A 101,998-nucleotide genomic window follows, 5' to 3' on the forward strand; every position below is an offset into this window, starting at 1 on the left:
ATAGAGAGTAACTGAGATGCTTTCATGCAAAGAAACCTTGGGTGGCTTACTTCATAAATAAACAAACTAGGAGAAAAAGAAGGCTGCTAGAACAGACCAATGCTTTCATTAAAACAAGATCAGGAAGCTGCAGTGATTTTATCATGTCATTCCACACACAAAACTGAACTGTCAGAGCTGATTGTTCAGCACTGACTTTTCTACAAGATTTCCACACTAAGCGGCTTTTTTGGTAGTTTGGTTATGTCATTTCCCATTTTTAGATCCAGAGTCTGCTTAAGTTTAGAAGACTCAGTAACTAGAAGACAGGAACTGCAGTGATGCTTTGAGTTCATAGTTCCACCACCCTCCTGGTCAGATCAACACACCCAGCTGATTGATTACAGAGCAGAGCCACTCTGCGTGTTGTGTCACTGACAGTCACACAAGCAGCACCCAAGGAGAGCTGACCTCAGTGACAGACAAAAAGACCATTTATCCGCTTGATTTATAGATTCTTCCCCTCACCATTGCTACTTCAATTGCATTGAGAAATCAATTCACTTTCTTCCTGATCAGTTATATGCTGGAGAGTTTGCATTTCTGAAAACCAGAAAGCTTTTAGTGCCAACCTGTGTGGAATAAACAATAGCTTGTTGTACAGATGCTTTGGATGTTCAGCCAACAGCTTTCTTCTTGTACGTTTAAATCCACTATGTTATGGAAAAAAAAAAACAACTCCCTGGCCAGTTTTCACTCTGATATGGTTTAAGCTTTGTCTTAGTCCAAAACCACACCTAAAGATCACTGTTCAAAACCATTTAACTGCTGATCCCACCACGAATACGGAAGAACACAAGACTGTAAGGACCCCAGGACATTTCCGCTCACATACTCTAACAGTGTGAATGAACCCCGTGCAGCAGCCAACCGGCCTCAGGTCGGAAACTGACACCTTTCCAAACAGATTCTTCATTGTCCACCAAGTAAGAAGCCTCAGAAATGAGACAAACACGAGTTTCAATGTGTTAAGACTTCCTAGAGCATTTTCTGCAGCAGTTTCTACTTGCACACCATTCCTGCAGGCCTAAGGGGGAACTCTGGATCCCAGGGGAGGAAGCTCAGATACCATAGGAAACTTCTTTAAGGACAGAAGAGTGAGCTACAGAAAGTAAAACTTAGTAACTTGTCATCCTGGATTTTGAAAATTGCTCCTGACACAAGCTTCAATGCTGTGATTCTGCTTTTGGGTCTGTACATCACTCCCTCATTCAGTCTCCTCCTGGCTGGGATATTCAGTATTGTGACCCTTTTGTAGTTTCCTATGATCGCCATTACTTGTCTGCTGAGTATTTAACATTTGGGGTCAACTCTACCAGCAAGAGGGTTTGCTACAGCACTTATCAGGCTCTGGTTGGGCAGCAAAGATGACATGGCACTGTCAAAGCAGATGAGAAACCACTGGCTGCACGTGAAGCAGTGTGCACAGCAAGCCTTGAAAATGCTCAGCAGCTACTAACAATGCAAAGAGGAAGCCAAATGTTCTTGTTTGAAATACAAAAGTATTTATACACTGTCTATGCCTCACCTAAGCAAAGAAAAACAGTAGCTTAAAACACTGAATGTGCTTTTAAGAGCTCAATTCTACCCCTTTGCAGGTTTTCACTACCTTGTGTCAACAGCTGCTCATGAAAACTTACTAGTTCATGGTGGAAAACTATTCAATGTTTAATGGAATTAAGTTCTCACTTTGAAAGAGTGATTTCTCAATCTGTTAAATCACCAGCTTGCTTAGCACAGCAGATAATGAGCAAGCTCCACCTTTTTGTGTCTCTGCCGATTCTAGCTGTAAAGCAGGACAAACACATTGCTAGAATCCAAAAGAATTGTGGAGTGGTTCTGATAGAACTTGTGGACAAAGAGGTGGGGAAACAAAGCCAAGACTTTCAAGGCCAGAAGTTAGGTAATTTTTTGGATCTAGGTTTTCTAGAGAGGTATTTAGCAAAGGCCTAATGCCAGTTTTATCACGAGAGAAGTGCTTAATGACTGACTAGAAAATAGAACATAATGGGAGGGAATCAGGTGGGGCAGGAAAGGAGAACTCACTCCTCGGTGGCAGCAGCAGCAACAGCAATTTTGGTGCATCCATTGCCAGCAACGGACATCAACACCACTCAAAAATCCAAATCTCGGAGCAAAAAGGATTCAGAGATGTGACCTTTTGGGATTTCAACATTTGGCAGATCTGTGTGAGCTGTCTGTGTGCTAAAACATGGACAAATTTCACAGCCTGCATCTTAATTCAGAATGAAGAGAAAAGCGAATGCTACCCAAACAACATTTCGGCTCTGCTATGTGCCCCGTCTTGGTGGTGGTTTTTTTTTGCTTTTGTCACCTTTTTTATCCTGAATAAAACCAGCCAGCACTTTGTGCCCACTCCAAGAGTGATGAGAGGTCTTGGAGTCAAGTGTTTTCTCTCAGAAATACTGCCTTCTTGAAATCAGTTGGTCACAGGACAATTATTAAAATGTATTTTAAGAAAACTCTACTGGCCAAAGGCCAACACTACATTCAAAACCTGCTGATACATCCAGGCAGATAAGTAAAATCAAATCAAAACCAAACCACACCAACAAAAAAACACCCCAAAACAACCCCAAAACCCACACACAAACCCCAAACAGAAAACCTCCAAAAGGAAAACTGTTCCATTTGTTTACTTCAATTTGAAGTAGATATTTAAGGACACGAATGGACCAGTCATGGTTTATCGGATTCATCCTCTGATGCGCTGTTGCTCTCCGGTCAATGCTGTTTGTACAAACAGATTTCATTCACAATGCTCCCAACAGACGGTGGAACTCAAGTGGCCAGGCAGCAACTGCAGGGTTGTGGTTGGTTGGTTGTTTTTTGTCTGTGCAAGTTTGCAGCACGTCAAGATGCCATCCAGCTTGCAGACTGAGCTTCAGATAGAGATGTCGTCCCGCTAGACGCCATACACTGCAGAGCGTCTGATGGGGCTACACATGAGAGGGCTTTAGAAACCAGTGGCGAGCGTGTTTGGACTGTCAAGAACTTCATTACAGTACACTTCACTGTACAAACACTTTAAAGGATGTTTATTAGGAAAGTCTGCAAGTCATAGTGGATAGTAGAGTTCTTGTTTATGGTACCTTCTTGGCCTCTAATAATTCTCTTTGCCTCCAGTATTAAAATCAAACTGCTTCCATGAAGGTGATTTACTAAAATGAGCTATGGTATGTTAACCTACAACTCACAAAATGCGACAGTACAGACATTAATTTCTTTTAACTGTCTGTTAATTTGTAATCTAAGTTGTGAACATTTAAATATAATATATATCTCATATGAAAAAAGCTAAAGCACAAGTGCTTCTGCACACCCCCCCCCAACCCCACCCCTTGAGCCAAACCCACCCCAGTTCTGGTTTGGGCCCTGACCAATTTGGAATGCTTTCTTAGGCCACCCATTTCCACAAATTTGTATGCACTCAGGAAATATAAAGTCAAAAATATACAAATCTCTTGTTGTTATAAGGTTTTTGTGAGTGAAATTACCCAGGACCGTGGACTTGGAAGGAGAAAGGGTGGGGGGGGCGGGTAAGAGAGGGGAATTTACATCTTCAAAGTTCAAAACTGGTCACTTCACAGAAAGACTGCAGGACTGGTGAAATTCTTGCTTCTAAAAAGTGATACTGTAGTGGAGAATTTTCTAGGAAAAATAAAACAGCTTTTAATAACTGGCCCGCTGGTATGACCTACCGTGGAATAAATTAGCACAAAAATGGAAGTCTTATAACTGTTCACTGTTACAGACGTAATCAACAAGGTCAGTCACTCTCAAAAGTTCATCTTCATCTTCCTCTGGCCCTACCGCCTCCTGCCCGCTCCCCGTCCCGTTGGGCGCCAGGCTGGCGCTGGCTGTGCTGTCCTTGGGGGCCTGGGTCTTCTCGCTCGGCTTGCCAATCAAGTTCTCAATGGTTTTACCTGGGCTCTGTCCATTGGTGGAAGGCAAATCCACCAGGCTGTAGTCCAAAGGGCTCTCTACTTTCCCTACGTTATCAAAGTCATCTTCGTCATCACTTTCTATCCGGTAGCAGTGCTTCTTGGTGGCGTCCGGAGGAGCCTGTGCAGCAGCTGGCAGCTTATTGGCAGGAGCGGTGTTCTCCGCCTCCTCGGTGGCATTTTCGCAGGTGTCTTCTTCATCTGTTTCGATCCGATTCAGCCGTTTGCGGACAGGCCTCCCTCCCTCTTCCTCAGCCCCTCCTTCTTCCTCAGAATAGTCCTCTGTACTTCGCCGACGCTTTCGGATCAGCCTCTTCGACCTCTTTGTGGACTCATCATCCTCGGAATTCTTGGATGCGTAGCTCTCTGGAAGAAGCAGCAGACTTAAAGCCATTAGCGAACCTGAGCGCAATCAAAACACTTTGCCTTCCTTATTGCTCACCTTTCCCACTCATTGAAAGGCCATCTCTCTCTCCCTCTCACCACACACAGTTCCATCTCCTCCCCCAGCCAAGTCAAAACACTTCTGATCCTTTAACTAGGTAAATACACTGCTCAAGTAGAAGAGCCCAACAATTTGTGGGTATTCTGTTTCCAGTCTGAGGAGCAGCAGGGGCTTTGGAGGCTGGTGCAGTCCCCTTAAAAAACTGTGTCCCTACTCTCACAGCACTTGCTTTACACAATTCCAGAAACTCGGAGCCCATGTAATGACTCCTCTATCATAAAAAAACAAATATATATATACACAGAACTGTACTGATAGCCCCACCACCCCCACATTCATAGAATCACAAAATGGTTTGGGCTGGAAGGGACCTTAAATATCATTTAGCTCCAAACCCCCGCCATGAGCAGGAACAGAGAATCACAGAACTGTCAGAGTTGGAAGGGACCTCAAAGATCATCCACTTCCAAGCCCCCTGCCATGGGCAGGGACACCTCACACTACGTCAGGTTGCTCAGAGGCCTATCCAGCTTGGCTTTAAAAATCTCCAGGGATGAGGCTTCTACCACCTCCCTGGCCTACCTGTTCCAGCGTCTCACCACCCTCATGGGGAAGAACACCTTCCACTAGATGAGGTTGCTCCAAGCCCCATGCACCCCGGCTTTGAACACTTCCAGGGATGGGGCACCCTGCATCAGTGCCTCTCAAGCTGTGCCAGTGCCTCACTACCCTCACAGTGGAGAACCTTCTTCCTTACGTCCAATCTAAATCTAACCTCTTTCATTTTCAAGCCATTACCTTGTTCTGTCTTTTTTATCCAAAGCGTAACACTACCTGCCACCTGAGATTTGCTGCCCTTTCACAGGAGGCCTTTTCTTTGGCACAAGCTGGACTATTGCCAACACACTGACAGCCTTTACACCGGTCTTTGATGGCTTAGGTGAGAAAAGATGGAGACTGAAAAATCACAGGGCAAAACAGCATTTGCTGTCTCTGTCATTTCCATTAGAAATGCTCGTGACGTGTCATTTTAAAGGGTATTATTTAATGTGGGTTCAAGCTGAAGAGAGGCTGTGTCAGAGCTCTTGCATCTCCAGGATCACTACACTTCCAGGAACACTTGTGCATATTTTATAAGACATTGTGGTAACTGTGGGAGGGTACTGGAAAGGCATTAAGTGGTGCTGACTTTCATCTGCAAAAATCCAGTATCAGAAACACCCAAGGAAATGGGATATCATGAAGACACCATCAGTCAGGCACTGTTTGAAGTCACAAGTACCGTGAAACCCTGGAATGTGTTGTCCAGGGAGGTGGTCGAGGCCCCGTTCCTGGGGGTGTTTAAGAGCAGGCTGGATGAGGCTCTGGCCAGCCTGATCTAGTGTGGGGTGTCCCTGCCCATGGCAGGGGGGTTGGAACTAGATGATCCTTGTGGTCCCTTCCAACCCTGAATGAAACTATGAAACTATGAAACTATTATATAGCAGGTTCTTAGCACAGAGCAGGGACACCACTCAACTGGACTTGGTTGCTGAAGGCCTCATCCAACTGGGCCTGCAACACCCCCAGGGAAGGGACATCACATCTTCTCTGGGCAACCTGTTCCAGAATCTCACCACCCCCATACTGAAGAACTTCCTAAGATCCAGTCTAAACCTACTCTCTCCCACCTTGTCCTATTGCTAGATACCCTTACAAAAAGTCCCTCTCTGGCCTTCCTGTAGGATCCTTTCAGGTATTGGAAGGTGCCCGCGGAGTCTTTTCTCCTCCAGGCTGAACAACCCCAGCTCCCTCGGCCTATCCCCATAGTGGAGGTGCTCCAATCCTTGGAGCACCCTCAGGATTAGGGATAACCATGGCTTTGAGAAGTGACTCTAACAGTGCACGTTAGAAGCAGCCACAGACTATTTCAGAAGGAAACAGCTTCTGAGAAACATCAAGGAACTCTAGGAAGAAGATTCTCTGAAATCCCTGAATTCTATACACTTTTCTCTTGATGCTAAGCCTGCCATAGAGCAGCTCCTGCAAGCAGTGGAGTGTTCATTTTACCTTCACTATCTGAAGTGGAGAGCCTGCGTTTATGAACTCTTCTTAGCTCCTTGCCGTATCGCACGCTTTTCTGTGAGCCATCGCTTTCTGAATCTTCCTTGTAATTCACTTGTCTCTTCTGATTCCGTCTTGATCTTCTCCTCCTGGTTTCCAGGTAATCATCGTCGCTGTAATCTGTGTAATCACCACTTTCTGCACAGAAGGAAACAGTGATGTGTGTTACTCCATTAAAGCAGAATACAGTTTAGAAAGCTTTATACCAGCAGCAGTCAAACCCTGTGCTTTTCAAGCCTCAACCTTGTTCTCCTGACCCATTCACAGGGTCACAGGATGTTAATGGTTGGAAGGGACCTCTGGAGATCTTTGAGTCCTACCTCCATGCCAGAGCAGGACCATATAATCTGGTGCAGGTCACACAGGAATGCATCCAGATGGGTCTTGAAAGTCTCCAGAGGAGGAGACTCCACAACCTCTCTGGGCAGCCTGTTTCAGTACTCTGTGACCCTTACAGTAAAGAAGTTCTTCTTCATGTTGAGGTGGAACTTCCTGTGCTGTAGATTACATCTATTGCCCCTTGTCCTATCACAGAACACAAGTAAGAAGAGGCTGTCCCTCCCTTCTTGACACCCATCCCTCATGTATTTATACACACTTATTAGATCCCCTCTCAGTCTTCTCCTCTCCAGACTAAAAAGCCCCAGAGGTCTCTCAGCCTTTCTTCATGGGCTCAAGCATCAGTTCCCCCATTCATCACCAGTGGAGAACTGCTTCTTTTGAAAGTCTTCTCACAAACCCTTTTCCTGTCTCCCTCAAACTCCTCCAGAACAATGTTTCCTTACAGCGTTTCTGTTCCCTCATCTCTACTGATGCTAAAGATGCCTCCTCTATAACGTCTGACAGCTAAGAGAACCTTTCTGGAGTTGATGATGCAAATTTCCTACTAACACTGGCAAGTCCTTTCTGATTTGAAAATCTAAATACATTGCACTCAAACACTTTTAAGAATAGACAGATGACAAAACACACTACCAAGACGAAACTCTGAGTTAGAGAGTTTGAATTAACAACAAAACCCAGTCTCACTCTGACATAAATTTGCTTAAAACAGAAACTGTGTAGAACTGTGTACCACTATTCACAGTTATTCCTGCACCAGTCTACTGCAGCTAATGTCCTCAACAATAAACTTTATTTACAGGAGCTGAAAAAAAGCTTTCAATCAACTTTAGCTGCTTTTTCACTGAGCAACTATCTCAAGATACATTTCTAGACAGGTCACACGCTTTCCTAAGTTAGTGATTGATCTGAGTTGCAGATCAGTGTGGCATCCTCTTTGCTTCTTAAAATACTAGAGAAAGAATCACAGCAAGTCAACAACAACCACCTTCAGAAGGGAATTCCACCTCTAGAGACTGAAAACAAAGCCATTTGCAAGGTACCTTATTTCCTGAGCTCAAAGAAAAGCAGGATCTTGAGGGACAATAATGGGGCTAAAAGAGTGAAACATATTGTTAAAGCTAAACTCTATGATATATATGGAATGATACTGAAATCAGCTGGTTTTATCACAGATCTGTGCTCATGAGGAAACAAATTTCCTCTTCTTGAACAACCTCTTTAGACTTCTGCCAGTGCCTTGACTAGTAACAGTAAAGTGTAAGCACTTAATGCAATGATGCAGTTCAGGACAGGGAGACAGCAACCATTTTAAGTCCATGTAGCTGTTGTCATCTGTCTGTGAACAAACTCTCCCTCCTTTAAATCAATACTTCAAAGTAACTCCACCAGGTTCACCACCTATAGTCTAGAGACAGATAAAACACTGGAAAGGTAACAGGCAATAGGGTTAGTGCTCCAATGTACTTAGGACCTTATATTCACAATACAAATAAGCTAAAATAAGTGCTGATGTATCTGGCACATTCTAGGACTGAGTCTCACAAGAAGCAGAAACAAAGCCTTCAGAGTTGCTAATCCTAAAAAGGTTTAAGTATTGCACAGGTATTATTCTCACACTTCAAACTGTGCAAACACAAAATGAACTGCATAAAGGACAAGTAGAATAAAGTGAATTATTAGGTTCTCCTGTGATGCAACAGTCTTCAGTTATTAAAGACCAAAAAGGATAATCATAGAGTAGAGAGTCAAGATGTTTGTTTGCTTTCAAGCCTGCCAGAGAACACAGTGTCATACAACTGAGGGATTTTTCTTCCTTTCTAAGTGAGGGAAAATGTTTCTTTCAGAAGCTTTTTCAAAGATATGTGGAAGGTTTTCAAGCTACAAAGAAGCTTGAAGTAGCTCTAAAGAAGTACATTTTTGCCTCCATTCTTGTCTTCCCTGCTATCATGTGCCAAACAGGAGGGTATTGAGGAGCTGTGGTAGTTTCGGGCTATGCCACAAAGGTGGCATTTGAATTGTAGCACAAACATTCATTTAAACACATCATTACTTAAAATACCAAGAACCTACCACTCAGTGCCAGCTTCCTGCAGAATATTCACAGCTGAACAAGCAGCAAACCGTTTTACAGCAAAGATAACTTGACCAAAGCAAGCAAACAAGTTCATTTCCTATCAGTTGTGACAGGAAACTGAGACCACCACTCTTCCTCTCTCCAGCACAAATGATATTTAATACATCTAAGACTTCTTATAATCACCAGATTCTCTGCTTGAATTGTCCTCAGATTCTTCCTCTTCATCATCTTCAGAGTATTTTTTCTTGGCTGTTTTCCTTCGTAGCCGTCTGCTTTGCCTCATGGGCCTGGCGTGGTGTCGCCTGGATATGCGGGCACAGAACTCTGAGTCACTGTCTTCATTTGATGGTGGCTCATCTTCACTTTCATCCAGATTCTCCTCTGATATAACAAACTCATCCTGAGATCTGCTCAAACAGAGACCACAGACAACAGAGATAGAAACAAAGGACTGAAATATTGCTTCCCTTTTTTACCAGAAGTCACACAAAACAGATGAGGGCTAGTGGGTACAAGTTACTCCAGTTGCCCGGGGAGGTGGATGAAGCCCCAGCACTGGAGATACTGCAGGTGAGGTCCGACAGGGCTTTGGGCAACCTGATCTAGTTGAGGATGCCCCTGCTTACTGCAGAGGACATTGGAGTAGATGACCCTTCCAACCCAGACCATTCTGTGATTCTGCTCCTAGGGAGATTCTGGTGAGACACAGCATGGAAATTTTTCACAACTAGAACAATCAGCCATTGGAACAATCTCCCTGGAGAAGCAGTGGAGCGCCCCTAACATTCATAATTCATGATCCAAGCCCTGTCCCATGCCATTTCTGAGAGTATCTTGTTTTAATACTATTACTCTTGTGCAAAACATGCATCTCACAAACTTACCACATGAGGAGACACTTCTTTATGGTGAGAGTGATGGAGCACTGGAACAGACTGCCCACAGAGGTTGTGGAGTCTCTTTCTCTGGAGACTTTCAAAACCCACCTGGATGTGTTCCTGTGCAGCCTGCCCTAGGTGATCCTGCTTTGGCAGGGGAGTTGGACTCGATCTCTGGAGGTCCCCTCCAACTCCTAACATTCTTTGACTCTGTCATACCAGCTTGTAGCACTCCTGTCATTTCAAAGTGAGCCAATGCTTCTCTAAAAATCCCCGAGTACTGAAGGAACCCAGCACTTGACCACCAGCTGAATGTCAGTTCCAGTGTAACACCCAGAAAGCACTTGGCAGAGGATGGGATTGAAAACAGAGAAGCACACTTTGACAGAACCATGCACTATTAATTCTGGGAGATTTCCACAAGCCATGCTCATGGACTGGAAATTCCCAGCTCAGTTTGCTCAACTGTTTTGAGTGCCACTGAAGGGACCTCAGCATGCTCACAGGTAAAAAGCAAAGCCCAAAATCAAATCTAGGCTGTACAGATTAACCATACACCTAGCAAACTGACTCAGTGACTGGTGTAGAGCTTTAAATGTTGCTGGTAAAGAGCCTAGACTTCAAGCTCCGTTAGCTACCTTCATTATGGCATAAAGGACACCTAAAATGATTACATTTTTTAACATCAGGAATTCTCCAGACTGAACAACAAGAAATTCCATGGGAAGAGAATTTCAGTTAGCCAGAGCTATGCTTGTTTAGTGTTTGAAGCATCACATGACATGTATTTGTTATCTGAGGTATAAGCCATTTCTCTGTTTTCAAACTCTATCTCATAGAAAGCAGAAATCCAGAGCCGGTTTTAGAACCTGCATGTCAAATTTGCTTTAAATGGAGCTATTTCACTCTTCCACTGACACTCAGGCCCAATAAAAATCCCATAAAACAGAACATAATTTCCAAAGGAAACAACAAGCCTCATTTCAGCTACATTTTGTTAAGGAATTCTGCTAGCCAGTCACATCAGTCAGAGAATTGAGCCTGTTTGGCTCCTTCACTAACATAACCACATACTGAACCTTCTGATGTGGCCTCCAACATTCCCAGAACAGACTTTGCTTAAAATACAGATTAGATGATCTCAGCACATGCCTCTGGAGCGCAGTTTTTCCAGTACAGTGACTTTGCCTTAGGCCAGGAGAACATTTTCTGGCATTGTGCAGTGCTGTTCCAGCACTGGGCACACGCTCCTCATAATCTGCAGAGTCACAGAAGCTTGCAGCTGTCTGTGACTTGTGGTGGCAGTTAAATTGCAGACCTACCCATCACTGATCTTGAATTCATCCTCACTCTCCTCTTCATCCAGGTTACTGTCACTATCCAGGTCATTTAGTCGCCGTCGTTTCTTGCGCCGTGCTGCAGCAGCTCTTTGAGGTCGTTTGTTTTCTTTCCTTTCCTCCTCCAGGATTGTGGAAATGTCTTTTCCACGGTGACCTGTGATATTAGACATGTCTTTCCCCCTGCCAATGCCTGAATTCATTGAAAGAAAGGGGAACAAAAGAGGAAAGGTTACTGTTTTGCTGAACTTCATGCATGAGCGGTCAGGAATTGAAGTGGTTGAGTTGCCAACCCTGGATATGTTTAAAGGTGGTTTGGATTTGGTGCTTGGGGATATGGTTTAGGGGTGAACCTTGTAGAGTAGGGTTATAGGTTGGACTTGGTGATCCTAAGGGTCTTTTCCAGCCTGAATGTTTCTGTGATTCTGTGGTATCTTTCCTCCATGCCTCTAGCTTCAGTTTATTTTCTGTCATGTGAAACTCCCTCTGGAGTCTTGTTCCTGATGTGCACAGCCCCAGCTGTGTTCCAAAGGCACTTGGAAATACTGAGGTCCATGCAAAAGACAGCAGGTAAGTGTCAGCATTCTGATATTGAGCCCCAACCCAGTTATTACCAATTCTGGTACCTTTTAAGTAGGGCAAATATGAGAAAACACATTTTCTTTGTAATGCTGAATACCTTTCATGGGAGTGAAGTGCCTAAGTTGCTGTTTGGCCAGGGAGTGGAGTTGCTGACAAGGTGGCTTTACTGTTGAGACTTGGTTCTGTTTATGACATGGGTCTTGTGTTCACACCCACAGACACCTGATTTTCAGGCAGTGTGTAAACATCCACCAAACTTCTGAAAAGTGGTGTTGTTATGTACCAAGCCAAACACCTGAGGCATACTGTTACGCTGTGGTTTTTCCAGGCAAGTTAAGGTGATGCAGAAGCACAAACCCATCTAGGTCTCTCACATACTGCTGATGATCAAACTTTCAGTCCTCTATATTGCTCTAACAGGCAACAAAGAACATAATTTCACTTTATTCCTGCACAACTGGGAAGTGCAGATCTGGATTAATAAAACAGATTTGTGGACCCAGTCTTTAGGAGACCCATCTGCAGACCAATCTGTGAGGCAGATTTTCACAGGGGACAAACATCAATAGCAGCGACTGCCTCTCCAATCTCTGATGCATAACAGAGCAAATTCATTGTAAGAGTTTCCCTTTCAGGTTTACTCACTGTATTCACATATCCAAACATGTACAAGCTGAATGTCAATATCTGAAGGGACTTACAGGAAAGCTGGAGAAGGACTGTTTGGAAGGGCCTTGTAGTGGTAGGATGCGGGGCAATGGTTTGAAACTGGAGCAGGGTAGATTTAGGGTGGACATAAGGAGAGAGTTGTTTATAATGAGGGTGGTAAAATACTGGAGCAGGTTGCCCAGGGATGTGGTGGAGGCCCCATCCCTGGAGACCTGCAAGATCAGACTTGATGTGGCCCTGGGCAACCCGATCTAGTTAGAGGTGTCCTTGCTCACTGCAGGGGGGTTGGACAAGATGACCTTTGATGGTCCCTTCCAACCCAATGCAATCTGTCAATCTGTGAACCTGCAAATTTATCAAGATGCAATTTTTTTTTGTCATCTTTTAGCAGCCTGGGATGCCCATTCCCAAGGGAAATTATTTACTTTGATTCCAAAAATACAGCAGTAGAAACTGTAAACTACAATGTTTAAGAGTTGGGGTTATTCAGCCTGGAAGATAGAAGGTTCTGGGGAGAACTTACTGTGGCCTTTCAGTACTTAAAGAGGCCTACAGGAAAACTGGGGAGGAAATTTTATCGGGGAGTGTGGTGATAGGATGAGGTGAAATAGTTTTAAACTGAAGGAGGGTAGATTGAGATTAGGTATTAGGAAAAAATTCCTCACAGTGAAGGGGTAAGACAATAACATAGGCTGCCCCTCCTCTGCAGGGTTAGATGGGGCTTTGAGCAACCTTGGCTAGTGAAAGGTATCCCTGCCCATGGCAGAGGGCTGGAACTAGATGATAATTAAGGTCTCTTCCAACCCAACCCACTCTGTGATTATATTTGTTGCTTCTCATATCAAAGTAAACTTGGTCTCTTATCACCACTGCAATAAAAACCAAAGACCATCAGAACCATACCTCCTCCATCAGCCTCCTTGATATCATCTTCAATTGCCTCATCAATCGCCTCATCAAATTCATCAAACCTAAAACCAAGAGTAACATTTACTAACTTTGAAGTCAACCCTAATCAAATTATCTTATGAAAGCATAACTCCACATCTGAAAGTGCTGTGAGAAATCACACTGTACAGAGAATGGGCTGAATACTTAACAAAGTAACAAAGACAATGGGGTGGATTGATGATAAATTAGGCATTGTTTGTAATAGAGCTCTTTCTTTTTCTTTAATTTAATATGCGTACATGCACACTCCTGTGTCTGTGTGTGTATGTGTATACCTGCCCAGGGAGGTGGTGGAGTCACCGTCCCTGGACGTGTTCAAGAGGGGACTGGACATGGCACTTGGTGCCATGGTCTAGTCATGGGGTCTGTGGTGACAGGTTGGACTTGATGATCTTTGTGGTCTCTTCCAACCTTGGTGATAGTGTAATACCTAGACACTGCTTAGGATCATAGGATCACAGAACATTAGAGGTTGGAGGGGACCTCCAGAGATCACTGAGTCCTACCCCCCTGCCAAAGCAGCAACACTTAGGGTAGTCTGCACAGGAATGCATCCAGGCAGGTTTTGAAAGTCTCCAGAGAAGGAGACTCCACAAGCCCCCTGGGCAGCCTGCTCCAGTGCTCTGTTGCCCTCACTGTAAAGACGTTTCTCCTCAGGTTGAGGTGAAACCTCCTATGTTCAAGCCTGTATGGGTTGTTCCTTGTCTTATTACTGTGAACCACCAAAAAGAGTTTGGACCCTTCCACTTGACATCTACCCTTCAGATATTTACAGATATTGATCAGATCCCCTCTCAGTCTTCTCCAGGCTAAACAGCCCCAGGTCTCTCAGTCTCTCTTCACAGGGGAGATATCAAGTCCCCTAATCATCCTTGTGGCTCTCTGTTGGACTCTATTGAGCAGATCCCTGTCTCTCTTGATCTGGGGAGCCCAAAATTTGACACAGTGAGACTACACCTGGAATACTAAGGCAGGAACATAACTATTTTGTTTTTTGAGTCATACCCCTTAACAGGGGAAGCCTGAATATAGGCAACTTTTCTTTGTTTAACTTTATTTTGCATGTTGGAAAGCTGGGACTATGAAAAATTAGTGGTTACAGCATTTGAGATGTGTGTGTGGTGGAGGGAAACAGGACAAGGTCCTGGCTTACATTTCATCAGTGGTTTGATATGCAAGATCCCTCCTTGGCAGCCTCTCCTGGGCTGCAATAGAGAGGTTTGAAATGACAATTAACCACTACTGCTTTGTGCAAAAGTTTGTGGAGTTTGGATTTAGAAATAAATGTATTTTTTTGGAGGGGGTTGGCAATTTTTTTCCCCACTTGTATGAACCATCTTACTCATCCCCATCTCATGCTTTTTTGCTGCATAGCTGAGCAGGAGGCAGGAGGTGAAGGCAGCCAAGCCCCCCCGCAGTGCTTTGCTGGGCTGGGGACTGAGGGTGGGCAGCTCTTTGGTTTCATCCTTCCATTGGCTTTTCCCAGCCCCTTCAGTAGGAAATGGCATCCCTACAGATGGGAGCAGAGAGGTTTGGGGAGAAATGATGACCTTGTTTTTCCCAAGAAGAGTTGGACCAGATAATCTTTCGGATCCCTTCCAACCTGTGTTCAAGGATTCCAGGATTTCTTTTAACTCTCTGGAGGATTACTTGTCATTGCCTGGCTGTCCTACTTTGATTTCTGTGGGCAGAAAACTGTTTTCACTTTACATGGCATGCAACTAACTGTATTTAACAATATATGATTAGAAAGTTGAAGATGGTAGTAGTGGTGTTATCCACACAAAGCATTAGTCATTTTCCCCCAACACTTCTATTAGGTGACATGCACACTGCCAATTTGCAAAACAGACTTTCTCAAAAGCACCTATTAAAGTCAAATCTAAATTATTCATCCTGTCTAAATATGCCTTGAAAATGTCTTTCTCTTCTTAAAGCTCATGGGAATTACACTTTACAGTGCTGCAAGACTTTGATGATGCTGGAATGTGTCCAAAGAAGGGCCACGAGGATGAGCAGAGGGCTGGAGCACCTCTCCTATGGAGACAGACTGAGAGAGTTGGGGCTGTTCAGTCTGGTGAGAAGGCTTCGAGGAGACCTTATTGTGGCCTTCCAGTATCTGAAGGGGGCCTATAAGAAAGCTGGGGAGGGACTTTTTAGGGTGTCAGGGAGTAATAGGACTAGGGGGAATGAAGCAAAACTAGAAGTGGGTAGATTCAGATTGGGTATTACAAAGAAGTTCTTCCCCATGAGGGTGGTGAGACACTGGAACAGGTTGCCCAGGGAGGTGTGGTAATGGTTGCAATAAGCAGTGTGAGCAATCTGGCAGCGTAGGCCTAGAGCCTGACAGGGTGGTAGGCCATGTCCAGCATGGGTGCGGAAGTGGCTAGCAGTGTAGCAGAACAGTGCTGTGCCTGCACCGTGTAACCAAAGCAGGGCACTGCTAGCTATAAACACAGAGAGTTATCTGGGAATAACAGGACGCACATGTGCATCAACAGTCTCGTGTGTTATTACTAGTTTAACCAATAATCAATAGTAGTACAGTGTGTGGTCACTCGTGAGGGGCCAATGAAGCCATGCCAGCAATGCCCTCCGAGTTTATATAAGTTGTAAAGTTTTTCTTAATACGCACTTCTTCTGCGCACTTCTTCTACGCACTTCTTACTCGCCTGCCAGCTCTACTGTCTGATCTGTACAATGCTTGCATTATAATCAAACAACGCTGAAGCAATAAAGGAACAATACTAGATCATATTGATCAGCTGTATTGATTCCAATCTCCGTCGTCCATAGGGAGGTGGTAGAAGCCCCATCCCAGGAAGCTTTTAAGGCTGGGCTGGATGTGGCTCTGGGCAACCTGATGTAGTGTGAGATGTCCAGTTCTGGGCCCCTCAGTTTAGGAAGGATGTTGACTTGCTGGAACGAGTCCAGAGAAGGGCAACAAAGTTGGTGAGGGGTTTGGAACACAAGCCCCATGGGGAGAGACTGAGGGAGCTGGGGTTGCTTAGCCTGGAGAAGAGGAGGCTCAGGGGTGACCTTATTACTCTCTACAACTACCTGAAGGGAGGTTGTAGACAGGCGGACGTTGGTCTCTTCTCCCATGCAGCCAGTACCAGAACAAGAGGACACAGTCTCAAGCTGCACCAGGGGAGGTTAGGTCGGATGTTAGGAAGAAGTTCTATACAGGGAGAGTGATTGCCCATTGGAATGGGCTGCCTGGGGAAGTGGTGGAGTCGCCGTCATTGGAGTTGTTCAGGAGGAGACTTGATGGGGTGCTTGGTGCCATGGGTTAGTTGTTTAGGTGGGTTGGATTGGTTGATGGGTTGGACACGATGATCTTGAAGGTCTCTTCCAACCTGGTTTATTCTATGTAATTCTATTCTAATTCTAATTCTGTGTCCCTGCCCATGGCAGGGGGATTGGAACTGGCTGATACGTGAGGTCTCTTCCAGCCCTGATGATTCTATCATTCAATGATCTTAAGCTGCACAGGTGAAACACACTGCACAGTCTGTTGTGGTTACATCCAAACAAGCTAGTCTTATGGTACATAAATGGACAAACAAAAGCAAAAGATTTGAGTCCGTTTGTCCTACAGCAGCTTTCATGAGCTGCATAAATCTCTGCACTCTGAGTAACTCATTCAAAGAAGGCAGCAAATGGGAGGGAAAAGGATTCGGTCCTTTTACAGAGATAGCTTCAGTTGGTTTCTTCAGTGATAAACTGAAATCCCGTTAAAAAAAAAAAGATTGTTATCTCCATCTCTAAATAAGATGCCTCAAGATATCACATGCAAAAATACAAATTTTATTACAGGAAAGATAATTTCTTTAGATGGAAAATTTTCTTAGTATTAGTTTTTAGAAACCTTTTTTTGGGGGGATATTTTTCAGATACGAACAACTAACAAATGGACAATCCTTTCCATAAAGATTCACTATTAAAGAACAACCAGTACATATTAGGGGTTGACCTGCTGGAAAGCAATTCCATGGAGGAGGACCTTGGAGTCCTGGTGAACAATTAGTTATCCATGGGACAGCAATGTGCCTTTGTGGCCAACAGGGCCAATGGTATCCTGGGGTGCATGAAGAAGAGTGTGGCCAGCAGGTCAAGGGAGGTTCTCTTCCCCACTCTATTCTGCCCTGGTGAGACCACATCTGGAGTGTTGTTCCACCAACCAGTTCCAGGCTCCCCAGTTCAGGAGGGACAAGGATATACTAGAGAGTGTCCAAGAGAGGCTATATGGATGATTAAGGGACTGGAACATCTGGAAAGGCTGAGAGATGTGGGGATGTTTAGTCTGGAAAAGAGAAGGCTAAGAGGAGATCTTATTCATGTTTACAAATATCTGAAAGGTGGGTGTCAAGAAGCTGTCAGTCTCTCTGCAGTGGTGGTCTGTGATAGGACTAGGGCCCATGGACACAAACTGGAATAGAAGGTTCCACCTCAACATGAGGGAAAACTTCTTTACTGTAAGGATGCCAGAGCACTGGAACAGGCTGCCCAGAGAGGTTGTGGAGTGCCCTTCTCAAGACCCATCAGGATGCGTTCCTGGAAGATGTGTCCTGAGTGATCCTGCTTCGGCAGGGAGTTTGGACTGAAGGTCCCTTCCAACCCCTACCATTTTATGATTCTGTGACTACAGTCATATTTTGTCCTCTGTAGCACCCTCCAGCAGAACAAGAACAGATTAACATTACTCTGTACTCCAACAGGAAGCATAAAACATTTTCTCGTTTAAAAATAAGAGAATGGACTCCTGGTCTCTTTATATTCCCCAAGAACAACTGTATGGCACATACAGAGCAGCTTTACACAGCAAGGAAGTGACTCTGAAATTCTTCCATCAATAAGATTAGTTCCACATTAGTCAAACACTACTTTCCCTCCACACTGCTATAGAAAAAAAAAACCCAACAACCACCTCCTTAAAATGTGAGAAATTACTTAACACTTCCACATCACTGCTAACAAACTGCCTGAGCTGCCTGCTGCCTGCCAGCTGGAATGGAATAGAGCAGAATGGAATGGTGTGGAATGGAATGGAGTGCAGTGGAATGAAATGGAGTAGAAAAGAAGGGAAAGGAATGGAATGGAATGGAATGGAATGGAATGGAATGGAATGGAATGGAGTGGAGTGGAGTGGAGTGGAGTGGTGTGGAGTGGAGTGGAGTGGAGTGGAAAAGAATAGAGCGGAGTGGAAGGGTGTGGAGCAGAGTGGAATGGAATGGAATGGAATGGCATTGCTGCTGCTGCTTTATTCATAATGTAGAATTTGGTTAACCTGCTCATGAGAGCACTGAACAGATGACTTGGGTGATAAAGGGATTACAGCTCTTTAGAGAGCACAATACAGAGGTGTCTGTAAGCAGAACAAGGTATTCAGCCTTTATCCTCCCCTGCTGAAGGAGAGCACACACAATCCTCAGTGACACCAGCAGGACTTCACTGCAGACATATAAATTCAAAGTGACAAACTGCCATGGGCAATATTTTCACCAGCTCAAAGTTATGTGTATGAAGGAGCCTGTAAGAAAGACACCTTGGTAATACATTGAGAACAAAAGATAGTATTAAAATCATGCTGGATTTTGGAAACCTTAGTGAGTGGTTCTACTCTCAGAATGCAGAAAGTCCTAATAGTTTGGAGTTGCAATTTAATAATTGCATTTTTATCACTTTTTCTCTAGTGAGTTCTAAGCCATTGTCAGATGTACTGTCTCATAACTACATTTTAAGTTTCATGCCCTTTTCATGTAAAGAAGCCATAAAGGATGGTAAAGAGAGAGAGAGAGAGAAATTTAAGGCCTTTAGACACAAGCACAAATCTCCTTTTCAAGATAAAGGAGGGGTACAATACACCTACTTTAGCTTAGTCCAGAAACTGCAGTATTCCTGAACCCTTTTTCACACATCACCCCTTCACTATATCCCCTCATCTGCTTTTACAATCATCAAGTGTAACTTGAGGAAAGATCAAAAGATGCTTCAGTTGGGCCTCTTTTAAATGTCAAAGTGTGGATGGGAAATGGTAGGATGTTTGAGACAGAAAAGGACAGTGTGACTTTCTTTGCTTTAGTATTTAAACAAGCTGCTGACCTGTAGCTTATGCACTTTCGGGTTCTGGTAGACCTTCTCTCAAGCAGCTTTGATTTGGGCTTTTTGGAATCTTTCTTCTTTTCTTCCTGACCTTCAGGTATTTCTGGTTCCTGTTCACATAAAACAGAGGTGTCAAAAAGCTTTATCTCCCCCCTCTTTCCACATGCACTATGACTGAACTCATGATACCGATATTCACGCTATCTAGAAAGCTCCTAAGCAAAACACAACTCACTTTGCCCTCCAATGTAACAACTTGTTAGAGTTCAGATAAATAATTGCATATATTGCCCTTGCTGGCTACATGAGGTCACAAATCCAGAGTTTAAGGCCTCAGGTGATACTCCCAGGGCTAATAACTACAGCAGCTGAATAAATTGTTGCAGGCATCTTCACTGGCTGAGCACAGGTACACCTTCACATGGTGCAGTTTCAATTAAGGTCCACACAGGATCATTTTATGATGTTGTTTCCAAGTTATTCATTATAAAAAGAAATAAATCTGGCCCCAGGCTGAATTTTTCAAATTATCTGCTGCTATTCAGAGACTCTCTAGCAGATCTGTAAAATCTGTTATCATTTTGCTGGTCTCCAGAGACAGGGAGAGAAAGGTGGCATTATTACAGTCAGAGAGCAAAGTCTCTGTTTAAAACAAACAGAAGTTTAATTTTAAACTCTCGTGCAAGGAACAGATTATAGAATTTTAGATGAAGGCAACTAGCTTAAGACTTCAAGAGAATCACTTTAACATGTGTTCAAGAAGTGAGAAGAGGTTGTTCTCCACATGAACAAACACATTTTTCCTCTACTGTAAAGGGAAACCATAGAAAAGCAGCTGTTAGTGAACCACTAGAAGTTGACAGTCTTTAACCAAATGTGACTTCAATACACATCTGTCAGAGGCAAATGTTTTGCTTCTAATGTATATGCTCCCTCTGAATCATAAAACTTTTGTTTCCATCACTTCCAAAGCAAAGGTATGACAATTAGCTCAGACCTAGGTAACTGCACAGCAGACACCAGAGTTAAATAAACTGAATCCCACCTTTATAATCTACAGAATGGCCAAGGGCCCTACTCAAAACCCAACTGTAATGGGCAGGGAGGTGATTCAGTGATCCTTCACTACCACAGGACTCTGTGTGGCACCAGTCATTTCTAATAAAACACCACAAAGCTCCCTTGGTTTCTATGCTAAATTCAATCTCAGTCTAAGACAAAGGGTGTAGAATTGTTTCTGACCTGCATACAGATTGATTTTTTTGTTCTTTCCAGGATGCTACAAGCGCTTCCAACACACCACTGAGAAACTTCTTCCCTGAGAAGTTTGGAACAGAAGACAGTGATACAACAACAACTTACCTGAGGTGGAATGATGTTCTCAATACTGATACCCACATACACCAATCGCTCTTTTCTTTAGGAGAGAGAAAAAAGAAAGTTATCTTTCAGAAAGAAGCAGGTGTCTACAATAATGCTGTAATTAGCACTGCATGAAGCTCTTACTATCACCAGGCAGAAGCATCCCAAGAGGATGTTCCAACGGAAAACAGTTATTTTATTTATAGTTATGTGCTAGATCTCCTGTGATTGCCTTTTCCTGCATGCATAATGTCAGAGATTCCCAAAAAGTCCTGACAAACAACAGTAGTTAGAATAGAATAGAACAGAACAGAATAAACCAGGTTGGAAGAGACCTTCAAGATCATCGTGTCCAACCTATCATCCAACATCACCTAATCAATTAACCCATGCAACCAAGCACCCCATCAAGTCTCCTCCTGAACACCTCCAGTGATGGCGATTCAACCACCTCCCTGGGCAGCCCATTCCAATGGCTCTCTCTGTGTAAAACTTCCTCCTGACCTCCAGCCTGAACTTCCCCTGGCACAGCCTGAGACTGTGTCCTCTTGTTCTGGTACTGGCTGCCTGGGAGAAGAGACCAACCTCTGCCTGTTTACAACCCCCCTTCAGGTAGTTGTAGAGAGCAATAAGGTCACCCCTGAGTCTCCTCCTCTCCAGGCTAAGCAGCCCCTGCTCCCTCAGCCTCTCCTCATAGGGCTTGTGTTCCAAGCCCCTCACCAACTTTGTTGCCCTTCTCTGGACTCGTTCCAGCAAGTCAACCTCCTTCCTAAACTGAGGAGCCCAGAACTGGACACAGGACTCAAGGTGTGGCCTAACCAGTGCAGTGTACAGGGGCAGAATGACCTCCCTGCTCCTGCTGGCCACACTGTTCTTAATGCAGGCCAGGATGCCATTTGCCCTCCTGGCCACCTGGGCACACTGCAGGCTTATGTTCATCCTACCATAGGCACCACAGAAATGATTGAATTAGGGTGTAACAAAACAACTAACCCCCCCCTGAAAACTAGTAACATTGTGATCAAGATCTCACTGTCAAATCCGAAACTACCACCAACCTCAGAGGCACTGAAAGACAAAATGAGAATTCATAATCACCCTGAACTGGGAGAACTGCATAAAGATGGGATGCCATCCAAAATGGGCAAGTGCCAGATTTTCGATCTAGGAAGGAACAATCAACTCTAGTAACACCACAGAGCAGATAACTGCCTACGTAACAATTCTTTGCCAGAGGAGAACTGCCTGAGTGAAGATCAACAGAGCAGACCTGCTGCAGTAACAATGGTGATGACAGATGGATGCGTGAGTAGGAGAGCAGCCTACAGGACAACTGATGGAAGCCTGCTACAGTAGTCAGCCCTGCTGACACCTAGCTGGAATATATGGTGCCAGATGCCACCACACATCAAGAAAGATGGGATCCAGCTGAAGAGTTGAAAGACAGACAACAGGAGTTACTAGAGGGCAGCAGATGTGCCCTGTTGGGAAAGGTTGAAAAAGTAGGTCTAGAGAACACTAGACTGAAGCTGGGAGGGAATCACAGGATCACAGAGTTGTTGGGGTTGGAAGAAACCTCTGAGATCCAGTCCAACTGCTCACATAGAGACCATAATCCCACCACTGCTAAGCCATTACCACTAAAACATGGCCCACAGCAGCACCTCAATGCATCTCTCAAACACCGCCAGGGCTGGTGACTCCACCACCTCCCTGGGCAGCCCATGCCAATGCCTGAGAGCCTTTTCTGTGTAAGAAATTTTTCCTAACATCCAACCCAAACCTCCTCTGGAACAACTTGAGGCTATTTGCTCTTGCTATGTCAATTGTTGCATGTGAGACCAACTCCCACCTTGCTCCAACTTCCTTTGCAGTAGCTGCAGAGATTGATGAAGTCTCCTCTCAGCCACCTCTTCTGCAGACTAAACAACCCCAGTTCCCTCAGCCATGCTTCATAAGACTTGTGTTCAACGTCTTTCACAAGCTTAGTTGCTTTTAGTACTCAAAGACAGCAAAGTCTCTTCTCAGATGTTTGTTTCAAGATCAAATCACAGCCAGTAAAATTAATCTTAGACTTTGCTTGCTTCAGCATCTTGCATCATTTGACCTGCCCTGGGCACACTCTGGCTCCTGGCCTCTACTTGTGGCTACTGAAGGACATAGGTCTCCCACAGGTCTTGCACATTTATCAGCCCCAACTAGAGATGTCTTGCCTACCCCAGCACTTCTCAAACAGCACTGGGTGCTGACCTTCAGGGTACCGAGCTGAGCTTTCAAAGGAGCAGCCTGACAGGAAGAACAGCCAGGTACCAAAGCGAGCTGGAGTATGACAAAGCTACCACCTACTAGCCTTCTTCTTGGAAAACAAAGAATAATTGAAATGAAGACATTCAAGAAAGTTTGTGGCCTTTTGGGGGCTCAGCAAGCACTCTAAAAGCAAGTCACATCTCTAGATTTTACAATTATTTTGAGTATTTTAGACCACAAACTCTGAAGACCCTAGGGGAGGGCAAGGCACGAATTAAACACTTGCCAGCAGACTTCCAGCTTGCAGGATCCAGTGAAGCATCACCACAGCTGAAATCATGCAGGAGCTGACTCTAACCTCCTTTGGGTTTCTGAGCTAAAGAGGCTTAATCAGACCTCTGAAGTTACAGTGAGTGGTTGTACAAGCACATACCACATTACCCTTGAGTCACCACAGGATGTGTCATGTACACAAGTCACCTAGTCCTGAATGCAAATGCCTGCTTTGAGATGTGCAGTAATTTCTGATCTATTTACTTTAATCTGCATTATCTTTATTTAATTTTTTCTTTTTTGCAAATAGAGGCAGCTATGTGTAAAAGTAATTTCCAATGCTTTAATTCATGTCTAAAGAATCTAAGTGAATTCTAGAAATCTTCTGACCGGCTTTCTGCACAACACATTTTTAGCCAAACAACCTCCTGGAGAATTCTCTACTGAAGAAAATCTACCATAATGTTATCATCTTAAGTGAGATGAATCATAACATTATTATCTTAAGCTGAACAAACATGGTTGATAAGGTCACACTGACAAAGAGTAGAAATGGATTTTAGGGTGCTTTACAGCCAAAAAGACCATCAACTTTGAGGACTTGGTATCATTACACCTACACTGAGATTTCTGGCTGTGTATACAGGTTTTGTCTTCTAGTGTCAGTTCTCCAAACTGACAGATGAAAAGAAATCGTCATCCACCTGAGCACCAAGAGATTGTCTGCATGAGGAAGAATTTTGTCACACAATGTGAAAAATCATTATGCTTTTGGAAATGAATGAAAAGAACATCTTAAGTCAAGGATGCAACTGCTAAAATGGGAGAGGAACTAGAAATGTAAACACTTTGGTATTCAGCAAGGGTCTTTGATAGTTTCCTGCACTTGTAATGCAAAACATCGAGAGACAAGAGATAAGAAGAATCCAGTTGGTTTTAAATATGATCAGTGAGGCTCTCAAGATCTGCTTTTCTTCTCCTTGGCCTGAATATATACTACTTAAGGAAACAGCAAATGAAACAAGTCAGTCCTGCTGAGGTGAAGGTCTTAAAACGAAACGTAAAATGAAGTACCCAATGCATTCCTTACTGCTATGTGGCACTCAGAAGCTCAACACTGTAACCAGTAATTTCAACATGTGAACAAACAGGTCTCTAATGGCAGGTTATAAACTCTTCCTAGGCAAATCAAGAAAACATTTTCCTTCATGTAAGCAGCTGCAGAAGTTGCCACAGGGATATCATGAAAGTGTGCATGAAAGGAAGTACTCCACCTAGTTTGGCCTGGGAGAAGTAGACAAGTAGACTCGAGAGGGATTTTGTATCAAGAAGTCTGAGAGTCTCTAACATGAACTAAAAGAAGCATCCATAAAAGCTTTCATGTTCACTCTTCTCTAGCTGGGGGTGGGACATGATTATAGAAGTGAGAAACCTGAAATTCAGCCAGGTTGTTGCAGCAGCACCTTGAATTCATGAACAGAAAGAAGAAAAGTTTGACTTTGAGCTATGTGCTTGTAAGTCAGCAGGAAACCTAAAGTTTTCATGAAGAAAGCATGCGACATAACACTTTGGGGATGCATCCAAAGTGCGATGAACAGCTGGATCAATTTCAGTCAGACTCCTGAAAGCTAGAGAGTAACCAGAAGAGCACCATCACTGGTTCAAAAAGCACAGTAATAACCCCGGCTCAAAGAATCCATCAGGGCTGTGTGCCCATTATGGGACAGTTGGTTTTCCTCTCTTTGCCAGAAAGGCAGACAACAATCACAGAGCTTGCAGAAATGCTGCATTAAAGTACCTCTGTGCTCCAAATTATCAACCTGCTTTAACTTTTACACCAAGCTGTAAGAAGGACTCTAACATTTCTTCTAGAATTAAAGTTCCTCAACATTTTCCCTACAATTTCATAGATTCATAGAACAGCTCAGGTTGGAAGGAACCTTGAAGATCATCTAGTTCAAACACCCTCTGACATGGGCAGGGATATCTTTCACTAGACCAGGTTGCTCAACCTGCCTTTGAACACCTCCAGGGAGGGGGTACCCAAAACCTTCCTGGGCAAAACCATAACTACCTTTTGCTAAAACATATCACCATTAAGCTGCAAGACTTAAAATACTCAACTACTGTATCATTTATAACCCAAACTTATTTATCTTCTTAAGAGACTTCTAAAAAGATAAAATCAATCCTATGATATAAAATATCAAATGTTAGATTCATTTGGTGTGAGGATCAGATTGCAAACCAAATGTTAAACATCTGCTTCTGACAATGAAAATTGTTATCACATTAGTTGGATGCTCTCCTCTAACTGTTAAGACTTGTAGCCAACACTTGGTGATTTCAAGAACAGACAGACTGGGAAATCCCATGGGAGGTTTGCCAGCAGCATATTTACCAAAGGAGGTTCAAAAATAATTGTTCACTATCAATGGGTTCTTCCACCACAAAGCAGAGCAGCCGACACAGTTCCATTGTGTCTCATACTCCTGCACAGATGGAGCTGTGGGTAAGCTGAGCTCACTCACAAAAACAGCCAAGAGTTTTGTTCCCAAAGCTACAAATTCAGCAGAATTGGCAAGCTGTGGCTAATTTTACCACAGTGTTATCTAGATCTGCTCTGAGCAGAAGCAGTGGTGTTGGGAACGCGCAGTGCCTGGCCTGACACTGTCATTGTTGCTGCTGAAGCAGCAATAACAAACAGGAGATTTGATGGAAGCTGAAAACACATGGATAATGTTCTGTTCTTCCCAGCACTGAATCACTACATCCCATGGGATATTTAAGGACCTGCTACAAATAAAAGCCCACTTTCTGGCAAAATTTGCCTTTTAAGACAGAATTCACGCAAAGTTTTGTTTCATAATGCACATGTCCCTATTAAATTTTGTTAAGTTCTCAATACATGTCCTAAAAAGTGTAAATTCTGCAGATTCTCTTTCATGTCTCTCATTTTCAGGTCTGAAAACCACAGGTAGAATGTTCCAAGTATTAAAGATGCTGTTCATAAATGCAGTTTACAAATGGTTTGCACTTAGCCTCCAGTAATGGCAGGAGTGGACACAAAATTAATTCAGAGCTGCAATGTAGCTGACCCCGCAATACAGCAACTGCATAATCTTGCAAATTTGGCAAGGCTCAACAGGATCTAAAGCAGCAAGACTCAACCCCACATTAATCTGGGTGACTGTGGCCACACAGTCAGCACTTCACCTTGCTTACAGCAGGAAATCTACAGATGGCTGATGGTATCCCTAACACATGCAGCTGAACCAGTGCTGAAAAGCATTTAACTACTGGCATAGGAAAGCCAAATCTGTGTTCAGGCACCTTTACCAGAGTTTAGTACAAACAGTTTGCATTTTTTTGTATTTGTATTATTTGTTTGCTGGTCTTTTCCAATTATTGGACTTCTCTCCCAGCACTGCACCACCAATAGAATAGAATAGAATAGAATAAACCAGGTTGGAAGAGACCTTCAAGATCATCACGTCCAACCTATCACCCAACACCACCCAATCAACTAACCCATGTAACCAAGCACCCTGTCAAGTCTCCTCCTGAACACCTCCAGTGACGGTGACTCCACCACCTCCCCGGGCAGCCCATTCCAATGGGCAATCACTCTCTCCGTGTAAAACTTCCTCCTGACCTCCAGCCTGAACTTCCCCTGGCGCAGCCTGAGACTGTGTCCTCTTGTTTTGGTGCTGGCTGCCTGGGAGAAGAGACCAACCTCTGCCTGTTTACAACCCCCCTTCAGGTAGCTGTAGAGAGCAATAAGGTCACCCCTGAGTCTCCTCCTCTCCAGGCTAAGCAGCCCCAGCTCCCTCAATCTCTCCTCATAGGGCTCAATAATCAGTGGGAAGTCAAAACTGGTCTTACCAATTACCAGTCTTGTCACTACTTTCCTCCCCAGCCCCCAGTTTATGTTACTGCTTGTTCAGTTATCACCAGCCCCCTGCTCTGCAGCTTGCAGTGAGCACAGCCCAGCAGTAGTTACCTGCGCTCTGCACGTTCCTTCTTTTTTAAAACAACATCCAGATCTTGCAATTGTTCTTCTAATTTCTCACAGAGCAATTTCTAAGGGAAGGAAACAAAACATTAATTTCTTTCATAACCATTTTCATGTTGAACTAATGCTGAGACACTTCGTTTACTGCTAAGAAATCTTACTAATGGGCAAGAGGGAAGATCAGCATCCCTACCATTCATCACGGTCTGCTTTTTGACAGGAAAAGGAATAAAAAGAATCACAGAATTATAGAAAGTTAAGGGCTGAAAGGGACCTCCAGAGATTATCAGGTCCAAGCCCCTCACCAAAGCACAGCCACCTAAGGCAGGCCACACAGGAAGATGTCCAAGCTGGCTTTGAAAATCTCCAGAGACAGAGTCTCCACAACTTCTCTGAGCAGCCTGTTCCAGTGCTCTGTCATCCTCACAGTAAAGAAGTTGTTCTTCATGTTGAGGTGGAACTTCCTGTGTTATAGCCTATATTCATTATTCCTTGTGCTATTACTGGGTGCCATTGAAACGAGCCTGTGCCCTTCCCCACCCCTCAGATATTTATAGACTAAACAGCCCCAGGTCTCTTCACAGGAGAGATGTTCAAGCCCCTTAATCATCCTCACACCTCTTCAGTGGACCCTCTCCAGCAGATCCCTGTCTTTCTTGAACTGGGGAGCCCAAAACTGGACACAGTCTTCCAGGTGTAGAGGCAGAGTACAGGGGGACAAGAACCACCCTACACCTGCTGAACACATTTTTTATTAATACACCCCAGGATGCCCTTGGCCTTCTTGGTCATGAGGGCCCATTGCTGTCCCATGGAGAACTTGCTGTCTGCTAGGACTCCAAGGTCTTTCTCTTTGGAATTGCTTTCCAGCAGGACAACCTCTGGTCTGTACTGGTGCCTGCTGTTATTTCTCCCCAGGTGCAGGAGAACTCTACACTTGTCCTTATTGAACTTCACTAGGTTCACCTTCACCCAGCTCTCCAGCCTGTCCAGACATCGTTGGCTAGCAGCACAACCTTCAGGTGTGTCAGGTACCCCTCCCAGTTTTGTATCGTCAGCAAACAGGGTGAGGGTATACTCTATCCCCTTGTTAAACTTCCAACAAGTTCCACAACCACAAGCAAAGCTGAAAAGAATGAAGCTGAAAAGGAACCGTACATGCTGGCAAGGTGGGCAGAACCACTCTCCATCAGGGATTATCATCAAAGGAGGGCGAAGGCAGGCTGTGTGGTATCCACTGTCACACGAGTCACACAGCAAAATCTGTGGAAACAAAATGAATCATCAATGTCTTTTGGCATTCACAACACGCCACAAGCTCCAGAACTATTTCCCCAGCCGGCACAGAAGTATTTTATAAATACTCTGGGCTGTGCCAAAACCAAACCACTCCTGTATCACTTATCACTAAATGTTTCTGGGGCCAGGGCTGGTTTTGATGGAGAGGTTTATCTAGCAGCAGTTTTCCATTTTAGCACCAGATTTCCTCTTACTATGTGTTCTCAGGCACTTAGTACTACTGGACTACACAGATTCTGGGCCCCCAGTGTGGAATCTGGTAATGCTTTCCAGATCCCAGCCTGAGTGGAAAACTCCATCTGGACAAAATGTGGTGTGAAATTTTCCCCTGTATGCTCATGCTCACACAGAGGAAAGCTGGTCACTTCCTCAGTCAAGGCAATTTTATGTCCAGCCTTACAGATCTAAGGGTATACAGAACTAGGCAACTATCTGAATTCCTATGTAGGTTGGGTAAAACCTGAGATACCCCTTTCCATTAAAAATGAGGGACAAAGCTGGCATAAGCTGTGGAATATTGATCTCTAACATCTCAAAGGTTGAACTTTGTCTCAGCTGGGCTGGGATACCTGTAACACACCCGAGAGAATGCTTATTTTGTGGATTCATAGCAGGACAGGATGTTACGATTTCCCAGATTACCAGAGTAATCCACTATGACATTTACCACTGATGAACCAGAACCAGGACTATCAGAGACAGTGAAAGCTTGCTGTGGGGTTTTGCTGTCGCAGTCCTCAGGGTAGTGTGCAGCTGTACCCAACCAGGATGATGATGTAGCTGTGACCATGCTACAAGCCGCTGGAAAGCATGCACTGCACTGCTTGTTGGGCGTCTCCTCTGTATTCAGTGAGGTTGCAAGCACCCCAAAGCCTCACTCAGATTAATTCTCAGTGGGCTGTGTCTACACCACATAAAAGAGGACATTTCAGAGGCGGTAAACAGAAGAAGTAATTTCCCTCTCTCCTTAATAAAGGTGAACTCATCTACTATCATGTTTTTACCATCTAAAACCTAGAGAGCATTCTCCAACACATAGCCACCCCAAAGGATGATACACCCCAACTGACACAACAGCTAATAGCAGCTTTCCCCAAAAGCCTACCAGCTCGGGGTGATTGGGAAGGCCACACTTCTTGCACGGCTCATCGTCATCAGCTGGTGCAGCTGCTTCTTCCTCCTCCTCCTCCTCTTCCTCCTCCTCCTCAGAGTTTTTTTCACTCTCTGAGTCCTCACTTTCTTCATTACTTGAGTATTTCCACCTGCCACGTGTTCGTGTACCCGTCCACCGCACTTTGCTTCTCTATGAGACACAGCATTTCAAAGAGAAAACACAGAGGAAGCTCACAGTTTCTCCTCAGATCTTAGAACCCCTTTATAGTGAAATGATTCATTTCAATCAGGACAGCTGCAGTAACTACAACAATTTTAATGAATAGATTACCTTTTAAAGAGCCTTAAAATGAAATAGAGAAAAAGTCACACCTACCCTGCAGGAAGGTATTTTCAAGTATGATTTAAAAGTAGGAAGACAAATTTGTTAGCCTCTTTTTTTCTGTTTTGATAAGGTAAACTTGCTTGTGAACATGGTAAATTCTACATTTCACAAAATCACAGAACATTAGGAATTGAAAGGGACCTCAAAAGATCATTGAGTCCAATCCCCCCTGAGCAGGTCACACAGGAACACATCCAGGCAAGTTTTGAAAGTCACCAGAGTAGACTTCACAACCTCTCTGGGCAGCCTGATCCAGGGCTCCATCACCCTCACAGTGACAAAGTTTCTCCTTATGCTCATGTGTAGTCTACTCTGCTCCATCTTGCACCCATTGCCCCTTGTCCTATCTTTTGACATCATTGAGCAGAGCCTGGCTGCATCCTCCCAGCACTGCCCTTTACATCTTTAGAAACCTGAATGAGGTCACTCCTCAGGCTCCTCTTCTCCAAGCTAAACAGCCCCAGCTCGCTCAGGCTTTCCTCAAAAGAGAGATGTTCCATTCCCTTCAGCATCTTTGTGGCTCTGTGCTGGACTTGTTGAAGCAGTTCCCTGTCCTCCTTGAACTGAGGGGCCCAGAACTGGACTTCTTAATGATACTTTCCTCAAACCAAAGACAACCTTTCCCTCCTTCATGTACAGTTGAAATCTTTTATTTCACTTCAGGAAACGTGCTTGCACTCTTACAAGTCTATTAGCTTCAGCATTTCTGGTGCTTTCCTCTAAGAGAGGCATATTCTCCTGAAATAAAATCACTGCATATTTTTAAGTGCATAACTTCTATCTGTATTTCTTTTACATTTATACTTCTCCATTATTTTTCTGATTCAGTTTCATGTTTCTTTTTTTAGCTAATCAAAGGGACATCTACTCCCCTCCCAGAATCCCACAATGGTAGGGATTAGAAGGGACTTCTGGAGATCAGCCAGTCCAACCCCCCTGCCAAAACATACCATCTTTACTCTCATATTTTGAAATAAAACCAGATTTTGACTAAAAGTCAGAATATTATTTTGATGAGGCCATTTTCTGCAACTATTTTTTTATTTAAAGCAACACATCAAACTTTTCTTCTCATCAACTGACTTCTTTCCCATAGACATCACTTTCTCCCAATTCTTCCCAAAGACACTGTAAAAGGAAAATACATCTCTAGCTTTTTCAACTCAGAACATTGTCAGCTCAGCCTGACCAAGCTGAGTAAATGAACATGTACAAAATATTCTGTTTCTCCTGCAGGATGGACTTGAGCCAAAGCAGTATTTCTCCTAGTGATATAATTTTGTTTCAGGCTCTTAACATTGATTTCTCCTCCTTTACATGTTTTATGCTTCACTAAAATTTAGTAGCAAATGTATTTTAAATCCATGATAGTATTAGTTAAAGTTTAGGCTTCATTGTGTATCATTATTATTTCCAATCTAATTTTTAAAGAGCAGACACATTCATAGATTCACAGAATGGGTTGGGTTGGAAGGAACTTTAAAGATCATACAGTTTCAACCCCCTTGCCAAGGGCAGGGACACCTTCCACTAGCCCAGGTTGCTCAAGGCTTCATCCAGCCTGGCCTTGAACACCTCTAGAGAGAGGACATCCATACCCTCCCTGGGCAACCTATTCCAGTGTCTCCCCATCCTCACTGCAAAGAATTTCTTCTTAATGTCCAGGCAAAATCTGCCCTTTTCAAGCTTCAATCCATTCCTCCTCATCCTATCACTATAAGCCCTTGTAAAAAGTCCCTCCACAGCTTTCTTGTAGGTCCCTTTCAGGTACTGGAAGGCTGCTACAAGGTCTCCCTGGAGCATTCTTAGTTTCAAACTCCTTCCTCTACTATCCTTACTTTAAAATCTCTCTGCAATAAACTAAGCATATTTTCACAGAATCACCAAGGTTGGAAGAGACCTCAAAGATCATCAAAAGTCCAACCTGCCACCACAGGTTGACTCAAATTTTTTTTGGCCAACAGTAATAGAAAATTGGATTTTGATCTCTTTATCTTTCAAAACCAAAGAGATCCAAGTTAAAACACCTACAGCAACAGTATTTTGAAATCAAAACTCCAGTTAGAATCATTATTATTTTCAATTCTCATTTCTTTATGTATATGACATTATTTTTTTTCAGTATAGATGTCATCATTCACTGACAAATCAACTGCTTGGTTCATTCTAGGGAGGTTATTCAACATGTATGTATGTATGTGTCCATGCAACTTCGAGTGTAAATAGTTACTTGACATACTTTTAAGAGGCGTGCTCATAAGCAGAAGTTTATCATGAACAAAGATACCTCCACCAGAAGTTGAAGATACATCCCACATATGAGAACAGCTAAATTAGAAGAGATTCATAGACTGCTTTAGGATGGGAAGGACCTTTCAAGGTCACCCAGTCCAACTCTCCTGAAGTGAGGAGGGACAACTTCAACTACAGCAAACTGCTCATAGCCCTGTCCAACCTGACCTTGAATGTTTCCAAGGATGGGGCATCTACCACCTCTGTGAACAACCTGGGCCAGTGTTTCCACCATCCTAATTATATAAAGAATTCACAATAACTTTAACTTCACCTAGAAAGAGAAGTCAATGTTGTTATTCCTCACCATTTGTTGGCTCCTTTTTGGCTTATGAAGCATCCATCTAATAAATCCACAGGAGCTAGAAGTCACCCCTTAGCCATTCAACCAGACTGACTCAGGTCTGACCAGTTGTGGTAGTTTTAGGCTATGCCTTTTAAAACTTTTTCACAGATCTTGAGAAGAAAAGTAGTAAAATGCAAATAAATCACTATTGGGTGTAAAAAGGAAAATAAAGATAATACTAAACAATCCCATTGGAGAGATCTCTACCATAAGATGGTTTGTACCAAAACAATTCCTTCTTCCCTTCTTGCTTCTTTGCTTGGGAGAAATACTAACTTGCTTCTGCTTGACCTTGGCTTCATTGTTTTGGTTAAGTCTGACAGCAACTTTGTCTGCTCCTTTCTCTTCTCCCTTTTGGATGGGGGAAGGGGGGGAAGAGGCAGAAAAAGAAGAAGCTAGTAGCTTCCCCTGGTCCTTGACCAGGGGGGTTCTTGTGCTGTTTAGTAATTGTAAATAGTTGTAAATACAGTAACTTCTATTTTGTACATATTCATTGCATTCCATTGTAGATTGTAGTTTTGCTAGTAAATACAGCTTTCATTTGCTTCCAGCTGAGCTGGTCTGGCAAAGTTAATGCTGGGGGGGGGAAATTTCAACCCACTGCAGCAGTCTTTAGAGGTATTCACTCCCATTGACTTGATCTACTTATTTTAGGTTAAGTGAGAGGTTTTATAGACTTTTAAGTCAACGCATACTAGCACTCACTTAGGGAGGGGGTTAAGTTGCTGGACTCTACTAACTGGACTGCAAATCAAGTTTCTTGCAGCAGCTGACCCAAGGAGTATCATCCTCAACATCCCTTTCTAAGTGCATGTTCTCCTGATAGGTAAGATCAGAGGTGTTTGTCACTCTTGGGCCATAAAACTGAATTACCTTGTTGACCTTAGAATTTGCCTCCTTCTCGTGTTTTTTTGCATCTTCTTTCCGCTCGTGTTTTTGTGCTGCTGCAGGTTTCTCCTCTTCCTCTTCAGGTCGTTTTTTGTCAGGTTTCTGATCCCGAGTCTCCACAACTTTGGGAGTAGGCTTGGATATTCTTGGAGATCGCCTCAAGGTGCGGCCAATGCTGACCTCTTCTGGCGGTGTTTCTGCCTTTCTCTTCCGACTGGAGATCCTGATGGTTAATTTAATTCCTTCTTTCTGTCTTTCAGAAGTTATTTCTTTATTGCCTGTTTCACAACTTTCTTCTTCAGAAACCAGCTTATACTTATATTTGCTTTTAGGTGCTGGAGATTCATTTTTGCTCTCTGATGAGTCCTCTAGATTAGAAGTATGGGCATCATCTAACCTATCTGGCTCTGTCTTAGCAGCTTCTGGCTCTTCCTCTTGTTTTTCAGGTCCAGGTTTTTCTTCTGCTTTGCTCTCCTCAGGTAGAGTTGTTTTACTATCAGAGTCCTCCTTTTCCAAAACAGGTTTCTCTAAAGTAACAGGAGAAGTAGATGCAGGGGGTATCTCAGCAGCTTTTGGAGAATTGGGTTTCTCCTCAGACTCATCTTTACTTTTCAAAGTCTCTTCATCGGTCAGTGCAAGCTGGGGCAGTTCTGCAGGAGCAGATGCATTCGTGGACTTCTCTAGCTTCTCTAAACATTCTTTGGGTGGTGGCAGTCTGTCCTTTTGGATGTCCATGGCTACTTTATCTTCAGTTGTTTTGGCACAGTCTTCAGCATTTGAAGACTCTTCCACTATTGTTTCAGTAGTCGTGCTGTCAAGGGACTCTTTTTCCACAGGACTAGATTCCTCCTTTAAAGGCACTTTCTGATTGGAAACCTCAGAGACCACAGCCCCTGTTTCCTTTACCACAGCTACTGCGTTTTTCTCAGCCTCACAGGCTTTGATAATTTTACTAACAGAATTTAGGGAGTCTGACCCCTTCTCCCCACTGTTCCCATTTTTCTCTTTCAGTGAGCTGCTCTCTTCCTTCAGGCCAGCTGAGTGTTCCGATTTGTTGTTCTGTATGACGCTCGGCGTTATTTTTTCACAGCTAACCTCTCCATTGACCAGCACTTTCCCTTCAGGACATAAAGCAGTAATTGTAGGGACTCTCTTAAAAGCTTCTTCTTCTGGTTTCCCTTCTTCCTTCAAGACATCTTTTGTTGGAGTAACACATTTACACAGGGGCCCCTTTATTGGGCTGTCGTAGTCATCTGTCAGCTTGATCTCTCGCTTTTTAAGTGGTATTTTTGCCTGCTGGTCATTTTTCAGTTTCTCACTTTCTTCCACAGATTTCTCCATGATTTCTTGAGGAGTTTTAACATTAACACAAAATTCTAACCTCTCTGGCTCATGAACTATTTTGTCTGTACAACTTTTGACTTCTTTTAAGTCTTTTGAGTCCATTTTGTTTTCCTTCACCTCTACTTTAACCGGCTTGACGTTTTCTTTAAAGGAGTCGCTTTCTTCTTTGACAGTTTGCTTTTCTTCATTGTATTCTGAAGGTTTCTCTAATTTTACTATTACTGGCAATTTTATGATTTCTTTCTCCTCCACTTTCTCTGTTTTCAGCATAGTTTCATCTTCTTTGACCACAGGAGGAGGAAGGCTTTCTGGTTCCACCGACTGTTCCTCCACCACCTCTTTTTCCTCTTTGACTTTTACTTGACTTTCTGTTGACAGAGAAAAACAGCAATGAAACAACCAGGGAACCTACAGCATTACAAAGAGCACCCATCAAATAAAGACGTATCTAAAAAACCCAACGACCTAGAGTCCCTCTCAAATTAATCTTCTCTCCGGGAATGATTAGGAGCCTGGCTTAACTAATACTGCCATTAAAGGAGGCTGTCAATTTTTAGCTATAGAACCAGAGCGTGGTTTAATTATGGACTTAAACTTCAGAAGTTAGGGGCAGAATGCTAGATTTCTCTTTCTTAATACAGACATCTCAGGCCCTTCTCTAGTCAGACCACAACACTTTCAGAAGAAACATAAAACCTAAGCAAAGAGAGCATGAAGCATCAGCTTGAAGCCTCACTTGAGTTTCTGAGTTCACAAAGCAGAATACGGTGTAAGTTCCATGTCCTACAAGGCAAGTTCCAAGCAGAAATCAGCCTCCTACTTGTACACAGTTTTGTTTCAAGAAATGCTTAACTGTTGGATTTCAACAGGTCACAGAAAACACATTCAATGTTACAGCTTATGGCAAAATGCACTCTGGAGGCTCTGCATACTGAGTTCATCTCCTATCATGGATTCACAGAATTGTTTTGGTTGGAAAAGACCTCTAAGATCACTGAGTCCAACCATCAACCCAGCACCACCACAGCCACTAAACCATGTTCCGAACAGTCATGTCTACACGTTTCTTGAACACCTCCAGGGATGATGACTCCACCACCTCCCTGGGCAGCCTGTTCCAATGCCTGAACACCCTTGTAGTAAATAATGTTTTTCCTAATGTCCAACCTAAACCTCCCCTAGCACAATTTCAGGCCATCTTCTCTCATCCTATCACTCGGTACAAGGGAGAAGAGAATAAGCCCTACCTCACTCCAACCTCCTTTCAGAGAGTTGTAGAAAGCAATGAGGTCTCCCTTCAGCCTCATCTTCTCCAAACTAAATGGTCCCAGGTCCCTCTGCTCCTCACAAGTCTTGTTCTCCATACCCCTTAACAGCTTGTTGTCCTTCTCCAGACACACTCCAGCACTTCACTGTCCTTCTCAGGAGTGAGAACCTCAAAACTGAACCCAGTATTCAAGGTGTGCCCTCACTTCCCTGTTCCTGCTGGTCACGCTATTCCTGATATGTGCCAGGATGCTGCTGGCCTTCTTGGGCACCTCAGTACACTGCTGACTCACGTTCAGGTAGCTGTCAACCAACATCCCCAGGTCCTTTCCTGCTAGTCAATGTTCCAGCCACCATGCCCCAAGCCTGTAGTGTTGGATAGGGCTGTTGTGACCTAAGTGCAGGACCTAGCACTTGGCTTTATTAAACCTCAGACATTTGACTGTGTACTATGAAAACACAGGCAATTCTATCTTTGCTTAACCCAGTTTTTAAAACAAGCACAGTGAGTAGTAGCATAGCACAGAAAACCCTGCAGAGCTCAAGGAAATATAACTACTCTGCTAAGTCAGCTTTACATCATTAGGGTTTGAAGTAAAGTTTGAGCACTCAGAAGAACCCACACATTTATTTTTGTCAGTTATTTATTACTATTATTAAACCTACTATTTATTACTACTGCAGCCTCTTAATACCTTGTGCTTTTTATTTTAACAGGCTTTTTGAGTCAGCTAGTGACAGAATTAATTAGAAAGAGCAACTATAGCAGCACTACATATAGTAGAGCAACATTCCCTACCATTTGGAAGAGGTTATTGCAAGTGTGCAGCAACTTCAAGCAAAAAAGATTGGGTGTTTTTTTCTTCTAACTCCACACTAATGCAATTTTTTTTTTTCCAAGAGCAGAGCTTCACAAAATGGTTAGAAACACATAGGGGAAAGAATGTGACAGTTAACAGCTACATTAAAGAAAAAAGGCATTTTAGAAAGACTGTTGAGGAGGAACTCCTAGATTTTATAGTCTTTTCAAATAGAAAGCATGAATCCAAAGAGGTCTCAGCAATTAGTATAGCAGTGAAAGATGCCTCTCTAAGGCACCAGAAGGGAAAGCACTTTGAAAGCTCAAGGATGTTTTCAATCCCCTTCACAGAATTTGTCCCCACTGAGCCCTTTTAACCTAAAAACTCTCTTAAATTTGTCTGTTGCAGTAATTTTTTTTTCCCTGTGACTGATTTCTTCCACTCTCCCTTCAGTTCTTTCTGTCCAGGCTCTGTTTAACCATGGGATGGGATGCTCAGGGAGGTGGTGGAATCACTACCCCCAGAGACGTTAAGAAACTTGTGGAAAAGAGCTAGATTGTGTGGTCCTGCTCTGGCAGAGGGGTTGGACTTGATGATCTCTTTGGGTCCCTTCAAACCCCTGACATCCTGTGATCCTGTGACATGGCACTATGGGACGTGGTTTAGTGGTCATAGTGGTCTTAGCTCGATGGTTGTACTCAATAACCTTAGAATTGTTTCAGTTGGAAAAGACCTCTATGATTCTACAATTTCTTCCCTTCACCTTCTGCCTTATCCTAAACTTTATCAAGTATCACCAGAACCCCCAAAATTCTTTATACTGGAAATAAACAGTTGTTCCACAGTTTAACTCCCTGAACTGATCATAAGGCTTTTCATAGCTGCAAAATGACTGTGCAGTTGATGCACAAGTTGTGATTGACTCCAAGTCAATCAAAGAGGCTAGTAAAAAACATGCAAGCATTGCTTCATTTCCTCTTGGCCTTGTATGAACCAATTTAATGCTGTCTGGGAAGTGGAAAAAGCAAAGAGTTATCAGCTGTTCCAGTATCTTTTCATTGTGCCTTAGGATGGCTTTGTGTTAAGTCCTTGGACTAAGAGAAAGGAATATCCAAACTTCTCAACTTTAAGCAGTGCTCTGTGAAGACACTGACAGCACTTACAGCACTGCAATGTAATTAATATCATTATTCACTACACATATGGCCCTGGGAGTGACTTTGCATCAACACACAGCCTAAGGCAAGTACAGACCCAGGTGAGCTCTGCCATTTCACTTGGGGAGTTATCTACAGCAGGAACATTCATTAAGATGTTTCCATATGGCTCCTCCTGAATTCAACACAAAGTAAGCATGAAGTAGAGATCTCAACTAGATGAGCTAAGCTTGGATTGATCAATTATTGGCGAGACAAAGGCAAGACCAGTACTTTGGAGGTAATTCGGTAGCATCGATAAGCATGCAGGTCATGTTGTCACCTACATGCACAGAGGGACACTGGAAATGCCTCAGACTGAAAGACAAAGCTACTGGTATTCATCAGCCTACTGCAATTTCTACAGTAGTCTTTTAATGCTTCAACAACTCAAATTTTATCTGTGTGTTTGTTTATTCTGTTCTGCACTCTTTGTTGCAAAGAATGTGATGAAAACAGCAAGTCTTCCTATTTGATACTCAGAACCAAGACAGGCCTTGGGCTACAGCCATATATCCAATGAAATTAAACAGATTTGAAGAAACAAAACTAACAATGGACTCCAATTTTTTTTTCTGACTGTGAAAATATCTTCTTCTATCACAGAAGCATGGAGGTTGGAATGGATCCCCAGAAATCATCTAGTCTGATGGCACTGCTCAAACAGGGGTACCCAGAGCAGGGTGCACAGGATCATGTTCAAGTGCGTTTAAATCTGTCCAAAGAAGGAGACTGTACAATCTCTCCGGGCAGCCCAATCCAAGAACTTTCTATGAAAAGAAGTTCCTTATGTTTAGTTGGAACTTCCCATGCTGTAGTTTATGCCCACTGCTCCTTGTCTTGTTGCTGGGCACCACTGAAAAGAGCCCAGCCCCATCCTCTTTGCCCCCACTCTTTAGATATTGATAATCATGAAAAGATCCCCTCTCAGTCTGCTCTTCTCCAGGTTAAACAGCCCCAGGTCTCTCAGCCATTACAAGTAAAGAGATATTCTCCAGTCCCCTCATTATCTTTGTAGCCTCCACTGGACTCTCTCCACTTGTTCCTTGTCTCTCTTGAACTGGGGAGCTCAGAACTGGACACAGGGCACTAGGGCAAAGCAGAGGGGGAGAAGAACCTCTCCTGACCTGCTGGTCGCATCCTTTTTAGCACATCCCAGAAGACCATTGGTCTTGTTGGCCACAAGAGCACACTGGCAGCTGGCACAGCTGTGTTTTAACTAAGTTGTAACAGCAGCTGGTAAGCTGGGTAAAATTCATTGGGATAACAACATTACAGCCTTCTATAACTTGAAAAAAAAGCCTCAGGTTCTTAGAATGTAAAATATTTCAGGCTGATTCTTAATAAAACCAGTGCACAAATCAACAGGTCAGGGAAATTATCATAGAATGGCTTAGGTTGGGAGGGACCTTAGAGATCATCTAGTCCAACCTCCCTACCATGGGCAGGGATGCCTCTCAACTAGACTCAGCCGCTCAAGGCCTCATCCAACCTGCTTTGAACACCACCAGAGGAGGCGGCCTCCACAACTTCCCCAGGCAGCCTATTTCAGAGTCTCACCATCCTCGTATTGAAGAACTTCTTCCTAAGATCCAGTCTAAAACCATTCCCCCTTGCTCTATTGCTAGACACCCTTATGAAAAGTCCCTCTCCAGCTTTCCTGTAGGTGTTAGAAGGCAGCTGTAAGGTTCCCCAGAGTTTTCTCTACTTCAGGTTGAACACCCCCAGCTCCCTCAGCCTGCCTATCCGTGTTTCAGAGGTGTTCCAGCCCTTGGATTGATCCTCTGGACTCACTCACTCCAACAGCTCTGTGTCCTTGCTATGATTGGGACACCAGAACTGGATGCAGTATTCAGGGTGGGAGGTCTCAAGAGCAGAGAAAAGGGGCAGAACCACCTCTCTTGACCTTCTGGTGACACTCCTCTTGATTTAGCCCAGGATACGATTTGCCTTCTGGGCTGCATGAGCACGCTGCCAGCTCATGTGAGCGTCACATCGATCAACACACCCAAGTTATTAAATATGTGCAATGACATGATAATAAGGAAGCAAAAGAAGGCTCTTTTCTAACAACAACAATACAGTGGAGGTAGCTACGTAGCACTTTGAAAAAGTTTTAATATTTTAAATGTTGATTGGGAAATATTTGATGAAATAACCTGCTTTTTTTTTTTCCCCGATTCAAGCCCTAAAGAAAAAAGCCAACACCACACCCACTACTTCAGTGATTTCAATCAGGGCATTGCACAAACTTTTTTTCTTGGTCTTTTTAAACTTTTAATGTTGCTAGAAGAGGAAATGTTTGGCAACAGTTTGATGCCCCACGAAAAGATACAGCGATGAGCGTTTACAATATCATACAACATGTACAGCAAAGGTAAAATCACTTAGAAAACAATTTGTATACAGCTCTCTCCTTATAAATAAACTTTCAAACCTGAATACACCCAAGAAGAACTCCAAAAATATTTACCAGTTAGAAGTATTCAATATTTTCTTGATTTCCTTCAAACAAACATTTTCTTGGGGTGGTTTTTGTTGTTGTGTTAAGTCCTACTCTAACACGGTGACTTTTCATTCAGTTAAAAACTCTAACACTGCCTTGGCATAAGACTGAAAATGGAGAAAAGAAGGCAGAAAACCTTGTGTAGATGCTTCTTCACCCTTCTTGGCTTCTTCTTCATCTATGCTTGGGCTTTCACGTGATGAATTCTCCTGCTGAGAATTGTTGGGTTTCAACAGGGCTGGATCAATTTGCGCTTTCAAGAGCTCAAGGGTCTCAGCAAGCTCGTTGCGGTTTCTAGATAACAGAAGATAAAACACGTTGTCTGATAAGCCACTCACTGACCCGAGGGGTTCATGAGAAACAAACACACAGCATCTGCTTACATGAGCCCTGCCCTGCAAACCTGATACACATGCACTGCGAAGCACCTGACCTACCAGTGTGGCTGCAGCTTTGTGGAATCTCAGGCTAACAAACATCTCAGATTTTACTAGCGCTGTGTTGTTCTGGTCTGAGCATGGAGTCTCAGAACTTGCCCAGCAGAATCCCAATTGCTTCTGCTTTTGGCATTGATTTCTGGAGTCTAGAATCAAAGAATTGTTTTGGTTGGAAAACACCTCTAAGATCATCAAATCCAAGCATCAACCTAACACCACCATGGCCATTAAATCGCATCCCAGAGTGCCATGTCCACATGTTTCTTGAACACCTCCAGGGATGGTGACTCCACCACCTCCCTGGGCAGCCTGTTCCAATGCCTGACCACACTTGCAGGAAAGGAAATTTTTCCTAATATCCAACCTAAATCTCCCCTTGCACAACTTGAAGTTATTCCTCTCATTCCATCACCTGATAGTAGGAAGAAGAGACCAAGCCCCACCTCTCTCCAAGTTTATTTTGCAGAGTTGTAGAAAGCAATGAAGTCTTCCTACAGCCTCCTCTTCTCCAGACTAAACAACCCCAGTTCCCTCAGCAATTCCTCCTAAGATTTGTTCTCTAGATCCTTCACCATCTTTCTTGCCCTTCTCTGGACACACTCCAGCACCTCACTGTCCTTCTTGTAGGACATAAAGAATGAAGAGAGATAAACCCTGCTCAGCTCTTGATCAGTTTGCTTACATACATTCACTTTATCCTCTCACAACAGTTGTCCAAATGTCACTGGTAGCAGTGCTTATAATTTTAAACCACCATCAGTGGGCTATAAACAAGTCTGCATGACTCCCTTGGTTACTAATGTTACAGAGATTTGGAAACAAACCTTGAAGCATCATTTGACATTTTAAAAAATCATTTTTACATCTCTATTATTGAAATCAGAATTGATGATTCCATCCCTGAATCAAAGTGAGGCTTGACTGGGCTCTGGGTGACCTGATCTAGTTGAGGATGTCCCTGCTCACTGCAGGGAGGGTGCACTAGATGACCTTTAGAGGTCCCTTCCCAGTTGTCTGATTCTATGATTCTGAGTCCAGTCCCAGGGTGGTGAGACACTGGAACAGGTTGCCCAGGGAGGTTGTGAATGGCCCCTCTCTGGAGATATTCAAGTCCAGGTTGGACAGAACCTTCAGCAAACTGGTCTAGTGGAAGGTGCCCATGCCCATTGTTAGGGGTATTTGAACTAGGTGATCTTTAAGGTCCCTTCCACCTTGAACCACTCTATGTTTATATGATGAATCTACTTGTAACTAATCAAATTTTTAAGATATAAACCAAAACCAGGTAACTGATAACTATAAAACAAATTTCAAGCTGATTTTTTTCCCAGTAAGAAATGTTCCCTATACTTTTGCATAGAGAAGGAAAGTGAAAAGTAAAAGCTGTAACAAGAACCACAAACCCCACGAGTCTGATGCCAAAATACCATTTAAACACCAACAGCCTGAGACTCAGAGGCACTGAGTCATGCACACGTCAGTCTGCATCAGAGTAACACACCCCATCTTTAGCGATCCGTGAGCTAAAATCTACTCCAGGTTTCTCGTGCCTATTTGTACTGCTGACAGTTGTGCAGTTTCATGAAGTTAAAACTGCAATGTCACTCTCCCAAGAAAAAGAACTGCCTACTTGTCATTTCCTTAACAGAGCAGAAGTCACAGAAGTAGGAGACCCTCTCTGCTTCCTAAAGCGTCTAGCAGGCCCGTGAACAAGATGGAGCCACTGTCCTCAAGAGTCTTTTCTTGGTGCCTCTTCCATATTTTCCTTGTAGCCTCATCTGAAGGGGGCCTATAAGAAAGCTGGTGAGGTACTTTTTAGGATGTTGGGTAGTGATAGGACTAGGGGGAATGGATCTAAGCTAGAGGAGGGGAGATTTAGATTAGATGTTAGGAAGAAGTTTTTCACTGTAACAGAATCACAGGATCATAAAAGTGGTGAGACACTGGAAGGGGTTGCCCAAAGAGGTGATGGAAGCCTCAGACCTGAAGTTTTTGAGGCCAGGCTGGATGTGGCTCTGAGCAACCTGATGCAGTGTGAGGTGTCCCTGCCCATGGCAGGGGAGTTGGAATTAGGTAATAGTTGAGGTCCCTTCCAACCTTGATAATTCTGTGATTCTGTGACTGAGGAGAAAAATTAAGACACTGGCACTTATCAACAACTCAGTGAGTTACTTCCGTACAGTTTTTCACTAAAACATCCATGCATGAAATCCCACTGTCATGAATCCCACGGTTCTAGCTTGCGCTGGACCAGAACTAATCCTGTTCAGTGATCTGACTCCTCAGCTGAGGCTCTGCTCAGTGAGGGTACTTTCTGAAGATCAGGGCATGTTTGCACAGCTAGTAGCTGCTTCTAGCAGTGAGAACGCTGATGGGAAGAGTTACTGCCAAGGGCTGGGCTGAAGATCAGGCTTAAACTTGCTCCTGTGCAGACCAAAGGCACTGCTACATCTTACTTACATCTTAAACACTGGGGTGCATTAAGTAAGAGGTGGCACCTGCAGGGAGGAGTGGAAGGGACAGGTGACATCATGCTCAGTATAAAGCTGAGAGATCACAAGGGTCATGCTCTTGTCCTCAATGTCTGTTTTCAGACTCTGTCCATTCTTCTGCCTTCAATCCCAATCCACGTGTTACCAAATCAAACTCTTGAATCCAGTTCCCCTCTGTTGCTGAGTCCAGTCTGGGACTTCCCCAGTGCCTGCCCATCAGTGGTGACAGTGATGCAATTGCCACCAGAAGGCTGGGTTTGATATTGGTTTGTATCCATTTCTTTTTATTGTTATTATATTCACCAAAGCTGATTTAATTTCCCAACCCATCAGTCTCTCTCCCTTATTCCCTCTCTCTTCCCATTGGAAAGGCAGAGAAGTTCATAAAGAACATCTGTCACTTGTTTAGTGCCCAGCCCAGCCCTAATCCTTGACACCCCTGTAGGAGAAAGGGAGATTTATTAAAACAATTTTCTAAACCCTAATCCTTGACACCCCTGTAGGAGAAATGGAGATTTATTAAAACAATTTTCTAAACCTCAGTCACAAATAGCTAAAAAATCCCTATAAAAATAAGAAAGCAAAAGAGTAAGGAATACCTAACAATGCACTTCCACGTGGATCCATCCTGGTCATCCTGTTCTTCTATGTACATCCTGACATTATGCTCTTGGTCCAGCTGGTACCAGTACATCAGCCCATCCTTGTCTCGACCAATGGGCTGGAGACGCATGGCATCAGCATCCTCCTCGTTAATTATATTCTTAAACTTCAGATTGTCATCAAACTGACATTCACAGAGATACTGAGAAAGTGAGAAAGCAGAAAGACTGTTAAAAATACCAAAATATAAACAGAGATGAAAAAAAAAAAAAAATCAGCTCATTTCCTTTCAGTGTAATTTGGAACTTCTTAAGCTTCTCTCTGTAGGATCTGAGTTAGTTACAGCCAACAAGTTTTATTCCAGACTACGATGATTATAAAGGAGACATATTTTTGGGTCCATTTTTTCTGGACAGCTTAAAATGTTTATTTTTAGTGACTTCGTTTTTTGTTTTTAAACACAGTACAAATGGTCTCATTCTACAAAAAAAAATCCTACAAGAATGCTTGGGAGGATCTTTTTACAAGGGCTTGTACTGATAAGAGAGGGAAGGCCCTGAAGATGGGAGATTTATATTGGATATTAGAAAGAAATTCCTTACAGTGAGGATTGGCCAGGGAGGCTGTGGATGCCCCATCCCTGGAGGTGTTCAAGGCCAGGTTGGATGAGGCCTTGAGCAACCCAGTCTAGTGGAAAGTATCTTTGACAATAGCAGAATGGCAGGGGGGTTGGAACTGAGATGATCTTCAAGATCCTTTCCAAGCTGAACCATTCCACAAATCTGTGAACTTGGAATCAACCCTGATAGCTTTTTCAAGACTTGAAAAGATGAAGTCCCATCTTTGCCTTTGGAATTCAGCAAGGCAACAAACACTTTAGGAAGTGAACTGCACAGGAAAATAACTACTTAGAAAAACTGTCAAAGTGGGAAAACTAAGCCAAGTGTTCAATTCAGTTCAGGCTCATCCCACTCCACTGAGGATCATGCCTGTTATATGATCAACTCCACACTGAATACATCTTGCTGACAGTTCAGTCAAGCTAAATTTGGAAGATGTTTAAATGAGTGAGAAACCCAAATCTCCAAGATGTCCCTGCCCATTGCAGTGGGTTAGAAGTAGATGGCTAGGATGGCTGGATGCTTCACTGGGTTATAATCTGGCCCAAAGAGTGAATAGAGTTAAACTCAGTTGATGGTCAGTCACGAGTGGTGCTCCCCGGGGCTCACTTTTGGGGTCATGTCTCTTTAATATTTATATCAATGATCTGGATGAAGGAATTGAGTGGACCCTTGATATGTTTGCAGGTGACACTGAGTTGGGAGGGAGTGTTGATCTGCTTGAGGGTAGGAAGGTTTTCCAACGGGATCTGGCCAGGCTGGATCGATGGATCAAGGCCAACAGTATGAGATTCAACAAAGCCAGGTGCCAGGTCCTGCACTTGGGTCACAATAACCCCATGCAACACTCCAGGCTTGGGACAGAGTGTCTGGAAAGTTGCCCAGCACAAAAGGACCTGGGCATGTTAGCAGAAACCTGGTTGAAGATGAACCAGCTTATGTCCAGGTAGCCATGAAGGCCAGCAGCATCCTGACCTGTATCAGGACTAATGTGACCAGTAGGAATACATAAGTGATTGTGTCCCTGTACTCAGCACTGATGAGACTGCACCTTGAGTACTGTGCTCAGTTTTGAGGTACTCACTGCAAGAAAGACATTGAGGTGACGAATTGGGTCCAGAGAATGGCAATGAAACTGGTGAAGAGTCTTTTGAGGAGTGGGTGAGGGAAGTGGGATTGTTTAAACTGGAGAAAGGTGGCTCAGGGGTGACCTCCTTGCTCTCTATAACTACCTGAATGGAGGTTGTAGTGAGGTGGGTGCCCATTTCTTCTCCCTAGTAAGGAGTGAAAAGATGAGAGGAAATGGCTTCAAGTTGTGCTAGAGGAAATTTGGGTTGGAAATCAGAAGAAACTTCTTCAACGAAGGGGCTCCCAAGCACTGGAACAGGCTCCCCAGGGAGGTGGTTGAATCTCCATACATGGAATTGGTTGAAAGATGCAGAGATGTGGTGCTGAGGTACATAGTTTAGCACCAGACTTGGCAGAGTTAGAGGATGGTCAGACTTGAATGATCTTAAAGGTCTTTTCCAACCAAACAATCTCATGACCTTTAAGATCCCTTCCAACCCAAACCATGTGACAATATTTCAGTGAGGAAAAAGTCATTTAGGAACACAGTTGATGAATGTGTACCTTCAGAATCCCCAGTTTGCATTCAACACTCATTTCTAGGTATCCTTTTTTTTCCATCTCCCAAGCCCAAGTGCTGTTGAATTCTTGGCATATCTGTCAGAAAACAGGAAGATTGCTCACATTAGTGGGTGAAAGAAACTTTACACTTTTATATTAACAGTACTTTACTGCAATAACAATGGTACACATGCTCTTCAGGACTGCAGGTCAGAAAGACACAAAAAGTAAATAGAACTGGGGTAGGTTGGCAAGCACTGACAAATCTCCATGTAAGAGTAGGTCATTGAGACCTTGATCACCATCAACTTCTCTAAACCTCTTCAATTTGACACAGCTCTGAACTGGGGAAGCATTCCTGTCTCTGCTGTGCAAAATCTTTCATTTTTCTGAATACAATTTCTCTTGAGTAGAGGTGATTTCCTTACTGCACTTGGCACATAATTTGCCAAGCTCTCCTGGGGCCCCCTAAGTCCTACAACTATACTGCAAACAACAAATGGAGCTGATGCTCACTTCACACTGTGGCATTATTATTCTTTAGAAAGTATCTTGGACTTCAGGCTGCTTGCTAAATATTTTATGCTATTGTAAGCATAGCCAATTTCAATGTACTTAAAGGAAATGAATTCAATTACATCAATATGGGGATAGAGGGAAAAAAACAAACAGTAAAAAAAGTGGCAGTAGAGGATAAATAGATTGAGTCAGCAGGAACTGCTATAATGACTGTGGAGAAGGAATTCCCTCTCTTCCTAAGCACTTCTGAGTTGTTTAAAACAGCTCTCATGAAGAGAGAGGAGCTGCTTATCAATTGAGGACACATGGTGGGTTCTCCAAGCAGTGAGGCTATTCTAGTGGAAATACCCATTAGAAAGAGGCAAAAGCTCATCACAGCCACATCTCCTGTCAGGATTATTTTGAAGTGCCAGTGTCGAATCATAACTGTCCAAATTAGCACATGAGGTACTGCTAAACTTCAGGCTGCAGGGAAGTAAAGCCCTGCTGAATAGACTCAAAACACTGCCATGTCCCAATCACCGAATTATTATTAAACACAAGATACTAAGCTACTTAGAAACCCATGAATCATATCTGAAAGCAGCTTTCTCTGGGAACAGCAGTAAAACTAACCCTAAATTTCACCCACCAGAAGTACAGATCAGCTGATTCATGTCAGAAAACTCCACGTGGGGGGCTACAACCAAGACAAGGGCCGCTGCCCTCCTCTGTCCCCAGGGCCATGCTACCTACCCTCTACTACCCCTAGCATTGACACTGGGCCTTCAGTGACCCAAGGGTAAGACCATAATTAGATTGGCTCAGCCACACCATAAATCACACTCTTAACTTCACATGACTGACAGAACAGTGAAAAGAACTCTCTGGTCACAATGAATCCTGCTGGAGAACAGTTTTTCTGCTCCATCTGAAGTTAAGGAACATTACAGGGGTACTTCTCTGATACAAAGACAAAGCTCACAGCAAGTTAGTCGCCTTCCTCTCTCATCTTCCATTGTGTAATGTGAAGAACACTGGCAAACTGCACAAACTCTTGCTAAGGGCACATGCCTCTTGCTCTTCATTACTTGCTCATTAAGTATGAAAGCAATAATGAGACTTTTCCTGTGCTGTGGAAGCATCTGATTGTCAAAGCAAAACTCAGCAACATCAGAGATGATGAAGCATCTGCTCAAGCTGAAATGACGACATCATGAGAACTAAAAACCAGATGATCATGCTTTCTCCTGACAAGAACTGAACTACATCCCTGAACTACAGAGCTCACTGATCCAGGCTTTGCTGAAATGTCAGTCTCTGCCTTTGCAGAAGGGGCATTTTGCACTGATCAAAAACCTGCTGCTTGCAGGAGCATCTGGCTGCTACATGCTCAGCACCTTCCCAGCCTGCAAAAGAGATGCTCAAACACCTCACCCAAATATTTCTGAAGCAGTGGTGATGGCATCCAACACTCACTACCACCATGCTCCATATGGTCACTTTAAACAATGAAAGCAAGAAGGTAAAGACACAGCAGAGCAGTCTGCCTGGGTGTGACTGCAGACACCTGAATGCTACCAATCAGAAAAGGTAATGTGCTCAGAATGTGTTGATGTGGTGCTGGTCTCCTCTCACAGGTAATTAGTGACAGAACAAGATGGAATGGCCTCAAATTACAACAAGGTAGGTTTAGACTGGCCATTAGGAAAAAAAACTTCACAGAAAGAGTGGTCAGGCAATGGAATGTGCTGCCTAGGGAGGTGGTTGAGTCACCAACCCTGGATGTGTTTAAAGGTCATGTTTACACATGGTGCTTCGTGGCATGGTTTAGGGGTGAACTTTGTAGAGAAGGATCAACTGTTGGACTTGATTCCAGGGGTCTTTTCCAAGCTGAATGAGTCTATGATCTCAGGGTTGAAGGTTCATGTGAAAATGCACAATGTTTGACAACAGCCAGGTTGATTGAGTCTGTTCAGCAAGCATCTTGCCAGAAGACAGAGCAATCTGAATTAACTCAGCTACAAGTTCCTCAAATAAGAGCTAAGCTGGACAGTTCCTCCAAGCTGTTAAAATGCTTAGGACCAGCCACTGTTTTACCTCGGTCATCCACAACCATGCACATTCCTTGTGCAGAGGAGAAAAGTCAGATTCCTGGAGCCCTAGAGCCATTTTCTTCCATAACAGACTGGTGTGCATGCTGGTGAGCTAGGGTGGTTCACCATCAGAAGAGGGAAGGTAAAGAGCTCTCAACTGCCACCTTCCTATCCCAAAATACACTGATCAAAAACATCAGCCACAGTTTGGAGATATTTCTTATGATGTTCTTTATAAGCATGGCAGCTAAAGCCATGGAACCAAAACATGGTAATAACAGATAACACTTAGGCCAAAACTTTAACAGCATACACATGCATAAAAATTCAGAGCATGTAAGTTTGAATGTCCTCCACTTACAGTTCCCTCCTGAATAAGAAAATGGTCACACCTAGGCTGTATCAAACCCTCTTTTATCAAAGCACCACATAAGTAGTTTGTAACAAAGGAAAAACTAACGGGACGGAGAATGGAGTCAATACAGCTGACCAATATGATCGAGTATTGTTCCTTTATTGTTCCAGTACTGTAGGCCTATAGTGTGAGTAAAGTATAGCTCAGTAAAGTAAAGCAAAGAAGAAGGGAAAGGAAAGGCAGAAGTGCGCAGCAAGGGAACTTCTACAACTTACATAAACTGGGAGAGCCTTGTTGGCATGGCTTCATTGGTTCCCTATGAGTGACCACACATGGCACTATTATAGATTATTGGTCCAACTACTAATGACACAATGAGGTTGTTGATGCAGGTGCATGTCCTGTTGTCCCAAGATAACTTTCTGCGTGTTTATAGCTACCAGTGCCTTGTTTTAGTTACATGCTGCAGGCACAGCACTGTTTTGCTACACTGCTAGCTGACTCTGCACTTATGCTGATTATGGCCTACCACCATGTCAGGCTCTAGGCCTGCACTGCCAGATTGCTCACACTGCTCGTCGCTGGCATTGCCACAAAAAACAGGTCAGCTTTGCCTCAGAGTGTATTGAATAATGTTGCAGGCATCCAGGAAGAAGGGTCTCCATGGTTCCACATGTTTTCAGCTTTTCCTGGCTTTTGCAGCATTTCCCCAATACTCTTCTTTGTTTTAATAAATTCTTTATACCCCTTTGAAATAGGGATGATATTAGCATGCCTCTAATTAGTTACATTCAAATTCCTTTGTTCTTCAAGGTTCCTTTGAACCACTGGCTAAAATAAGCTTCAAGTTAGCTCTGGAGACTGTTAAAGGAAGTAGAATTTATTACTGCTTGCTTGGTCCTAAGAGGGACATGTGGGAGTTTCCTTTCCATTTTCCCCATCCTTTCAATGCTTGCTGAAGGAAGATTTTTCCAAACTACTCCCTCATAAATTTGGTTTATCCTTCTGCTGTCTGCTTACCATACAAGTGTAAAAGGATTCAGTGGGGTAGATAAGTTTACTACTCAAAGCTTAAGTTTCTCAGCTCACTGCAATGGCTTTTTTGTGAATTTAACATAATTCAGTGAATAAAATGTAAATATGAAATACACAAAGTTTATATAAATCATTATTATTTGAAAACATCATCATAATACTTTACAACTGGTTAGGAGGTGAAACTTCACCTAAGGCACTTCAGCAGGTAGTTTCCTGACATGTTCTCAGTCCTAAAAACATCATCTTAAGACTACACAAACCAAGTCAAATCCCTAACTGTACAGCTTATGGACACCACTTAATGGAGCAAAATGCAACTGGATTTGCAAATTGCCATTATTTGCATCATTGCTACTCCCATAGTGCTCTATTGCTAACTAAGACACAATCATGGCTGCACAGACAATACCAAGACTATATTTCAGTGGTTTATAAGACATGGAACACATCCAGAGGGGAAATGTTATCTTAGTAATTTTTACTATCTGTACAGAAACAATGCAAGTTCTTCAAGCTGAAAGCTGTTTGCATGGAAGGTACCAGCAATGGCATAGCCTCAACTGCAATACCAACACAGCTATGTAAAACAACAGGATGCTGTATTTTTACTGATGCATAACTACATCTTCATCTCAGCTGTGCCATTCTGAGCATGTAGATATAAATCACTGCAATACTTCCAGTTATTATTAACACATGCTATAAGAATCTGTATGGTCAGTCCCTGCATGAATACCAACCAAATCACAATAATTAAATCAGGTCCAGAAAACTGGGTCACAAAAATATCAGAAGGCTGGAACCCTTCTGCTGTGATAACAGGTTGAGAGAGTTAGGGTTGTTCAGGTTGAACAAGGCTCTGGGAATCCCTTATTGGGACATTTTGATACTTAAAGGGGGCCTACAAGAAAGATGGGGACAGACTTTGTAGCAGGGCCTGTTGTGACAAGAAAAGGGGTGATGGTTTTGAACTTAAAAAAGGGGAGATTCAGACTAGACAGAAGGATGAAAATTTTGCCCTGGTGGTGGTGAAACACTGGCCCAGGTTGCCTGGAGAAGTAATACATGTCCCATCCCTGGAAACATTCCAGGTCAGGTTGGATGGGGCTCCGAGCAACCTGCTCTAGTTGAAGATGTCCTTGCTGACCGCAGGGGAGTTGTGCTAGATGACCTTCAGAGGTCCTCTTCCAACCCAAACCATTCTAGGAGTCTATGAACTGATGGAAAATCTACTGTGTAAATCCCTCTGCTTAGTGTGGCCTGTTTGTAGGCTACTAAATTCTCCTTTATTTAGGGTCTTAATGCTCAAAGAAGTATTTTACTGCCTAGTTATTAAAGTGGACACTTTCTTTTATGCAGAAGATACCATCTGTGTCCAGCGACAAAGTTAAGCTGGGATCTTATGCAACTGAAGTCTGGGCACACAGACTGATGTTGGCCACAACACAGCCCAAGGCTCAGGGTAATTCATAGCAGGGATTGCTGACACAACAGCTCATCATACCCATATTCCAGCGCTGCAGGATAACACAACGTGCATATTGTACCTTGATCAAATATTTTTCCCATCTGTCTGCTGTGACAGACTTCCCAATCTTTCTCATCAGTTTCAAGTGAAGCTCCACCAATTCTTTGGGAACTGCAGTATTGAGAGAGAGAAAAACAAAACAGAGATGTTATGAAGATTAGTGCAAATATACTCCAATGCTAAACACTGATAACACTGTGACAAATAGAGAAATTTCAATAAAACCAAGTAACAAAGTCTGCTGAGGGGCAGCCCCACATCTGAGAGATGAAGGAAGCTTAATTGAATCACATAGGTCTTGTTGCTTAGATTCATCTTTACAATGATCATTGCCCTTCTGGTGCCCTTCCTTAAGCTCAAAGAAACAGATCTCAGTAATAAATACATAAATATTTTGGCAGCACGGAAAGAACAACTGGAGAGGAATTATGCCAGTCAAATACCTACAAAAACACCACCATGAGCAGCACACCTGCAGCTGCTTCCAGAAACTCCAAAGTCATCCCAGAATAATACTGAATCCAAACTATTTTTGGCTGGGTGCGTGGTATGGAAGAAATGTTCCAGAAACTTTGTCCTCACAGATGCAGCTCTGCTGTGTACTTGCTGTCTTTTGTACTGGAGGGACAGAGAGAGCTCGTACTTGAAGAAAGGAGGCCAGAACTGCTGCTGAGTGCAGCTGCTCCAGTGCTACCAAAGGATCCAAGTTTTCCAACCAAGTTTTACTTCTCTCTTGACGTACACTCCTCAGACATGACTTCAACATCTCCTTTTAGCTCATGTCTGTAATGTGTAAATCAATCTGGCACCACCAAGTGGCAAATTTGTAGAACATCCATTTTATAAAGCAGTAAGTAGTATTAAGCTTTTTAAAACAACATAGTGGAAGTCTGCATGCCCAGTGATGTCAGCCTTCTTCTGGTGACACCTGGGATACTGTGTCCAGTTTTGGGCTCCCTAGTTCAAGAGACAGGGAACTCCTGGAGACCACCCAATGGAGAGCCATGAGGATGATCAGGGGACTTGAACATCTCCCCTATGAAGAGAGACTGAGAGACCTGGGGCTGTTTAGTCTGGAGAAGACTCAGAGAGGATCTGATCAAAGTCTATAAATATCTGAGGGGTGGGTGTCAAGTGGAAGGAGCCAGTGATGGTGTACAGTAATAAGATGAGGAACAATGGATATAAATTTCAACATCACAGAATGTTAGAGGTTGGAAGCAACCTCCAGAGATGAGGAGAAACTTCTAGTGTTCTGTCACCCTCACTGTAAAGGACAGGCTGCCCAGAGAGGTTATGGAGTCTCCTTCTCTGGAGACTTTCAAAACCTGCCTGGATGCATTCCTGTGTGGACTACTCTAAGTGATCCTGCTTTTGGCAGGGGGGTTGGGCTCAAAGATCTCTGGAGGTCCATTCCAACCTCTAACATTCTGTGATTCTCATTTGTAATTTGTTGAGGAAAAACACAAATCAATGAACTTTTCAAGTATTTCTGTTTCTCTACTCTGTACACCATTTTGTTTTCTGCAAACATTTTCATTAGTCAAGACACAAACACTTTAAAAAGTTTATATCCTCAGAACTTTTAGGATCATCATTTATGACTTCTGCAGGTACAGCAGCATTCCTTGGCACAGGATAAACAGCTGGGACACCAAATGTGGTTGTGTTAAAGCAGATGTTACTGAGAAGCTATTTCTTTATACAACATTTAAGTATCTGTGTGAATTTTAAAATATTTAACTTCACCTAACTGATACTTACCCTGCAGTTAAATAAATGCCTCTGTTATCAGGTGAACATATGGAGTTGGTGAAGTATCAGTCTGATGAACATGCTTGTGTCATTTATAAAGTAAATCACTGCTGCTGGTTTGCAGCCAGAAGTTTAATACACAAAGTCCTTTGATTAAATACATAAAGTACCAGCCTGGTACTTCAAAAGTCACCTCCTTTCAGTGTCCATAATTCATAGCCCTGACTTTCTCTCTTATTCCATTTATGTTATTTCTATTACCACCACACACTGAGGAACCCTAGCACATCTCCTCCTTGGTTTTCCTGAAAATTGATACATTTAATCATTTTCAACACCACATACTTTAAAAGGAACAAGAACAAAAGTCTTCAAATTGGACTCCAGAAAAAAATTTGTCACCAGAAGAGTTAAGACATTGAAATCTTCTCTCAAGGAAAGCAGTAGATTCTCCCACACAGGGCAGTTGTAAGAGTCAGCTCGACAGGGTGCTGGGCCTGCTGGGCACTTGGTACTAACAAAAGCCAGCACAAGGCACTTGATACACATAACTAACTGTCAGCTTGTGTTTGTGTGACATGGAAGTGAGGCAGAATATCCAAAATCTTGCTTTTCTTCTGCATCTTGATTCTGCTCCAGATAGAACCACACTTGGAGTACTGTGTCCAGCTCTGGAGCCTTCAGTGCAGGAAGGACATGGACCTGATTGATCAGGTCCAGAGGAGGGCCACAAAAATGATCAGGGGGTTGGAGCACCTCTGCTGTGAGGACAGGCTGAGGAAGCTGAGGTTGTTCAGCCTGGGGAAGAGAAGGCTCCAGGAAGACCTAATAGCAGCCTTCCAGAGGGCCTCAAGAAGGATGGCAAGAGACTGTTTACAAAGGCCAGGACTGATAGGACAAGGAGCAATGGTCTTAAATAGAGTAGATTTACATTGGACTTTAGGAGCAAGTTCTTTGCCACAAGGGTGGCGGAACGGTGGAACAGGTTGCCCAGGGAGGTAGTTGAGGCCCCATCCCTGGAGATATTCAACATGAGGCTCAACAAGGCTCTGAGCAGCCTGATCTAGTTGAGGATGCCCCTGCTCACTTCATGGGGGTTGGACTAAGTGACCTTTGGAAGATCCCTTCCAACCATGATGCTATGACTCCATTTAATCAGATCTCCTTCTAAGGGTTACACACTGATTGGAATCCTCATTTAAAGATGCACAGGTGATTTGTTTTGAATAACCCAGTCCCCACAAAAATCTCTTTGCTCAAGTGTTAAACTTAAAAGAAACAAACTCTATTGAAACTTAAGGAACTGTAAATAATCTATGGATCACATGCAGCAGTGTACACCTGACTTGGCCAGAAATACCAGCTCAGGAAGGGGTGGTAGGAAGGCTAAAGAGCATAGTAAAATCTCTCCTTTCCCAGAATACCTATCTGGCAAGGAGTAGAAGTACACTAGTAAATGCAACTAACATTTCATGAACCTGCATGAATTAACTGACTTCTCTTCAGAATACAGAGAGAATTCTTGACATGGAGTGGGACATGGAATCATATTTGCAATACTTCTAATCCTACTTGTAACAGGTCAAAGATAACAAACAGTTTATCCTGGCTTGCATCAGAAATAGCATGGCCAGTAGGACTGGGGCAGTGATTGTCCCTGCACCTCACCTCGAATCCTGGGCTCAGTTTTGGGCCCCTCAGTACAAGGAATACATGTCCAGAGAAGGGCAACTAAGCTGCTGAGGGATCTAAAGCACAGGTCTTATGAGAAGCATCTGAGGGAACTGTGGTTATTCATCCTGGAGAAAAGGAGAATGAGGGTAGACCACCTCACTCTCCACAGAGGGACCAGTCTCTTCTGCCCGGTTACAAGCAACAGGACAAGAGAAAACAGCCTCAAGCTGTACCAGAGGAGGCTTAGATTGGGCATTAGCCAAAAAACTCTTCACTGAGAGTCATTAAGCATTGGAACAGGCTGCCCAGGGAAGTGGTGGACTCATTGTCCCTGGAAGTGTTAAAAAAACAACCTGTAGAGCTTAGGGACATGGCTTAGTGGTGAAATTGGCAGCATCAGGTTAATGGCTGGACTTGATCTTGGAGTTTTTTGGCAACCTTCATGATTCTATGAGATGTAATGACTTTTGAGTCGTATTGCTGTTTAGTCTACAACAGGAGACCATCATCTCCTTGGTAAAGTATCACCACCATTCAAGCAGGTTCTGCATCATGCATTTCAGGAACTCCTGTAATAACCTCACAACTATTCTTAGCTCTTTAAATTTCACATAAGGGAAGGAATGATACACAGCATCTTCCTTTCTTGCATTCTGTGTAAGTTTTTGTCCCAAACCAGACATTACACAAAACCAATCTAGACCTGAATCATATTCTCAAATTCTTCTGAAATGCTGAGCTCTCTGAAAAGTAACAGCAGCTCTCCAAAACCTTTACACAAGTGATGAAGAACACACCAGGACTCTGTGCAAAGGGCTAATGAAAATTAGAACAGTGCTATCTTACAAGTAAAATTGGTTTAAAGAATCAAGTGTAATTAAGCCATGGGAAGCAATTGTAATCTAGCCGTCTGCTAGATACTCAAAAATCTAAACTTCTCATAGGAAAAAAGCCATGAGTTAGAGTGAGTCACTATTTAAAGGGCTTCTGGTGGTGTTTGACCTGCCCTTCCCTGGGAAGGCAGGCTCTTGTCTGAGTCTTATACAGATTCAAATAATGGTGGGGGTTGGAAGGGACCTCTGGAGATACTCAGTTCAACCCTGTTGCTAAAGCAGGGTCACCCAGAGCAGGTTGCACAGGATCACATCCAGGCAGATTCTGAATCACTCCAAAGAATGAGACTCCACAACTTCACTGGGCAGCCTGGTCGGGTGCTCCACCACAGTCAAAGAAAAGAAGTTTCAGTATGTTCAGGTGGAACCTCCTGTGTTCCAGTTTGAGCCCACTGCCCCTTGTCCTATGGACACCACTGAAAAGAGACTGGCTCAATGCTCTTAACCCCCACCCTTTAGCTACTGATGAGCAAAGATGTTCTCCAGGCTAAACAGCCCCAGGTCTCTCAGCCTATCCTCCTAAGACTGATCAAAGTGTTCAAAGATTCTTTTGAGCTCTATTCTATCTATTCCAGCATGTCAGGAAATGTCCCATGCATCAGGCACACATTTCTAATAATTTGGAAAAAACAGAAAACTGAAAAAGAAGAGAAAAATTATGAACAGATAGAAGCCATGTCATCCATTTATAAAAGCTGTAGCTTCCAAACACCTGCAGAAGACTGGATTAAAGACCTGGTTGCAGGTACCCTACCCATACAACCATAACCCCATTTCACCTCTGCTTCTGTTCAGTGACAACATGAATGTGCTTACGTGAGCTGAAGACTCGCCTGAACATGACTGAAGTGAAGGAGGAAAACAAAAAATGTAGGTATTGGAATAAACCAGGTTGGAAGAGACCTTCAAGATTGCATCCAACCTATCATCCAACACCACCTAATCAACTAAAGCATAGCACCAAGCACCCTATCAAGTCTCCTCCTGAACACCTCCAGTGATGGTGACTCCACCACCTCCCCAGGCAGCCCATTCCAATGGGCAATCACTCTCTCTGTGTAGAACTTCTTCCTAGCCTCCAGCCTAAACCTCCCCTGGCACAGCTTGAGACTGTGTCCTCTTGTTCTGACAGACAAAGCCCTGTGACTGGAAGGAGGATAAAGACAATTTGCTCTTCAGAAAATTATTACAAGTAAAAAACCTTCCTATCAGATCTGGAGTGCTGGACACAAAGGTAGAATGATCAGAACCACAGTGTACACAGAGTCCCTGGTGCTGGTGTGGTTTGCACTGCCTATGCCTCCTCTTCTCCAGAGATAAGGGAAAAGCACAGCGCAGCCCTTGTGCTTGGGGACTTAAGGGGAAGGAACAAGAAGTCACACTTTGGGATGCAAAGGCTGCTGGCAGTTTTCATGCTTCATAAACACAAAACAGGTCTTCCCAGTTACACGAGTAAAGCCTTTTCCCATGATAACCTGTTTTGGCAAGCGGAAGGAAAAAAAAAAGGTGACTCATAAATGGCACATATTTCTGGTAACAGTTTGCTCTTTTTCATCTTTCTCCCTTGACCATAATCACCTCTGCATGCTCATACTGTGGCTTCATTGTCAAAATCACACCAAGCAGGTGGATAGTTGAGATCAGCAGGATCTTTACAGCAGGATTAGGGCAGCAATTGTCTCCCTGTACTCAGCAGCGTTGAGGCCACACCTCGCATACCATGTTCAGTTTTGTTCCAGCACCTCAATGCTCTTGTAGTGAGGGGCCCAAGTCCAAAGAAGTGAAATGAAGCTGGAGAACAGTCACCATCCCTGGAGATATTTTGCAGACATGTAGATGTGTTGATAAGGGACATGGCTTAATGGTGGACTTGGCTGTGATGGGTTAATGGTTGGACTTGATCCTAAAGGTCTTCTCCAACCTAACTGATTCTGTGACTCTATGATTAATCACCTCCCACCTCCTATTCTTCTCTATTAAGAGAAGCAAGCTCACAGTAACCTGAATGAAATTAATGTGTATTAGGTACTAGCACCCTGCAGAAAGAATTCAACAAGCACATGCAAAACAGATTCCACCACGTTCAGCTCACTCCTCTGCCAGTGCTAGAGGGAGCTGAACTGGAAGCACATGCAAAGGCAGGAGCAACTGCTCAGGCATTTGATGATGAAAAGCTGTGAACTACATAGCAAATCTACCTCTTAGCCCACCACACACTAACCAGGCAGTTAACTCCTTTCACAGACAAGCCCTTATGCATAAATTTGCTTAAAACCAGTCAGCTGCATCCCTTATGAAAGGCACAAGAGTACCCAATAGACAAGTGACCGCATTTCTAACATCTTTAATATTCTCCTCCATTTTCATGTGTGAGGTCCCATGAGCCCTCTGAGGCAGCAAACACTTTGTCTTCCAGATTCATTTCAACTAAAGGTAAGTTCCTCATCTGTTTCATTAAAAAGCTAGCAAAGCACTTGGGAAAAGAAAGGAGTTAGGATATCCTGCAGCAACAGTACTGGTTTATGCCACCATAAATATTCTTCTCTAAGAACTCCCTAACTTGTTTCTTCTCTAAACTCTTAATAAAAGGAAAACGCAGATCCCTACAGTTGGGATGTGTTATTATGAAGTTTATAGCCCATTACAAAAAATAAACTATGGATTAGGTGTGAACTTGGCTCTGGAGGCCTCAGCACAGGAAGGATATGGACATGATGGAGTGGGTCCAGAAGAGGGTCACAAAAATGACGAGAGGGTTGGAACACCTCTGCTATGAGGACAGGCTGAGGGAGCTGGGGTTGTGCAGCTTGGAAAAGAGAAGGCTCTAGGGAGATCTGGTAATGACCTTCCAAGTCCCTCAATGGGCCCCACAAAAAGGATAGAGAGAGACTGCTTACAAAGGCCTGTAGTGATATGATGAGGAGCAATGGTTTCAAACTAAAGAACATATTACACTGGATGTTAGGAACAAGTTCTTTATTGTGAGGGTAGGGGAACATGGAAACAGGTTGCCCAGGAAGGTAGTTGAGGCCCAGTAGTAGTTGGAGGTAGTTGGAGATATTCAAGGTCAGGCTTAACAGGGCTCTGGACAACCTGACCTAGTTGAGGACGCACCTACTTACTGCAGAGGGGTTGGACTGGATGACCTCTGGAGATCCCTTGCAACCCAGACCACTCCATGAGTCTATGATTCTAAGGACAGAACTTCAGTATGAACCAGACAAGAAGTTACACAACCTCTGACAAACAGCCACAATAACAACAAGCCCCAAATTTATGTAGCAAGCTTGACATGTAAAAAAAACAAAAACAAATAAATTTGAAGCATTTCACCTCTGTAGCACTTCCCAACCTAAAAGCAAACAAAAATAAACACAGTTCCTGCTCCAAAGGACAATCTAAAGTTCTTATTTTGAGCGACTTGATGAGTATGATCATCCTACCAATTTATGTGCCCATTAAAGACAGCAAGCAGGGAAGGGGAAAAAAATGGATCTAGTCTGCCTCCAGAGGGAATGAGAAGGGCAATCAAACATGTCACAATGAAACTGAAGATCAAAACAGAAAGAACAAGTCACCAAGCAGCAGTTTTACATCCTGTTCCTGGAAAGATTTTGGCAAGCATTAAAAATAAACAAACCACGCTCTGACATTGTTATCCCAGGAAAGCACTCTGGAATCTGGGTGCTCCAGCAGCTAGATCGTTTTCAAACATTTACCCAAACACCTTTTCATCTCTTACCTGTACAAATACCTACTAGAAAACTCTCTACTTGCCTGGGCTATGCTGAGCGTGGGTCACTAACATTATTCAAGCAAAGTTAAGATTTTTCATCTTGCTCATTACCACCCTCACAACCAAGGATCCCAGCACAGCACCTCTTTCACTGTCACCTACAAATAAATTGGGACCAGTGTGGACAGTGCTTTGAACTGGGACCAAAAAGCCTTTTCCACTCCCAGGTTACCAACTGAACAGACCTTGCTATCAGAGTTGCTTACTGACTTCAATACATTAGACCTTGCTACAAATAGGATGGGACTGTAAAATTCAGCTCTAATTTTAGCTACAATATTTAATTCAAATATTGATCATATTTTTACTCAAACTGTCACTGAGCACCCTTCCCTCCTATCTTATTCTCCCCTCTTGCATGGCCCACAGACCAACCAGATGATGTTTGTGCTTCCTAATGCCCATGCTATCATCAGTCACCTTCTCACTACACCTGAAATTGAGATTTACAAAAAAATAATCCTATGTATTGTGATTAGTGTACCTCTTGAAGCTGGAGTTAAAGATCATGCTCATTTAAACAAAACAACTACACAGAAGTTCAGCTGTTTTCCAGCAAGCCTTTAGCAGCTACATGATGGTTTAATTTTCCATCCAAGTGACAAGTCCTCTCTGTTTCCTTCTCTGTATTAAGCTCACAGCATCACAGAATGGTGGGGGTTGCCAGGGACCCCCCTGGCAGATCATCTAGTCAAATTGCCCTAGAGATCATCTAGTCACAGTATCACAGTATCACCGAGGTTGGAAGAGACCTCGAGGATCAAGTCCAACCTATAAACACAGACCTCACGACTATACCATGGCACCAAGTGCCACATCCAATCTCCTCTTGAACACCTCCAGTGATTGTGACTCCACCACCTCCCTCATTCCAATGACAAATGACTCGCTCAGTGAAGAACTTTCTCCTCACCTCGAGTCTAAACCTCCCCTGGTGCAGCTTGAGACTGTGTCCCCTTGTTCTGGTGCTGGTTGCCTGGGAGAAGAGACCAACCCCCTCCTGACCACAACCACCCTTCAGGTAGTTGTAGAGGGCAATGAGGTCACCCCTGAGCCTCCTCTTCTCCAGGCTAAACAATCCCAGCTCAAATCCCCCTGCTAAAATACGGTCACCCAGAGCAGGTTACACAGCATCACATCCAGGCAGGTTCTGGGTGTCTCTGGGAGAGACTCCACAACCTCTCTGGGCAGCCTGTTCTAGTGCTCTGGCATGCTCACAGAAATGTTTTTCCTTCTATTTAGGTGGAACCCCCTGCATTCCATCTTGCGCCCATCGTGCCTTGTCCTCTGAAAAGAATCTGGCTCCATCATCCTGATCCCTGACCTTTAGATATTGACAACATCTCCTCTCAAGCTGTCCTCCTGCAGGCTAAACAGCCCCAGGTCTCAGCCTTTTCTCCTCACAGGGATACACCTGGCCCCTCAGCACTTTTGTAGCCTACACTGGACTCTATCCAGTAGTTTCCTGACTTTCTTCAACTCGGGAGCCCAGAACTGGACCCAGTAGTCCAGATGTGGCCTCCCTAGGATGGAGTACAGGGGAAGAAGAACCTTGCTCAAACTGCTGATCACACTCCTCATGCACCTCAGGAAACCACTAGCCTTCTTGGCCACAAGGGCACATTGCTGGTTCATGGTGAACATCATCTCCACCAAGGTCCTTCATCACAGACCTGCTTTCCAGCAGGTCAACCCCCTAACCTCTACTGGTACAGGGAGTTGTTCCTCCCTATGTTGCTAGTAATGCTGGGGATTTTGCAGCTAATGTATTAACAGCAAAAAGGTTAATCATAAGGGCATTGGGACTAGATGACCTTTGGAGGTTCAGTGATTCTGTGAAAAGCAAGACTGGTGTTAGAATAAAGCATAGAGTTTAGGAAGAAAAGCTTGCTGCGCTGAGCAACAAAAATACATGGAGGTAGAAAAAGAAAAAAGAAAATTACTTGGAAAACAATGCAGGCAAAAATAGTACAACATCTACTTCACAAAGTGGAAATAGCCCAGAAAAGGAAAGACAGCAAATAAAAGCCCAGTTCACAGCCTCAAAAATGTACTGAATGAAAAATGGGCTCCAGTCCACCAACTCTGGACACAGGAACAGTGAGAGAAAGATCAGGCTGTGGCAGCAATGTGGAAACAAGCAGACTGGACTGAAAAATAGGTACTGAAAACATTTGTAACTGTGCTATCACCATTGTTCATGGCTAAATCACTTGCAGTGACCATGACTTGCATTTCAACTATGCAAAAATCAAGAGCACTTGACTTGCTGATCCTTAATTCATGCAGAGGCAAGCACTTGAGTCTCTGAAACTGCTTGCACCACAGCAGACAAAGACACAGCAGCACAACTATGTTTCATTTTGGCTAGATAAAAAAACAGGAGATAAGATCTAAAATGACTCTGGGATTCTCTTGCTTGCTGAGGTATCTCTGCCTCAAATGTCACTGTAATAATTATCCAAGAGTTGAAAGGAGAAAAAATATCTTTATTTCTCTCCTTAGCACTAGACGATTCAAAGAAAGAGCAGGTTTAACAAAGTTGAAAGGCAATAAATAGTGAAGATTACACTTAAGGAGAGGACTCTGAGGGTCTTCACACGTGCACCCCATAGCAGCCTGAGACACTGGGTTAAGCCCACTTCAGAGACTGGTTTCTTTTCCCTGGAAGACAACTAGGGCAGAGCTGCAGTGGATGCCACCAGCATGCCCAGTTTGGACACTGGGGGACAGCCTTTGGAGCATGTTGCAGAACACTCCTGTCCACATCACAGAGATGTAAGAATATGCAAGGTGCCCAGTCAGGCACCACAAAATACAGCCAGAGCTAGAAGCATGTTGATCAGATGGGATTCTTCAACTCTACAACAGCAAATGCTGAAGAGACACCTACTTCAGTAGGGGAGATGTTTCCAGAAGTGGTCACAGATCCATACATTCACAGAATCATTTGGGTTGGAAGGAACCTTAAAGATCATCTAGGACAAGAAGGGATGGTTTGAAGCTGAGGAAGAGTAGGTTTAGACTGGATCTTAGGAGAAAGTTCTTTAGTATGACGGTGATGCGACTCTGGAACAGGTTGCCCAGGGAGGTTGTGAATGCCTCCTCCCTGGGGGTGTTCAACACCAGGTTGGATGAGGCCTTGAACAGCTGAGTCTAGTTGAGAGGCATCCCTGCTCATGGTGGGGAAGTTGGAAAAGATGATGTCTGAGGTCCCTTCCAACCTAAGCTATTCTAGGATACTCAGAAACATAACCCCTCACCAGAAAGATCAGCACAGAAACTTTCAATTATAAGCTCAAAGCCAAAATTTCAACTGAGAATGCCAACTGTACCATTTCTGAAAGGATGCATGAGAATGGAAGTTAATGGTTTTGGTATTATCCATAGACAGTGAGGATCATTTTCAGAAGCATCCGGGTCCTCTTTTCCAAAGTGCTTTTAGTCCTTGAAGAGACAATGTTTGAAAACAGTGTTGGGAGCTAAAAACAGCCAAGACCTTTCAGAAAGGGGAAGGGGGAGCACTGGCTGCATGAGTGTGGGGTAGGGTACATTTGTCACTCCCTGACACCCCCTCTCTGGGACCCAGGTTCTGGCGTGGTGGTGCAGAGCTAGCTGGGGAAATTGGGTTGTGATAGGTATCTTGTTTGCTGCTACAGAGTGACAGTAATGCAGGGGTTGGAGATCTACTTAATTAAACCACGTGAGCAACCTTTAGGGTCTCCACTGCAGAGGAAAGCTGACCCCTGCTGCATCTGACACATCTAAGGTGGTGGCTGTGGGGCACAGTCTCCTTGCAGGCTCTAATTTACTCCTCTGGGATATGTTATTGTATTGAGAGAATTTATCTCTCTTCCACCTCAAAACCCCATAAACCAGGGCAGATCTGTGTGTATTTTTGGTTGTGGCTCTATTCCACTGGGCCTTTCACAGCATTCCGTGTGTCCATCTTCCCTTGAAATTGATTGAGCATACCTGGACTTGAAGAGGCTTTTGTGCCTGAAGTGGAAATTTCCAGCATGGGGAGGAGGGCAGCACTGGTGTTGCTCCAAATTATTCTCTCTGCCTTTCCTGGGACACTTACTGTCCCTGAGCATGTCCTGGCGGAAGCTGACAGGTCAGGTGGACAGAGCTTGGAGCAACCTGATCTAGAAGACGATGTCCCTGCCCAGTTGGACTAGCTGAGCTTTAAAAGGTCCCTTCCAACCCAAACTATTCCATGATAAGAGGATTTACATCCAGATCTCAGTCTGGGCTGAGGCATCTGCTGGCTAGTACGCTAATGGAACTTCATACTAACTGGGAAGGATGCAAGCAGAAGAATTGAGATGGCAACATCTACCTTTACAGCTCACACTAAGTAGTTACACAGACATTTAAGAAATGGTAAAACTGAATTCAAGAGCTTTATTCCCTTTCAGAAGGCTCAAAATTAAATTTTTCACTCCTAGCAAGGTGGCCCAGTCACAAGGCAAGCAGCTAGGAAGATAATGCAAGATTCAAAGACTGAAAGAAAGGAGAAGAAAAAGCATGGTCTAATTCCTGTGAAAATGGAGCCTAAATTTTAATCCCTACTCCCAGCTCCATTTTTTTTTTTTAGATATTGTGTGATTAAAAACTGGGAAAGAACAGCAGCAGAACAGTAGGAATAATCTAAACAAATACAGATATTTGCATCTGAGCTAGGTCCACATAAGCCATTTAAAACCCATGGAGAGAAAGACACTTTTGGGAAGAGTCAGCTCATCCTGAAGTAAACATCTGAGCTCTGCTAAGCACATTTGGTGAGGTTAGTTCTGTTGTAGTGTCTGGTAAGTATTTCCAGTGAAAAACAATGTATGTAAGGTCCTGGGAGAAGGTCTTGGGGGTACTGAGTGTTAGCAGTTACTGGAGCGTACATCTCATTCCTAAACCACTACCTAAGCTTTTGGCTTCCTGTTAGACAATTACCATTGCAGATCCCACCATAGATCACAAGGTTTACCCATGCACAGACATTTCTGGGAGACAAAAATCAATCTCTAAGCATGGCAGCATTTAACTTCAAGTGAAAGAGCACATATCCTGTTTATAAAAGTAACATCCTCAGAGCAGTGAAAGAAAAAAAAATAAAGATCAACATTAAACATATGCAACTATGTTCATACATCAGTAGTTAAGGAGGTCTCAGCTTCCTTTAGCTTTAGAATAGAATAGACCAGGTTGGAAGAGACCCTCAAGATCGTCATGTCCAACCTATCATCCAACACCACCTAATCAAATAACCCATGGCACCAAGCACCCTAGCAAGTCTCCTCCTGAACACCTCCAGTGATGGTGACTCCACCACCTCCCTGGGCAGCCTATTCCAATGGGCAATCACTCTCTCTGTGTAGAACTTCCTCCTAACCTCCAGCCTAAACCTCCCCTGGCACAGCTTGAGACTGTGTCCTCTTGTTCTGGTGCTGGTTGCCTGGGAGAAGAGACCAACCTCTGCCTCTCTACAACCTCCCTTCAGGTAGTTGTAGAGAGCAGTAAGGTCACCCCTGAGCCTCTTCTTCTCCAGGCTAAGCAACTTCAGCTCCCTCAGCCTCTCCTCATAGGGCTGTGTGACAAACCCCTCACCAACTTTGTTGCCCTTCTCTGGACTCGTTCCAGCAAGTCAACCTCCTTCCTAAACTGAGGGGCCCAGAACTGGACACAGTACTCTAGGTGTGGCCTAACCAGTGCAGTGTACAGGGGCAGAATGACCTCCCTGCTCCTGCTGGCCATACTGTTCCTGATGCAGGCCAGGATGCCATTGGCCCTCCTGGCTGCCTGGGCACACTGCAGGCTCATGTTCAGCCTCCCATCAACCAGTACCCCCAGGTCCCTCTCTGCCTGGCCGCTCTCCAGCTGCTCTGATCCTAGCCTGTAGCACAGCATGGGGTCATTATTCACATCACAAATCTAACAGCTTCCTCCATTGCATTCTATTAGAGGAGAAGTTGAATGCACTCCCACTTGATCAAAAGACAATACTAAAAATAAAATAATAATCAGAGCAGGTTGAATAAAACTATGAATTAATAAATCACTTTTATAATCTAAGTTTTGAGGTTCTCATTCCTTAGCTTTTTGGGGGGGACACACACACTAAAATAATTTTTGTAAAAAATAAACAAACAAACCCAGAATGATTTATCCATTTTCCTATATCACATGAGATCTGCTACAAAGATACATCTGCCTTTTTTCAGCTTCACCTTTAAAAATAGCATTTATTTTCTCTAGTGACTGGTGATCCAACCTGCACTTCAAGTCAGTCTCATGTATTGAGCAATTCACCATTTCATCTGTCATTTACACAACAACTTTACTGAACAGTATCAACAGGTGAATGTTCCTTGGCAGTCTCTCTGTAACTGTCAAGTAACACAGACATCTCTTGAAAACCCAGGCTTGCAAACCGAGGTCTCCAGATGGGGAGGGGGGTGCAAGAATTTAACCCTGCTACAAACATGAATTTCATACTCTGCAAAACATTCAGCAGTGACCAACATGTGTAGCAAAACTGAGCACTGCTCAGTAAGCATTTGGTATGTCACAAATAGCAGCGTTACGTGAGCCTGAGTTTTCTCCAAGGATCAGCCTAAGCAAACTTTGAAGGTGAAGCCAACACCACTCACCCTGCAATGCAGAACACACTTGCCCGGAAGCTGGAAATAAGTAACTGCACGTTTGCTCTGCCCTAAGGTAGTATCACTTCATTAATTTATCAGCAACACAAGTGAAAATGTGAAGTATTTTTAAAAGACATGAGCTATCTGGGAAGAAAACACAACATTATCTCAGAGACTTGGGCAGAACAGTCACAAGAGAGAAACGTTTTGAACGGCTAACAAAGATTTCCGTGAAAGGAGGCAGTCACACAGCTGGATGAAAGTCATTGTACAGATGAATTCCTGATCACAAACCACAACTTTCACAAGTTTAATCCAATCAGCACTGAATTTGAGGCTCCTTCTAAATGGTTTCACAGCTAGCAGAATCTTTTTCTCCACTATTTCTTAAGAAAGAAGACATTAAGAAGCAAAGCTATCCAAGACAGTTGCCTGGCAAGTGCTAGTAGCACATAACAAAAGGGCGTGGATTTTGACCAACTTTCTTGAGTTTAGGTCTAAAACACTTATTTAGACCTGAGGAAAGAGCAAACCACCTATGTCCTCTCACAAGTTGCTAATTAAATCACAAAGAACGCAAGGACTCAGAAGGATTCAGACATGAACTGAGGATTTGGATTCCTTGGAACACCCAACTCTTAAGTATAACTTCTATGAGCAAACTCATGTCTTGACCTGCTAACACTACTAAAATACAGGCTGCCCAGGGGGGTTGTAGAGTCTCCCACTACAGAGGTATTCAAAGCCTGCCTGGATGCATTCCTGTGTGATCTGGTATAGGTGATCCTGCTCTGCACAGGGCTTGGACAAGATGACCTTTCAAGGTCCCTTCCAGCCCCTAACTTCTGTGGTTCTGTGAGCTATCACTGTTAACATAATTCTTTTAATTGCAAGAAACTGTTACAACTCTGGGGCTGTTGCAGCTTGGCAGGGGTCACCAAGACTTAGGGATCAAGCACCTGAATCTTCCCACTGAACCAACTTCCCAAAAAAACAACAGTGTTTGAAACAGAGGAAACTTGGGGCATCAAAAAGTCCTACCCTGCCTGTACAACACAGGACAGGTAGAAAGGAGAACAAAACTTGGCAGTACAAAATGTGTTTGTGCATAAATCTGGAAAAGAAAATGGTGAGCCACAGGGTGGCTCCAGTGTAATCCAGCCCTTGGTTTGATGGTGACCACCATCTGCTGTTTCACAACACAGGTAACAAAATCCCACAGTACACATATGAAAACTACCTGTCCCTGGGGCATCTTTAAATCCTCTTTCTAGTTAGAGCCTGGATTAACTTGGAAGCAAGAAACTTCACATACTTAGTTTTCTTTTTATGTATTTTTTTCACAACAAGTCAATATTCATTAGTGTCTCAATCTTCAAGCTCTGACCTCAGGAATATCTTACAGCACTCAACTGTAACTGACTTTGGGACATGTGAAAGGAATTTAAATCTGAATGGCTCTTATATTTCATTCATTACCCTCCCCCCCCCCCCCCCCCCCCGCACGTTTACAATATCAATGAATACATCTCTCTAGGAATATTCTTTGTATACTTATAAAAATCTCCTCTGAAGTTAACAGCACTCCTTTCTAAAAAAACAACTTTGTTTTTAGCTGGAACTTTCATACAGTTGTTCCCCATCTACAGATCTACCATCTTTCAAGACAGTGCTTCCACAGCTGAGCATTAAAATCAAGGCAAACAAGCAATCAACAAGAGGTAGAAACACATATCCCAAACAAAATATCCCCCTAGTTTTACCTGTGATTCTTCATTTATTTGTCAAGTCTAGACCCATGTTAACATGGATGCTTTCTTCTGACCTATCACCATACCACCTGCAACATTTTGTTGCCCTAACAGCTGATTTTCAATATACTGGGGTGTATTTGCCATGAACATTTTCCCTTCTGATGTACACTTCTAACTCCATTTCATTTGTACTTTTGTGGCCCCTTCACAGTACTATTCTATCCACAGCAGTGATTCCTTTTAGTCTGGATTAGCTGTCTCTCAACTCAAATCTTTCTTAAAACAATTCATCTCCTTCCTGTTTTCTTGGCAAAAAAAAGATTAATTATCCATGCCACTAAAAAAAACAAACACCAAAACCCACAAAACAGCACAACAGAAATTATTCTACTTTATTTACATCACAGTGACCAAAAAAATACAAATCTCCCTTTCTAACCAATTTCCTGTTGGTTACTCAGTTTAAGATTTCCAGTGATGCTTTCTCTCACCGATAACCACTTTGGATGCTGACACATACTCAGTGGTTGACTGAGCTGGGATGGTTGAGTGATGCATTCCTTGATGTTCCTTAAACCCTTTGCCAGGGATGAAGAGAAAACAAACTTACTCCTCAACCAGTCCAAACTTAAAATCAACAGCACAAACACAGCCCAGTGGCAATAATCTGCATTAACATGTTAGGCTTTAGAGTGCACAGGCTAAAAACACATTCCATTGCTCACCTGATTCCTCCCACCACAAAGAATAATGTCAAAGAAAAGGCTGGGCATGAGAGTTACTATTTTGGTCATAGCAGATAAGGTTGTTGTGGAATACAAATCAACCACTTTAACCAGTGACTTCAGGGATCCATTCCAACCTCAACAATTCTGTGATTCTGTAAGGATAATTAGACACTGGAATGGACTGCCCAGAGAGGTGGTAGAGCTGCCATCCCTGGAGGTGTTTAAGGAAAGTTTGGATGTCACTTAGTGACATGGTCTAGCCAATGCAGTGGTGTTAGGTCATATGCTGGACTTGATCTCAGAGGTCTATTCCAGCCTCAATAATTTTGTGATTCCTTGAAAGCCTTGGGTTTTCTATATAAATCCATGCCAAGCATGATCCATTTATCCATGCTTCAGAATAATGATCCACACTTTCAAAAGAGCAGAAATGTTTTTCTTTGGAGCATAATTAAGACAACTCTCAGAACTATGAAATTACAATTTCATGAAGTTTACCTAAACCAGATACAAAAGCTCCTTGCTTTTGATGCCCCTAAACCTTTGTTAGACTCTTTGATATGTGCTAGTCACTCTAGTTTCCACTTCTGTGCTGAGAGGTTGTGTTTTCATTAGTTGCATTTTTCTAAGGGTTTTTGGAAGGTAGCTAAGCCTGGCAGCTCAGCATGCTTTCACTTCTCCGTCGCGTTCCAGTGCATCATTTCCTAACACGTCAAGTTTTATCGTACTCCAATCTTTATTGCCAGAGAGGCAGCATACCTGGAACAAAGATATCACAAATTACCCTAATAATGACACCTTACTCCAGAAGTTACTGAAGTTCTCAGCAATGCACTCAGTTCAATCACTGTTGTAGCTGCTGATCATAGACACTCAGGCTTCCTAGATGGATTTTTCTTTTTACATAAGACACTTCTCTCACCACGTCCTCTCCAGATCCACCTTGGACTTTGCAGCTTCTTTTTTTCTACTGCCAGCTGTATGTACATTCTCTTCCTGGACTACATCAGGCTTAGTTTTCCACCTTTTAAACAACTTCTACTTGGCACTCCCCTTACCCCCAACATTTAGCCCTTACACCTATTTGTCAAATAGTCATTCAGAGACCTCTACTAGCTTTGCAAGCATGCTCCATCTAGAACAGTCAGCAATTTCATTCCTTGACTTACAACTTTTGGTCACCCTTCCTATGAAGATTTCATCTTCCTCAAGCTCCCCTGTTTTAGAATTGAGTTTTCTGACCTGCTGCTAACTTTTCTTAACCTTCAAACAGATTGCTAATGTGTTATTTAGGTCAGCTACTACTGACTACCACAGAATTTGTCTAAGCTTAAATATGCATTTCAAGTATCTATCACAAAGATGGACATTCACATGGCCTCTCTAGCCTAGTTTAAGCTAATTCCATTTTAACTACCACCTCCAGGAAACAATGCATTTCTTTGGGCTGAGTTTCCATTGTTGTTGCATCCTCCCATAGAATCCTTTTGGTTGGAAGAGAACTATGGTTGGAATCACAGAATTATTCAGGTTGAAAAAGGTCTTGAAGATCAAGTCCAACTGTTAATTCAACACTGCTAAGTCCACCACTAATTGTCCCACCACATCTACACATCTTTTAATTACCTACAGGGATGACGACCACTGCTTTCTCGGGAAGCCTGTTCCAGGCCCTCACAATCCTTTTGGTAAAGAAATGCTGTTTCCTCTTGTTCTATTGATTGCCCATTGGAATGGGCTGCCCAGGGAAGTGGTGGAGTCACCATCATTGGAGGTGTTCAGGAGGAGACCTGATAGGGTGCTTGGTGCCATGGTTTAGTTGATTAGGTGGTGTTGGATGATAGGTTGGACACAATCTTGGAAGGTCTCTTCCAACCTGGTCTATTCTATCATTTGTTCCTTGGAAAAAGAGTGACCCCCACCTTACTGCAATCTCCTTTCAGGTGGTAATAGAGATCAATGAGATCTTCCCTCAGATTCCTTTTCCCCAGGCTAAACAACCCCAGTTCCCACAGCCACTCCTCACAAGAAGTGCTCTAGAAGAGTCATGCAGCTCTCCACCTTGGATGTTTCCTTGCAATGTATTGTTGATAACACAAACACCACACACTGCAGGCTCTGGCATCAAACTAAAATTTCCACACTTCTATCATGCACTAATTAATATGGCTTTTGTGAGCTACTGCAGTTTGTTCTCAGGAGGAAACCATTATAACCCTGGTAGTCATTAATACTAAAAGGCAATGAACATGCCCTGGCTCTTGTGCTACTAGAAAGCTGTAGATAAGTTGGAAGGCAGCCAGGGCAGTACTGGAGGGACACTGAGTGGAGTATGAAATCAAGTGATTACTTGCACACAAACTTAAACTACCAACTTCATTCAGCATTCTCCTGGTTGAGGACTTTGCCAACCAGAAGTGATCATTAAGACAGAAAAATGGTAGAGCCCTAAACACCTGAAAAACACTACAGTTTCACTGATAAACACCATTTTCTTATAAAAGGGAATTTGCAAGACCAGGACTGGTGAAGTACACCATTCCCCAAATATCATTCAGACCTGTGAGTTCAAGGGTAAGCAGTTCTGTTCTCCAAGGTACTCCAAGATCTAAATGATCATAATGGAAAGCAATCAAATGCTAAAGCACAGCTGCTGAAACACAGGAATCTTTAGAAACTGGCCTGCTCTCGCTTTGAGAAATTGTTTGTTTTCCCCAGACCACTGCAGACATCAACAGGGTCACAATTTCTCACAATTTCTACTGTAGTTCTGAGAAATTCTCTGCTGCTCCAGCTTTAAGAGCTTTGTTTGGCTCTTGGGAAGAGAAATAACCGTACCAGGCTGATGGGAAACTGCGTTTCCAAGACTGACAAATGCTAGAGGCTACCAAGAAACACTTGTTAATGCTAAAATGTTTGTCGAGCTTTGTAGAACAGCCAAAGCAAAGGAGAGTTCATTGATTTGGGGGGAAAACCATGAACCTGGAGGAATGCAGCTGGACTGCAAAGTGTTGCATGATCCAGAGAGACATCTTGATGATAAAATGGATATTGTGAGATAACTGGCTTTCAGGAAGCAGTGAGCATAAAGCCACAAGGTTCTGCAGCAGGGTATTTATTCATCATCTGCGCCTTTCTGCCAGGTCAGTCCTTCAGTAGGTCCTGCCCCCTCCTTCATCCCCCCACAAAAGAAAAGTCATTCTATCCTTGTCTTCTATCTCCAGTAGGTAGATGTCACTGGTTACAAAGTAGGTTCTCTCCCTCCCCCCAAATCTACCAGGTTTCTGCCCAAGAGATGCAGTCTGTCAGCTACTCAAGAGCACAGAAACACTACAGTTACTCTGTTTTAATCACCATATCAACAGTACCATGATTTTTCCAGAAGTTCCCATGAGGTTCTCAGTTGAGCACTGACCACAAGCAAGCTAATCTAAATGTCATCATCCAGATGGGCTCAGGAACGTGTGCATCAGGCACTAACAGTTGAGCCAGCAGTATGTTCTTGCGGTCAAGATGACAGATGGTTTCCTGGGGCACATGAAGAAGAGTGTGGCCAGCAGGTTGAGGGAGGTTCTCTTCCCCCTCTACTTTGTCCTAGTGAGGCCACACCTAGAGTACTGGGTCCAGTTCTGGGGTCCTCAGTTCAAAAGAGACAGGAAACTACTAGAGAGAGTCCAACAGAGGCTATAAAGATGAAGAAGGGACTGAAGCATCTCTCTGACAAAGAAAGGCAGAGACACCTGGGGCTGTTTAGCCAGGACAAGAGAAGCCTGAGAGGAGATGATCTCAATATTTAAAGGGTGAGTGTCAAGAGGATGGGGCCACATTCTTTTCAGTGGTGCCCAGCAACAGGAAAAGGGACAACAGGCACAAGCTAGGACACAGGAAGTTCCATCATAACACGAGGGAAAACTACTTTCCTGTGAGGGTGCCAGAGCACTAGAACAGCCTGCCCAGAGAGGTTGTGGAGCGTCCTCTGGAGAGATTCAAACCCACCCAGATGTAATCCTGGACGACTTGCTCTAGGAGAGCAGGGTGGCTGGATTAGAGTATCTCCAGAGGTCCCTTCCAATACCCACCATTTTGTGATTCTATGATTGCATACACATACCTGATACCTGTTCTTACACTAAGGAGTATCAGCATGAAGTAATCTCAAACATGAAAAAAGTTGTATCCATAGTAGTAGAAGAATCAGTATCCTCTGAGCTACAAACATGGACCCAAGGAGAGTATTCTGAGAAACTCTTCCAGAGTCCACAGAATTTGACTGGGGCCAAGGACAAGGTACAGCACTGATGGATTTCTGGACAAAAGGTAACTTGCAGTTTAACAGAATCTACATAATCCCTAGGAGGGCTGAACATTGGGAAGGGGCCTTGGATGTCCTGTGACAGCTCATGGAGAGCAGCATTTCAAGTTCTTTCTGGTTTTTTTTTCCATTCCACATGGCATTCTGTCACCTCTTTCAGATGGACAGTTACTGGAATGGGACTGAGCTGCTTATTTCCCCAGAAGCAGAGTGTTTTCCTGTCTTCTACAGAGGATCATGAGATGACGTGGAGCCCAGTTAAAACTGGCACTGCAAGCCTAAACACAAGATGACACTCAGGTAAGCTGACATGGCAGCTTAATGCACATAAAAACTTACAAAAAAGAAATAGTTAAAACAAATCCATGTTCTATTATGAGACAATTAAGTTTAAAGCAAACTTAATTCACCTCTTAAATGAGTAGCAGAAAAGCACACGTGGGTAAGATGAGCTGATCTTAAAGTCATATTGATCTAAAATGACTGAAGTGTAGACAAGAGGAGTTTATTCTGCATTAGAGACTTATTTGCCAGGAGGTCAGCACAAGAATGATTACCCTTGATAGTTCCTCAGAATTTAACCCTGTGATGCTCTTTGAAAATTTCAGCTCCAAGTGTCTGAAGTCTACTTCCAACAAATCAGTTCATTTGATGGCCAGAAATATTAGAGGTACAGAACCCTCCTCGTACAGAAAAATGAAACAAGCACAGAAATAATACATCACGTTCTGAAGTTTACTAGATACACTTCTCTTCTCCAGTAGTTTGTGGCTGATTTAGAAATGCTGCATTTGACTAACAGGTGGTGGCTTCATGGCTTTGATATAAATTAATGGGATGGAGATTGGAGTCAACACAGCTGACCAATATGATCGAGTAGTGTTCCTTTATTGTTCCAGTACTGTAGGCCCGTAGTGCGAGCATAGTGAGTACAGCACAGTAGTGTAAAGCAAAGAAGAAGATGGGAAAGGAAAGGAAAGTGTGTAGCAAGGGAACTTCTACAACTTATATAAACTAGGAGTGCCTTGTTGGCATGGCTTCATCGGTTCCCTGTGAGTGACCACACATGGCACTATTATAGATTATTGGTCCAACTACTAACAACATGTGAGGTTGTTGATGCAGGTGCATGTCCTGTTGTTCCAAGATAACTTTCTCTGTTTATAGCTACCAGTGTCCTGCTTTAGTTACATGCTGCAGGCACAGCACTGTTTTGCTACACTGCTAGCTGGCTCTGCACTTAGGCTGAGCATGGCCTACCACCATGTCAGGCTCTAGGCCTACACTGCCAGATTGCTTACACTGCTCATCACTGGCATTGCCACAATAAATGTTTTGGTTCAGTCCCTAGGTGAAGCAGGACAGCAATGATCTACTTATATTCCATACATACACAGATAAGTTCAGCCTGCATTCAGGTCATAACTACCCGATTCAGAACAGCAGTTAAGTTTCTTACTCATAAAGGAAAGGTTGTGAAGAGAGATTAACTCTCAGAGCTGCAGACCGCATGACAAGTGTTACCTCTGAGTGGCTGATACAGTGTTCTGGCAGAAGCATGCTGGCAGTATGGATTAAGCCACACACCTGATATGGTTAATGCAGAAGATTCAGCAGTATCTGCTGTGTGAATAAACTCCACTCCTCCAGCACTGCAGACACAACCAACCTTGGATGCCAGAACTTGTTCATTTACATAAGACACCATGTGAATTAATCTTTCTGCACTGAAACCAGTTAATATGTCTCAAGTACAGTATCAATTATTAAGCTTTAAGTAAAACAGTGTTTGACAGTACTTTCATATCACTTTTTTTTGCCCCACTTTTAATACTAACCAAATTCCTGTGGATATTACACATTACTGCAATGTATTGTGACAATTCCTCAGAGTCACTTCAAACCACCTAATTTCTGATCAATACTCCCCAAGTATGCCTGATATCAAACATTAAGTACAAGAAAAATCAATCACAGAGTCACAGAATGGTTTGAGTTGGAAGGGACCTTAAAGATCACCTAGTTCCAACCCCACTGTCATTACATTAACAGAATACTCTGCTTCGCTACCCTCTTTGGTAGGAAAAGACCTAATCTTGAGCTTGAAAGCCTGTCAAGCTCCTCGTCATTAGAAATGTTTGGCTTTTGCTTGCAATAATTAATAGGTACAAAGCTTCAGGTTTGTTTCTCCCATACAGATATTCAACAGCAGTTTAAGTCAATGTTCATTTCTTCAGAGACTGGTAAGAACCCTTAAGCTTAATGCTGCTAAGATTTCCAGAAGTATTGGAATGACAGTAAAAAAACTTGACAACCCGCTGAAACAAATTACTCCGGCCTCCAAATTCATTTGAAAAAGATGTTGGGTGTCTAAAAGATTTAAACTACAGCAGTTTGCAAAATAGAACTTACTGCTTTGAAACATGGTACCTCAAAGTCTCTTATAATTTTTCCCCCCCCACTTCTACCAATTCAGGTTGGAGGCTTTTTTTTTTCAGTAGTAGCAGGTATTCTCTACTGCAAAAATAATTAAAGAAACTATAAATGGCTTGTACAGATCTTCCACAAGCTACCTGCCTTTAATTTCAGTTCTCATTTTAAAGACAGAAAAGGGGAAGGGGAGAAAATATTTACAAAAATGGACCCATCACCAGGCACTGGCATCACAGTATGTCCTTTTTGGCTTAAACTTGAGTCAACACTTGCAAAGTGCTTTTATCATCAAACTCCATACAAATGTAACATATTCATGATGCAATTAAGTAACAAACTTTCTGGCTGGGCCATCTGTTTGGGTGATCGTCAAGAGTTAAAGGAGGTGAAAGAGTGTGAGCTGTGGAGAGGATACAGAAGAGTGCCTTGTGGTAAATCTACACACCAAAACACACTTGCCATTTTCAGTGCCACCTTTAGCACCAAGACTTTGATGCAAATTTGCTTTTGCTGAAAGAACATTCAAAACATGCACACTTTGTACCATTTCAGTCAAGGACACATCAAACCCCACAGTTCTAAGAAAAGCTTCCAAAAACTAATGAGCTAAGACAGCCCACCACACTTCAGAAGATGCACTCACCTCTGGAGAGGTTCCCCCATGCACACACTGGCAAACCAACAAGTGTTTTACATAGTCACATGCTAAATTAGATCTCCACTGTGCAAGCTTTAATTCCACTAATATTTTCATTCACAAGAGACCAAGTGCTTAATTAACATTTATACCAATTCTTAAGCTATTTACCAATACAAGAGAGGTGCTGATTTGATATCATGGTTTCTTCAACACAGCCCTAAAAACATAGTTCTTTATCACATACTTAAAATTGCAACTGCTCTTCTGTCAGAAGTAAAACTCTTAGTGGCAAAAGACAGTATATGTTTGTGAGAAGGAGAAGGACAGGCATTGGTTTCCTGGGATGATTTGTTCCAGTTTGCAATTTTGCATTCAGAAGCAAGCAGAGGCAAAGGAGACAGAGCACTGTAGGGTAGGGTGGTCTGTACTGTGACCTTAGTTTTGCATTCAAACCTACAATAACACAGGGATAATGACACCCAGCACTCAGAAGTTCCAGTTAAAATTATATATCCAGATGCTCTTAATAAACCCTACAAGAAACACTTGTTGAGGCCTATCAACTAGCATATTTTATGAGTCAACACTGGCACCATCTTGACAGACACTCAACTTCTTTCTGAAGTAGTTTAAGCCTGTCATAATGGTATCCCAAGTCACATCGTTGTACATAAAGCAAGGAAAACCATTCCCAAAGGGAAGATAATCATTCCTCACAAAAAAGGTAAAAATTCACCAGATAACCACGGGTCTCATTACTGTGAACAGTTACAACCTTAAAATGAACTACTGGCTGGCAAGGTTAAGCTATTTTATGGTACGCAGCCTTCATAAGACACAAGTTATTTCCACAGCTACCACTTCATCCCACCATTCAACAGCAACTGGTAAAATCAACACCATACATTCTTACTTTCCTACTGAAGCATGATTTTCATCACCCACCAAATTCCAAAGAACATTTTACATTGGATTGCACATTTTAAGACAAGAGTACATAAAGTTAAAACATTTAACCTGCTACTGATACAGGTTCATTTGGTGTCTAAACTAGTCAAGCCACTACAGAGCTACTCTTTGAGCACTGCTGTCAATACTATGTCTTGAAATCCTAAGGTAGCAGAGGTAACATGGCAAAGTTCAAGAGCTCTCTGAGTATTAACAAAGATCTAAAATCCCTCCAAGAAATATGTGATAGCTTCCTAGCTGTCAACACGTGCTCAGCATCCCCACAGCATCCCTTCCTGTAAGGAAAGGCTATACCTTGTTTCCATAACAATGAACAGGCTCTTTGTTCTAATTATTAACAGGAAAGAAAACAGGACTGTTACACAACTACTGAACAACATGCAAACCGGAGCTCCTACTTCTCCTTGAGGCTCCTAACATAAATAACCTAGTGGCACCTTTCAAGAGTAACTCTTCAGGCAAGACAATATGGACCACATTTGGAAAGAAGAAACAAACACGCACACCACCAAAAAACCCCAAACCCAACAAAACCAAAAAAGCCCACATCAAAACCACTTTTGAAACTGCTGAGCATCAAAACAATCTCCGAGGTAATCAACAAAACCCCCAAACTATTGATTCTCCTTCTTGATTGTAACATGAATACATAGGACATTTCCAAACAGCTGTTACTTGGCAGCTGAAATTGAAAACTTAGAGCAGACTAAGTAATTCAGAATAAAACACATTGAAGTTTTGTAGCTATTTGCTTAGATTTTGTTATGTATTGCTGTCAGTGCACATCCACTGTCAAGCAATGCTGCTATCAAAAGTGAAACTGGCTATAAATCACTGAAATCAAAATCCCTTTTGCTATCCAAGGAAAGTTACATACAGATGGTAAATAACAGAAGTTCAGGAGGAAAAGGAAAAAAGGAAGGACCAATTCAGTTTTCAATCAATGTTTAGCAACTCTGTAACTTGTATCCTTTAAACACCACTTTGGAGACTAACTGAAGTAAAACTCACATAGAAGAATCTAGTTACGGCTAGCTTTATCCAAAAGCATAAAACACACCAGGAGACAGCTACTGGCACCACAAACCAAGCCCAATGAGTTGGTTGTATCAAAAGAAAAGAAAGCCCCTGCCACACAAGTTATCACAGGAAGCATCAAAAAATCACCTAAGTTTCTTCTTCACATACCCACAGTTTCTTTCTTAGAGATTAGAAAATGCAAATACATTAAATACACCAGACACGAGCAAAAAATGCAGAGACTAAAGCTGTTTCCACCTGAGGGGCTATTCCACATCAGGATAAATAATCTATCACTTGCCATACACAGAGGGCAACACAGGGACAAGTTAAAAAAATTGAAAAGTATCAAATTAACCCACCATGCAAAAAAATCCAACACACTTGAAAGCCTCTAAGGAAAGGGTCATGCATTAATTGCTGTCCTCTTGATAAACCACACCCCCACGATGCAATTAAAGTCATCAGGATTTTTATTTTATTTACTTATTTATTTTTACTCAAATGCATTTACAGGTCACTATGTCAACCTTTGACTTTATCCTGCAGCTCACACAAGAAAATTATTCTTACACACTCACTTCTCTTGTGTCACACTGCAAGAAAACATTAGTTTTCTTTACAGACAACATTTCACAAGGAATATTTTCATTAAAAAATTCAAAACTTTTAAGTGTGTTGGTGGTTTTTTAAGAAAAAGTTCTGCAACAGTTCACCAAAACAATGATTTTTTGCTAATTAGTCCTTTATATGACATAAGAAGCACAGGAGGGCTGGGCAACTGTATATAAATACCTCTTTCCTAGGAAGATAACCCTGTTTTTAGAAGTTAGCAGACCTCACCTGCCTTTCCTATTGATTAAGTGGCAGACAACACAAGAAGCCAGAACATTCATCTTATTTCATTATAATCCAGCAGCGGCTGCTGTGAACTCACTGACAGGACGTCTGCACTTTGCAAAAAGCAACTTCCTTTATATAAGGAAACACCTACACACCGATTCAATTAAAAAAAAAAAAGAAAGAAAGAAAGAAAAAAACCCCAAACAACAAAAAACCCAACCCCAGACAAAGCAGGCTTAGAGGGGCAGAAGGTGCGAGTGAGTACCTTCTGGGGAAAAAAGTAAGGACTGTTAAGACCAAAAGCAGCCCTGAGCTGGGCTTCTCCAGCAGCAGGAAGTTTCTATGGGGCCTTGCCGAGCATGCGTCGTGAGCTCCACGGTCTCCCTATGTGGCAAGAGTGCAGAGGCAACAACCAAACCAGTAACAGACAAGAGACCGAGAGCAACAAGCACCTTCCCCTCTATATTCTATCGCCGCCTCCACACAGCCCTCCCCGGGCTGCTGTCTTGGCCTGGGCCCTCCCACATCCATTGCACGGCGCAGGAATTAGAGAGTCTGGCAACCAAATCTGCTACTGGAGAGAGAGCAGAGAAGAGGAGGAGCAGCTTGAAAGAAAACAGTGGAGTCCATAACCCATCCCTCCACCTCCAACAGCTCAGGTGGCGGGCGGGGGGGGAAGGAGCAAGCAGTAAGCTTATCCCCCCCTCCCCTCAACTACAAGAGGGGACGAGGGGGAGGAGAAGAGAGGAATGGAGATAGCACACAATGGCTGGCTGTGTTTGTGGGGAGGAGATGGCCTACAAGAGCAGCCGTGGTTCAGAGCTTCTCTGTGCTTGCTCCCCTCCCCCCCCCCCCCCCGCCATTCCTCACCTCATATACATAGAGAGAAAAGGAGAGAGTGAAACAGGATCACAACACTGCCGTGTGTGTCATTCCTGTTTCAGGGGAGAAGTAAAAATGGACACAAGGAGAGGGAGGAGGGGAGGGGGAAGCGACCCCCCAAGCTGGAGGGAGGGGAGCGCATAGAAGAGACGCGCTGCCAGGGCCAGGCTGAACAAAAATAGTTATTTCGGCTTACGCTCCTTTCTCCAGGAGACCAGAGCTCGGGAACAAACCCAGGGAAAAGGAGAGGCGGGGGCAAGGCGGGGAGGGGGGGTATCAGTCGGCACCAAGAGGCGGGAGGAAGGGGGAGCCCCCGCGCCCCCTCTTCCCGTCCTCCACTGGGGGGGCAGCGCACACACACATACACAAACAGCTGCTCCCCTAAAAAAAAGAAGGGCCGTGCTGAGGGGGGAGAGGACTCCCCTCCCCCCGGAGAGCCGCTCCGGGAATCCCAGGCCCCTCCCCTCCCTCAAAGTGCTCCACCCCCGGGGCCGGGAGGAGGCGGGGGGGGAATAGCCCCGGCCCCCCCTTCCACCCCCCCGCACCGCAGCCCCCCTCAGCCGGCCGTTTGGGGAAGAAGGGAATGTGTGTATGGGAGGGGGGGAGGTATCCGGGCCGCTCACCCTGGTCTCCAGGCTCCTGGGGCGGCTGCAGGACGCGCTCCAGCTCGGGGAAGGGCAGCTCGGGCAGGTCCAGCAAGGCCCCGTAACGCTCGAGAAAGGAGCAGACGACGGCGAAGTTAGGCCACGAGCCCGGGCAGCACGGGCCTGCCGGAGAAGGGGGAGGCGGAGATGCAGCCGGAGGAGCTGCCGCCGCCGCCATCTTGGACCTGAGGATGGAGAAGGAGCTGGGGAGGGGGCGGGAGGGGGGGCAATGAGAGAGAAGGGAGGGGGCGCTGCCGAGCCGCGCCGCCACTATCCCACAATGCAACAGCAGGACGGGGAAAGAAGGGGAGGGAGGAGGCGGTGGCTAAAGCAGCGCTGAGCAACACTCCCCCCCACCTCGTGCGGCCTGGGGAATGAAAACAAGGCGGAGCGACGTCTGGGCGGGGTGGAGATAGGCGGCCGGTTTGGCCAATCGAAACTGGAAGGGGGCGGGTTCGACGCGGAGCGATGGCGAATGAGAAGGCAGAGAACCGTTCTCTCCGCACCCCAGCCTACGAGCGGGATAGGTGGAGCTTGCTCCCAGCAGAGCAGGGGCTGTGCGCGCGGCCGGTGAGTGCGGGCGCGTGACGGTTGTAATGGGTCTGTGGTGCGTGAGGGGGGGGAGCCAGGGCGGCTCGGCTGGGCTGCCGCGAAAGGGCTCCGTGTAGCGGGCCGCTTCCCGCCCAGTGTGGGAGAGACAGCGGCGTGAGGCGGTGGGGCCTTGGCTAGTGCCAGGCAGGGCCTGTTAGAAAGGGGCGGTTGAAGGGCTGTGCCTGGCTTCCAGGTTTCCGCCCCCGCCTGGCGTGTTCGCGGTTGTGTCCTCCCTTCTCGTTCACTACCTTGAAAGGAAGGTGTAGCCAGGTGGGGTTGGTTTCTTCTCCCATGTAACAAGTGATAGGATGAGAGGAAACCGCCTTAAGTTCTGCCATGGGATGTTTAGGTTGAATATGAGGATAAACTTCTTCACTGAAAGGGTTCTCAAGCAGTGGCACAGTCTGCCCAGGGAGGTGGTTGAATCACCGTCCCTGGAGGTGTTTAAAAGATGCAGAAACACGGTGGTGAGGGGCATGATTTAGGACCAGACTTTCAGCTAAGGGTTAGACTCGACCTTACAGGTCGTTTCCAGCAAAAAATATTCTATAATTCCCGCCCTGATTGTTTCTTTCTGTTCTCTGACCTTTCCTCCCTTTCCCCTCCCCCCCCCCCCCCCCCCAACTCCTGCCTTTGTCAAAGTTTTGTGCTCCCCCGGCCCCTTTCTTTTTGCAGCACTCATCCTCTATGACCTCTTCCAGTCAAAATCACAGAATGTTTGGTTTGGAAGGGACCTTAAAGGTCAACACAGGAAGAACATGGACCTGATGGAGAGGGTCCAGAGGAGGGCTCTGAAAATGGTCAGGGGGTTGGAGCACTCCTGCTACAAGGACAGGCTGAGGGAGCTGAGGATGTTCAGCCTGGAAAAGAAGAGGCTCTGGGGAGACCTAATAGTAGCCTTCCAGTACCTGAAGGGGTCCTACAGGAAGGGTGAGCCGCTAGTGTGCACTTGCAGCCCAGAAAGCCAATCACATCCTGGACTGCATCAAGAGAAGCATACCCAGCAGGTCGAGGGAGGTGATTCTTCTCCTTTGCTCTGCTCAGGTGAGACCCCACCTGGAGCCCCTATTACAAGGAGAATCTGGATGTGCTTGAACATGTCCAGAGAAGGGCCACGAGGATGATTGGAGGACTGGAGCACCTTTCTTATGAGGTCAGACTGAGAGAGGTGCGGCTGTTCAGTCTGGAAAAGAGAAGGCTCCAAGGAGACCTTCTTGTGGCCTTACGGTGTCTGAAGTGGGCTACAAGAAAGCTGGGGAGGGACTTTTTAGGGTGTTAGAGAGTGATAGGACTAGGGGGAATGGAACAAAAATTGAAGTGGGTAGATTCAGATTGGATGTTAAGAAGTAGTTCTTCCCCATGAGGGTGATGAGACACTGGAAGAGGTTGCCCATGGAGGTGGTAGAAGCCTGATCCCTGGAGGTTTTTAAGGCCAAACTGGATGTGGCCCTGAGCAACCTGATGTAGTGTGAGGTGTCCCTGGCCGTGGCAGGGGGGGTGGAACTAGATAATCCTTGAGGTCCCTTCCAACCCTGACAATTCTGATTTTAGGATTGGGAGAGACTGTTTACAAAGGCCTGGAGTGACGGGATGAGGGGCAATGGCTTCAAACTAGAGAAGGGTAGATTTAGATTGGATATCAGGATGAAGCTCTTCACTATGAGGGTGGTGGAACACTGGAAGAGGTTGTCCAGGGATGTGGTTGAAGCCCTTTCCCTGGAGATATTCAAGGTGAGTCTTGACAAGGCCCTGGGCAACCTGATCTGGTTGGGGATGTCCGTGCTGACTGCGGGGAGGCTGGACTAGATGACCTTTGGAGGTCCCTTCCAGCCTGGAGCATTCTATGATTTAGTTCCAAGCCCTCTGTTATGATCAGGGACACCTGTCACTAGACCAAGTTGCTCCATGACTTCTCCCAATAACTTACCTTCATCAGGCTCCCCAGGAAAATTAGACTGGGCTCCCAAAAAGTGCTTTCCTAGTTCTTAAACTTGACCTCTGTCCCCTCCCTACCCAGCTCATTCAAAGGTACTCTGTCCTTTCTACTTGCCTTTCTGCTGACTGCATTTGAATCCTGACTTTCTTCCCTGGCTGTTGTATCCCTTCTGAAACTCCATCGGCTTCATCCACCTTCATCCATTGACCTTGTTTCCAGGCATTACTGGAGAGCTACATTGTCTTCTGATACCTTACAGGACTTGTTCTGCCCATACCTTGATTTACTCTTTTACCTTTTATCCTCTTTGATCTCAGGTTGTGCCTTGGATTTTATGCAACATCCCTTCCTTCTGTGGTCTTTCAATAACATGCTCTCTGATGCTCTGCTTTTGTTCACCTTTTTTGTTCTATTTGTTGCTGTTTGAAACAGCTTTGACTCTCACAAAAGACAAGTGTGCAGACAGTTTTAAAATCCACCTGCTTGCTCAACTGCATTTCAATCTTAAGTTTATTCTGTTTTCTTGCCAGCTCTCTTTTCCTTCTGTCATACTTAGCCATTGTTTCATTTCTTTCTTTCAGTGCAGCCTCCTTGCATGAACTTGTATTTGCCTCCTTTTAAGCTCTTTGGCTTCCTTTATTTCCTGTGTTTTTACATTGTCATAACTTTGCTTATAGATTCCTGAACCATTACTCCTGCTTGTCTCTTTGTGTTTGGGCTATGATGATTTGAAGGAATTGCTATTTTAGGTCATACTTGTGAGTAATTTCATTCATGGTCTCTTTTAAGTGGTACCACATATTTTGGTACTGTACATTAGTTACAGTGAATAATTAAAACACCAACTCATTTGTTCAGGAAGCAAGATGGGGGGGAGCTGGAGCATCTTTCTGATGAGGAAAGGCTGAGAGACTCCAGGCTGTTTATCCTTGAGGAGACTTGAGAGGGAATCTTATCAATGCTTCTCAATATCTAAAGGCTGGGAGTCAAGAGGATGGAGCCAGTCTCTTTTCAGTGGTGCCCAGCGATAGGACAAGGGGCGGTGGGAATAAACTGGGAAACAAACAGTTCCATCTGAACATAAGGAAAAACTTCTGTCCTTTGAGGGTGTGGAGCCCTGAACCAGGCTGCCTAGAAAGGTTGTGGGGTATCCTTGGAGGGATTCCAAACCCCCCTGGACATTGTGAACCTGGACAACCTGCTCTGGGTGACCCTGCTTTAGCAAGGGACTAGGTGATTTTCAGAGATTGCTTCCAGCCTGCCACCTTACACCTTGCTGGTGATGATTGGGCCATGCCCTATATCAAGAATATTCAGAGTTTCTATTAAACAGTTCATTCTTACTCCAATTCAGGATATTTTTATTAATTCAACTGACCTGACCTTGCTGATACTCTCTGACATTATTATGGGAAATAGGTTTAGATTACAGATTTCTATTCATGCCTTTTTTGTCTTTGTTTCTATTTTTTCCCCCTGCTATTTACTTATTTGGGGGCTGTTTGACAGAAATACTCTGGACACCTTGCTCTTCCATTTGCAATTTGTGCCAATTTCACAGTATCACAGTATCACAGTATCACTTAGGTTGGAAAGGACCTCGAGGATCATCGAGTCCAACCTGACACCGCAGACCCCATGACTAGACCATGGCACCAAGTGCCACGTCCAATCTCCCCTTGAACGCCTCCAGGGTCGATGACTCAACCACCTCCCTGGGCAACCCGTTCCAATGCCGAATGACTCACTCGGTGAAGAACTTCCTCCTCACCTCGAGTCTGAACCTCCCCTGGCGCAGCTTGAGACTGTGTCCTCTTGTTCTGGTGCTGGTTGCCTGGGAGAAGAGGCCAACTCCCTCCTGGCTACAACCACCCCTCAGGTAGTTGTAGAGGGCAATGAGGTCACCCCTGAGCCTCCTCTTCTCTAGGCTAAACAATCCCAGCTCCCTCAGCCTCTCCTCATAGGGCTTGTGTTCAAGGCCTCTCCCCAGCCTTGTTGCCCTTCTCTGGACACGCTCAAGTGTCTCAATGTCCTTCTTAAACTGAGGAGCCCAGAACTGGACACAGTACTCAAGGTGCGGCCTAACCAGAGCAGAGTACAGGGGCACTATGACCTCCCTGCTCCTGCTGGCCACACTATTCCTAATGCAGGCCAGAATGCTATTGGCCCTCCTGGCCACCTGGGCACACTGCTGGCTCATATTCAGGTGGCTGTCGATCAGCACACCCAGGTCCCTCTCTGTCTGGGAGCTCTCCAGCCACTCCGACCCCAGCCTATAGCTCTGCATGGGATTGCCGTAGCCAAAGTGCAGCACTCGGCACTTGGACTTGTTGAAAGCCATCCCATTGGACTCTGCCCATCTTTCCAGTCGGTCGAGGTCCCTCTGCAGAGCCTTTCTACCCTCTAACTGACTAACATCTGCCCCTAACTTTGTGTCATCTGCAAACTTGCTGATGACTGACTCTACCCCTTCATCCAGATCATCAACGAATATGTTGAAGAGGACAGGGCCCAGCACTGATCCCTGGGGGACACCACTGGTGACTGGCCTCCAGCTGGATGCGGCACCGTTCACGACCACTCTCTGGGCCCGGCCCTCCAGCCAGTTCCTAACCCAGCACAGAGTGTAGTGGTCCAATCCACAGGCTGACAGCTTAGTCAGCAGTTTGCTGTGGGGGACGGTGTCAAAGGCCTTGCTGAAGTCCAGGTAGACCACATCCACAGGCCTCCCCACATCCACCAGGCGGGTCACCTGATCATAGAAAGAGATCAGGTTGGAGAGGCAGGATCTGCCCTTCCTGAATCCATGTTGGCTGGACCTGAGCCCTTGGCCATCCTTCAGGTGCGCAGTTATTGCTGTCAGGATAATCTGCTCCATCACTTTCCCTGGCACTGAGGTCAGGCTGACTGGCCTGGAGTTTCCAGGTTCCTCCATCCGACCCTTCTTGTGGATGGGGACCACGTTGGCCAGTTTCCAGTCATCTGGGACCTCACCAGTGAGCCAGGACTGGAGGAAAATGATGGAGAGTGGCCTAGCTAGCACATCCGCCAGCTCTCTCAGCACCCTAGGATGGATCCCATCTGGTCCCATGGACTTGTGGATATCCAAGTGGCTCAGCAGGTCCCGAACTAACTCCTCATGGATTTCCAGGGTATTACTCTGCTCCCCGACCCCAACGCCCAGCTCCGGAGACCACTCGTCCTGAACTCCTGCCTTGCTGTTAAACATTGAGGTAAAGAAGGTGTTCAGGACCTCAGCTTTATCCTCATCCTCAGTAACTGTGTTCCCCTCCAGGTCCACTAGGGAGTTCAGGTTCTTCCTGCCCTTCTTCTTATTGTTAATATATTTATAAAAATGCTTTTTATTATCTTTGACTGAGGTGGCCAGCTTCAGTTCCAGCTGGGCCTTAGCCTCCCTAATTTTATTCCTACATAATCTAACAGCTTCCTTGAACATACCTCGAGAAGCCTTCCCCTCCTTCCAAAGGTGATACAGCCTCCTCTTCCCCCTTAAATCCTCCAGGAGCTGCTTGCTCATCCAGGCTGGTCGCCTTCCCCGCCGGCTTGCCTTCCGGCACGTGGGAACCGCCAATTCCTGTGCCTTCAAGAGCTCCTGTTTGAAGTAGGTCCAACCCTCCTGAACCCCTTGGTTCATGAGGGCTGGTACCCAGGGGACTTTGCAGACAAGTTTTTTAAATAGGCTGAAGTTTGATGGCACATTCCCAGCCTTGTATTCCTGTTTGATTTGGGAAGTGAGATATTCCAAATAATTTTGTTGTTCATTCACCTCTCTCTTAAGATCCAGGTCTGATTCTGCCATTTTGTCTCAAAACCAGCACAGGCACAAATTATTTTTGCTCTTCAGAGCCAGGTTCTGGCTTGTTTATTCATCCTTCAGTCTTTGGTTGAGGAGTGCTTTCATTCTGTTGGGACTCCTGCTGCTTATTTTTTCTGCTATAATCTCTCTTCAAGCAGAATTTGGGAAAACATAGTGCTAGAACCTTCGTTGGAATTCCATTTCATTCTGGATGTGTAAAGAGAAAACCTGGAATCCATGGATCCAAGCAAGTTTGGCTCCCCTGTGGCTGCTCGCCTGGATTCCTGTTTGGCAGAGCACTTGTGCCACGGACTTTACAAAGGAGCGAGAAGGACGGAATTGCTCCCTTTTTCTGGGAAAGAAACACCTCTGGCAGACTTGCTCCTGTACTGGGTCCAAGTTGATGCAGCTTTTACTTCATGTGACATCTGATGCAAGACACTGAGATCTACTCCTGTCAATCCAAGAAGAGTGTGTTCTGTCTGGCCACGCTGTAGCATGTGCAAGAAAGGAAGGGAGGCTTCCAGTCCTCCTGGTAATACAAAGATTTCTCTTTTGTGAGGACTCTTTCTTCAATCTGCACCACCTATGACTGAGTTTATTTTATTTTGTAGTTTTTATTTTTCCTGGTGAACTTCAGAGTCATACAACAATAGAATTGCTGCTTGGAAGGGACCTCAGGGATCATCTGCTGAAACCAAACACACAGACAATCTCCCGGCACCCTGTCCAGCTGATTCTTAGAAGATCAATATAGAGTAAACTAGGTTGGAAGAGAGCTTCAAGATCATAGTGTCCAACCTATCATCCAACACCACCTAATCAACTAAACCAGAAGTGTCCACTGTTGGGGACTCCACCACTTTCCTGGGGAGGTTACTGGAGGGTGTCCTTTGTGAGAAATTTTCCTCCTGAGCACAGTCTCTCCAGGAGTAAACTTACACCCGTTACCCCTCATCTTTTCCATACAATACCTTATACCTCAAATGGTCACAGGTATCTCCATCTTTGAATACTGGCATATGGTGAGAACAAATAAAGGATGAGAAACTGTATCTGGAAGGATCTGGCACTTATGTTTCCAGGCAGGAGCAGAGCTCTTCTGGCCGCACAACCAAGCAATTTTCTTCATAATGTGGATTTCAGATGATCTTCCTTCTGAGCAGGAAGGGCAGAAGGGTGACTCTACCCTTGAGGCGCGTCAGTTGGCTACTGTGCTAGTCCATCACGTTTCCAGGGTATGACCAAGTGATTCCTTTCTTCTTGTCTGCTCCTGGAATCACACCAGCAGCGACAAGAAGGGCTGTGAAGAGGGCGTGAGCTTTCCTGGTGTTGGAAGGAAGCACTTTCTGAGGCAGAATCCCCTGCTGATGGCTGGCTGTGATTGTGACAGCAGATCTGAAAATTGCTGTGGTTAATACCAAAAACTGGTTGGCCTGTAGCAGTGCTGATGAGGTCTCAGCTGGAGCACTCTGTCTAGTTCTAGGCCACAAATGTCAAAGAAAGAAATGTACCAATTGTTGGCTGCCAAGGGAAAAAAATAAGAAGGAAATAAGCAGATTTAGAAAACATGACTGGAGGGAAGTGACGTTTAATCCAAAAGAAAGGCAAAAGACCAAGAGTTAAGTCCTCAGGAAAACAAAAGATGCTGGAAAAGATAAAGATTAAGCTGTTCTTGCCCACAACAGATAGGATTAGAGCTAAAGGATTGAAGTTGAAACAGTGAAGATTTGGGTCAAACATTGGAAAAGTTCCTATCTGGGTGTTTAACTCTCCTGAGACATTACACAAAGAGACTTGGCCACTGTAAGGGGTGACTGGGGAGAGAAGATTTGACTCCTTTATGTCTCAAAAGTTTTGTTTGCTATAGCAATATGGCAGTGCCATTGTTTTGTTCATGGCTTTTCTGGATTGGTTTGCTGGGGCTTTTTAACCTTACTAACCAGGTCAAATGAACCAAGCAGCCAAAGAAAGTGTGTCTCAGATATTTCAGGGAATTGTTATCATCTTCATTCTACATTTTAGGCAGTAGATTAAAACCCAGCTGCGAAAGGATATTCTGGGATGTGATCCTTGCTGATAGTTTTAAAAGTTGAGCACCCAATACTTGTGCAAATTGAGTATGGAAGATAATTTGCCCCAAATCCTGCACCAAATCCCCAAGAGGACTGGTCATTCAGCAGATCTGCTGATCTGCTGTTCAGTTCTGCTGTCACAACATCCCAAGGATAAAGTCTGTAGCAGCATTTCCTCCCCAGCTCCTCAGGGCAAGGACAGAATTCTCTGTTTTTATTAAGGTGCTGTGTATGTTAGGCTGCTGTTATATATGAAATATCCTTTTTCCAGACAGTGGTTCAACTTTGAGATGACTTCCCCTGAAATTGCTTCCCTTTCTTGGGGTCAGATGAAGGTGAAAGGCTGCTCTGCAACCTATAAGGACTGCAAAGTGTGGCCAGGAGGAAGCCGGACCTGGGATTGGCGAGAAACTGGGACTAATGTAAGTTCACTGTCCACAGAATCATAGAATGGTTTGGGTTGGAAGGGACCTCCAAAGGTCATCTAGTCCAACCCCCTGCCTGCAGTCAGCAGGGACATCCTCCACCAGATCAGGTTGTTCAGAGCCTTGTTGAGCCTGACCTTGAATATGTCCAGCTATGGGTTCTCAACTACCTGCCTGGGTAACCTGTTCCAGTGTTCCACCACCCTCATGGTAAAGAACTTATTTCTAACATCCAGTCTAAATCTCCTTTTCTCTAATTTCAAACCATTGTACCTTGCCATATGGGACTCTGAGAACAGTCCAGATAACAATTCTTGATGTTCCAGCCTGAATTCCACAAGCTGCCTTTTGCCTTCATCTAACACTTAAGACTTTTCCTGGGAAAAACAGAGCATTACATTTCAGAAGTGACTGTGGAGAGGTGAGAGGAGTGCAGGGACACAGGTGACAGGCTGCAGCAACTGCTGCCACCAGTCCTCACAGCTACCCTGACCAGACCACTCTCACACACCACAGAGCTCTCAAACACCATTCTGTGTTCGAGTAAGAGTGATTGTTGTAAGGTGCTGGTAACAACCTCTTGTCAGACAGTGTAAACAAAAGTTGTCTTGAGTGATAGGGGGAAAAAAATGATAGGAAGTGAAAAGAAATCAACAGTAAATGCCTGTGTGCTTGGAAGACAACAATGCATGAGATTTAGTTTATATCCTTTTCCTTGGGATCCCTTGTACTCATTTCAGAGGAAAAATATGGAGATACAATGCATATGCACCAGTTTCTCCTTGAAGAGCTTACAGACTGGCTAACTACACAGTGAATTCTCTTGGTAGCCACTCTGTCCCTTCATCCAGGTTATGGATGAAGTCCATAAATGCCCTTAGAGGAGTCCTCCAACTGAAACAAGAAAACAGGCTCTATGTTAAATTAAAATCAGAGGAGAGAAAAACAGTTGGATAATTTGGAGAGGGAGGTTTTCTGGCATCAGTTTTATAGGAAGTAAAAAATACCTGATGTAGGTCACTTGTGAAGCTCCTGCTTTGGATCAGTCCCCTCTGCAGCTATGAGGAGTTGGGTGACTTGCTTTAAAAAATGAAGACCAAAAAATAAATGTGAGAACAGAAGCAAGCTTTTCTAGACTGCATCTCCAGCTCTAGAAGAGCTGTAAGAAAGCTCATCTGAACTGGAGTAACTGGAAATAGTAGGATTCACTAGACAGATTTTCTGCATGCTGCTTTGCACTTGACTACAGCTGCTTTTTTTGAGCATGTTTTTCCAGCTGAAGTATGGCAAGGAAGTAGTGCTGGTCATGTCCCACATGCTATCTGGAAACAAATTGCTTCCATTTTTTCTTTGCTGTCAGACTGCTGTCTAGTACCCAATTCTTTCATTGGGAAAATCGTCTAACTGGCTCTGCAAGGTTCTGTAACCAAGCACTAATAGTTGTTGTGACCTTCACCCCTGGGGATGAAAGGCAGCCTCCCTGGCTGCCTGCCTTTCAGTGCCATCTGCTAATGGGAGAAAAGCAGTAGGAATCCTGAGAGGAAGGCCAGAGAATAAAACAGGCCAGAAATTCTGCTGCCCTTCCTCTTTGCCTTCAGCTGACAAATCAGCAAGGATACATTCCATGTTCCATGTTTCTTTTAGTGACAATATTTCCTACAAAGCTCCTGCATCACTGTGTCTTGTGTAAGCCAAGGAAAATCCTTTTGTTCTATGGCTGCAGCATCTCAGGAGTACTGATTGTATCACAGCAAACCTTCCCCAGCCATCTAAATACTGTAACTGCAGTGAAACCAGAGACCTTCTTTTTGTCTGCTTTCAAACCCCCAAGGGAAAGCATTGCCTATTCTGTCATAAACTTCTCCTTACGGAGACTGGGTCTGAAGAAGCTCTGTATTGTTCAAGTTACCTCTGCTTATCTAGAATAAACCAAACATTACAGATGGACTGAGGGGAGCACAGCTTTTGGCTCTGGCAGCCAAAAGGGACAACCATGGCCTAGGGTGCATGAAACACAGCATAGCAAGCTGGTTGAGGAGGGAGATTGTCCTAGTTGACACTGGTGCAGCCTCACCTCAAGTGCTAAGTGCAGTTTTGGATGCCTTAATACAAGAACATCAAACGGTTAGATAGTGTTCAGAGGAAGGACACCAGGGAGGTAATGAGGTCACCATCCCTGGAAGTGTTCAAGAAATGTGTGGCCATGACACTTCAGGATATGGTTTAATGGCCATGGTGGTGTTAGGTTGATGGTTGGACTCAATGATCTTAGAGGTCTTTTCCAACCACGACAATTCTATGATTCGAAGATGGTGAAAGGTCTCAAGGCCAAGACTTAAGAGGACTGACTGAGGTCCCTTAGTTTACAACTTCTTCAGGGGGTGCAGCAGAGGGAAAGGTGCTGATCTCTCTCTGGTGACCAGTGACAAGACACAAGGAAATGAAGTTGCAACAGGTGAAGTTCAGACTGGGCAGTGGGGAAAGGCTCTTAGGTTGTCAGTCACTGGTAGAGGCTCCCCAAGGGAGCAGTCACAGCACTAAGCCTGTCAGAGTTCAAGGAGCTTCTTGATGATAGTCATATGGCTTGGTTTTAGGAGGTACTGCAAGGAGCAGGAAGTTGGACTGTGATCCTTATGGATTCCATCCAACCTGCATCTGGGTAGGGGCAATCCCAAGCACTGATATAGGCTGGGCAGCGACTGGCTTGAGAGCAGCCCTGAAGAAAAGGACTTGGGGGTGCTGGTGGATGAGAATCTCAGCCTGAGCCACTAGTGTGCACTTGCAGCCCAGAAAGCAAATCACATCCTGGGCTGCATCAAGAGAAGCACAGCCAGCAGGTCAAGGGAGGCGAGTCTCCCCCTCTACTCCACTCTGGTGAGACCCCACCTGGAGTACTGCATCCAGTTCTGGAGCCCCTGTTTACAAGATAGATATGGATGTGCTGGAATGTGTCCAAAGAAGGGCCACCAGGGTGATCAGAGGGCTGGAGCTCCTCTGCTATGAAGACAGACTGAGACAATTGGGGTTGTTCAGTCCGAAGAAGAGAAGACTCTGAGGAAACCTTCCAGTGGCCTTCCAGTATCTGAAGGGGCCTACAAGAAAGCTGGGGAGGGACTTTTCAGGGTGTCAGGGAGTGATAGGACTGGGGGGAATGGAGCAAAACTAGAAATGAGTAGATTCAGAGTGGATGTTAGGAAGAAGTTCTTCCCCATGAGGGTAGTAAGACACTGGAACAGGTTGCCCAGGGAGATGGTAGAAACCTCATCCCTGGAGGTTTTTAAGGCCAGGCTGGATGTGGCTCTGAGCAACCTGATGTAGTGTGAAGTGCCCCTGCCCATGGCAGGTGGGCGTTGAACTAGATGATCCTTGAGGTCTCTTCCAACCCTTACAATTCTATGATTGTGTGACATAGTCTATGAACTTGGAAAACCATAAAGGTGAGCCATGTCTGTTGCTGGAATTCCAGATACCAGCCAGGCTAAAGCCTTTTTGGTGGGATAAGTTTAATCCACTCATTGGAAGTGGCACTCCACCATAGAAGGCTTCATGTGCAACTTCAGGAGCTCATGTGTTTGTTTCAGCTTGAAAAGTCTTGCTTGCTCTGTTGTGAAGCTGAGGCATTGCCAGGGCTGAGGAGGGAACTCCTAACATCTCATGGTAGACTGCAGCCTCCGCTGCTGAAGACTTGGGCAGAGGATAAAGGATAGGAGGGGGCCCAAGGACATCAAAGAGAAAAAGCTCACTAAGGAATGCACAGTAGAAGCCAAGTGTTAAGCTGGTGATTCGACCTTAATTTGTTGAAAGAATGTAACATTTTCTGGAAATATAACAAATAACATTCTCCAACAGTCTACTATGGAATTACCTGCTTCAGGTGAGAAGCTCATCATAGTCCTCTAAAAGAACTTAAGAATCCTACCCCAAAAAAATGGGGGGGGGGGGGGAGTAGTAGTTATGGTTAAATATGCACCAAGAAGAAACTAAACTCTGGCTATGGTTTGTCAGTGTCCTGCTCTTGACCGTATAAAGATAGCTGGAAATTGAATCCAGGAGGAAAATTAGTGTGACATAATAGTGTTTTTATATTGACATTATAGGTGTGTTTGAGGATTACAGAATTGTAGGGGTGGGAAGGGACCTGTAAGGATCCTCTAGACCAGCCCTGCTGCTAAAGCAGGGTCACCCATAGCAGGTTCCACAGGATCAAGTGCAGGCATGTTTGGAATCTCTCCAGAGGAGACTCCACAACCTCTCTATACAACCTGATCCAGTGCTCTGGCACCCTCACAGCAAAGATGTGGTTTTTTTTTATTCCTCATGTTCAGGTGGAACTTGCTGTGTTCCAGTTTGTGTGTGTTGCCCCTTGTCCTGTCACTGGGCAGCACTGGAAAAAGCCCAGCCCCATCCTCTTGCCCCTTGCCTTTTTACTTGTTGATCAACACAGAAAAGATCCCCTCTCAGTCTGGTCTTCTCCAGGCTAAACAGCCCCAAGTCTCTTAACCTTTCCTCCTCAGAAATATGCTCCAGTTCCCTCAGCATCCTTGTAGCCCTTGACACAAAGGAATCTTTATAGATTCATGTTTAAATCACACTAGTAGTAGATGGGTATACTAAAGAAGCCCAAGCAACACAGTGTTAAAACTCTTTCTCTGAAGAGTTCTGTTTCAAGAATTTCTTTCTAAAAGTTAAGGGTAGTGCAGAAATTGAAGCTGTGACCTGCAATGAAGCTAACCAATCTTTCAGTCCTCCTTGGTAAAGGAGATTTGCAAAGTCAACAGGCAAAGAATTTAATCACTTTAATAATTTGAGGAGCTGTTTGTCATTTAAGTGAGTAAACTTTGGCTTGCCACAGTCTCTATTACTGAAAGGTTTTGTTTCTTTGAAGACAAACAGCAATCTGCTGCAATGTATTGATTTCACTTCAGCCTTTTTGCTTAACAGCTATAAATATTAAACATTGTAGAAATGTGTTTTATTTTGAACTGTTTAATAAAGAGTGATAACACTGCCATCAATTGATTAACTCTCATCCTCCCTCTGCACATAAAATACCTCTTTAATTGCCAACGTTGGCTACTCTCTGTGTGCAGGGAAGATGATGTGTTACCTTTGGGTACAGCTAATTTACCTGCTGCTCTGTGGGCAGTTTCAGAGCAGCCAAAGGAAGCTTTCCTGGTTGTTGCTGTCAGTACACAGATTGTTCTTTTCCTCCTCTGACACTTAGCATTCTCCAGGAGTGCAGCCAGCTGACCTTGAAGAAGTTGTCAAGAAGGGTGTTAAAACCATGGTGATTGGTCGGGGCATGAGTGAGGCTTTGCAGGTAGGTTTTTGTTCTGTGAGAAACATAAACCAGAACTCTGTTTTTCTCTCTTTCTCATTTTGGGGGAAGGGAGGAAATCACAGAATGGTAGGGGTTGGGAGGGACCTCTGGAGATCAGAGTCCAACCCCATGGCCAAAGCACCCTGGGCACCCTAGGGAATGGAGATTCAGCCACCTCCTTGGGGAGTTTGTTCCAGTGTTTGGGAACCCTTTTGGTGAAGAGATTTCTTCTAGTGTCTGACCTGGGCCTCCCCTGGTGCAGCTTGTGGCCATTCCCTCTTGTCTTATAATGGTGGGGACAGTGGGGGGAACAAATCAGAGAGCAGCAAACACAGTGAACACAAGGGCAACCAGAGCCTGGACTGGGAAAGATGGGTTAGGGGAAGGACTCTTTACAAGGGCATATAGTGACAGGACAAGGGGCAATGGCTTTGAGCTGGAAGAGGGAAGATTTAGACTAGAGATTAGGAAGAAATTCTTTACAGTGAGGATGGTGAGAGGCTAGAAATAGTTGCCCATAGAGGCTGTGGATGCCCTCTCCCTAGAGGTGTTCAAGGCCAGGTTGCATGAGGCCTTGAGCAACCTGGTCTAGTGGGAGGTGTCTCTGCTCATGGCAGGGGGTTTGAACTGGATGATTTTTGAGGTCCCTTCCAACCCAAACCATTCTATGATTCACCTAGGGCAGGTCACACAGATGGGTCTTGAAAGTCTCCAGAGAAGGAGGCTCCACAACCACTCTGGGCAGCTTATTCCAGGCTCCCTCACTCTCACACTAAAACTGTTTTTCCTTATATTGAGGTGGAACCTCCTGTGTTCCAGTTTGAATCCTGTTACAGAACACCACTGGTAAGAGACTGGCCCATGCCTGACACCCACTCTTCAGATAGTTATTAACATCAATAAGATCTCCTCTCAGCCTTCCAGACTAAACAGCCCCAAGTCTCTCAGCCTTTCCTCATCAAACAGCCATTCCAGGCCCTTGATCATCCTCATAGCCTCCATTTGACACTTTCTATCCCTGTCTCTCTTGAACTGGGCAGCCCAGAACTGGTCACAACACTCCAGATGTGGTCTCATCAGAACAAAGTAGAAGAGGAGGAGAACCTCCCTTGACCTGCTGGCTATGCTCTTCTTAATGCACCCCAGGATACCATTGGTATTCTTGGCCACAAAGGCACATTGCTGTCCCATGGATAACTTAACTGTCCTCCAGGACTCTAATGTCCTTCTCTATGGAGCTGCTTTCCAGCATGTCAGTCCCTAACCTGTACTGATGCATTGTGTTATTCCTCCCCAGGTGCAGGACTCTACACTTATTCTTGTTGGACCTCATGAGGTTCACCTCTGCCCAGCTCCCTAGCCTGTCTAGGTCTAACTGAATGGCAGCACAGCCTTCTGCTATGTCAGCCACTTCTCCCAGTTCTCTGTCATCAGCAAACATCCCGAGGACAAACTCTATCACCTCATCCTGGTTGCTGACAGAGATGTTGAGTAAGACTGGACCCACTACTGGTGGGGAACACCATTGGCTACAGGTGTCCAACGGGACTCTGCACTGTTGATCACAGCCTTTTGAGGTCTGTTGTTTAGCCTCTTCTTCATCCATCTCACTGCCCACTCTAACCCACACTCCTGAGCTTGCCTATGAGAATGTTCAGGATGTTGAATCAGCACCAGTGAGCTCCTGCCAGGAGTCCTCTTCCTGAAAGAAACCTCATTTGAGCTCCTCTGTATTGGTGTCAGTGTTGAGCAGTCAACAGGTCTATGTTTTGATAAAGGAGCCTTTTAAACCAGGAGAAACTTTACAGTGTGGTTAGTCTCTCCCAGAACAGGTTATGAATCTAGCCTGCTGTAAATACTTTGGTAATCAGGCATTTTTTGAAGCCTGGGTTTGGCAGGGTGTCATTCCAGTAGATAAATGGCTACAGAAAGCTCAGCAGTGCTGAGTGTGGCCAGCAGGTCAAGGAAGGTTCTCTTCCCCCTCTGCCCTGGTGAGACCCACCTCTGGAGTGCACCTCTGGGGACAGTCTTTTTTCAGTGGTGGCCAGTGGCAGGACAAGGGGTAATAAGCAGAAACCTGAGGATACAAAGTTCCATCTAAACATGAGGAGGAACTTTAAGGGTGCCAGAGCACTGGAACAGGCTGCTGAGATACGTGGTGGTGTCTCCACCTCTGGAGACTTTCAAAACCTGCCTGGGTGTGTTCCTGTGTGACCTTCTTTAGGTGAATCTACCTTGACAGGGGATTTGGACTAGGTGATCTCCTGAGGTCCCTTCCAACCCCTACCATCCCATGATTTCTGTGAGCTTTATTTGAGGTGAGGTGAGTGACACCTTGTTTAGATGTAGTTACCTTTAGCTCCAGCTCTGTTTATCTCTGTAAGAAAGGGCTGCATTTAGCACTGTGTTAAGAGATGGGAGGGCTGTACAGAAGTAGCTTTACTGAAGAGAATAAAATGTAAATCAATCACAGAAATACCTAATCCTCCTCCTTCTCATTCCCTTTTCTCTTCTGAGGTTCCACCATCCACTGTGGACTACCTGAAGAAGAATGGGATTGATGTGTTGGTCTTGCAAACGGAGAAGGCTGTGGAAGAGTACAATGCCCTGGCTGCTCAGGGAGTCAAAGTAGGAGGAGTCTTCCACTCGACCTGCTGAAGCCTCACCGCTCATTTTGCCTCCTTCGGCTGCGGTGTCCACTGACTCAAATTACAGCCAGCACAGCAGGGGCTGAGGTGCCAAGGCATTTGTGCACTGACAATCTAAAATGTGAGGGCAGTTTAGGAGTTCAGGGTTTAAACAAGTTGAGTGCTTACAAAGAGGGGCTGCTAATGAGGTCATTTAATTACAGGGCTGTTTCCATACGTGTCAGAGATTGAGCTGATCTTCCTCTGAAGGCTGTCCCTACTCTGCTTGCTTAACTTTTCACTTGTTGGCTAAATCAAAGCTCTAGGTTTTGACAACTTTTACCATGAAATGGCCTGAAATTACATTAGTGACTGTTGGAATGCAGCCATGAGATAACTGATGAGTACCACAAAGTGGTACATACAAAGTAATCTTCCACTGTAGATACAAGTTTCAAATGAAGGAAATGAAAAAGTGAAACCAGAACATAGAACTTTGCCTCCTGCTGGTGACTCCAGTCAGGATTTGGGGTCCTCCTTTTAAACTGGAGTGATTGTAAACCTGGCTCCCTTGGAATTTGGGTCCTTTTTGAACTTTCAGTCCTTTTGAATTTTAAATTGAACCTGGGAGAAGGAAATATAAAAGAAATTCTACAGGGAATAAACATAAAATCTGTGCCTTAAAGAATTTTCCTTGGGAGGAATGGAGTTGTGCAATGGATGTCTATTGATGTGTTTTGAGGATTGAGTTGTGCAATACATGTCTATTCAAAAGTCTCTTGTATGCCTTAAACTGGAATTTACAACAGAACTACTGCCCCTTGGAAAATCAGTCTGAACTGCTGCTAGCACGAGGCTGCTAGGGATGGGTGGTGAGAATTCCCACTGGTTATCATTATCTCATCATAGAATGATTTGAGTTGGAAAGTGCTTGGACAGGCTGGAGAGGTCTCAGGAGGTTCAGTAAAGCAAAGTGTAAGGTCCTGCACCTAGGTGAGGGCAATCCTCGGTATCAATACAGGCTAGGGAATGATGCTGTTAATTGAGAGCAGCCCTACAAAGAAGGACTTGGGGGTGCTGGTGGATGAGAAGCTGCACATCAGCCAACAGTGTGAGCTTGCAGCTCAGAAGGCCAATGACATCCTGGGCTGCATCAGAAGCATGATCAGCAGATTTGAGAGGTGATTCTACCACCCTACACTCCTCTGGTGAGACCTTATCTGAAGTACTGTCCCCAGTTCTGTGGCCCTCAACACAAGGACATGGACCAGCTGGAGTGGGTCCAGAGGAAGGCCACAAAAATGGTCAGAGGGCTGTAGCACCCCTGCTATGAGAACAGGCTAAGAGAGTTGGGGTTGAACTCAGCTTGGAGAAAAGGCTCTGGGGAGACCTAATAGCAGCCTTCCAGTACCTGAAAGAGGCCTACAAGAAGCCTGCAGAGAGACTGTGTACAAAGGCCTGCAGTGATAGGATGAGGGACAATGGTTTGAAATTAGAGTAGATTTAGATTGGATGTTAGGAACAAGCTCTTTACCATGAGGGTAGTGGAAGAGTGGAACAGGTTGCCCAGGCAGGTAGTTGAGGCCCCATCCCTGGAATTATTCAAGGTCAGGCTCAACAAGGCTCTGAGCAACCTGATCTAGTGGGAGATGTTCCTGATGACTGCAGGCAGGCAGCTGGACTAGATGACCTTTGGAGATCCTTTCCATCCTAAACCACTCTCTGATTCTATGATCTCCTAGGCCCAAGCCCTCATCCATGGGCAGGGACACCTGCCATTTGACCTGGCTGCTCAAAGCCTCATCCAGCCTGTCCAGATTTACACCAACAAGCATATTATTACCCTGAAAATGGTACTAAGTTCTTGTAACTGCTGTTCTGGGCGAGTTTCTCTGAATATTACCAGTTACAAGTAGCCTACAGTTCATTTTTTTCCCCCACCAGGCTCACTGGTTCTCATTCTCTGCTTATGAAATCAATCTGTGCTAATGAAAGTAAAAAGCTGACACCACAGAAGCCCTGAGGCATGCAGAGCTGTCCAAGTAGCAGCAGAGAGGCTTAAACTGGTATGAGAACACAAGGAATTTCCCAAGCCCTAAGAATAACCCTTCACCAAAGACTATATTCTTTTTCTGTTTATTTGCTTTAGTAATCACATAAACCCTCTAGCTGATAAAATATACAGTGGTGTAAAAGCACAGGGAAAGTGGGTGCCTGAGAGTTTTATCTCCTAATTGCAGCAATATTCTCTGTAGCTATAGGTGAGGCAACACCTTACCTAACCCAGCAAAAATTGCTTTTCCTGCTGCATCCCTGTTCTCTGCAACAGTGAGACTCATCAGAACTTCTGTGACCTCCTTCAGAGTGACTTGCGTGGTGCAAAGTAAAAGGTGAACCACAGAATGCTCTGGCTTGCAAGGGACCTCCAAAGGTCATCTAGTCCAATCCCCTCTGCAGTAAGCAAGGACATCCTCAACTAGATCAGGTTGCCCAAAGCCCTGTTAAGCTTCACCTTGAATATCTTCACAGATGGGGCCCCAACCACCTCCCGGGGCAACCTATTGCAGTGTTGGACCACCCTCACGGTAAAGAATGTGTTCCTAACATCCAATCTAAATCTGTTCTTCTCTAGTTTGAAGCCATTGCCTCTCCTATCACTGCAGGCCTTTGTAAACAGTCTCTCACAGTACTTCTTTCAGGCCCCCTTCAGGTACTGGGACGTTGTTACCAGCTCTCCCCCTTGACCCAGAAGGCTGCAGTCATTCTGAGGGCATGCCCAGCAGATCCAGCTCCTAACAATCTGCAGAGTATTAAATCATAGAATGGTTTGGGTAGAAAAGGACCTTAAAGGGGCATTTAATCCCTACCCTGCCATGGATGGGGGCACCTCCTGCCTGACCAGGTGGTTCTGGGTTCTATCAAGCCTGGCATTGATCACTTCCAGAGTTACAACCTCTACATTTTCTATTTGCAATCTGCTCCAGAGCCTCACCACTCATGGTGAAGAGTTTCTTTCTACTGTCTAATCTAAGTCTGGCTTCTTCCAGTTTGAAGCCATTACTCCTTGTTCTGTCACTGCACACCTTTGTAAAAAGTCCCTTTCCAGGTGTCCTGCAGGCCCTCTTCAAACACTGGAAGGCTGCTATAAGGTCTCCCTGGAGCTATCTCTTGTCCAGGCTGAACAGCCCCAACTCTCCCTTGCTGTCTTCACAGGAGAGGTGCTCCAGCCCTCTGATCGTCCCTGTGGCCTCCTCTGGACCTGCTCTAATGTGTCATTCTTTAAAGTGGAGTTGGTTTGACTCTCTTGAGCACAGCTGTGTACTTGCATTATTTCCTGAGCTTTTGAGTCTTAGGGCAGCCTGAAAGAGGAGGAGGCTTTAGAAGAGAGGACTTGGTTACTGAGGATGGGCAGGGACACCTTCCACTAGACCAGGTTGCTCAAAGCCCCATCCAGCCTGACCTGGGATGTCCTCTTAGTACTGCATGTGTTACACTGTTAAGAGACACTGAAGGACCAGCTGATCTTTCACCCCCAAGATGGATTTTTTCCCCCTCTTATTTACATGCTAACGTGGCACATTAACGACAAAGCCACATTCAAGAAAGCTGCTCAGCCCGGGTCTTGTGGTGCAGAAAAGGGCTCTGTGCTCCTCACACCAGTGCTGTGTGTCCCTCCCAAAAAGCAGGGGAAGATCACAGTCCACGGAGCACTACCAGGTGACATTAGAGATGCTTTGTGCTGCAGCCTCTTAATTGTCCCTTTCATTTGGCACTCAGTAGGATGCAGAAGATTCCACTCCTAAAACGGGGAGCTGCAGCCTGCAAAGAGAAAGGTTTCTCTTTTTAAATGCAAAGCCCCAAGTTTTTGATGCCCTCAGCACAAGGTTTTGGTGTCAACAAGGTGTTATCTGCTGCCAAGTCCTTTCCATCTGTATCTTCTCGTCCCACTCTTCTCGCAGCTTCCTGAGTCAGCGTTGCCAGCTCCCACAAAAGCCTCTGCTGCACTTGGGCTGCTCCAGCCTCTGAGAGCCCGGTTTCCTCCCTGGTGCCTGAAAATGCTTTGCTACAGGGTAGAAACAGCTGGGACTGATTCATCCAA

General features: G+C 44.4%; 2 protein-coding genes across 4 annotated transcripts; one reads left to right on the forward strand and one right to left on the reverse strand.

Moving 5' to 3' along the window:
* Window positions 1–2,487: 2,487 nt before the first annotated feature.
* RSF1 (remodeling and spacing factor 1) lies at window positions 2,488–81,473 on the reverse strand. Its single transcript, XM_068139793.1, has 16 exons — window positions 81,088–81,473; window positions 52,144–52,235; window positions 46,613–46,705; window positions 44,357–44,562; window positions 40,965–41,122; window positions 33,702–35,428; window positions 29,798–29,995; window positions 28,552–28,656; window positions 27,382–27,461; window positions 20,859–20,913; window positions 19,497–19,606; window positions 13,344–13,411; window positions 11,175–11,382; window positions 9,158–9,381; window positions 6,499–6,690; window positions 2,488–4,370 (listed from the first exon to the last, which is right to left on the reverse strand). The coding sequence occupies exons 1-16, from the start codon at window positions 81,284–81,286 to the stop codon at window positions 3,793–3,795; spliced, it is 4,293 nt and encodes a 1,430-aa protein (XP_067995894.1). The 5' UTR covers window positions 81,287–81,473; the 3' UTR covers window positions 2,488–3,792.
* Window positions 81,474–81,594: 121 nt separating this feature from the next.
* Window positions 81,595–98,690, forward strand: AAMDC (adipogenesis associated Mth938 domain containing). Of its 3 annotated transcripts, none has more exons than XM_068139806.1 (5): window positions 81,595–81,678; window positions 89,799–89,949; window positions 95,177–95,272; window positions 96,071–96,118; window positions 97,790–98,689. In XM_068139806.1, the coding sequence occupies exons 2-5, from the start codon at window positions 89,818–89,820 to the stop codon at window positions 97,928–97,930; spliced, it is 417 nt and encodes a 138-aa protein (XP_067995907.1). In that variant the 5' UTR covers window positions 81,595–81,678; window positions 89,799–89,817; the 3' UTR covers window positions 97,931–98,689. The 3 variants fall into 3 exon arrangements, with proteins under 3 accessions (XP_067995907.1, XP_067995917.1, XP_067995925.1); XM_068139824.1 differs by lacking the exon at window positions 81,595–81,678 and adding an exon at window positions 87,622–88,690 and having other exon boundaries at window positions 97,790–98,690; XM_068139816.1 differs by lacking the exon at window positions 96,071–96,118 and having other exon boundaries at window positions 81,597–81,678; window positions 97,790–98,684.
* The last annotated feature ends 3,308 nt before the right edge of the window (window positions 98,691–101,998 follow it).

Source organism: Melanerpes formicivorus, unplaced genomic scaffold (assembly GCF_026170545.1).
Source record: "Melanerpes formicivorus ecotype bairdi unplaced genomic scaffold, bMelFor1.0.p_v2 SCAF_1, whole genome shotgun sequence".
Lineage (NCBI taxonomy): Eukaryota > Metazoa > Chordata > Aves > Piciformes > Picidae > Melanerpes > Melanerpes formicivorus.

Coding starts and splice junctions, on each gene's coding strand:
- RSF1 (XM_068139793.1), bottom strand. CDS start 81,286: ATGGCGGCGGCGGCAGCTCCTCCGGCTGCATCTCCGCCTCCCCCTTCT. Junction 28,657..29,797: donor TTCCCAATCACCCCGAGCTG/GTAGGCTTTTGG, acceptor TTGTTTCCACAG/ATTTTGCTGTGTGACTCGTG. Junction 11,383..13,343: donor CAAGGAGGCTGATGGAGGAG/GTATGGTTCTGA, acceptor CAATGAATTCAG/GCATTGGCAGGGGGAAAGAC.
- AAMDC (XM_068139806.1), top strand. CDS start 89,818: ATGACTTCCCCTGAAATTGCTTCCCTTTCTTGGGGTCAGATGAAGGTG. Junction 89,950..95,176: donor GGCGAGAAACTGGGACTAAT/GTAAGTTCACTG, acceptor TCTGACACTTAG/CATTCTCCAGGAGTGCAGCC. Junction 95,273..96,070: donor GCATGAGTGAGGCTTTGCAG/GTAGGTTTTTGT, acceptor CCTTATATTGAG/GTGGAACCTCCTGTGTTCCA.